The sequence below is a fragment of the Fringilla coelebs genome (assembly GCF_963513975.1).
Source record: "Fringilla coelebs genome assembly, chromosome: 6".
Classification (NCBI taxonomy): domain Eukaryota; kingdom Metazoa; phylum Chordata; class Aves; order Passeriformes; family Fringillidae; genus Fringilla; species Fringilla coelebs.
The window spans coordinates 10613778-10735673 of record NC_140034.1 but is presented as its reverse complement, the minus strand read 5'-3'; the positions used below and the strand labels follow the sequence as shown (position 1 = coordinate 10735673).

Here is a 121896-nt window from a genome sequence, read left to right as displayed (position 1 = left end):
TCCCTCCTGTTTTCCTGCCGTGGTCCTGTGCCCATGGAACCCCTTCCCCTCAAGCAGAGCCCCTGCACCCCATGTGCTGTCCTGCCAGCACCAAGCCCTGGACGCCAGAGCAGCTCTCACCCCGCAGGAAGGGGCTGCCCTGCACTGGGCAAGGGTGGAAGCTCTCGAGCCCATGAGCTGCCAGGAGCCCCAAGGCTGCCAGGGAGGAACGTTGAGGGGAAGCTAAGAGGGGAGCCACATTTACAGGGGTGCAAGCAGGCAGAAGGTCAGCCAGAGCTGCTGCCACAGCAGGGGAAGGCAAGGGTTGGGCAGCTGAACACTGATTTTTGGACTGTCCTCCTCTCTCGTGCCTGCCAGAGCCGCTTCATCCAGAGCAGATGGCACAAACTGGAACACAAGATGCTCCAGTAGCCCGGCATGCAAGAATGCCGTGTGTTCTTTTTGTTTCAAAATAAGCTAAACTCAGCAAGACAAGGGTTCTGGTCACGATAGAACACCTTCCGTTCACTAACACGTCGCTTAACTGCACCTCAAGGTGCAGTTCAGTTCCCACAGTCATCTCCTCCCTCAAACACTTTCCTGCTTCTCAGTGCTTTAGGCTACCAGTGCCAGCTCTCAAGGTTTTTACACATCTGCTTTCTCCCTGGGATGCCAGTCTGGTGCTGTGCAGAACAAGGGTGCCTGCAGCACCTCCAGCATTTCCACACTAAAGCCCCCTCCCTGTGACTTAGCTGTGTTAAGCACTTACCCTGCAAAGTTAAAGCCAGCATTTGTGCACCCCCCTCTCCAGCAGATTGCACCTATTTAGGAAGCTGCTTATTCTCAGCACACCTGCTCTGTAGACAGAGAGGGTGGCACATGAGTTTAGTTCTTGGGTGGCAAGTGATAGCAGGATGTATTCCAAAATACTAAGCTTTTTGGGGAAAAGATCTGTGCTAGAAGTGACCAATTGTTCCAGTGAGTGGTACACCCACCACTCCAGCTTCAGGACCTGATATCACACCTCTGTGAAAATGGAATGAGCAGAGAAACAGGCAGACACCAAATTACCCTCATTTCTTGCATACCTCAATTCCTCACTTTCAGTCCTAGACTGGTAGCTTCCAGGGATAAGAAAGTGCATTGTCAGAGGATCATTTCAGCTGAATTCCTGCATTTATGAACATTTTCCTGAGGGCTCAAGAGGACTCTTTAGGTAACTGGAATCAAAATCTGTAAGGGAAGAGATGATCTGCAAAGGGCTGTGGTGGAGGACTTGGGAAGGAATTTTGCTTGGCCAGACTTAAGCAGGAAAAAAAAAGAATAATGTATTCATATGAGCAATTAATTAATTTTTCTAGAAACGTTCTCCTGCTTAAATTATAACCAAGCCCTGGCACTGCTGAGTGCTATGATTTAATACCCCCATAATTAAAGACTTTGTTGTCATCCCAAGCCCTCACTGTGCAGAGAAAAATCAGCTCAAGAGCAGGAGAAATGTTTTTTAAAAGTCAAAGGCTGATTAGCATGAATACTTGTGAGAAGGCTTACAGCACACAGCCCTCAGATCTCCTGTCAGCTATCACCCCATCCCAGGGCAGAGGGTGGGTGCACTTTCCCAAGCCAACCCATGCCAGCCTGCCCAGGTAGGTTTGGTCAGGCAAGAACAGCAGGGTCCAACACACCCAGCTTGGCCTTTCCTGGGAAGGATGAGACAAACAAAGAAGCAATTCAGGAACACTTGGCACTCCATAAGGGATGAAGGATGCTTACTTAGGACACCCTAGAGGAGATATTGGCACTGTCTAGCTACAGGGGACTCTATGGTGCTCAAACACCAGAGCATGAGGAGAGCTTTAAAAAAACCCTGTATGAGGGGCTGCACCATTCACACACCAATCCTTGAAATGTTCCTAAGCCTTTCCTTGGGAGTACTGCTTTGACAAGTGAAATATATTTATTGTTTTATGATACTTAAGATGCATGAATATACCCTGCAGCCTTCTTGCCATGCTTCAGCTGTAAGTAATGAGTCATATAAATAATTAAAAAAGAATTAATAGGGCCAGCAAATCAACGACATGACAACAGTAAAACAAAACCGAGGACACAAAATTTCAGCACTGCATTCCACCAAAAGGACTACCATGGCTCCTGAACCCTCATTCACCTTCAGCAATATGCACCTTTCTTGTAGTGCTTGGGTATGGAGCTCCAAAACACCTTCAGTTTATGTCAAATGTCCATGTGAACAAAGTGAATTTACCATGAGACTGAAGCAAAGAGTCAGTGGTAGATTGTTTTCAGATGTCAAGACAGACGACTATAAACTTTAAAACCTCCCTCTTCTGCTTTATTGACATGTAAATTGTTCAAAAATGTTCTCACAATTCAATAATTACAAAGACTTAGACTTACATTAAAAAAGTAAAAACCAGAAAACCCCCAAAGCAGTAGTGTCCAGCTCTAACTGAGCCCCTTTATCAAGAATCTGAGAAAAAGAGCAAGTACTGTCGAACACTTAACGTAACAGGATTAAATGTTGACTAGAACACTCAGTTTAAACTAAAGATAAGTGCACGTCCTATACAGTGTTTCAGAAAAGAACATTAGCCATTGGTATATCATTAGCCCATTTAAACTGAATTTTAAATAAGTGACATCCAACTGTCATAAAATTGGCACAGAAGGCACACTAGTGTGACAATGACAAACTGGATATGCCAGCCACTGAATTAATTACAAGCTTTTAATGAAACATGGTCACAAATCTTTGAGTACTAAACGTATAATACATGGAAGCATGAGATTAAATATACACGCAAAACATCACCGCACGTGGGCCATCGCAAAATATACAGGAGTGTGTTGTGCATTTTTCTACATGATCAATACTTGATTAATAATCATGGGGTCTTCATGCAGGTGAGGATACAATTAATGAGAAAAGCAGCACCCCCAGTTACACATCCTTCACGTTCCACTTTGGTAACCAATGAACAGACTGATGTTTTAGTGTGATACAGTCCCTGGGTCAAGCAGACTCCAAGGGCAATGCGTCCACAAGAAGGCTTGCTAGCTAAACAGCATAGTGTGTCCTTACACCAAAAACCCAGGAGAAACAACTTCTCAGGAGGAGAAAGGCAGGAACTAGGAGTAAAATCTTTTTCACAGCAGTATTTTAAAAGCCCTGACTAATGACTGATGAGGACTAAAAGCAGGGAATGGGTCAAGAGATAACTGTCAGTAGTCCTATGTACAAGACTAAAAAGTTGGTAGAAAGATAGAAAGACAGTTATACAGCTGTATATGTAATGGCTAAATGAATTAAAAGGCCACAAAACTATAACCAGCTTTTCTTTGACTTTCTGGTGACTCTACTGATGTTGGAAACGACCTACAGCTTCCTACCATTCTCCTTAAGATTTAGGAAAAAAACAGTTACAGGAAAAGGGGAAAAGTGTATTCATCTGAGGATGTAACTAGCCCTGCTCACATTTCCTATTTAGAAGTCCAAATTCTGTCTAAAAGGATTTCCTGCTAATCAGACATTACATCATTCTATAGAAAAATAATATTCCTGATATTGTAGCAACATTATCAGTAACTCTATTTCTCTTTCACCATAAGAATAAGACTATTTACCAGTGGCCTTAAATGCTCCTATGCAATAAAACTGTCACAGCCGTGCAGAAAGGAATCAACCGTAACCGAGCAGTGAACAATTCTGCATAAAAAGCTCAATCGCTATTAGTAAAGAATTTTCTTCATTTCCATAGTTTGTATCTACAATCTGGATATATAATTATTCTTGTACAACACTAGAGAGTCTGTGTCAGTCTTGGCACTAGCATCTGAGAGGCTCTGCCCTGCTGTTGGACGCCGTGGAGCAGTGGGTGACAGGAGCGGCGGGGGCGGGGGCGTTACGCGTCACAGGTCGACTGGTCCAGTCCATCCAGCGTAAGCTGATTCCTATGAGGAGAGTTGGGACTTGGGGGACCACTTGGATTTGAGCTGTTTGATGGAGTAGAGTGTTTGGTGGAGTCTGAATCAGGCTGTTAATGAGAAACATTAAAGAATTATGTTTACCTGAAGTGAAGTCTTTACGCTCAAAAGCTTTCAAAGGCACTCAAAAATGAGGGTGAGCAACACTTACGAAGCAGTGTGCTTTAGATTAATTCCATGGTTAAACATTCAAGCAATTACTTCCATTACCATCAACAGGCTCTAGTGCAGTCCCAGAGGTGACCTCTGACGCAACAGGAATTATGGTAAAGTATCTGGAAATTGTTAGATCTCTGGCTCCTCTCCTTTAGCCACTGCAAAGCTTTCCTGATGGAATACATCTCTCTGTACACTGTTGTTCAGAATTTACCAGCCTGAAATTTTTAGGCAATTTTATAGCCCAGGAGTAGCTTTATCTGCCCATGTAAACATATCAAAACTATGGTCAAATCATCTTCAGTTCGTTGAGGAGGAAGGAAACAAGAATTATGAACTGTTTACAAAACAGCAAAAAGCCTGTGAAGTGCCTTACAAATGAGTGAAGGCTGCCAAGAATCTGGAAACAGAATTCACTTAGTGGGTACGTCCTACGTCAATATCTAATAAAGACTATCCACAGTTATTTCCCCAGTATGAGATTAGTTGTTGGATATTTGCCTTCGCAGGCTGGTCTCACTTCAACAGGATGGCTGGCAAGTTTCCCACTATTTTGGTGTGTTACAATTCTGAGCACTGCACAGATTCACTGCTAATGAAATACTGCACAAAAAAAACCTGTTACCACTGCAGCAAGTTATTTTCAAGAAAGAGAAATATATACTTGGCAAATAGATTGAAAGGTAACATCCTTCAAGAATGCTGTTCAGAAGATTTTGCATGGCTTGAACAAAAATAAGATAATCTATACCAAGATTATCCTAACATGATCCGGTTCATAAAGTCAAAAGCCGTGGGGGAAATAGTATAAAGCCAAAAGATGTTATTAGAGCCTCTTTCCAGTTTTAAACTACTATTTTTTTTAATTTAAGAAGTCATAAGAAATTGTAAGAGCTACCAAAAAGTGAAAACACTGTAAAAATTCTCTTTCGAATCTCTCATTAGTCATGCCTACAAACAACAATTACCAACAGAGCATGGAATATAATGGAGTTTGGAAGAGTGAGCAGAATAACTAACACAGCCCATCATAACACCTTTGAAAACCAAGACTGTTTCAAAAATACCTGTGTTTAGAGATCCCCACTTTCATGTGCTTTTAATGGCTAACTGAAGGTTACAAAAGAAGTCAGACCAAGGTGTGATCAGAACTCTGGACTTTGTGTGTGCTAAGGCATCCGGCAAAAGTCTGGCTTCACAAAAACATGGTTCAAAATTCAGAGCATTATATAGGCCTGCAGTTGGGTACTAAAAAGCACTAAAAAATATCTTAATCAGGGACTTTGCTTCCCAGGAATAATGCCTAACACTTTCCTTGCACAGACAGTGCTTTAGCAAAGCTTAGAAGAAAACATATGATAAATCACAGATACAAAGTCATGTATCTTCTCTATTTAGATTCAGGAACATCAGTTTTGTAGAGCCAAGACTTTTTAAGTTTGGTGACTACTGGCACATACTCTTATTCTTGCTAAAAACAGTTTTATGTATTATAAATTTGATTCTTTCTCAAGTTACATGACAAAAAGTCTTCCTTAAGGCGGCACAGAAAATTACTTAACTAGTCACATTACTTTGCTATTCTATGCTAATAACCCAGAGAACATTTTTAGGAGCTTTGAGGACATTTCATCAATTAGTCAAATTTCCGTTGCCTATACAGCTTAATCGAAGACATTACACTTCTTAAAATATCACCATAAGAAGATCTTTTCACAGCTTTGCCTTTGTGCTAGCATATCTAACTTTTGCTAGGAAAAACACTTGTGGAAAGAAAACATCTCCATAAACATCTCTATGAAGTGTTTCCTTGGGAATGTAATTTATTGGAAAAAGAGAACAATCTATATCAACAGGTATTGTTGGTGTCCATGTGCAGAAGCTGTTTTACCTCTTTGTCAAACTCCTGGTCAGGGTCGGACATACTTCGGGAAGGCATGGCTGCTCCCACATCACTGCCACCTGCAGAGAGGAAAGGACAAAAGACAATTTACAGCTCCTGTTGACATCACAGATTACAGCTCAGAAGTGAGCAGCTTGCTCCCAGCCTTACTTGATGAGGGCCATGAGATGTAGGTTTTGTTTCTCTGCTGCTGCTGCCGTGACAGGTTAGCTGAAGACGGACAGGATTTTTCATCCTGGGCAGGAGGTAGGACACTCTACAGTGTAAATGAAACACCTTGTTAGCCAGCAACAACAGTTATCCAAGAAGTTGTTACTCATGAAAACTTTACTGTGCTTTTGAAGCTATTACAACCCAGTGTTGGTAGAAAAACTGAACTTACTTGACCACATCCACATATTTTCAGTAACAGACACAAACCCTGAGAAAGACAGAGAAAGAACTAAGCCCCATAGCAGCCACTGGAACCTGTCAGCCAGCAAACCCTCTATGAAGGGGCAGGGACTGTACTAACAGCTCTGCTTTCCTTCCTCCTCCTGCTGAAATGATAAATGCCTGACCCACATCTGGGATATCTGAGAAAGACAAGAGAAAGCCTGACTAACAGCTCTAGGATGGAGGGTATACAAAGAATATAAAGGTGTACCTTCACGTCTTCCTCTTGTATATTTAACACTAAAATAGCTCATAAAATGCTGTATTAGTTAAATACAAAATAAAATTAATGCTATAAAGCACTGCAAATCACATGCATTTTAGTTACCTCCAGCATTAGTTTTTTTCCCCTTGTTATTGCTCTAGAATTGTTGAAGTGCCACAAGCATACCATATTCCAGTTCCTAACAGTTTGTAGCTACTCCTACCCTTGCTAGGGAAGCAGAGGAGGGACAGGAAGAGGAAGAAAGCAGAAGGGAGCCTTGCAGTGAGGAATGGTCACTCTGGAGAGAGATTTCAGCAGAGATAGGGCTCATGTGATAGACGTGCTCAAAGCCTGTTGGGGGTGATACCAAGAGCAGAATGTTGAGAGGATGAGGGGAAAGGAAACTCATTCTGTCATTTTAAGATAAACAAGAAAAAAGAAGGAGGAGAGATTGATTATATACAAAACTACTAACAAGCTCCTGGCAGTGATATCTGTCTTTCAGTGTCTCATTCATAAGTCAGCTAACAATATTTCCTTGCACCAGATTTAGAAGCATTGCACGGCAGGAAGGTTCACCTTTCTCAAAAGGATTTAAAGAAGAATTCGGTACAGGGATAATACTTGAGCCCATCCAGCTCATCTTCACAGCCTTTGTGAGCAAGAACAAATGCACATATGTATCCCTCCCTTATAAATGTATTTTACCAGTGGGAGGTCCATGAGGACCTGCATTCCATCTCCTGGTCCCATGTGAGCCACGTGGTTGAAATTCGTTGGGTTAGAAATCATCTTTGACCTTAGCTCAGGGTCTCTAAGCATTTCCCTAAAAAAAACAAGAATGATTTTTACTATTAGCATTCCCAGTCCCTGCATGTCATCATGTATATTCAGTTATTTTTTACAAATTTACAAATAAATTCTTACCTCCTTTGCTGTAACCGCTCTTCCTCGGGAACCTTAAATACGAATCTTCTTTTGCTCCTGGTCCGGAGCATTTGCTTCTTGCTATTGTCAGAGGTTTCTGGTACACTGAGGCCAGCTCCTGCTGTAACAGCACAAAGCAATTTCACTTACAGAGGTACAGGCTGACCTAGACATATTCAACACAAATTTCATCTAGTGCAAAGGTAACATGGTGAAAACTAACCAGTTAGAATGAGTTCCCCATTTCTCCCCTTGTTCAGGACTCACCTGAAAACTTATTCTTGAAATATATTAACCTTGGTGGCTCACAGTTAAGGAGGTTCAGTGTGCCATCCATGTTTAATGGTCTGATCTGTTTTGAGGAAGGAGACAGAGAATTACCTCAAGTCTAGCATACACTCTGAAGAAACACCTCATTTGAAAGTAACCCAATTAAGTTCAATATTCAAAGAAAATGACTTACCCTTCGCAGGCCAATAGTCTGGACCCATTCCATGGTGTTAACATCAAACACATCAACACCATACTCGCTATACACTGTTACATAGGAAGAATTGCAACCTGCAGTGATTGAAAACAAACAGAAAACCCTAATGTCATTTCAGTAGTGCAGAACTGACAGACATTTGAGCAGATTTACACAGTTACAAGTTTTCTACTATGTGCAAGATACATTTTAGAACACATTTTCAAAACCCCAGTTTCAAACAGATTTTTTTGTGAGAATAGATTTGCTAATGACAACTACCAGCATTATGGAAATATTTAAATTTGACCCTCTCAGTATTTTTTAAAACTTCACATTGCCATTTCATGAAATTGTAAAATGGCATCTGAAGTTTTCACATGCATACAAATTTGCTAGGTGGTAGGAACTGAGCAGCTAGCTTTGCTATGGATTACTTCACTTCAGAAGCAGCAAACTAACTATACATCTGCTGAGTGCAGAGGAGATGAGAAAGACACCATCTGTGAGCTGGGTCATGAACTCATGATGCAGATCTGGTCCCAATTTCCTTCCTCTTTTGCTTACAATTTTCTAGCTTTAGATATTCATGTATGGGTTACTTTCATCAACTCGACAGAAAAATGTCACAATGCTTAAAGCCTGTAACTCATTTTCTCTTTTCAACTTTTTTTTTTTTAAAGCATAAAAGGCATCAGCAGACAAGTTTATTTTAGGTCAAACGAAAAGCAGAGATCTCTAGAGCTTTGTATCAACGTGCTTCTGCTCATGTAAAGACTATCTCCTGATGTAAAAAGCAGTTACTAGTAACTTAAGGGATTTAATAGAGAGAAGATACTTCAATAAACAAAATGAAAATAACCCAGTAGGACACTAAACACATCACAGAATCTTCTTAGAAGAACTGAAGTACAGTTGTGGTGCTATTTTTTAAATTCATTAAAAGAATGCCTTGGACAGCTATCATAATAATGTAACACAAAAGTGATTTATGGTCAAGCATCTATTGCATGTGGTCTTGGCTGGCGTGGATGCTCAAATCAAGAGGGAGAAGCGAGCATCAGGCAGAAACACCATCTGCAGCCAAGGCTGGCACGTGCCAGTCACAGCTGACGAGCCTGACCAGGTCTGAAGTGGCTCCCAGAGAGCTGTGTCAGTGCCTGCACTGGGCTGGCCCAGGCTCCAGCCTCCAGAGCAGCTGGCTCCAAGGCTTTGTTTGCACCAGGCTGCACGGGGGCCTTGGACACCCCGCTGGCTCAGCACAGGACACCAGCACCAGGCTGGTGCAGGGGTAACCCTGATGGGCCAGCTGGGCTAACAGAGCTGGGCAAGAGCTCACCCTGCCCTCTCCTGGGGTGAGGGCACTGAATGCCCCAGACACAAATTCTCTGTTTTAGCCCCAAACTTCTCTACAACATGGTTTTCACCACAGCAGAATCACTTCCACTTTGTTGGTCTCTCCTACGAAGACTGGCTGAGAGAACTGGGGCTGTTCTCAGCCTGGAAAGGAAAGACTCTGGGGAGACCTCACAGCACCTTCCAGTACCTTAAGAGGCTACAAAGGAGCTGAAGAGGGACTTTTTACAAGGACATGGAGTGATATGACAGGAGAAATGGCTTTAAACCGAGAATGGATTTAGACTAGATATTAGAAGAAATTCTTTATTCTGAGGGTGGTGAGGTACTGGAACAAGTTGCTCAGGAAAGGTGTGGAAGAAGCTGCTCCATCCATGCTAGTGTGCAAGGTCAGGCTGGATGGAGCTTTGAGGAAATTGGTTTAATAGAAGGTGTCCCTGCCCATGGCAGGGGAGTTAGAACTAGGTGATCTTTAAGCTCCCTTCCAACCCAAACCATTCTGTAATTTTACAACCTCCTAATGGGGTAGTTAAAAAAACCCACCATCACTGGTGACAGATACTAGGACTGAGGAGTGAGGACAAGTCTAATGAAAAGGGAAGTAATTCAGTTTCCTTTGGCAGCAGAAAATGTTGCTCGTTCTACAAAAACAGCCCTAGGCTAGCACCACTTAGGATTGCACATACAAGAATGTTATAAAATAGTTTACAGTAAGAACACTTCTAATAATAACAGACAAAACCATTAACTAGCAAGTCTAGTTTGCTGAAATGCAAAAAACTGTAAAGCTGATTAAGGGAAAGGAAACATTAGTTTTAGCTAATAGTGTTTTAAAGTAAATTTGCCACTACATTGTTTTCTTGGGACTTTGCTTCAGACTTCCGTACAGAACTAGGTCAGAGTAAAGTAAGCAAACAATTTCAGTTCAAATCAAATACAATTAAACACATTCCTATTAGGGCCTGGCCTGATCAAACCAACACCCACCTAACTCCCTGCTGTACTACTTAAACAAAAAGCTATTTATTGCCTTCAATCATTCAAAAAATTTTAATTGCTATTTGAGCTTCAAATAGAAATACCAGATTTATCATCACCTGCCTTTGACTACTGAATATTGAAAATTGCTCTGCATGTGCCTCTGTTCCTACCAAGCTGATAACCAATGCTCCCAAAACAAGCAGAGTGGTTCAAATATTACCCTCCATCTATCCTATTTTTGGATATTGTCTCCCTAAAATTAAAACCAGAAGGAGAAAATTTTTATCTCTTATTATCTTTATGAACCTTTAGACTTGCAGTTACATTTCTTCTTCAACTTTCTACTGTAATTTGAGTACAGTACACAGAAGACATCCTACAGGCAACTGGACATTTATGCTCTCTAGGTGAACAAAAATCTTTACAGAATTTCACAGACAGGTAGTGCACTGTCCTGCATGCAGGACTACTCTCTGTAAAAATTATTTTGCATTCCACTATTTATTCTTCTATGTCCTGTAATAAGGCAGAGCATTTCTCTCAGCATCCAGGACCTCCAAGTCCAAAACTACCACCAGGAAGAACCATGTGTCTGTTAACTCACCAAAACTTAAACTTGATACTCAAAGACAAACTGAAGCAAAATTAAATACAATGCTGAGTATTTTTTTGACAAGTAAAGCAGCAACAGGGATATGGCAACAGAAAAACATATACATACTACAGGCAACAGGAGTTGCAGGCCACATTAGTTCCTGCATGCGTGACCTTCGACCTTGCGAATCGACGTAAACTCCCATATGGCTGAAGCAAAGCAGGTATTCCTCATTACTGAGCTCCACAGCACAAAGGGCATCAAAAGACTGCTGGGAGAGGAAGATAAGCGAGGGGTCATTAGGATTTACCAGGTTTATAGATTGTCCATCTCCCTGGATGGTCAACAGAGAGAACCCAGACTGGTAGCCAACACAGAGCTTGTCCTTGAACACTGTCATCCACTGTACAATTCCTGGAGCCTGAATTTCACTGAATTTTTTGTGGAAAGGTTTAGTTCTGTGAATTTCATAGCAAAAAACCTGTCGCTTGACAGCCACAAACAAACAAGTAGAAGAACTCTTCTTTAGTGTTCCAGTTGTAATCAATTGGCAGCCTTTAGTTTCTGCAAGCTTAATGTCAAAGTTCCCTTCTGACCCATCCAGAGAGGCCCAGGGGTAAAGGTGGACGTGATGGTTCCGACCACAGATGAGGATGATGATTTTTTCTTTGGGAGCAAGCTCTATCTGGTACACCTTCTTGCAGTCAGCAGCTCGGACTATCACTGCAAAGGAAACAAGAGCTGCCATAAGTTAAACAGGAAGATCACCAGGCCCAGGAACACTGCACTGCTACACAGTGATGCCTGAAAATTAAACACAGACAAGTACCAGGTGAGGAAGAGCACTTATTACACGTTTGATTTTCTGTTATTAATTCTCAGAGCAAACAATGAAACAAAGCATTCCTGTAACCCTCTCTATTCATAAAAAAAAAATCTCAACAACACTTTGTGGGAAAATGCTGCTTAATATGCAGGATAAATGGAGACATTTCTTTATGAAATTGTATCTGTACCATCTGTACAGTGAAAGATGCTGCATCTCCAGAAGTGGGTCCCACCTCCAGGGAAACACCAGCATCTTCAGTAAATTTTGGAGGAAGACCAAATTAGCAGAAAACAAAGACAAGAAATATAAAGTATTTAATCCTGGTAAGTGAGGAGACAAAATGCTGTACTGTTGGCAGATCTCTCAGCCAGGTACAAAAGCAGTACAGTAAGGGGGTGTAAAACACATATGGAAAGAGAAAAGCATGCTCATTGTGATGGGAAAAGGATAAGAAGGAAAGGGCTTAGGCTGCAGGAAGAGAGGCTCATGACAGGCACCAGGAAAACTCTTTCAGAACAAGGACCAGTCAGGCTACCCATGGGGAGTTTTGCTGTTTGATGCATTTTTTTAAAGCAGGGTTAGAGGCAGCTAAGTGGGTTAGGTACAGTGTGTGCTCTTTGGGGATCTTGGCCATACAAGAACTTTCAAGAATGCAGTGAGTATTTAATGAGGTACAAAAGAAGAGCAATTCTAAACTAGGAAACTTAATAAGCATAAACCAATGAAATTAAATTGTAGCTTTAATTTTTCTGCTAGCTGAATGCTTTAAAAATATTTGTGAATTGTAGCTTAAAAAGAAAAGCCCAACTCTTCACTGGAAATTCTTTGCCTTTTTTCAGTAACAGTTGAGTAATGTAGCCAAAGTTACCAAATTCTTTAAACTTGGCAATAAGACTTTAGCGTTTAAATCATAAAGTGCTGTTGTGGTGTACCTTCACCTGCATAAATAGATGAAATGTCTGAAGAAAAATCTCTAGGAAATAACTGGCTTTGCCACAGAGAAATAGTTTCCTTCCTAGCTCCCACTCCAGCTTATTTGTCAGGAATTAAGCAATATTCCAACCAAAGACCTTTGCTATAAACAGCTGGCAGTTAAGTAACACTAAAAATTACAACTGCCATAAAACGAAAAACAGATTATGATTTACAAAAATGCTATTAACACACAGAACTGGCCATAGAAAACTCCTGCTAAACATCTCTGAACTTAAAACCAAACCTGATAATTAATTTTCACATTTACATATAACATGGTGATGCACATAATTGTTCCTTTAGGAAATGACCTTTCAAATTAATTTACAACTTTCTTTTATGCAAGAAGCTGTACTGGAATTCCTGGAATTATTTGCATCTCAAGTTATGTTTATATCTAACTACTTAAAGAATGGTGACCACTGGAAGTTTACTCAAAGGAATGGCATTCATTACTGCTAAAAAGAATTCCAAATAGCTGCTGTCTCCATGTATAAAGCAGTTTCTCCTCCAATTGGGCAATGTCTTATTCGAAACAAGAATAATTTTTTTTTGACCCAAAACCAGATCCCTGATATAATTTAATTTTGGAAGTCAAGTAAGTCTTTAAAAATCTGTATTCACTGCTTTATTTTACATTGAAATGCAAGCTCTAGCATGAGTAAAATCCAGCTTTCAAATAGCCACAAACTAAATTACACAGAAAAAGGAATTGAGAAAATCACTGACAAGACTAGCATCCCAAGACACATTTGCTTTTGACACCATCGGTCTTCAAGACAATGTGAGTGGTTGTCAAATTACTAGAAGAAACATATAAGACATGGAGGTTTTAAAGGGAAGTCTACAAACTTTGTGTGTGCTGTACATACATTCAGCATACTTCTGTGTGCTGAAGCATTTTGATACCTGCTGTGGGAACACAGCTAAGATGAGAATGTGTCAGGATATGCCCAGTAACTCATCCCTTTAATTTCAGCCAGTCACCTGAATGTAATGATAATGACCAAATTAGTGCTTATACCTCACATCCACTTTTCCTTCTCATCAATTAACTGAGTGCTTAATACTTACTATACATGAAAGGCTGTTGTGCAACCTATATTGCAGCAGCACTAAAAGTTATGGAGCTCATTATTTTATATGTAATTACTGCATGCATTATAGCCTGACTTACCATCACGGGTCACCTCTATCACATACAGTCCTTCTTCTGAACCAATTGCAATTCTATCTCGATCTAAGGGGGAAAAAAAGGCCATTAATTCAGCTAAGCTTGGTCTTATCTTTAAAACAGGCTGTTTGTTTTGAACAGCTGAAAAAAATTTCTGCACAAACAGATTTTCACCAGCAAATCAATTTTGCTTGAGTTCACACAGTCTGTCAAAAGCATGCTAAGTACCATGTTGCTAAAACAACCTGCTGAACAACTCAACAGTATTATTTACTCCAAGTGGATGAAGAAACCTGAATATCAATGCAAGATTAGCATTTTTCGCCCATTTTCAAATTCCTATCAAGGAATTCAGCTGAGGAATTTATTTCAAGATGTCAGTGCTCTCATTATAAAACCCCATCTAAAAGTTCCAACCACCTTCATACACTGATAAAAGTTAAATCAAACATACCTACAATAGCAGCAGCTAAACTTGTTTTAATAAGAGGCAATGTACTGTCATAGGCTTCTTGTGGGATATGCACAACCTGGTTCCTCAGCCTGTTTTTGTGCAGGATAGACTGCAACCCTTCTAGGATTCCGACCCACTTTCTCTTTTCATTCTCATTTTCCGTCAGGATCAGTAGAGAACAAGACTTTGAAGGCAAACCTAAGAGAGAAGCTGTCACCTTTAAACAGACAGAGACAGTGAAATTAGAGCAATAAAAGCCCTTTTTATCACACAGAACTGTGAAAATAAACTACACTTTCTCATGACAATGGAATGATGTACCCAAGGGGAATACACAACACAGCTAATACAGCCACAGTGCTTTAAGAAAACTACCAAAACACAACCACTGCACAAGCCACAGTGGCTTTGTTTGAAAGTATTCAGCCTTGCTTAAACATTCTGAATCCTAACATACGGGCAGGGAATGCTACAATAATCAATACATGACAGTAAAAGGCTCCTTCCTGCTCTGAACCATTGTTTGTCCTGATCCCACACACCCATAATTTACTGAAAGTGACACACATGCTTTGTGAACCAGATGCTTTTAAACCCAAAGGAACTGCTATCATCAGTTGCAGATTTTGAATTTGTTATCTAATTTTCCAAATATTTGTCCAGGGGAAGAGCACATCATGTCTGAATTCAAAGCTCTGGAGGAAAGCAATATTTGAGACCGAAGAACTGCATTCTCCCACGTCCCTGTGTTAAAAGAAAATCACTATGGCTTCACTTAATTTTCAGTTAAATCATCCCATAGATCTCACAGCAGAATGTGTTCTACATAGAAAAACTATCCAGGAACTTCTGTTGCCTGAAGAATGCATGTAGTAATACTTGATATTTTGTGGTATTGTACTGCATGAAGAGGCTGAAGGGTTTATGGTATCATAGGAACTATACTTTCAGCCACAGACAAACAGGCCAACAGCCAGGATCAGCCCTCACCACAGACTCTGAGTAACAACAGTTGAACAGAAAAAAAAAGCAACAAAAGGTGTAAAAGTGCAAATCTGAAGGCTGTAACATGGAATATCAGACCTTCAGCCTACATACTGTTATAAGAAAATCATTGTAAGGGTGGATGTTGTGGTAATGCAACACACACACACTTCCTGGAAGAGTGAATGAAACAGTAACACTCATCTTAAAATAAATCTGAAAGTAAACTTGGGACAACAGGATGTCAGAGACAGAAGTTCAGAAGTAAGATGAAGGTGGAGGTGAAGGGAGGTAGGGAAAGAACTGAGGAGCTGCAACTGCTCATAGCTCTTACTATTCTACATAAAGGTTTGCTCCTGCCTAAACTGTAACTAAGCATTAATATTTTAAAGACAGATGGAGGCATAATGAATAATGTTTAGAAAAGAAAACAAAACCAGATTCCAGCAATGGTTTTCCATTTGAAGTACCACCATGTATTACTCCTCAATCTTTTGAAGTGGCAACTTATATATAGTCAAATGCAAGAAAAAAAGTGAGCAGTTGGTCATAATATATATTGCATTATTCATCATATAAACATCCATTATTTGCTATGAAACTCAAGGCTTCTTGATTTGGACTGCTAAGCTGTGGGAGCACTCCACTACAGCCAACTCCTACACTATTATTAGAAATGTGAATCGATGGCAGAATTTAAGACTGTGGTGTCTGAATGTCAGCATGGCCTAACACCCAGCTTTAAAAACTGGTTACCAAGGAGAAATGTTTGAATCTGAGACAAATTCTTACTCTTCTTGAATTCATGGGGAGTCAGAGGTGGGAACATGTGTTTGGCAGCATTCTATTTGTAGAATAGAATTTGCTGGGTATTGTTTTCTGCTGGTAGAATATCCAGAAAAAATGAAAATCTGTCTTTCATAGGCTACCAATATCACCATGTGTTATGTGCAATGACACATACAAAAGAAGGACCACATTTTTACAGATGATGTGAATTAAAAGTTTAAGCTGTTCTCTACAAGCTACTCTATGTGACTGTTGTCAGCAAGATGCAGATCTAGAACAAAATGAAATTGAGATGAGACTCTCCCAATCAGGTTTAGTGGTTTCCAGTTTTAGAAATTCCTGCTTTTAAAGGAGGACACAGAACTGATCAGCAGCTTCTCTGGTCCCCTACCTAAATGGATATATTCACACATCAAACTTCCAGTTAATTCATCACATCTCTTTAGTAGGGGATAATCTGATCAAACCATGGAGATATTTGGTCATGTATAGCCACACAAGTATTTTTACATAGGGATATTTGACAAAAATGATTTTTATTATTTAGATAGCCTTTCAGTTAAAAACTGCAGGCTGAAATTAGAGCAGCAAGTCAGGCAGGCAGAACTGTATGGATGCCTTGTTCTTAAATGAATGAACCATCATTCTGCACAGCATATTTTCTCTCCTCAGATGTCCTTTCCTACAGTATTCCATGTTTGCTAATTTAAGAGAGCAGGCAGATGGGAACTAAAAAACCCAAAAACCAAAATACAAACAAGAGGAAACTTAAAGTAAAGGTAGTAGTAAACCAAAGTATAAAAATTCACTGCAGAAAATATTTTTACAAAAAAAGCAGAAAAGCAGAGACACAGAGGCAGACAAGTAGCAAAGACAATTCCCAGGTAAAATCCTTAAGGACCAAATGATAGGCACTGCAACTGACTGACAGCTCTTTGCTTTTCATGTTTTCCTGACTTGATTCTAAATGGGGAAGATCAGAGATGCTGAAAACAATGAGTTCCTGTAATCAAATGTAAGGGACTATAGATACTGGCTAGTAATGTATTCTTTTCTAAATTTTAGAACCCCAGATTTAATATGATTCACACAAAACATAGGAATTAAGTTTCTGTTGTTAAAAACTAAATACAGCATTCAGATAGAACACACACTAAAGGGGACTTTAAAGCTTAGTTCATTATTTTCTCTTATTTCATTTATTTCTCCTATACCTAAATATGAAATTAAGGAAACTAGATCAGTTTTAGAATATTCTGTTACAACATCAGTTCCTAAAGCATGAGAAAACAGAATCTGGTAATACCAATGGAAAAAGAGAGAAAATATACTGAATTGTAATCAGGAAAATAAAAAAAGTGACAAACTTTATATACAATGAAGCAGCTAAAGAAGGAGAACTTTGTTGTCATATTCATATTTTCTGAAAAATCCCTTTGCCCAGGATTTTTCTCCTGGGAAGCTGAGAAGCCTCAGAGAAAATGAAATCAATAATTATCTCATTTGTTTCTCCTCTGTTTTGCTCATGTGGAATGTGTTTGGAAGGTTGTTTATCCAACAGGTGATTGTTTCATTAGTTTCTGGTGTGAGTGTTTTCACTCATTGGCCAATCAGTGCCCAGCTGTGTTGGGACTCTGGCGAGAGTCACAAGTTTTCATTACTACCTTTTTAGCATTCTGTAAGTATCCTTTCTGTATTCTTTAGTACAGTTTAGTATAGTATTCTTTATTATAATATAGCATCATAAAATAATAAATTAGCCTTCTGAGAACATGGAGTCAGATTCATCATTCCTTCCTGCCACGGGGGTCCCCGCAAATACAACACTTTGTTCTTTACAGTTCAGTTATAAGAGAGGCACCATATTGTTCTTGTACATATGTCAGCAGCCCTTGTAAATTCTTACACTTCTACATAACTTAATCAACATTAGATATGGACAGTAAATGCCACTATCAAAGCAAACCAGTGGTATTGAACAGGTATTTTCTGTAAGAGTCAGTGCACAGCCATACCCTGAATATGCACGGGATGTCTTTCCGAGTCGCGTGTATTACATCTGATGCTAGGACAGAGCTCACACAAAAATCTTCATCTCTAGTGAGAAAAGAGAACAAGAGCATCACACAGAAGCAAACACACAGATTACTGAGCAAAATCTAACTGGTATCACCACTGTTTCAATAGGCTGCAATCTCCTAACACCGCACAGAGGTCACAACTGCTTTGTTATGCTCTAACCATCCTTGACCCAAACAGCTCCCAAGCCTCAGTTAGGTCTCTACAGCATCAGGTACGTGTACCTCAGTCCACCTGAAGCTAAGCAGGGTGGCTTTGTGTAGTTTTTGTGTCGCAACCACACCTATTCTACAATTAGAAGCAAGAATATTGCTCTTCCAGCCCAGCAGACACATTAGAAATGAATAATTCATACCTCAATGTGTAGCAAGAGAGGGGCCTTTGGAAAAAAAGAAAAATCACATAAAAAGCTCTTGGCAACATAATTATAGTTTGTGGGTTTCAAATAAGGGTTTTCAAAACAGCTAGATTTTATTCTCTATTACAGTAAAATAAACAGACATCAGAACAACTTTTGCATTTTAGAGTGCTCCACCCCAGAGGGCTTGTCTGCACTAGCCTTTTCAAACGGAATTTGACCAAGTTGATCACCATAATTGCCAATTTTAGTGCAAAGATGACACTAATGTCTGAAGCTTGCCCATGCTAGAATTCATAACTGTGGTGGTTAACATCTATTAAAAACATCTGAGAACCCTCAGATGACAGCCTCAAAGGGGCACCTACAACAAGCAGATAAAGCATGGGACAGTTGGTATATGGTATCTGGCTGAGTTGCTTCAAGCAATGTGCTGCTGGGAATGCTGCTGCTTGCAATTCTTCCACGTTCCTGCTCCCACTGCCAGCATGTCAGAGAGCTGACACTGACAGCTCCCAGGGAGGTGAGAACAGCACAGCAGTACTGCTGTAACCCCACGGTACTGCTGTCTGGAAAAAATATAAATCAAGGTGCTTGTGAATGCAAACTTTATATTCAACAGAGGTACAAAGGTGCTGTAACATTAAAAGGTATTACACTTTCTTGATATTTCCATAAATTGAAATAAAAGAACTTCCTTGGTTACTCTGATCAATTTAAGTCTCAGATGTTTGGTAGACAGTGTTCACTGGTTCAGATGGTTCCCCTTGAAGTAATAACTCCTGTTAAAAGGCAGGGTCAGAGCAATTTGCAGTGGAAATAAGTTGATGCTTTTCTACAGACTACTTCAATTTTTCTAACATTCCTGAATACTTATTGGCTATGGAATGATCTGTGACTCAATGCTGAGGTCAGAGTGCATGGGAAAAGCAATCTACCAATATACACTTGCTTTTAACAGGTGCAAATGGAGTTCTAGGAAGAAGCATGCCAATGCTGTGAGTACTGGTGATTGCAGTGTGAGTGACTGTAAAGTCACTTAAGTAATTTCTTGTTGAGCCAACTTGATCAGCCTAAACTCAGCTGCAGTTTAGGTGCACAATACACGAATCTTCTTAGGCCAGAGCTCTCAAAATCTTCTAATTTCTTGTGTACTAGGAATAAACACTCCTGTTAAGAAAAAAAGTAGAGCAGATTTCTACTCTGCCATAAAAATACAAACCTGAGATCCAAGACTTGACTTGCCACAACTCCAGGCTGGGTGGACTTTCCTTCAGGCACATCATATAAGAACAGTTTACAGTCACAGACAACTGCATAAGCCCTCTGCCACCCTTTCTTAACTCCTGTAGGCTTTGGGACCTGCAGGTAAATAATTGATTGCTCATTATGTGTAAGCACATGCAGAAGACACAAAAAGCAGGACATTTAGAAAAGTTTATACTTAGGTCAATGGAATTAGAGCACATTCTACTTGTCCTTCAAAACAGGATGAAAAATACCAAGCAATCAAGCATTTTTCATCTTATAAGTTCAAGCATTCCTTGTTACAGCTTAAAAAATATATGAAGACTTGTATAAAGATATTAGGTTTAGATATTCCACCAATGCCAAAATGGTAGGACAGTTTAACTTTTGTATAACGCTTACATCAAAAATGACAGAAATTCTTTCTTAAACCATTCTTTTTTTTTTTCCCCTGGTGCTTATGAACATTGTAGCTACTAATCTGCTGACCTTCAGCTCTTGTAGTAAAACCAAGTGTTTCTCCCACATCTAAAGCAATGAAGGTTAAATAAGTTACATAGATGGCACACAAAGCCTTAGGGCTTTAGCACTATTTAGGAGATGTGTTTAAACACACTTAGAGGTTCCAAGCTGTAGAGCTGTAAGTGAAGTTAAGTATTCTTCTCTTGTCCAAGAAGAAAAGACTGTTACCTTGACATAACCTTTGTAGGCTGTTCCTATTCCTCTTTGCACATCTACTCCAAGAGGCCTTTTGGCTTGTTCAGGGGGTATAGGGCAGACCTGAGGTGCACTATCCTTGCAGGAAACATGGCATGCAAATGAACACACTAAGTACAAAAGAGAAAATTCACAGTGAAATATGTGTATGAGTCAATCATAACAGGTGATTAACATAGTCTACACTCAGCAAATTAATTAATCACACTGAAACTGGCAGTCAAATATTGCAATAGCTTACTATGCTGAAGAAGTGAACACACCTAGATATTGTATGAGACTCTCCAAAGTGTTTTATTTCCTCTTTTTAGCCTATTAAATTCATAAAGGGCAAGAACTGAGTCCACATTTAAAGGAAAATTAGTTGGGCAGCCTTACTGGTGTTAAGCACCAACTAACCCAGTCACAGAAGAGAAACAGTATTAATAAAGAAGAAATAAAAATTACAGGGTAGTGCTAATACATGTATGCAAGAACACTGCAAAGACAAAGTAAAACTAAACTGATCAAAAAATAGAAAAGGTTAAACTAATAAACACAAGATACAGACATAAATAAAGCATAAATAAAGTAGAAACCAGGGACAAGGACTGAAATACTGCATGATGAAAGAGCCATGTATACCTATTGCCCAGAGTTCCAGTAAGTTCAAATAAGGGGCAGACTAGCATTGCATGCTTTTTTACCATTTGCACCACTTTGTGCTTCACCAGCAAGGGACAGGTCTCTAGGTCTTGTCTACAGAGCACTTCACACAGAAGCAGTACACAGAAAAACCTCATAATACATGCCATTTCACATGAGACAGACTACAAGAACTGTGGAATGAGTTAATGTGTTATATAATCTGACCCACAGCTTAGGGGTAGATCCTTCCACTGAGATTTTGCTTTGTTTGTCCCAGCTACCAGTAGGCTTGGGAAGGCAGGAAGAGAGGGGCACGACACTCTGAGCTGTCCTGTGTTTCCTCCTAATCATATTCTCAGAAGTGGGAATCTGGCAGATATCCTAGGTACATCTTGTTCTGCAATCATGAAGTTTCAAAGGATTCCAAAAAACCTGGAACCAGTCAGCTTCTGCTACAGCCACAGACAGGGCAACAAACCTCCTCATGATGCCTGAGAGAAGAGACAGCAGAGGGGGCAGCTCAGATCAGGCTGCCTGGCTTGTTCTTTGAGCTATTGTCTGCTCCCAGGAGGGCAGGGGTTACCAAACAGTCACACCCACAAAGTTCTGTAGGTGCTCCTCAAGATCAGGTAATAAATTCAGCCCTTTGAGGAGGCATCATGATTATTTGGGACTGTGGATATCAAGGTACACCAGTTACAGAATAGGGAAAATCCACAGGATAGTCAGTTCCAGCCTTCTGTAAGTGTAGCTGTATTTTACCATAGTCTCCAGGATTAGAAAGGAGGAATTGGGAAATGCAAGTGATTGAGAGGGGAACGTTTGGCAAAGTTTTGTTCTATTGGAGTCATCTCTATTTTTAAATCAATCTGATTTTAGTTTTCTCTGTAGCAATCAAGAAGTGCTGTAGATGAGGCAAAATGGAAAACTAACAATGCAGAGCTTAATCAAAATACACAAGACAAAAGAAAAGTGAAGCTGATAGCTGCACTAAAGGAAAAAGACAGTTTCAAGCTTGCAAGAAGAGATGCAAAACAAGAGCTCAGAACTGTCAGCAACAGGAGACAAAAGGCAGCCTCAGGGCAAGTGCTGGCAGAGTGATAGGCTCTCCTGGGGAAGAACTGCCACCAGAAGATCTGCCAGGAAAAAAGCCCTGAAGGGCAGATGAGGCAATCTACATGTGATACTGAGGGTGTCAGTGGAGAGGCTGCCACTAGCAAGAACTAAGCTGGGCACAGAAATAAAGTTATTTATACTGTAGTATGTATACTACATGAATTTGTGGCCTATTTAACTGAGCTCATGTGTCTAATCAATATACAGTAAGTAGTTTCAAATGAAAATACCTCCATATATTTGAACATGGAATTTAGCAGTGATTCATGCATCAGAGAAAGCATTTTAATTAAAACTAATGGATGGACAGCAAGACAGGCTACAGGACAAATAATAGAGCAAACAGTCCTCCCAACATATGGGGTTTATGAACAGAATAGCATTAAATAGACATAATCAGATTCATGTCACCAGACCTTTCCTGCAGTTTTCTCTAGTACAACAAAAGAAACCAGTCCTGTCTTCCCTACCCCCTCCCCTGCACTATAACAGCACGAATGGTAATAGAATTAATTAACAATATGCAAGGAAACCACACTTCATCATACACCATCATTCTTCTAAAGAGCCTTCAGGAATATGCTGGGATGCAACAACAGAAAGAAAAATCATCCACTAGCAGCCATCCTTCTGTTTAATTCCCTCCCCAAAGAAATGGTTGTCTTAAAATACATTGGGATGCTTTTTTGAGGGGCTTGCTGAAAATTTACAAAAAGTTTCACCAACTCACCGTCACAGGCATAACCTTGTCGAACTAATCCCACCATGAGAGAGGTGCAATGACTACATTGAGTGGGGCTTGTGAATGACTTGATATTGAGCTGGTGAGCTTTAGGCTGAAAGATACATTCAGGATTAAAAAAACCTTCATTTTCTGGACTTGAGTAATGCAAGCAACTCCCTCCACCACCCTCCAGTATATCAGTGTGTAAATTATGAAGCTTGGGCTTCTTTTATGTTATGCAGGTGCTGCAAGACAACAGTAACAGTTTTATTTCCAACTCCAAAAGACACTCAGACCCAAAACTACAACCACGTTTTCTCATCCCCTCCAAGAAGACAAAACCCACTGATGTGCATGTGGAAGCATTTGATTAAAAACACAGACCTAACAAAAACACACACATGACAAACCCAAACAGGACAAGAAAACACAAAGGGATAATTTATAAATGATATTTTTTTTTCCTTTGTTCTTTAGAATAAGGTTAGCACAGTCCCCCTACCTTTGGTACAGCTAGAGAAATGGACTGAATGGTGGGGGAAGGAGCAGCAGGCATCCTCTGAAGCCGAATTGGTTCCTGAATCACAAGAAACTGTAATTGAGCAAAATAAGGCTGCAAGAATTTGTTTCAAAATTGGGGTGGCAAAGCTTATTGTTCTGATTTTTTTTTCCTTTTTTGAAAATTAGCAAAAATTTAATCATTGTAAACATTGCCATTCTGATTTAATAGAGACAGATTGTGTTTTAAAGCACTCACAGGAAAGCCTGCACACTAACAAACAAGCAGCAATACAGAAAACATGAAAATGAGGTACATCAACATACACAAAGCCAGCGAAAAGGTTTCATTTGCAACTGTCCTCAAAGCAGGTGCAATTAACACTGAGACATTGCAAATATGCAGCATTCAATCCTGCTTCTTCATAATGAATGCTGCAGTATGTATTTATCATGAACAAGACAGAGAGACTTTCTGGTGAATTACTCTTCAGGGTAAAATAACGGGTCTCTTACTTCTTGCTGCTGCTCTGCAGTTACAACTGAAGTAGATGGTGAAACCTCTGACTTGGGACCCTGCATTTCCTGCTCACTAATAGAGCTGGTCTGCAAAAGGACAGCAAACATGTTAGATTAGATACCACATATCTGATGAAGTGTCCTTGTGTCAACAAAATGGAAACAAGACCTTGGTGCTGATTTCTATATGAAGTACACATACATTTAACATCCACTCCGAAAAAAGATCATTCCTCAAAACAAACCCTGACACCTGATGGAAAAGCTGGAAGTACTGAAATGCAAAATCTCATAGCAGACAGCATAAATGCTCTAACAGCTGTATTCTTCCCAGCAAGGCTGTGTCTAATCTCTTGCTTGCAGGTATGGAATGATGTTTGAGTAGCTTGGCAATCATCCCTAAAATAGCTGATTTCTCATGGTAGCTTACTACACTAGGATTTTTCTAGCATAGAGAAGCCAGCAAGTCTGCCACAAGAAAAAAATCCCTAAGTAGTAATACTCAATCTTTTAAAAAGTTGTTTAAGAATGATTGGCCTCTGTCATTAAAAGAATCATGCCTAATTAATCACAGTGTCTTATATTTCACTAACATTTAAAGCTAGCATCCATTACAAGCCATCTATTAATTTCACACTTAAATTAGCAACTACTAATTGCCAGCACAAGGGGGAAGTATGCTACAATTGCAGAGCTAAAGCAGCTGGGTGTGGAAGTAGGATTCTGTATTACTGTACTCTCAGGACATCATGAAAACTGTGATTAACAAACATGAGATTAGACTTCACATCAATGATGTAATTAGCACTAAAGGCAACAAGTAATGAATCACTCACTTCCCAGCCAGTTTAGACAGGAAGACATCTCCAGTTAGCTCACTCAATTTGTTCAGATACTTGTTATTTTTGTTTTGTTCCAAATTGATTGGAAGGGCTGGGCCATTTAAGATCAAATTGCATGATTATGTAATATGAATAATTTCAAAATATTGTGTGATTCAGCTTTAGCTATATAGATAATCAAACTATAAAACACTAAGCCTCGAAGACGTTTAGTGTATTAAGTTACAGAGAAATTAAGGAAGCAAAATATCTAGTTTTAGAGGGCCATTCTTACTAAGACAGGTCACAACAAAATAAGGACACAAAACTACTAGCAAAAACTTACTTCTTCCCAAAAGGCTAGCAGAGAAGATGTAGACGAAGAAGAAACAGAATCCTTTGTTGTAACAGATATGAGGGATAAAAACGATCGCTTATCACCCACAGGAAAACTTCAGATAGAATATTAGTTGACTAGCTAAATAAAATTTTATATGGCCAAATGAAACTCATTCAAACTAAATTAACCCCAAAGCAGATAATACAAAATATCTTTATAAGCACATGTGAGAAAAAAAAAGTTAATGAAAGTAATTAAGCCCGGTATCATCAATTTTAATGTAATTAATCAGAAAATGCCACCTGCATTTCCATAGAGAATATGTATTTATTTCAGGATCCATAGAATGGAACCTTATTTAGTTATGGGCTTAATATTTTACAAGTTTCTGTTTTACATCTATCTGGTACTTTTTAAAACAATGTTTTAAAATATCAAGGTCAGTAGGTAAAAGCTAGTATTGAGAAAGTAGCATGTATCATGCTTCTCCCTCTTGCCTCCTTGCCACCCATAGAGCACATCTTCCTGCTTCAACAGAAAGGCAGCATAGACGTTTTGTGACTGGGAACAGCAAATACACAAACTGTATGAAAATATCACAGCATGTCCACAGGCTTTTTTCTTCTTAGCAACAGTGACAATTAAAAAAAAAAGAAAAATAAAAAAGAGAGAGTAGACATCTCAGATAGAAAATCTAACCAGACTGATGAGGTTTTAACCTGAGCCCCTTTAACTCCACTTCATCAACAGATTTTTTCAGTTCAAGCCCTTGGTTTTATCCTAAACTGTCTATGCTTTGCAAAACAAAATTTAAAAAACCCCAGAAAAATCTTCAAGGATCAAGAGTTCATGAAGTAAGGAAATGTGATTCAATGTTGCATTTAACAGCTGCTTCCTCAGGGAATGCACAAATCATTTAAAGTGAAACGCCTACTTGGAGCTGTGATTTGAATGATTAGTTTTCTAGGATCACAGGGTGTGTCATGATAAAATTATTATACCAACATCTGTGGGTCCTCTGATTCTCTTCCCAGCTCCTTCTCCTCTAACCACTCCATTAAGATCTGGAGCCAAAAATTTTACAAATCTGTTTAAGCACTCCTTGAACTGTGTGAACACTTTTCCTTGTAATAATCAGCATCTTCCAACTGCAAAGCATTTAATTCCTTATTTGTAACAGGGTGTGCCAGCATTTCCAAAAATACTCTGAATATATTTCATTTAGCAAATGTTTGAGATTAACCTAAACAAAGAACCTAGAATGGGAAATAATGAAAGTGAACTTCTGAGAATATTTCCCAGAGGTGCCAGCTTCTTTACAAAATGCCAAGCAAACTGACAACTACTGGGCATCCAATTCTGTGCCATGCTGATTTGGCTAATATGCAAGATACCAATCTGCCATACAGTGCCTAAAAGATATTTTTACATATTAAAAATATAACTCTGTTATCTCATTTTGTAGTTATTTTATGTAATAACTCACTCTGAAAGTCAAATCACGTGCAAGAGGAGAGGTGTTGAAATAGTCAAAAATGGAATCTTGAAAGTCTGGAAGTTTGAGACCTAAAACCAAAAGCAGAACAGGCTTAGCTAAAAGGCAACATCACAGGTTGTGTTAGAACTCTGTTAGAACACAGTAAATTTAATTACCTGAATCTGTTCTGTATTTTTCTTCCATTTTTTTCTTCAAACCTTCCATCTCTTCCAACAGTTCTCTATTTTTTGCTTCTGATTCCTTTAATTTACTGAAGTAAAAAAATATGATCAAAATGTAATCTGAAATGTCTCAAAGGCAGGAATGCCAGTACACAAGGTTGTTAATTTCTGGTCCTACATCTCAGACTTTCAGAAAAAGCCTTTTGTTTTTTGTTTATTTGGGATTTTTGGGGGGTCATGGTGGGTTTTTTTGAGGGGTATTGAGGTTTTTTTAAGCGATTTTTTCTTGAGGATTATTAATTTTACTTTTCCTCTGTACACACACCTCATTACTTGACTAGATATTTAAAACTATACTTAAGACTTCAGCTATCACTGCAAGTATCTGCTAAACAAAATTATTCTAATAGTACTTTGACTTAATTCCCAACATGGCTAACTCTCCAGTTAGTTGAAGAAATGGTAGTGAGTTTGTTTTGAATTTGCTCTCACACCTTTTTTTTTTTCTCAGATGCCCAAGATTTGTAACTTACTATAGCAGTGAAGTGTTTACTTGAAGGAATTTTTACAGTTCTCATTTGACTATGTAAGAAATACATAGTCTGTAGAATGGGATCCTTCTGACAGAGTCCAATATCCAGGCACAAAGAGCCATTTTAAGGAAGTTGCTGCTATTCTAATCAGCAGTTTAGATCAGCATATTAATCCCCAGAACCAAAACCCTCATTACCTTTCAAAAGATATGTTTGCATCTTTAACTTTCCGTAGCTCTTCTTGAACCAGTTGTTTGGCACGAATTTCTGCATCAAGGGCTGACTGTAATTCCAGCCTTGCTGACATATCCAACTTCTGACTGCGGCGCACCTTCCAAAGGGGATCCTGTTGCAGTAAGTTACTGAGTATTACTATCAACTGGCTAAGGATATTTCTGTTCTTGCCCAAAGACATAAAGTAGCTTTCAAACTGGTTCAGAGAACGCTCTTTTAATCAGCTATGGACAGCATACTTGCTGCATGAAAATTAGTCAGTAGTCAGTGTTCATGACACAAAAATGAAGTAATAAACAATTTGATTATTGGTTACACCATTAACACAATATGGTGGAAACCAAAATGCTGGATCACTGAGCATGGAAGTCAGACAGAATCCACTGGAAATTGCTAGGTTTCACTGTTCAATCTAGAACTGAGTGTAAAACTTGCACAGTGATACAACAGACTTTCAAAGATGAGATAAATGTCAACATTTAATGTAAAATATACTAACCAAGAGTAGCAAAACCATGAGAAGAAAAAAAGGAAGAAATAATCTGGGTCTTGAGATGCCCAAGATACCTGGAATGTTTGCCTAAGCAAGTCTTATACTTACTAAGTAGCATATACTATATAAGCTACTATACATCTAACATATTCTACATACATACAACATATGCCATACCTCAGCATACACCATGCAATTCTTCCCTACTACCCCAAAAGCTAATATTCTGAGCTTTTCCAGATATTTTTCAGTGTGGACTATGTTTCTGAAATTCCCTAATGAACAGCTCTATAGCCACAGATGAACTTGCAAATAAGAGTCATGAAAATTGAGAAGCACTTTTTATGTTGAGAAGTAACTGCCTTAGTTATAATATAAAGAACAGACAGTGTTCTTTATTCTGGCAGAAGCTAAGATAAAAATGCAAACTGCATTTGATCCAATCTTTCTTCCCGTTAAACCTCTCTATATTATAATATAGTCTCCTGATGATGCAAACAAATGTCAGCTCACAGAAATAAAGCTTTCTCTTATTCTCTCATATTCATAGGTTTGGAAGGGGTGAGTAATTTCTCATGAGCATAAACCAGCAGCAGATGGATTCTGGATGGCAGACTGGTGATTGGCATTAGTGGGGATGTGGGCTCCCATGCCAAGCTGCAAATGGCTCTTCCTTCCTTATGCATGTATTTTTTTCTTTGAAACCATACTCCTTTTATGAGAGCTCTTCTACTAAATTTTGGGGAATTCATGTTACTACCGTATGGGAAAATTATGGCACAAAGGTCTCATTGTTCTGCATGTAAATAAAGCCTCATTCTCTGTGTGTCCCTATTTTCTATTGGTGTAAGCCAGATAGTATTTTTTCACAGAATAAAACTTACTTTGTTGAGTCACTGTAACAGCAATTATTCAATTGTACATAACATGGTAAGGTATATTTCTGTACTTCTCTTTGATGGTTTAAGTTATTATTTCTTTTCTCCTCTGTAGTGTTTAATATCTGCGATAGCAGATATTCATATGAAACAACTGCCCCCTGTAACAATCAAATTCTCATCAGATTACCTAGTTGGATTTGCAAGCAGTAGCTAAAAACTATAAAGCAGAGCAGAGGATTAATTATCTTTAGGTACAAAAATGTAGCTTTGCAGACATGCCCGGAACATCCTGAATGTTTCCTATTTCCTTACCAGTGTTCGTGACCCCAGACTGGAACTTCTCAGCGATTCCAGTTCTTCTGTCATCTTGGAAGCTAATGCTTGGAGATAGCCACGAGCATCCTTCTCATCACTTACCCTGTTGTGCAATTACAAAAACCCATAACTTAGCAGTTTCACAGCTCACAGCACCAAATACTGTACTACCAAATTATCAGAGTGTCTGTGCTGGGCTGTTTAGGGACATAACAGGAATGAACAGAGCAGGCAAAACTCTCCCAGCAACAGAAAACTGAATACATCCCAGACTGCCTGCCTTAAATTTTTCTTTTATCTGATTTTCTTGATTGTGGCAGTTGCTAGGGAAACTGAAACCTCCCTTTTTCCATTAGCAAGGGTTCTGCAGAGATTTGCTGTTATATGAAAATTATCCGCATATTACTTGGTCAACTTTTATAAGGGCTACCTTCCAGTCCTTTATGTTTTGCATGCTGAAATTCTTGCACACAGCTTGCTAGTACAGTGAATTATATAGGGGAGAACAGTGAAAGTACTAAGAGCTTGTCTAGTACAGCTAGTGAGATTCTATATGTTAATGCTGACCTTTTAAATCCTGACCAACTTCCTGAATGGATTTATCAAAATATTCCAAATTGGATGATTTAACAATCACTTTAGAGACTGTTGAAAGTTGACACCCTGACTCTGCTTTGTACTTGTTTCAGTGGCATCTGGCAATTTTAACAAAATTAGCACTCAGAAGCACCCTGCTTTTGCTGATCTCAGACACAGACAAGGCCTAGCTATATGTTAAAAAGCAGTATTTTAGAAGTTGAAAGTGACCATATCTAGATCTCTAACCAGCACATACCATTGAATGATTTCTGCAATCTGAGCTTCCCAGTGAGCAACAGACTCCTTCTTTGCTGCTAAATCTTGGAGCTCATCTTCCAGCTGTCTGTTCTGTGCTGTTAGCTTGTCCACAAAGGAGCAGAGCTGAAACAAGAGATTCGGTTCACTTGTGACTTAGGTCAGTTTCAGACTTTTTATATATGTGTATGCCTACACACCTTTAGAACCTGAACAAACAAGACCACCCTGGGCTATCTGGATGGGCTTCCTTTTTGTGAAACTATCAGTTCACAGAAAATAATTTAAAACAAAGGAAAACAAAAAAGCAAGGGTAGAGAGAAATAAGGTTTAACTGTAAGCCACCAGGAAGGCAGGCAGTGTGTGTCAATGATTCCCTCTCTTTGCAGCCTTCATGAAGAATCAACGAAGGTGGTGTCCTCTTAATTGTGGGAATCAATCCCCCAAAGAGCAGAGTAGCAAGATGCTAAAGTTGCTATGTAGCCAAATCTCTAATATGGCAAAAATGGAGTTTTTAAAATTCAGGTAGTGCCTGAATACTTACAGATCCTATTTTGATCAGTGAGTAGACTACTTCAACATCAGAGAATAATGAAGTAAGAATTTTATGTTTCCTGAAATAATTACCCTCTCATTTTCTGTTGTTAGTTTTTTGTTATCTTCCAAGAGCATAGATCTTTCACGTTCGTATTTCTCCTTCATTGTTCCTACTGCTTCCTCCATTTCACTGTGCCTAAAGAAAAGGGCAAGAAATAGAAACACACTGTCACATTGCTGGACATGTAGACTGAGATTTTCAAAAAGGAATTAACATAGTTAGGGTGAAATACCAGCCTGCACAGGCACCCATGCAATGCAATACATGCACACAACAAAAAGAAATCCATAGTGAGGGAAGCATGCCCACAAGCTTACCTCTCTCGCTTTGTTTTCTCTAATTTATCCTTTAATATCATGATCTCTTTCTGGAGTGCAAGCTGATGGCTCTCAGAATCATGTACTTCCTTTTTCACATTTTTTACTTCCAAAACATGTGATGCTTCTCGTCGGACCAACTCCTCTTCATAAAATAAGATTTTCTTTTCCAGCTCAGACTTAACTTTGGAAAGCTCCTGCTGATGCTCCAGTGTGGCACCAGCTGCCCGGCCTCCCTGCTTCAACTGTAAAACAAGAGGAGAAGCCATCAGGGAGAAGCTATGATCTTTTTATTTTGAGTATATTCTTAAAAGTCAGAATTGTCCAGTTGGTGGTCCTTCGGAAAAATTTTTATTTGGGCACAGAGATTTAAAAGGTGCCTGTCCCCAAGCATTATAAATGACTGCTCTGCTTACATGACCCAAATAAGGGGTTGAAATCGCTTGCAGAGGTAACAAATTTGGATCACATTGGTTTACTAGAGGCTTAGAAATTATATAAACTGAGCATTTTCAAGACATTAGTATACAGCAATCAAAGGCTTTCAAGCAAAAAAAGGCAAATAAATCTGGATGGGTTAGGTCAGATTTCTAGTAATGCTGCAGTTTTTAAGTCTCCCACTGGTATCAACAGTTGAGTAAGCCAAACCATTGCAGCTTCTAGGCCATGAGTAAATATTTGTCAAAAGCCATGTAACCTTTAGAGCTTCCAGTTCATTTTCCAGTTGTTTGGAGAAAACCTCACTGTGCTCACGGAGCTTGCGTTCTTTTGATGCTTCTGCTACGACTTCTTCAAGTTGGGCTTCCAGCTGTGAAGAGTCATTTTAGGTCATTTCAGAACAAGATAACACTATCTGGATCATTCATTTCCTTTCCTCCATAAGGCCTAGCAGCAAGTTTTACTTATTTCTATTTTAAGTTACACCACTATAACAACCATCTCAGAATGTCATGATAATTGTTTTGCCTTCAGTGATTCAGGCATCCATCTGTCACATGCAGAGAACTATTATTTTATGACTCTTTGTACTGATGTGAACTACATCAAGCCCATTCAGGGATAACTGCACAGCTTCTATTACAGAAAAGAGAAGGAAATGGCACTAGGAAGACACTGCAGCTGAGAAAGAGAAAAGTCTCCCACATTTACAGGTCAGCTCCACAGCTCAGTATCTAAGGCAGCTTAAAAATATCAACCTTTAAACCAAATTACTGCAAAACACTTTAAATATGAACACTGAATATTTTTACTTTGCAATTATGGAACAAAATAAGCTAGATCATCCATTTATTGACTTCAGAAAGACAATTTAGATTTAGTGGCAACTAAGGCAACTGCTGGAATTCAAGCAATACCAGCACAGTTTCAAACCCTGACAGGAAGAGTAAGATTTGTTTTTCTATGTTCAAATTAAACTAGCAAAGCTGTTTTTAAAAGGATGGTACTTAGAACTGCGGGACAAGATAATGAACTTCTAGACTGTGCCCTGAATAGAAGATTGATACAACTATTATGAAAGGGAGTACAGAGGAATTTTTAAGAACAAAGACAGGAGATTTTTAAAGCTCTGCATGAAAGTATTTAACTGCATTAGTAACAATACTTGAATGCCTGCTGCACTCTGCTCTAGAGATGAGATGCCACACCAATTCATCAATTTCTAGCTGACTATCATATCTTGTTCATGGACAAAAGTCTTAGAAACTCCATGAACTACTACATTTTCATGGACTACCCTTCAATTTGCCAGAAGTTTTCTAGCAATGCTTATAGAGCTCTTGAATTTCTCTTCTCTTTCACCCAGAGCATACAGAAAACATTATGATTTTTCAGTGATTAAAACACTCCAGATTAACCACAGAAATTTTTTCTTATGCTCTCTTCCAGCTATCCATTTCATCTCATGGAAAACCATAAACTGCCTAGAATACTAATTGAAATTATCTTGCTTAAAGATATTACAGATACTCTTACAATGACTTAACTACAGAGGAAGGAAAACCATGTATTTAGTTTTGTATCACTATTCCTCATTCCAGCTGACGAGAAACAGTCAGTTAAAAAAACAGTGAAGTCAGAATACTCCAACCCCAGAGCACATGAAGACATTCACTGAGCTTTAAAGGCTTCAAGCTGACTGTGAATCAAGACTCTACAAGAATCCAAACACCAGAACTAATAAACTGGGCAGATAGCAAGAATACTTTCCTCAAGATTCAAATCAGTCTGAGTGCAAATAAAAACCCACGAAAATCCCCAGAAGACACTCCCAATTTTTCCATACAATCACACAGGAGGTTACAGGGTAAGCACCAGCTGAAACACGAGTGCTAGCTATTTTATTTCTATTTTATCAAGCTACCTCTTTTCTCATCTTCTCTGATTTTCGGACGTCCTGGCGCAGAGCATCGATTCTCTGCATGCTCACTTCCAGCTCCTCCTCTTTGTCGCGAAGTTGCCGGGACAGCTTCTGCTTTTGGGAGCGCAGGTCCCCCATCCTCTCACTGAGCTCAGAGAACTCCTGCACAGCCAGCTTCCTTTGTTGGTGAGCATCCCTCAGCTCTTTGGACTGCATCTTTAATCTCTCTGAGGCTTCTACAAGTTGCTGGTTAGATTAAAAAAAAAAAAAAAAAAAAAAAAAAAAAAAAAAAAAAAAAAAGAAGGTAATTTGAACTCCATATAGTCTTTCCAAGAAGAGAGGAACTGGACCTACATAAGCTTGTTCTGACCACCTCACGTAACTACTAAAGATTTCTAATTCTTAATTTACACAATTGTTGAGCTAAGCAGCTGCAGTGACATACAAAGACAGCCATAACTTTGCTTCTAGTGTGGCAGCTCCAAAGCTACCTTTGGTATCCCAGAAGTCTTTCAAATAAATGTGACTACACAAGGCCACCTCACTTCCAAATAACTTGATTTTACATTACCACCATGTACCTGCACATTTGTAACCTTGTTTAAAGGAATGCTTCAGAAGACAGGAGATTCAGGAGCAACATCAAATACATTGTACCAGCACTGAAGGGCTGCAGCAAATGTGAGATTTTTCAGAAAACTGAGGAAGATTCCTTAAAACAAATTGTGAAACTCTAAATACCTTAATTGAAAGTATAAAAATTATTTTCTTTTCAGAAAGTAGTTCACTAAAATTAACATGATTAAAACACAAATGGAATGTTTGACATAAAATCATTTGAGAGTTGGAGTAAAAAATAAGAAAAAGAGCAGAATGACACAACAAAATAAATGTATACTGTACAAGGGAATTCTAAAAATTTCTGCTATTAGCAGGAGCATTGCAGGAAGATTAAATTCCCAAAAAGCATGTGCTCCGACTAGAAGATCCACCTTCTCCACTACTTATATACTCTGGCAAATAATCCCTACTGGTGATTAACAGACAGAAGAGAGACTGTTAAATTCTAGTGTAGAAACAGCCCATGGATTACTTTTGGATCCATATGAATGCTCAGGAACAATATGGCTGGTAGACTTCTGCAAAACTAGCTATTCCAATATAGGTAGCTTTTTTTACTATTATTGAAAGTGGTAGGCAGTATATGCAAATCCCTACTACTTTACTACAAAATATGTTGCTGACTTAAAACTGAAATACTGCTAAATTTCAGGAAGCAAACAGATAATTTACACAGCAGCAAATAAACTCAATGATTACATAAAAGTCATCATTAACCTTAAGCGATAATTAACCTTTTGTTATAAAAAAAGAGTAAATGGGCTCTTTTAATGAGCTCTGCTAACTTCTGTGCAAAGATCCTTTTCCCCTAAACAGACAGGTGTACCCCAAATGTCACCAGCAGGCCCCGGTGTCATGTGAACTGACCTACGGTGAAAAACCCCTAATTCTGCCAGGGACACCAGCCAGGTATCTGCTGGGTCTCCTCCTTCCCCTCATTATTCCCTGAAACTGGAAGAATAGAGGAGAATGATACTTGTGTTCCTGATCCCTTAACAAGTCATCCCAAGGCTCTGAAGTCTCTCTTGATAGCCTCAGACCTCTACTGAAACAGCTAAGAATAATTAAACAGCTTAATTAAAACCATTCTTTAGGTGTTTGTTTCATCTAGCAGAATACATTTGAAATAAGAAGCCCATCAACTTCCAAAAAATAAAAGTGCACTACTTTGGGAAGCTACTGTACTGCTGAATGGGTTCCTTAACATCTCTGCATTATTTTAAAAAGCAGCATTTAAAACACTAAAATTGCAATCACAACATAACTGTTCTAGAACTACTTTACATAACCATTTTAAAAAGTATCTATCTTGGGATCAGTACCTTATGAAGGTCCTCCTTTTCTTGCCTCAGTACTCTGCACTGCTTTTCTAGTCCTTTCAACTTGTGTATGGAGTCTTCATGCTCTTGTCGAAAAGCCACTGCATCCGCAAGCTGTGCTTCCAGTTTACTTATATCTATAGATAAATACATATTAAAGGCAACTGGTCCCAAATTAACACCAATAACACAAGCCACATTACTCATGCAAATTGGAAAATCAACTTCTTTCCTATTCCCACCATTTTAGACTGTTTAAAGTAACTTTGGGATATTGATACCTCAAAATAATTTTATTTTTCTCAGCCCCAAAGATTGTGATCTCTAAGGGAAAAAGCCTTAACACAAGGCTTTGTTTTGTTTTTGAGGAATGCAACTTCTAGACCTAGAAAATCATAAAACAAACTTGAAATGTTCCAGTTCTAGTAATGTGTTTCCTAAATAGTTTTCCTTATGCAACAAAAAGGCAACAGTCATTAGTGCATCCAGCAAGACAAGCAAGGACTACTTATTTTCTAGATAAGAACTAATGAATAGTTTGGGAAAGAAATACCATGCTGCACAAAGTAACCTGGAGACCTGACTGACCATACTCCTGGCAGCTTGTTCTCACTTTACTTTCAATGAAAAAGAAACAAACTTGATTTGAAATTATCGGTTTTAAGCGCAAAACACCCAACATAACCACCTTTATATACTCCTGCTCAGTCTTACCAATTCTAAGAAAATGAGCTGCCATTCTCTATTTGGTTTTAATTACCACTTCTACTAAACAAATATGTAAGAAATTTCACAGGGAATAACTGTCTCACTCAAGTTCTACTGGTATCTATGGCAGAACAGGAAAATGGACCTAAGTATTCAGGATCCCAAGCACTGTTTTAATGCTTGAAGTATTATTCCTTTCCTCACTTCAGAACAAACTTCCTCCCACCCTACTTGAACCAATGCCACTTCTTTTTAAATAAGAGCCTACTGTTAGAATTTATATTTAACAGGACATCATTGGTAGAAGAACTAGATAAACCTGAACCCTTTGCAAAAACAGAGAATTAATCTAACTATTGTGACTCAAACCTAATTTCAGAACACACAAAAATAGCTTTTTTTGGGAAGATAATCTGCGTAGGAGAACAGAGCTGATTTTTGCAGTGCATACACCTACAAAAAGGGTATATTGTCAAATGAAATCAGGAAAAGATATTCTAAAAAAAATCAGCATCAGCAACTTAGCATCTGAACTCACACTATACAGGCCTCTATAAAACTCTCAGCCAAGTCATTAGGATTCAAAACTACCACTTTGTTTATCACTGATTCCCACTTAAAAATTAGGTGCTAACAGGAGGTTTGCATGGATAAACTAATAGCATTGTCAAGCAACAGATTTTCAGTGATATGGGTGAGTCAGTCTTCCCTCAGGACAGATGCCAGTATTTGTTTTTCTGCAATGCTCAGTACTTCCTAATTAATGCATCACCAAACACAGAAACACAAGGGGAGCAGAAGCTCAGAAATATTTAAATGTGAACTACTATTACACATCCCCCATCTACTCATTTATGTTACTAAAGAGCAACCAGACTTCTATCTCCTGTCTCTTAACACCTGCCTCCAAGTAAAACCTCTCCAACACAATACTCCTCCCCAAATGGAAGAGTAAGAGAACAGGATCTCCTGACATTTTTAGGGAAACAAATATCACACAAAATATTTAATTCAATCCATCCACACTCTGGACTTCCCATGCTAGCATGTGTTATCAAGCCAAGCAAGTGGAAGAACTAGTTAAGCACTCATCTGGAAAAAACTGAAATGCCTCTTAATATTGAACAAGGCTTTAAAACACCCTTTGTTTTTTAAATAGCTGAAGAACATTAATTCTACTTATTGCAAAATAAATTGCATTACTATAATTACCATGCCAGAGGCTTACCTGTTAATTTGTTCTTCAACCGTTCAATTTCTTCATTTAGTTTTTTAATCTCCTTATCACGGCTTGTATTTGCTGTAACACACACTGGACCTTGGAGGTTCTGCACGGTCTGTGTAGATTCTTAAAATCCAAAAAGAAAGGAAAAGATTTGCAATAGAATATATTCCAGTGAGCAGAACTAAGAGTCCAAACAAAAATAAACCACTAACCTTGCAATTTTCTGTTCAAATCCTGCTTTTCTTGCTCTAATTTCCGTATTTTCTTTTCATAGCCTTCTATTTGTGAAGTGTTCTTTAAGTCTCGCTGTACATCCGTATCTTTGGTTACAGTGTCAGACTGCAGCACGCTCTTTAAAGTGCCTCTATCAGATAAAGAGCTGAAAAGAAACACATAAGTTAGAACATTTCAATAAATACTCACAGCAGTCTATAGCTGGGACATGCTGGGATTCCACCAACTATGCACCTTAAATTTACAAGTACAATTAGTGCAGTAATTGTTACTGTAGAGACAATTCTCAGGGAAAGTTATCATTCCCTAGCTACTGTACACGCTGCTGTAGAATTAAGATACTTGCATGCAGGAGCTCCATGATGCAGATATACCTTGACTTCACAAACTGCCTAAATGACTGAAAATGTTAACTCTCCCATGCCAAAAGTTACAGGTACCTGGCAGAAATGGGAGCAGGTACCTGCTTTCAAGTGTACCTGCACTGAGATAGCTAAGGGACAACCCCAAAAGTTTAGTTTAAAGCATGGCAAAGATGGATTTAAGTTAATGTTTCACATGATCTCACTGCGAACAGGATGACATGCGTGTTTTGGGTTCATGGGGTAACAAACCCCAGCAAAGAGAATTAACAGAATATCAAACAGGTCAGAATACCCTAAGATCAGAGACAAGCATACGTTTGAGAGATCTCTGAAGTCAGATGGAGGCCATTCAAAGATATGCAAAGTGAGCCACTTTGTCCATGCTCAGAACCCTCTATGTTAACTTGGTCTACCAGCAGGACAGTGGGGCAATGAGATAATCCTGAACAGTGCCTGGCAGATGTCCAGTGTGGACAGAACTTCTCTCAGCCACTCAATGCAGAAGCTGCAATTGACACATCTAGTCCCTTAACTTTCTTTCATTTCAAATACATAAAATATTAAATAGAAAAGTACCTAATCTTGGCAAACAGGATCAAAATATGTTCAGAAAACATTCGAAAAAAAAACCAAACATGGAATAAAAGTTGGGCCGCATATACACCTATGTACATCAACGTTTCCATGTTTATAAAAATGAGAATTCCCAGGAATCAGCTGCCTTTGGGAAACAAGTTTCCTTTATAAAACATATCCTTTGCTTACCTGTCAGTTGTGTATGTAAACCCAACGAATGGCAAATGCAATCCAGAAAAGCCTGTATGAGAACTTGGTGGCACCACATCCTGCATGAAAACAATGTGCATGAAAACCCAAGAGAGAACCCATACAGAGTGAGAGGCATTTCATTGAGCCTCAACAGCTAAAAGAGAGACAGCTAATGGAAAGATTTTTCTTAATACACCAACTGACAATTGGCAGTTATGCTCCACTGCCCCTGGACAAGCTTTACTTCAGATTAGGTCGCCTAATAGAACGACTTGAATTTCGGAGCCTCTTGAACTGGCACTTGAAAGGGCAGCATTTCAACAAGTTCAAAGCACAATGCAGCCAGTAAAAGGAAACCCAAAATTTCAAGTTCCTAATTAAAAGTGACCTGGCGCCAAAATGCATGCTGTTAGTCTTAGTGTTTTAGTTACTGTCAGACATGCAATCAAAAAACGTGCCAAAAGCTCCTAATTTCTTGAAATACAAACCGGGGAAAAAATTACCACAAAAGCTCTCAACTCCTCCTGAACCATTTGTAAACTACAAGAAACAGAAATGGAGGAGTGCAACACCAGTGTTCCCTACTCCAAGAACCAGCTTCCTGCTTCTTAAGTCAGTGGAAAAGCAGCGGCATGAGTCCTCTCACTTGGACAGCTGTGCTTGCAAGCTACATAGAGAATATATGTGTATTTGTAAAGACAGATTTTTTTTTTTCACCTTTAAAGAAGCATAAATCCAAATACTAGATCTCTGTTAAGGTAAACTGAAAGGGCAACTAAGAGGCTTTTTTCCCTACCTAAACATGTTTTTAACTTTGACCATGTAACAGTAATGAAGTCTGGCAAGTGCTACCACTTAAAAAGGCAGCTCATGATTTCTGGTAACACAAAATGCCAAGATATGAAAAACTTGAATTTTTCACATTTGGAGTGACTTATTTTTCATCTCTTTATTTTGAAATTCTCCCTACTACCTTACAGTGCAACAAGGATGCATACTTCCATTAGTAATATCTAAAAACAAAGACTCACTGGATTTCTTAGCACATCATCATCTACATCAAAGTTTGAGGTGTCAGAAGGACTGCTGACTTCTGGAATGTAAGGTGCTTCTAGGTTTCGGATGTTATCCCAATTAAGTCCTTCAAAAAATGCATGAGACTTAAAATCCTCTATTCCATTCTGTCCCAGCCTACGCTCCCTGCTGCAGATAAGTCTCTGAATAAGATCTTTTGCTTCTTCAGATACATCTGTAACATGGGATGGAAACTGAAATCGTTCCTAGAAAACAAAACAAACAGAGAAATTTTTAGAGAAGGAATTAATTCCAAAACTTATAACTGTAGTTTCAAAAAAACCATTAAAGTACACCAATAAAACTGGAAATGAATAGCCAAATATTGTTCTAGTTGCAGTGAGCAATGACAGAGCACAATTCAATACATTCAATGACAGACTTTTTGTCTTAGATTGGATTTCAAGTACAAGAAATAATTTTTCAATTTCTTTGAAACAGGCCTGTTTGATCTGTGATTACAATAACTCTGTGAGGAAAAGCAAATTTTTTTTAGGACACACCAGGAATTTTACACACTACAATATATTAAAGATTATACAAAAAAGACAGACTGGTATTCTAAGTCAGAGGCCCACTGATCTCTTGGAGATGTACTCCTCGAGATTAAATTAATTTCAACTCTTAAAACCCCATGATGTTAGCCAGTTCTTTATGTTGTCATGTTTAAGAATGTATTTTTCTAATATATAGGTTAAATACCTGTATTTCTTACCAAAATATAATCTACATTTAGAAAATATTTCTACTCATAAACAAACATAAGATCTAAAAATTGTAATTACCACTAACAACTGAAATTACTCTAGACTGAAGAAATGTGAGTAGATTTTAATTTTGATTTGTGATGACTGCTTAGATTTTCCAACAAGAAAATCAGCATTTAGAGAAAAATTTCAACTTGTAAAAGAATTAAATTTCTGCAGTTTAGAGAAGCAAGCTTCCAAAAACCTGAACCAACAAACCTACACAACATCAATCTAAAACACTGTGAAAAAGCAAACTACCATCACTTCAATATCCTTAAGTGCTAAGTTTCTCTGTACACATAATCTCAGAACTACAAGAGATTTAATACAGCTCTTACTTCATGGTTCATAATCTTCCCATAGGTTTCCACTAGTGACTCTGCATAGAAGGGTGTTTCACCATAGAGCATTTCATACATGCAGACACCCAGTGACCACCAGTCACACTCAGGCCCGTATTTCCCCATTCCATCTTCCATTGCTTGCAGTATCTCAGGAGAGATGTAGTCAGGAGTACCCACTGCTACTGATGACTGTACCTTAAAAACAAGGCAAACATAATTCTCATACGTTTCCAGTTTCTCTCAGCAACTGTTTTACTCAAACACTAGTATTTCTGACAGAGACACCACGACATGGTTTTGGAGAAGGAAGAGATTCATAAATTCACAGCAACATAAGAAAGGAAATATTAAGAAAGTAACAAAGACTGCAAAGATTAAGTTCCATTCTACTGCTACATAAAATCAGTAGATATGTTTTATTCTGAACAGAGTAGAAACCCAAAATAATCACAGATACTGTGAAAGCAGAAAGACAAAACATATTTTTCCTTTGTGTCTGTTTATATTTTAACACTGCAATTTGCTGCCCAGAAGTTGAAATGAAAAATGAGTAAGTAGGGAGATCAGGTCCTACCCCTGACTTTTATAGTTTCATTTGAAGATCACAGAACAAACTTCCTGGATAAGTTTTATTATGTCAGAAATCAGTCAAATGTTTACTGCCTAATGTGCAACTGGATGTATTACAGGAATAACGTGGAGAAATTACTCTGTGCACAAGTAGTGGGGAAGCCCTGACCATCAGGACAGACTAATCTCTAGGAATATGTTCTCAATTCTACTGGCTCTTTCATTTTACATTTTTTATGGCAAAGCTTTGACAGGCATTTTATGACTAAAGAACATCAACAAGATGTGAGTTTGTGCCAAAACCTGTAAACCATGCTGCATGCCATACTTTGACAGGACTGGCACCCCTGGAAGTGCCCTAAATGAGGCAAAACAAACAAAACCTGCCACAAGCAATTCAGCTTTTAGAGGTAAATCCAATCTGCTGCACAAGATGGCCAATTACCATCGTGTTGCTGTTACATTTGTCAAAGGCATATAAAACAAACTGCTTATTAACTGTAGAATCAGGACAATCATTTAGGTTGGAAAAGACCTTTAAGATCATTAGGTCCAGTTGTTAACTGAGCACTGACAAGTCCACCTAAATTGTGTGCCCAAATACCACATCCACATCTTTTTGATACCTACAGGGAAGGGGACTCACCCTACCCCCTTGGATTCAAACGGTCATTAGAAGAAAAAGTGAAAACCAGAAAAATATAGCAAAGGGTAACTTGAAAAGTTAGCAGCCTGTAAAATAAGGAGATGAAAGATTTCCAAAATGCATTTAAGTATGCTGAGTTATACTGCACCCTCAATTTTCAGTGTGTCAGAAAGTTCACAATCTATCACATCCCTGATGATGTCTAATCTCTTTAAAACCAACTCACTCAGAAGGTCCCACTTTCAGCAACCCAAATAAAGGTAGCTTCATACATACTGTGCCATCTTCACTCATTTTCAAACAGGACCCAAAGTCTGCCAGTCGTATGTGGCCATTCATGTCCAAAAGAACGTTATCAGGCTTTATGTCCCTGTTATAACAGACAGAAGTGAAAAGATTTAAACATACAGTATTAACTCTGCTTATAGATTAATCTTGCATCAAAATCACATAGAATCCTACCCAATGATGTAAACTCTTTTTGGTGCTACTCATGACTCTCTCCCCCTGACCAACCTTAAAGCCACCAGTTCTGTTGCACCATAAAATCTGCATTTCTTTTCAAATGTGAAGTTCCAAATGCTACGACATGTGTTGAAAAACTTACAAACTACATAACACTTTCAGTTTAATCTTTGAGAAGGAGACTAGAATTACCAGCAGTAAACAAAAATATGGTGCTCTAATACACCTTACTACATAGACGTGGAAGCTGACAATGGCTGAGTTTTAAGGTGCTGAATTCCAGTTTCACACTTGACATTTGTGAGAAAAATCGTGACAGATTTAACAAAGGGTCCTCATATGTGTAAAAAGCCTAGCAACTTGATCTATTTTCCCAACACAAACTTGAATTAACCTTTTTTAACCAAGGGCTAATGCTCTGAAATTAATTACTGAAATGTCACTAATACGTCTGCTCATTAGCAGTATTAATACAAAATAATAAATGCTAATCTATGCCTGTCTACATGAATATAAATGTTAAATGTGTATTTACTTGTCATAATACACAAAAATATGTGCTGTGAAAATTGGACTATGTCACTATGCTTCCTTAAAAAATTAGTAATTCTGCATTGTTAAACTTAATCCATACATTTCAGTTCCAGATATTGTCAACATTCCACAACCACAAGTCAAGCTCAGTAGTTGCAGGGGACTAAAAAACTAATATAAAATTATACACTAATTTGTTTGTTTTTTAAAGAACACTGCTCACAGTGGCTCTTGCTGCATGAGCCAATCTCTGCTTGGCACGCAGCTCTCACTTGCCTCAGGGACCAGTACTGCTGTTCAGAAAGGCTTAATGCCTCCTCTCTGAGCTCCACTGTCTCCTATCTGCAGCTAACAGGTCATGTAAGCCCTTAAAGAGTCCTTGAAACCCTCTCCAGAGCAATCATGCTTCCTCCTCATCCATTCCAGTTGCCAAGCAGTAATTTCTTGGGCATTGGCACATGTCCTGTACAAAGCACGTGTTCTGGCCACAGAGCCACACACTCCTATTGCCACAACAGACCTGCATTCAGCCCTGTGAAAGATGTAGCTGCTCAGTAAGTCAGTCCACCTCGTTGGAAATTGGTGCAATGGTGCCTCTGGCGAACTTCTTTGAGGCTGTAACATTTTTGAATCCCCAAATATTGTCCACATTTACTCACAACACTTTGCGAGAGTTTAAACATCTTTTTAATTTTTAAAACAGCAATCAAAATGCAAACAGAAGAGTTCAAAGCATTATAGCTGAGAATCCCTGATGCTTTTGAACTTTAACTCTACACTACTACCAACCACAATCTAAGCTCACTTGATGGTAGCCACTGATTCAGAACACACACCTTGTGTGCAAAAACAATTAGACCAGCACGTGCCCCCTGATTAGAAAACCTGTTAGAGGATGATCTCAGGTAAGTAGATGAACTGATGTTATCACAGGCTTACTGTGCATAAATTTTGCAGAATGTCTAAACATCTGTAGAAAGTTCAACCATTTCAAACTGCTTCAAACTCCTAGGTTGCTTGGACAAAGGCAGATAAATATTTATTAAATGAATTGAGAATAAGTCAAGAGCCCTGATTAAAAACAGAACAGACTTTAAAAGGTTAGTCAGATAAATGTCACTGCTCTTGATACCAATCCATCAAAACTTGATATTTAAAATAAAGTAGGTGATACAGCTATTATACAGCATAAAGTAAGCACGTATCTACAGTAGTTTGCTTTTGGATACTGTGTGCATTTGTATACATAGCAGTAAATTTGGGATTAACTTCATATAACTGTATTTGTATTTTTTGCTAAATGAGAAGGTATTTTACCTGTGCACATAATGCAGCTCATGTATGGAATGTATAGCAAGCACCATTTCACCAATGTAGAACCTAGCCATATCTTCAGGAAGCTTGTCTTCAAACTTACTGAGAAGTGTCAGCAAGTCACCACCAACATAGTAGTCCATCACTAGATACTGAAAATAGAGAAATAAAGCAATCAAGTACTGAGAGACAGCTGGCAAGAAAAAAAAAATTAAAAGTTCATCACTTGACCCCTGAAAAAAATCCTTTCACTATTTTTTTCTGTGCCTGTGGAAAACAGTCAAAATTTGTGGTCTTCTGTGTTACTTTTATTTACTTAGAACAAAAAGGTATCATATTCCTTTATTAATCACTTAAGAAAGGCACATCAGCATTTAGTTCCTACAATAAAAAAAACCCAAACAAAATATAACAACAGAGAAGTAAATCAGGATGAGTTTATTTCTGTCTTAACTAGTACCACAAAGGAAATAATCTAATATCACCAAAACTGATGCATGTTATCGACTCAAACTGAAAATTTCCAGAGGATGATGAAAGAAAAAAAAAGTATAGTTAAAATCAGTATTTGATGCAGCTTAGTCTAAAATATACATTTTATTACTGTTTTAGTTATGGTACCATTTCAATACTACTTGTTGTTCCTGAAGTGGCACTTATCACATCAACATCTTCAAATACTCATCTTGGCACATCCCACATCATGGATGCATAACACAGCTGGCAGGAGCCTGATGACACTATACATTACTATATTATACAAGGATGCCCATAACAGTCCAAAAGCACTGTCAAGCCAGAGGCACTAAAGTGGGAAATTTAAGTCAAAATTGGTGTTCTTTTGAATGCATTTCAGTAAAAAGTAAACAGCCTCCTAGGCCAATCAGGCACCATCCTGCCCATGGAGAGGACCAATACTGATAGGGTGACATAAAAGAAAAGGACTCAGGCATGCTATTTGTTTCTCATACCACAAAACAAGGATTATGTTTGAGGTATTTCTTAGCAATATCCACCTAAATCCAGACCATCAATTCAAGTATAATGACTTCACACCTAGTACTACCAGTCTTGAGCCATTTTGTTCCATGCTTCCCAAGATGATTTGATATGAGGTTTTAAGACTCACTTGGCTTACTTTGAAATTAAGTTTTCAAAGCCATCATCTTATTTTTCTCCTCAAAGTAAAACGACCTAGAATCCATTGTCCCTGCCAGATTTATCTTCCATGAGGGAAACAAATTAAAGAAGACAGAAATGCAAAGAAGTGCAATACCAGCCATTTCCTCACTATCTTTTGGATTAAAAGAGCTACTCCAAAACCTACAAGTTTTGTTATTTTTCTCTATTTTATTCAAATTACCTCTTAATCTGATACGCAAATTGCATCATTTATGTTGAAATCAATCTGTGGGTATTGCTCCAAGGAACATTAAACATGTGCTGAACACTGTACACATGCAACACTTAGGTTTGAAAACAAAATCCTACAGACAGAAACCATCAGTCTTCTAAAAGGGATATTTTCTTGAAGTATTTTCTCTCAAATTCAAGGCAAAGAGGCTTTATAGAACCTCCTGTGAAAAGTGAAATATCTTCTCTGTCAGAGACAGAGTAATGCACTTCTGTCAGCTCCCAAAGCATTTATAACTCAGCAAGAACTCAGGTGACCCATGAAGGAAGGCACTTGGATCACAGGAAGATGGTGATACCGCATCTTTGAGGAAGCAGAACATTATTAACCTTTCAATTCAAAATTATGTGCTTGCCAGGAGGTGCTTCTCCCTTCTTATGGGGTTAAAATAAAAGCCACTCTGATGCTGAAATCTCGCAGTAGTGCATTTCTTCCAGGGAACTGACTATATTGAACGGTGAGAGTAGTTAGGAATCAAAGGAAAAAAGGATATCAAAATACTCTCATAAGTACCCAGAAGCCTTTGAGAGGCTGACAGCAGGGAAATACACATTTGCCCTTTTTTATGAATGAGACTGGGAAAGAAAATTAAGAGACCTGAATCTGGAAGACATGGAGAACTTCAAGTTCCATGCAAGTTCTCAATATTCATGGACTATGTTTCACTTGCATCATATCTGCTTCAGCTAAATCACCAAAGGCTGATTTAACCCATCTTGACACAGGCTGTCTCTAATGAAAGCTTTTTAAGAACCAGAAAAAAGTTATGTAGCATTTCCATGTAACGTCATTTAAGAACTGGCTGCTCAGAAAACAGTAATGCATTGTGCATCTACTTGAAAGATTTTAAAACTACAAGAGAAGCACCAGAAATGAACTCCAGAACATATGCATTTCACAGAATTTTGTATTTCTTGTTCAAATAGAAGTTCTGCATTATCAAATGCTCTGTTAACACTAAAGGCAGAGAATAAAACTAAGTACTTTTAGACTCTCTAAAGGCAGGTACTACTTTTCTGTGTTAGTATTTTACTTTTTCTTTATCTCATTCTGAACCATTTATCATGCAGCCAGAGCACTAGGTGGGAGAAGACAAGGCTCTCCCTCTGCTCAGGGTTAGCATATGTAGTTTTGCATTTAAGAATCACTACATATAATGTACAAACATAACTGGGAGAAAATACTGGAACCTAGATAGAGATTTCTCTTGCAGAAGACCAGGTTGGAAAACCAAACTCTGTTGTCTGTTCTTGTTTTGTTCTCAGCTTTGTATTCCATTCTGCAAGGACCGTGGATGAACAGCACAGCTAAAAAGTAAACTAAGTCTGCCCAGGCTGTGTAACAAGGCAGCACTCTCCAGGATGAGATAAAATGTAGCTATAAACTTCTTCAAGCTCCAAAGAGAATTGAACAGAGATCTCTTAGCCCCTGGACAAGTACTAGATGGGATGGAAGAGAACCCTCTGTCCAGCTTTTTGGCTGAATTGATTTCTTGATGTGTTTCACCTTTTCTTCATGCATCAGTTACAATGGTGACTGAGATGTGGATCCACTCCATCTGTGAGCACCAGACACTTACAGAAGATGGTTTCTGAGTAGCAGACCAAATTGGAAGGCAGCATCTCAGCACATGCAGAAGCAGACCTCAGGCAAGCTGGGAATCTGCTCACTTGGGCTGCCAGGCAGAACTGTTGCCTTCTTAGATACTGGATCTTAAATTAGATGTCTACATTCTGCTGTCAAGTGAAACTTCAATATCTAAACACCTCTGGGAACTTTGGGAAAAGATTCCCCCTCTGTGCTGTCTTTGCTATTGCTTGTTATCTCACACAGCTAACAATTTTTCCTTAGGTAGCTCCATTCTTACAAGCTACTGGGAAATACAAAACAGGAGGCTTTTTATGCAAGTCTGAAGGTTGCTTCTGTGGGAATTTGAAACTACAAGCTGATCTGAAATCATGAGGCAGTGCTAGAGACAACTAAACTGCCAAAGAAATCTGGACCTATCACAAACCATTCAATGGAAATAGCCTGTAAATGAGGGCCTAAGATGTGACTGCTTATTTTCCTACTATGTGCTTGTTATTCTAAAAATACTCCAAACATGACAAATAATGTGTTTTGTCTCAGCATCTGAGGAAATGTTTGAGCATTTACTAACTCTTGCTTAGTTCCTGAGCAGCCTTTTATAAATACATTTTTTCTTATTTATATTCATGACTTGCTACCATGCTACTGAAGTGTTAAGAAGGTGAAAACTTTCACACTACAGCTACATCAGACGTTACAGAAACAGCAGGTTTGCAACCCAGCCTGAAGTAGCCACGGGGAAGCTGTATGGTTCAGTATATTGTAGAATATTGGGGCTTTACTGACTTTGCTCCTAAGCAGTACTCTTGTGTATCCTGTGACTGAAGTAAACAAGTTTGCATGTCACAGTTGTAGCAACCAATCATAAAGAAATGTCACAGGAGTACAGACTTTCTTTTTAAGAGTTTGCTAAAGTCTCTCAAATTACTGAGATGACCAATGTGCTGATTTAAAAACATATTTTAGAGAAATACTGTTAAGAAATAGGCTGGTTTTCCCCCTCAGTATTTTAAAATAACAAACTTTTAAATTACTTTTGCCAGTTTAAAACAAAATCTTGCTTTAAAAGACATAATGAAAGTTTAAAATAAAATATTTCTTACTTTCACAGAGTTAACACATCTCAGATTACTTAACTACAACCTTATCCAAAATACTAAATTTGAACATGGTATTTTTTATACAAGAGGAGATTAGTTAATTTAAGATGCTTAACTAAATCTCTATATACTACAGTCCTCCACAGCTTTCTCACTCTCCTGGAGTTACAGTCAGTCCCTTTGAAGTTTTGCTTCAAGGAGAAAACAAGAATGTTGAAACACGGCTGTGAAGCATGAGGTGGATGGATTTAATGCTAATATTTTTTAAATATACCAAAAATAAAGTTCTTTCACAACCCAGAGCTTTTATTTACTGATGAATCAAACATACCAAATAGTTCTCATCTTGAAAGGCATAGTGCAATGTAGTAATCCACTGACAATCTCCATTCACCAAGACATTTCTCTCCTCTCGGAAGCAAGCTGTCTAAAGGAAGAGAGGGGGAGAAAAGCCATTGTCAACATCAACAAGCAGTTTCCACAGGATGAATATATATGGATGTTTTATGGGATTATTTCAAATTACTGAACAGAGGTCTCTATTCATTGGAATTCAGTCTACACAAGTGACATGCCAGGGAATCTCTGCAGGTTTTAGTCAGGCATTCAGTCACTCTAATCCTGACTGCGACTTTAAAAAACCAAACCAAACCCACAACTCCAAACCAAATGAAAAAACCCGCCCAACCTCCCTTCCCCCTCCCCAAATCCCCAAAAACTCCACACCAACACACAACAGCCCCCAAGACCAAAAAGCCCACAAGCCAATGCTAAATCTTTGTTTTACCAAACATTTTTAAAAGTCAGAAAATAATAACTCATCACTACCATCTGTAGCATAAAGATAATGGCTCTAGGAAAGTAAGTCTGATTCTTCTGATAAAGACTTTTATGAAAACAGTTTCATGTATACTTTTTTTACAGTACAGTCCCAGTTCCAGACACTGCTAATACACTATAGGAAATAAGCAAATTTTACTATTTCTGTCTTATCTTTGTCCAGTATAACACATTTTCATTTTCAATAATCCTGCCCCAACTTCAAACGGCACACTGCAACAACTTCATAGGAGCAAGCTCTGTGTAACAGGTTTTCTCAGCATCTTTACATAAAACCAACTTCCATACACTTCAAGAGAGTTCTCCCCAATAAAAATATATTAATGTTTTTATTGGATCAGAACTATCATGAAACAGACCTTGGGACTCTTCTACTACTCTCAATCCAAAGAGACATTACCAGGATATTTGACAGCTACAGATTGAAGTGTTTGGGTTCTAGAAAAGAACTGATTTTTTTTTTTTTGGTTGTTGCCACTTCTTCAGATGTTTTAGAAAACGTACTATGGAAATGTTCCTGAGAAGCCCAAGCCTTATCATATACTGACTGCACCTCACAAATGTATCTCCAACTATTTTCCCCTCAAAGGAAGCAAAATTCAATCTACAATTTTACTGACGAAGACCATGCTGTGGTCACATTGTAAATTAGTAATCACTGGTGCAAAGAGAAGTAAATTGTAATTAAATGCCAGCTGAGTGGTTTAACGGTTTATGAATGCAAGGCCAAAGCAGCGCTCTGCAAAAAAGGCTGGCAGCTACAGCAGCTCCAAGTAATCCTATCCCCTTCCCACAGCACCAGAGCATTGCACTTCTCAGCTCTCCTGGCACCACGATGTGAGGAGGCTGCCAACACACAGAACTAGTTTGTTTATTTTTGAAGACATCAGTCCCTGATCCAGTTCACTGTGCAACCTCAAATAGCGAGGGAATGTTATGAACACTAAAAACCCAGTAATGCTGCTGAACACTGCATCATGAATTCAGAGCATAAAATTCTCCTCCTCTGCTTACACTAGCTTAAAAGGCCTTGAGACGTGACTTGAAAAAGCATGACAGGCTACCTAATCAGCCAGTCAGGATTTATTTGGAACTGTCAACAGAAATACACTAATGACTTTGTATTTTGCTGTGAGAACAACGAATACAAATGGTCCTTATCAACATAAATGGCATGCCTGTTTTTGCTTCCAACCCATTTATGGATGTCAGGTGATATTCACTAACCTTTCTTTTATTTTAGTGGCTTCCAAGCATATGGGGTTTTTTTCTTACAGCTAGTACATGAATAAGCAGCGTTTTGCTAACTTCTTGCTACGTTATATGTCATGCACAACAAATATAAACCAGTGTAACAACATGCTTCTTAACCCACTCATAATAATATTTTTATATAATAATAGGTGAGCTCATAATAATATAATATTATTATATAATTATATATATTATATATTATATATTATATATTATATATTATATATTATATATTATATATTATATTATATATATTATATATAATATATATATAATATATATATTATATAATTATTATATATATAATAATAAGTGAGGTGGGTTAATAAAATACTTGAAGTCTGCTTTTTCAGTGGAACTCTCCATTTAAGAGGCTACTGTATTCTTGCAGGCTTCATTTTAAAAACTAACATGTTTTACCACATTTGGGAAATTTTTAACACCCAGATGTTGCATGAACTTGAAATGCTGTTTATCCAGAAAAGCCAAATCAAGCAAGCAAACTGATCAGGAAAAGACAATGCGGTCTTGCAGAGAAGACAGCTCCTTTATTGTCCTTTGGAGATGGGGAAAATCAGCAGGGAGAAAAATTTTTTTTTGACTGTTACTTTTCCTAAGTTTGCATTGGGAAAACTATTGCTCATTACTTATACATCCTTCATGCCTGCCTGAGAGGATAAGACGAGTTAGTTGCATGATTAGAACACAATCTGTAAACAGCTGTCTTCTCTACATGCAAAAGCTGCATCTACTTAGGCCACTTAAGGAAATCACTTTAAAAATGACTGAAGTGAGGCAGCATAGCTGTATTTCCATTTGAGTTTGGGAGACCCCTGCGAATATTAGTGTTTAAAACAATTCTATACTGACCAAGGAATTAACAGCTGAAATGTGCACAGAAAGGGCACTGAATTTCCCTCCTCCAGAGAAAGGCTTAATGCAGAACTGCTGATGCAGCACAGCCCAGGGTGTGAAATCTCCTGACAGCTCAAAGGAGAGCCGGGTGGCTGCGGCTGCTGCCGCCTCTAAAGAAGTGCATGGATGGATGGACGGACAGACTGTGACTAAATCAGGCAAAGGCAGCGGTGAAGAGGGGCTTAACAACAGGGAGGAAATTTTGTCACAGGAAAAGGCCTGGCACTGACTCATTGAAAGGAAGGGAGGGGCTAGGAAGGGCAGGCTGGGGGGAGGAGGTGTCAGGAAGGGGACAGAAGAATGGGACAGGGAAGGGTCAGCAAGCTCAGACCTCAGCAAAGCTGCTAGTGCTTGCCCCTTAACAGAACTGCTGCAAGTCCTGATGCAATACATGTCTTTTCTCTTCAAATCTATTGCTCATTTATCTGCTAACCTATCCTAGAAATACCTATCCTAGAAAACTGCTTCCCACTGTGTATTCTTAGTATTCTTTTCCTAATGTGTGAAGTACCCATTTGCCTTTACATTTACAGAATTTGTTGTGACAGTGTACACCTCCTTTTGCCAAACACCCCTTCTTAAACAGATTTACCTTCTTAACACGTTTTGTTTTACAATCTGAATCTGATTCCAAAATATTTAGTTATGGTTTTACTAGTTATATAAATCCTGTTACAAACTGTAGGGATGCAAAGCTCCTTAATGGATGCTTTCTGAATGGAAGAGAAGAAAGGCCTTTTTCATAACATTTTTGTATACAGCTGTGAATGTCATAGTAGCACCAATCTCAGCTTTCATGTAGTCTTTAACTTGCGTTAACTGTAAACAAAAATCTGGCCAATAAATTCAGGGTAAGAACTAGGGCAGACTGTCTGGTAAATGAATACACAGTAATGCTGAGAACAACAGATGCCTGGAAGGGACTGTCAGACTTGATTGCATTAAAACAGCTTAAGGAAAAAAAAAAAAAAGAGAAAAGAACGAAGCTCCTATACTCATGAAATAATTCTTCTTAATCTAAAAGAGCTTCAATGTAATCTTCCTAATGTCATTTGAAAAATTCTCTGTGTTAAAAAACTGTATTACTTACCTCTGCCCTTTTAAGCATTTCCCATTTATTTAGAATTTTCATTGCATAAATGCGCTCTGTACACTTCATTTTAACAACTGCAACCTGAAAAATTAAGATATCTTTAACAGGAGCATGGTCAGAAAAATACAATATTTAAAGAGATCAATACTCACACAAAAGCATGGTCAGAGAAATACAGTTTTCAAACAGTTTAATTTCACAAATCCATAAAATAAGTTTCTAAGGAGTCACCAGTGATCAACTGACACACTGATGAACTGTGGTCTGAGTCTTTGCTCCTTCTGTATTCCTCCAACATTACTGTTATGTGCTTGATGCACCCTGTGTGGTCAAGAGCTCATGATGAAGTACATGGGGGATGATACAGGAGGAGCATGAAGCTTTTCATATGAAGATGTGCAGTAAAGCTGCATTGTTTCCCAAGAACAAGTGGGGCTTGTGGTCATGCTGCAGCCTGTGGGGCAACATTTAAAAGGGCAGCCTGAGAAAACAAGAAAGGCTGATGTCAATAGAAATACACTACATTTGACTAATTTTCTTCACATTTCAGGTCTCAGAAACTTGAAAGATATTTGCAAATTAGCATGCTTTTCTGTACCTTATGCAGATATTTTCAAAGAAAAAATATAATTTATTTATTCATCATTTTGCTTGCAGCATTTTACTGTGCATGTTGTGTATTAGACTTGCTTACACTGATCTATTATGAACAGTAGTTCTGCACACAGCTGTAAATGGAAGAAAAAAACAAGAATACAAAAACTTCAAGGCTTAGGAATGCAAAAACTTTATTTTGACCAAGAAAATGTACTGTCATTGACCAAAGTCAATGTATTCTCAAAGACCAAAACTAATTCCTCTTGTGGTAATGCCGTAATTTCCACAAAGTTCTTCCAGCCGGCAATAGAAAAACAGGCATCATGACTAACACAGCAACATTTTCACAGGGCTATACAAGGACTGGTTGAATATTTCTACTGCTATTTCTACTGCTTCTCAGCTCATCTCTATTTCAGAAGCAGAAAACCAACCAGCTTTCATTGCTTCCAACACAGCTCTGAATAGCTGTGTGAAAAGGAATGACATCACCTCGCCTCTTCTGTTGTTTAAAAACTCTTATCTAGAAAGGATTCAGCCACAGCAGCTTTAAGAAGCTGCTGACTATAAAAAAAGATTGGAATAGTGCATCAAGCTGAGCAACATTCAGAAGTCTTAAGTCTTGAGGAGGGAAGAGGGAAATGTAGTATCATCCTGCACCTTACCAGTAAAGAAGTTCCAAGTGAGGGGCAGAGAAACTACTGCTTCTCCAGTAAGACAAGAACAGGATACTCACATTTACACAGACACCTCAGCCTGCAGTACATAGCTCAGCCCTCCACCCCTCAGAGAGTGAAGCTCCACTCACCAGGTCACCTAGTGGGTGACAGCACCTTGTACACGCCTGCACAGCCACGTAACAGACACACAGCTCTGAAAAAACGTACCCACTGCAGGAAGGACATGGGAATCTGGCCCTGGACACAGCTGGGGAAGGTACAGCACTAAGAAGCAGCTTCTCTAAGTGAAGTTGAATATCCAGAGCTACATTGCAATCCCAGTGTCTCCTGGCCTACAAACACCTCCCACTGCTCATGCTGCGGGGGACAGGATGAGCAAGAGAAGAAAGTCTCAAACCAAACACATGAGGTTCCTTGGCACATATGAAACTGTTCAACTGACCTTCTGTAATGGCCTTAAATGTAAACAGCCTTTCTCCACTTTTCATCAGTTAAAAGTCATTGTAAAAACCTCTCTCCATACACTTAATTGGGTCATTACCCCGATCCGGCTGAAGGCACACTGTAAGTCAAACAACACATTAAATCTTTGAGAAACTGCCAGATGCTGATATTACCCACTACACTTTTTAAACTGTTCCAGAGAGAACATGGTGACTCAGGAAATGCCCACACCTCCAGTGCAGGGACAGGGACAGAGCAGCACCAAGGTTACCTGCTGCAGAGGAATGAACGAATGCTCTGCAGCAGATGCAATTTGCAAGCACAGCTCTGTGAGCCCCAGTATAGCAACATTCAAGTTTCATAACACCACAACACTAGAACTGCTCAGCCATTTGAGTACAAACACAGTGCACAAATCAGAACCCAGGTAAGCATCTACTGCACTTCATCTAAGGCCATCACTGTCCAAAGGCATTGCAGGATATGACAGGCTGGGAGCGTGCTCAAGTGCTGAGGAGCGATGGAAGCCTGGCATCACGGAGGTCAGGCACAGCTGAGGAGCTGTGTAAATGTTAGAACAAAGTGGCAAATGAAACAGGCCTGGAAAAAGAAGAAAGGAAAAGAAGAAAGGATGCCAAATCTGTAGGACGTATTTAGCAATTCCCCAGTCACTAACTGTATTAGTGCTATTTATTTGCAACTGAAAAGACTCCTTTAAAAAGACCAATTTAAACTTTCTGGAGGAAGATAATTGTCTTCTGTGGAAGAGAAAGTATAGTTCATAAAAAGAAAGTTGACTCATAATTTCATGTTAAGTGGTTATCAAGTTATGGCACCAGTAAACACACTGCTGCGTTATTTATAAGGGTGACAGTGGGACAGCTTCTCATGTCAGCAGAAAAATTCATTGAACCACACAGCAAATTAGGTAATTCCCCACTAATTTTATCTCTGGAAAGAAATCTGCTGAAGATATCTCACAGAACTGACAGAATTTTGCCTGATTAGACCTGACTACTCAACCGATTCAAATAATTAGGATTTTTTTTAAAAAGAAAACAAACAGAAAAGCATAACCCAAACCTCACTGATATTTGAAATGAAACAGGGAAGCACAAATAAAATAATGCCCTGATAAACTCAGTGCTATTTTAAGGAAGAATACTGTTACAATATTGGAAAAGATCCTTTCTTCCATAAAATACCTCAGTGTTTCCTTGAGTTACCTTTTTTTAATTTTCCTCATCAGGTGGCAGCATTTCTAAGTTTACTTTTGTCATATAATGCTTTGTCTCCTTCTGAGACATTGCAGTGGAGCTGTTTTTTCTTACTTTTATATTAATTCTTCCTTCTCTGGCATACCTCAAGTTCAGTTACAATAACCACACTGACCACTCTGTGAGATCAAACAGAGGCCTCTTATACTGCAGTTGTGCAAAGCATGCAAGATGTCTGCTTTTAAATATGATGGTTTTTATCCTACACACCGATCCACCACATCTACTAACGTGAGGAAAATCCATTCAGCTGGTGTTCAGAGGTATTCCAAAGGACAGAGATTTGTACACTGCTACAAATGCCTGCTTTAAGAACAAAAGCATTGTTCCCATCTTCAGAGTTTAAAAGTTAAGTGGCTGAACAAGTGCTCATGTTATGCACAGACTAGGATTTAATATTGGTTTTCACTCTCTGTTTCTAAGCCTAATACAATTTACACTGTATTAGAAGTAAAAAAAAAAAAAGAAAAAAAGAAGAAGTACGCTAAGAGTAATGAAAGGAAAAAATGTACAAACAGAGGTATGATAAAACAGCTTCTCAAGAAGAAGATTTAATAACCTAAAATATTCTGGGCCTGGAAGAGGTAGCAGCTATGACAGACACAGGAAACCATCAATGTCATGGAGAGCATGAACAGAGAACAATAATTTGCCGTTTCTCATAACACAGACATTGAAAAGCATCAAATTTTAAAAAAAAGATAAGAAGATTAAGGAAGTATTATTATCACAAAGAAGTTCTGGAACTCAGCCACAGGCTGTTGTGGCCATTTAAGTATTCAGAAAGTAGTTAAATACAGACATACTTAATACCTGAGTAACACACACTGCAGTGTGGGCCTCAGTAACTACTGACCCCTGAGTTAGAGGGGTGGGCTGGGGACGCCCTGAACCCTCAGCCAGTGGAAACTGTGAGGATTCAGCTTTGCTCTGATCTTGGGGTTTTTTCCTACATCTCTCTACCTGGCCAAAGGGGTGGGACATGGGCTAACCAATCAACACACCTTTGGCCCAGAACTACCGCCTTTAATACCTGTGTCAAACTAAGGAAATTTAAACTTATTCCCAATTTGCATCTCATAATGTCAGGCTGGAATGCAGAATTAGGGCAGCCAAATGCTCAACAATCACAAAGTAGTCTGGTAGGTAGATATTTAGATGATTCTGTTTTATTAAGTCTTAAAAATATGACAAGAAAAAATTGCAGGTACAAGGGCTCCCCCAGCCTGCAACCCTCCTTCCAGTCTGTATGGATTGATTACCATCTGATTTGATTAGCATCACCATGACTTCTCATGCTCAAGACTGAGGCAACAGGAAACTGCAATAAAGCTCAAGTATGTTTCCTTAAGGATTTCAGAAACCTAATGAATCCTAGTGCCTTCACTTCAACCACTTTCAACATATTTATGTAAAAAAAAAAGTATGACAAGTGGGGCTAAAGCATAACTGAGATCCAACTATGGTAACTACAAGCCACAACACCCCATCAGATTTGTATTGCTTCTGCCATCCATTTCTTTGCCATATTTTGTGCCTCAAAGGTCTGTCTCACTTGCAGTGCAAATAAATAAAATAAAGAACCAATATAGCTAAAGTAGCTTTCTAGACTTCAGCAAGAGTTTGTATTTTCCTTCTTGAATTGTTTTATAGGAGTACTTTGCTATGTTTTGATCTTCAAAACCCACTCAATACTGACATTTAGGGCTGCACTGTGCAAAGCCATCCCAGGCCAAGTTACACCTTTCCCAGTGTTCCAATGAAATCTACAGGGTGCAAATCTGAGCCAAATCATCCTCTACGGACAAGACAGAACTTCCCAGCACTGCACTGTGCCCTCTGAGTGACATGATCATCATTAGTAAGCAGCATCAAGTTACAAATTTTATTTTATGTAAATGGCAAGTATGGTGCAATAAAATGCAGAAATCATTTAAATATAAGACTGGCTTTCCAGAAAACAATTAAGACAACTAACAAATCCTTCTTAAAAATCATGCTGGCATTAATTTCAAAGCAAAGACAAAAAAAAAAAATCCTCAACTAGGACAGTCTTCATGCACAAGGCACCTTAAACTTTCAGGTAAAAGCTATCTTTAAGGACTGGACTTAGAGGAATAAGGTGAAACTGGACTGCAAAATATTCTCAGCTGAAGAGGAACACAGACATATAGGTGATAATACTTGTGCAAACAGCTCATAATGGCAGGTAGTTAAGAAAAAAGGCAAACTGAATCTGGTATTCACAGGCAGATACACACCACTTGGGATGGGTAAACATTACTGCCTTGCAGTACAAACTCACTGGAAACTCCACACACAGCCACACCTCAGAAAAATAAACTTCATCTGGAGCAGGTGTTAAAGACGACAGCTGAGGTGATCAAGAAACTAAAGAGCCTCTTATGCTAGTGTGGGAAATGAAAAAGCCTTACTTGCTAAAAAAAGAAAAAATAAAGTATACATTATTGTTATTATTCAAGGTGGATGGGGTTCAGACCAACCTGGTCTAGTGAAAGGTGCCCCTGGCCCATGGCAGAGGAGCTGGAACGAGATGATCTTTAAAGCCCCTTCGAACCAAAACCATTCTATGATTCTATCTAAAAGTAAAATTGGAAGGAAGGGCATCAATAAAAGTGGATGATACAAGATCTCCTTAGTCTAACAGACAATAAAATTACATAGATAAAACAGTGTAAAATACCATGAATTAACCTTTGATGGGAACTTGGAAAGGCTTTAGACATTTGAGGAGAGATTTTAGTCAAGCCTTTCAACTGGGAGAAGAGACAAAATGTCATTTCAGATGTAAACAATTTACCCATAATGTCTTATTACCAGATGTATAATTGAATATTACATTCATTTCCTTTGGCTAAAGCTTGTTTATGCCACATTTACTCTACTATTTCTGTCTCATGCTATTGATACCCTGCACACCAGCTACTGCAAAAACACTGCAGTAACTACTTTATCCTCCTGACACTTTCAGATAGGAAAAAGTCTTTGATATAGAGCTCATTAGTTGACAGTTTTAATACTGCATCTTTGAGGAAAAACTGGTCTGGGCTGCTCTATCAGGTTTTCTAATGTCTGTTTTACATATAAATTTAAAAACCAGAGTGTCTTTTGATAGAGTTCATATGCCATGATGCAGATTTCCAAAGCAAAATCAGACTTTTTTGAGCATGCAGTGTATATCTTCATGTTGTGCAAATAAGAAATCCCTTACAAGTCCCAGCCAGAAAGACTCTGCAGAAGAAGAATAAAGGCCCCAAATAGCACCTAAGCTGCTCCTCAGGACCGGGGGGTTTGCAGAGACAAATGTCTGCTCTCACAGCAGCACCACAATGAACTGTGTGTGTCTCTGGCTCCTTGCAACCTGCCTGTCTCCATAGTTACTTGGTGCTGCCACACAAACACACACGGAGCTGGGGAGGACTGAGATAGCAAACAGCTCTTTTGAAGCATTTTCAAAACAAAGCAGCTTCTTTCTTCATCCATTTCAGGGCAGAAAATAGCTTGCTTTGATTTAATTTTCTTTTTTCATGAAGAGCATATTAAAGAAAAGCAGAGCTAATTAAATACTTCTTTGCATCGTATTCTGAATGCTTTGACTCTTTGAATAGTTGAATGAAAAGTGTCATATGTGGTGTGCAATACTTTGGAATTCTGTTAATCTACAGTGTAGGAAGGTACAGTCCCTGCTAGGCACCTAACAGCAACGACCAAAGCTTCTGAATAGGTGAGACAGCCTTAATTGCAGTCTATAGGCTCCCTGTGCCCCAGGTTAATTTCTAGAAGTACATCAAAACACTGAACTCAGTACCCTACAGCTGTGACTACAAAGTGGAGAGGGCACAAAGAGCTCTGCCTCTCACTGCAGAGCACGACTGACCACGGGAAGGTCTGGTTTTACATATTCACTTCTGACTCTCACTGCAACCTCACCCAGTATCTCTCTCATTAGAAACCACATCAGTGATCAGAACTTGTGGTACACAAGGGATCAGCCTTATTCTCTCTCAGCCATTATTCTCTTCTGGAAACACATTTTTCTGTCTGTTGATCCCAGCTGAGACTGTGACTAAGCATCCCGAGGTGAGATGACGTATTATTACCAAACACTACACAGATCAAGTCTGTACACAACAGCATTTACATGAGAAGGTATTTCTAATCCATCCAGAACAGTAATACTTAGGTGGGGCACATTAAGAGTTTTAGTTATTTTTGTGCTAAGCAAGACCAAGCAGTTCCACCCTTCTGCTGGAACCACAGTAAGTATTGCTCATTCAAGAAATCCTTGCTAACAAACAAGGGAAGGAAGACAATTGTTTCAGTCCCACACTGCCAAATTTCCAGGAGGTGTCAGCCACGTTATACAATCCGAGTTCTCAAACAAGGTACATTTTGACTCATTCTTCCTTCAATAACTGTTCTTTGACTGGAGTGTGTTGATCTACAGCAGTGTGCCTAAATAGTCATTTACACAAAATGAGGACATATGACCTTAAAGACATACAAGCACATTATTGAGGGCAGATGAACCTTACAGAGAAGCACATGCAAGTGTTTAGAGCCACAGTCCCCATATACAGGGTCCTCTTCCTATCCCTCTCAGCCTGCTTGCTGTAAGCACAATTGCTCCTAGTTCATTTGGCATGTGCAGCCAAACACCAAGCACACAGCAAGCACTTCTCAGGCTGGCCTGAGTTTCCCAGTAAGCACAATCCCACCAAGCACAGGTTCTCAGGACATTGTTTCATTTCAAGTAACGGTCCATGGTGTTTTTAGATGAAAGGAATAGTCAGGCACAGGCAAACTTCAAACCACAGCTCGACTGCTTTTTGGTTTCTTTGTTGTTTTGGTGTGGTTTTCTAAAGGTTGAAAATCTGAAAGAGTTTTGCATTCTATGCTGATGTTCCTTAAATCTCCTAAAGATTGTATTTTCACTTCTGTGTAGTTTGCAAAAGTGATTTTCACTCTTGTGTAGTTTGTCTATTTTCTGTGTAGTTTGCAGAATACTTCATGCTACACAAAATATTCTTTCTTGTCTACAAACATAGACTTCTACAGTCATTTTATTCATAGAAACCAGAATTAAGATACAGAAAACCATTTTACGTCTGAATTTATTTCAGGGGGCTTTTCACTTATTATTATTGTTCCTTGTGGAAGTTGTCCCTCTGTAAATGAGTTACCTGCCTGTATGACCCAGAAAATGAAAAACTAAAAGTAACACTGGGGCATTCACGAAAATGCTCCACCCAGCTGGGTAGGGGTATATACCCAGGCAACTACAGCCTAGGAGATGAGGAAGAGCCATGAGCACTTTATCCTCCTTCTAGCATTTCAAATTATAAACTATTCTGTCACACACTCAAATAACATGTAAAACATGTTAAATGTTTTAACATTAAACTTCTAAGTAACTTAGTTAGAAGTTAGTTAGAAGTTTAACTAACTAATTAACTATTTCTTCCTAACTATGAAACTTCTGAAAAAAATGAATTACATCCTCAAGCGAGTGACATCCTGAGTGAGAAGCTTACGTGCTGCTGTAAGGAATATTCAGACATTCAGTTCTCCCTGACTGCAAAGTGGCTGGCTTCCTTAATGTGAAAGGAGAAGTCCAGGTGGCTACAGGGGAAATTTCTAGGCTCTAAGTTAGGCTGTTTCTCCCCTAGCATAATATTTATGAAACATTTTTCTCTTGCTTTCTCAGACATGCCATGCTACAAGAACTTTCATTAAGGTGGTTTTGCATTGGGTTTTGTTCTCATATTGCTGGAAAAAGTGTAAAGAACCAAGCTGAGTTCTGCACAGGAGAAAGAAAGAAAAAGGTACTGACATGCCAACACAGATGTGTTCTGGTGATTATATCAATCTGCCTCAGATACTGATTTTGCAATTGTGTTCACAGGGATAAAGCTCCCATGTGCTCTTAATCCTCTCTTTGGTCAAATACCACGTTTCCTTCCTTGGCTTACATCTTTTCTGGCAAAAATTGACCACTGATCCTGACTAATAACTAATATCATGCTTTTATTTTGTTTGAACTGTATTTCTTCAAAGCTACTGATTTATGCAAAAGTTCTTTGGGAAGAATAAAGCCCCTGGCATTCTCCAAAAAATCCAAAGACGCTAAACTGAGAAGAATGGAATGTAATTTTCATCCTTTTTGAAGTCTACCTTGTTTAGTTGTTCAGTATTTAAATTAAACTACTTCATTCTAACAGGAATATGTTTAGCTTAATTCTGAATAATTTCTTTATACATTTAAACAAATATTTTAGAGGTATTCTTAAAATGTATTTTTAGCACATAAAGCCCATCAAGTAATTTCCAACATAGTTCCCATGTATGTATGTATGAAAGTATTATGGAAAAATTACTCACAACTCCTCCATTCAGCTTTCTCAAGTGTTGTTTTATACAAGTCAGATGCCACCAGTTCCTTTCAAGAAACTATATTTCATTTTCTTATTATGGAATGTCAACCTTTACATAATTACTATTTTATAATACCTATAAAATCTGGCAGTTATAGCAGTGTGGTATATACAAGGGTCAAAGGATTCTTTCATAAGCAAAAAAGCACAAAATATTCTGTGGCAAGAGGGATTAAAGTATAATGAACTTAAAATCAATGATTCCTGTATAATTTAAACTGATCAAAAGTTTCAAGCTGCTGCAATTATAAATTGAAACTTTTCTAGACAAGAGATGAACGAGATGTGATATTGACAGGTTAACTGACACCACTGACTCTGTGAGCACTCAGTTCCAACAGAAGGATGAAATTAAGATATCTTCTCATTTCACCTCTGTGAAATTTCATTTCCACTGGGGGGGATGGGATGTGTGAATTGCTTTTGTAAAGTTCCATGCTTTTCCAAATGAAAGAGTATGAAACACATTGTTGATTCTGGTACTCCAAACACTATTAACACAAGTTTCCACTCAGCATTTGTATCTTTCATGCACCTTAATACTTTGATCCAAAGCTATGAAAGGTCATCCCAGCAAATATAAACTGAAGTCTCTTGAAATGCATATAAATACTTCATCTACTGCTGTACTGAGATTTCCAGATGGTCAGTTCTTTAAATAGAGAAGAGCATCTTTTGAAAAAGAACAGAACAAGCACTATGGAAAACAAGCCTTCCTTGAATACTGTACTGTGGGAAGGCATTCCCAACACTGACTCCATCTGCAAGTCACTATAAAGGGTTCCCATTCTTGATAGCCAAAGCAATCACAAGTCTAGTTCTGAAAAGATCCAGAAACCTTTTTTAATCCTGCCAAAAGACAAACTGCCAAAATGCTAATCTAAAATTCTTTAGATATCAGTGGTCACAGTCACTATAGCAAGTCATTTGGCACAGCAAGAGCAGAACAACATCAAAGTATTCTGTGCTGAGCCTTCCCATCTATACTGCATGCAGCTCAGGAATTTTGTTTCTGACTGTATCTACCCTGATTTCCTGGACCAAACATGCTTTGAAGCTGTTAGGAGAGTCAAACCCAGTGATTGATTCTTATGCACTCCTTGGATCCAAAAGGCCATTTGGTGCACACCTGGAATGGAGGTTCTGGTTAGTTTCCTCCAGCAGAAACCCAGCTCATGGAGAGTAAAATTCTCATGCAGTAGGTGAGGGCATTCAAAACTGTGCCACTGCTTTGAACCAAAACCCTAACAGAGAGACAGGTACCCACTACTGTCTTGATTCTTTAGGCCTTTTATCTACTATAAACTTTCCTTCTTAGACTTCTTTTCTGGACCAAGTTTGTAGCTCTCAGTCCTCCCTTAGACTAACGATTATTTTTCCAATTATTGCTTTTTCCTGACAAATTTTTTACAGTATTTTTTTTTTCTCTAAAATTCGTGTTTAAATAATACTCAAGTGAATCACTCAAATTAAGTAAGTGATTTTCATGCACAATTTCCATTACTCTCAGATAACACTTCCTTTTTTGTAACAAATATTGCACTCATCAAGTTCAACATCCACTAGAAAGTGAACTTTTGTCTTACAGGGCAAGATCCTATTGCTAATCTGGACATTTTATTAAAATGCTCCACTTCTTCAGCAGCTGTGTTCATGATGATTACATGCAAACTACATGTTACTGCATCATTAAATGATGGTACACACAGAAAGATATTCTTGAAACATTAATTTCTGTCTTAGGTGTCCACTTTTCTCAAAAGCAGTTTCTGAAGTAGCTTAAAATTACGTGGATATAAAGTCATTACTTCACCCACTACGAAGTGCATATACACATGGAAACCTTGTTGTTTTCTGAACTCAGGTCAAGTAGGGTCCTGGTGTTTCTCTAGCTGAGTTTCTGGTTGCCCTCTGCTACCCCTGTCCCACATTCAAATCCTACATGAAAGAGTTTGGGGTGTCCAGAGCACGCCCCACTTGGAAGGAATGCGTGGCATGGCAGAGAGTCCTGCTCTCTGTGGAGACAACAGGACATGGGGATCAGGAAGCTTCTCCTTAGCCACCGGCAGCAGAAGGTGCAGCTGAGTGCTCATGGGCTGAAGTCAGCCACTAATGGCAGTCTCTGCATTTCACTTTAGTGTGGCACTACTTCAGAAAGGTTTCCTGAAAGAAATAGAAGGGGTTTTTACTTCTAGAAATTCTGTAGTCAATAACCTTTTTTGCTGACAGCTATGACTTTAGTTACCTGTTCTTAAATGCTGAAAAGGTTGTCTTTGAGGTCCTCCAGAAGCCTCGGGTATCCCATGCCTGCTGTCTGTGAATGCTTTTGCCAGTGGCAAGCCCTACCAGGCTTGTGTGATTGATGAGACTTTCATCAAATATATTAAGAAGTAAAGCTTCAGTCCAGGGTCCTGGGACTGGCGAGTCCTCAAACACAAGGCGTTCCTATCATCCCAGCATGATTCAACTTGCTGTCCAAAAAACAGATCCAGCAGCCTTTGATCTTCAAAGATGACAGGGAACAGCCTTTGAGGCAGCCAAATGCGTCTTTCTGCATTACCAGATTGCTACAGAGACAGGCAGATGGGTGGAGCAGCCTCCACGCTCCTACCATAGAAGCAGCCCAGCTCTGTGCTAAATTAGAGCAGCAGTGAGCAGTACATATGGCAAGTGGAGAAGGGATCCCAAATTCAGCTGTGCAGCTGCTAGGTGGGACCACCCCGCTCATACACACACCCAAGAGACACTTGTTTGGCTACACTGAAGTCACAAAGCCAGTCACAGAAATGGCACACCTGGACACTGAATAACCTGCTTCAAAGGGACCTTGCATTAGGTACCTAGCTATATCCCACATTTGGAAGTATTTTAGCACATCTGTGTGAGCCTGTTGTTCTAAGGTCAACTGTAACAAGAAATCAGATGCACAAACGATGAAAGTTTTATTATTACAACTGAAAGTTAAAATCTCTTACCTCTCCAAATGCACCTCTTCCAATCACTTTTATAATTTCAAAGTCATCTCGATGGAGTTGCATTTCCTTTACCAATTTTGTAAATGGTTTTGCTGTTTAACAAAACAAAAAAGAGAAAAAAAAATTACAACGAGAAACATCACAAGCCAGCTGATAAACTGGAGGTCAAAAGTATTCATTGCATACCCACAGTAATAGGAGATTTTCAACTATTAAAACTACAGAGGGGGAAAAAAGCTAATTACACTATTTAATTCACAATTAACATTTTTTTAGAAGTTCAATTGCATGAATGACTCTGCCTTGCTGCTAGTAAGAATATAGAGCAAAGTGGTCTTTCAGAAGGATTTCCCTCCCTTTCTTCAGGGTTCTGTGAATCAGTGAAGGACCACGTGAAAGGGAGAGCTCGTTCATTACAGCTAAACCCTATGGACAATCTGGCCTACCCTGCAGGCACTAGATTAATTCTCTTCTAAGTGGAGTGCAGCTTTAATTTTTATTTCAGCTAGTACCAGTTAAGGCTTTAACAACCCAGTCTCAAGAGATAGCTGTCTCTACTCAACAGCAGCAAAACCATTTCCCACAAGATCTGTGGCTAATTTAAGGTTTTTACTTTGAACTGTCTTTTCTACTAAGCAACATTCACCAGATCTCAATTAGACCAAGTAGAGAAGGGCTGCAGTCTAAAAAGATGTCCAGTGATTAACTAACTTACACTTATTTTGTTCGGTGGTCCCACATTTCTCGAAATATTTGGTGGCTAAATTCCACTATACCTGTAGATCCATCAGTTTTCTCCTCTCCAGATCCCATTCAGAATACCCTATTTATTTCTAGCATATCACAGCATATGGATCACTATTTAGGTAGAACGTTTGTTACAAGTCACAACTCTGAAGACCAGATCAATAATGGATAACAGTGGTGTAAGTGCAAACAAACTGCACAAGGATGAGTTTGCACAAGCACAGCAGCAGTTTACTCTTCAAACTAAGCACAGAAAGATTGCTGCTCTTCACCTCATCACACTGTTAGTCTAAAAAGACCAAAGTTTTCCAATAAGTGTATTTTTTCCTATCTGCAGCTGAATAAAGCATCACAGAACTATTACTTGTAATTCAGCCCAGACTCCTGTTTTACCTCACCTTACATTATGATTAAGCTAGTGAGTTATAAACCAAAGAATTCCTGCAAGAGGGGTCACTATCTTAACAGCGTATTTCAGATGCTAACACAAAGAAATCAAACCTTACAACCACACAGAGATACAGAAGTCTGAACTGGAGACTGAAAATTTCATTATGAAGTCTAACCAAGAATGCCTGAAAACCTCTCAGCAAAAAAACATTAACTGCTAAAATAATGAAGAAACAGCTGTACTGAAGAACACTCGTGCTGCTGCTTTGTATTTAGGAGGCTCTTACTGAAAAGGCTTCCTCCAGAAGTAAAACCCCTTTCACTGAGAGTTTCTTGTCTATCCAAAGTATGAAATTTAAAGAATGAGACCCGGCTAGATTTTCTGCTAGACTCCCTATTTCAGCTGGGCAGAAACGCCAATCACACTTTCCTCACCACAAGGTCACTGAGACTATTACCTCAACCCAAAATAATTTCCACTGAACCTCCCCAGCACCACTGCCTCAAACCAGTTAGAGATCTGTACCAGTCCAGTAAGCACAGAACACAGCTGTCAGCACTGGTATTATCAACTGCTCTGCAAGGTTCTCTCACCTCCTTCCCATCAAATGAACACAGAGGGAGGAAACACAACTGCAGAAAAGAAATAAACATGCAAGTTCCCCTATTAAAGGTTTGCTACTGCAGAATGCTGGTCATTGAACTAATTTTGCAGAACAACAGCTTCTGTTACTAAAATTCAAGGGGAAATGAAATCTAGTATTTATTTCTGGAGGACACTAACCCAAGAATAACTTTTGTTTTAAATAAATAGCAAATTTTAGCAATAATTCTACTAAGTAAACAGAATATCAAAACCAGAGAATCACAGAATGATTTGGGTTGGGAGGTGTCACTTGTGAGCCAGGGTAGGGTCAGGAACAGGCAAGAGGCAGGATCATAGCAAAGGCGAAGAAGAAGACTTTATTCAAAAGAACCGCGTGGTTTTTATAGAGTGGTACGATAGATTCTATTCCTTTGGCTAACTAACAGAAACATCTTTCTCACGCACTGTCCTTGAGAGGAACAGAAAAATAAGACAGAAAACCAGCACTTGCAAATTTTTTATAGTCAATGGTTATCACTTCTTTTCAGCTCCCTAAAATTTCTCACAAGCCGCTGAGAGAAACGCTTGTCGTTTCTCTCTCCCTGTCCCATGGCATCCACAGGAAGGGGCCTTTAAGATCATCTAGTCCCAATCCCTCTGCCATGGGCAAGCACACCTTCCACTACATCAGGTTGTTCAAAGTCCCATCCAACCTGGCCTTGAACACTTCCAGGGATGGAGCATCCCCTTCTCTGGGCAATAAAATAATTGCTTTAAGTATTAAAAGCTCTGCTGCTGTAAATTGATCACAAGCAACTTTCAAAGCCAGGAGACACAAACCTACTAAGTTCTAGCTGTCTTGTACACTCAAAAAAAAAAACAACCCCTTATATCTTACATTTCTGCTGACTGGTGACAAAATATTTTATTATTTCATCTACAAATTTCTTGGAAATTTGGAAGTGCACCAAACTTCACACCACTAAAACTGGAATTCAGTTTAGAAATGTGTAAAGTTCTGTAAGAGCAAGTTAATTTGATTCAATTTATACTTTAATATTAATAAATACGTATTGAGCAGAGCACATACTCGAGTTTCAGTAAACAGAAGAAATAGGGAAGGGCATTATTGCCATTTTCTAGAAATTGTATTCTTGAAGAAGGAAGGATGAGCAGCCCTCATTTTCTTGACCAACATTTCTGATAAAATGTTTTTACAAACCATTTGGGCACTTAATTAATGATTTTAGTATTTAGTAAGTGTTGGTGTTCAGAAATAACTGCAGCTTCAGCAGTCTCTGTCTTAGAAAGCACCAAACATGAACATTTGAATGTACAGAAAAATTTTCATCTTGGCAGGACTTCCCCTGAACTGGAAAAATTCTGAGTCTTTGTCAAGGCATTCAAGATTCCTTAAAAGTAAATATAACTTGAAAATAAAACTGGATGTCAAGAGAATCTAATGATCACAGAGACTACGACAGCAGTTACAGAACAGATCAGAGCTCAGAGGAGGCAACAGACCAGTAATTTATTTAAACTGATATATACTTTATTGGCATTTTGAAGTAGAACCCTGTTTACACCAGGATGTGAAGTGCTGCATCTAAGTACCAGATTCCACAATTTCTATCTCTTAGTAAGTTAAATCAAAAAATATTTCCAATTTGCATTCCTGCAGTTGTCCCAGGAGGCTGCTGTTCCACAACTGCAAATGTGCTGATCAGTAGCATGCACAGAACTGGCAAAATTGAGTGAGGAGAAACTTGCACCAAAAAGCACCAGAGACAGACTGTGCTTGCCAGAACAATGCCAAGTGATTTATCACTACCTAACTGGTAAAAAGAGATACAGCTTCTCCCTTTACATACCACTATTTGATAAACAGGGAACTCAAACCAAACTTATCCCCATATACTGGAATGAATAATTACTTTTGATCCTAATACTGAAGGCAGAACTTATGATCTGGAGTTGATTTAATCCTTAATGAAAATATTTCACCCTGGCAAATAGAAGCATTAGCTGTACTAGAGGTTTTGTTGGCAGTGATTACTGAATTTTGTTATATATACACACTGTTGTCACGGTAACATTAGCTGCAAGTAATTGCAAGAGTTTGTTTATTCATGACTGTGAGGATGTAATAAGAATTTGGGATAGATATTCTATGAGCAGTATCTTTGTATGCACCATTGCATTTTCTCTCAAGCTGATTTTGCATTATTGTACTTAATCCTGTTTGGAAGAAGGGTGTTTTCTATAACGCCAGGCAAGGAAAAAAAACAAACCCAAACAACCAATTTTCAGAAGCCAAGTAATGTATGCTCTGAAGAAAATAATAGAAAACAGTAACAGTTGATGTTTTGATTCATATTGAGAAGTGAAATGCCAGCATTTATTTCCTCATTGAAAACCAGGGCACATGTGAAAGACATAATTCTCCACACACCAATTCTATTCTGATCAAATTCTTTTCTTCAACTCATACATGGGATTAGGATATTTTGCTTACACAAAAATTAAAACATAAATTTTAATAATTTCTAAACATAATTTAAATGCTTTACTCACGGGTAAATAGGTTTGTGATATAGGTTTGAGAGCTGGTGCATCTACACTGCAGTCAATGTGTATTATGCCACCTAATAAAATATTTGGAGGCAGTTTCAGAATGACTGAAAGCTGCAGGAAGTGCCAGCAGAAATGATCTGACACAGCAGACTGGGCACTCTGCACTGCTCCCCCAGGAATGGGTGCATGCTGGCCTCATAGGTCAAATTTCCTCTCATTTCTGAAAGCAGGTCAGGGAAAGATGCCAGTGTTGTCAACATCACCCTCAAAATATAATAGGTCAACTCTTCCCACCTGCAGTGTAATTAAAAATGAGAAGTGTCAAGGTATGTTTTGAATTTCTACTTTCTGTTCATACTCTGGATCATTCAATTTACATCAATAATTTACTATCTGGAATCACAAAAGCTAAAACCCTTACACTGCAATGGGCAAAAGACAACCCGCTGGATTATGATCACTGCTGCTTTGGTGGTGGAGTTACCCCAGGATTCTTACTTAAGGTCTCATCCAAATTTTGTTGGGCAGTACAAATTTCCAGAAATTCACAAAAATCACTTAGCTGAAGCTCCAAATGTTCAAGAACACCTGATGTTTTGTATCACTGGCAGCTCCAAGTTTTAAATGTGACTACAGCAAGAAAATAATACAGACTGACAATTCAGGTTGAAAGGGACTAGCTGGTCTTTAATCCAATCTCCTGCTCACATCACAGTCAATACTGATTTCAGACCAGGTTCTGCCTGGTCAGGTTTCAAAAACTTCCAAGGATGGAGACTCCATGGGCTCTGTGGACAACCTATTTATATAATAGACTGCCTACACCAGATAGTTTCACAGTTGATGCTCTAAGTGATTTTGGGTTTAAGTCATTATATAACATGATAACAACCTTCAGGTGGATCTACCCTCTAGGTATGTCCAAACTGTCTGGTCAGACACAAGTTCATCTGCCACATGCTCCCTTTATCTCCTCATTCCCTCTACAAAACATTGTGGTAGGAAACTATGTGAATTGCAAAATATTAATGTCAGGGAAAAACAAAATGACGCAGATAACTGTCTGCAGAGCCATACTCCCACCAGGCAGATCCAGTATTTTATTTAAGATGTTTTCTTTGGAGGAAGAACATGAAAGAGCAGCAAATTTTACCATTTCCCCCAGCCATCCCTCAACTTACATTCTAGAAATCAAGTAACTTGTGTGCCCTTTGTGCACTCTTTTCAAAGAAACAGCACTCCTATGATATTGCTACTAAAACAGCAGGCTGGCAGGTTTAACAAGTTAGTGCTTGTATACATGTCTTGGGAGATACCCACACCCAGGTAGCCCCAACCTGCTTACTAAGGTGATAAATACCTGTTACAACCCACACTTGAGTTTTAAAGAAGTACAATCCTCTTGTATCAGATTGTGAAATTTCCCCTGTATTTTAGAAATGCAAATTTTTTTAATTCTTCCATCCTATGCTGACTCCAGCTTTAATTTTTCCAAATATAGATCCTTGCTTCCCTTTTCCTGTGCTGGACTGTTTCCTCTTACTGTCTACCTCTGTGAATGCTTTTTTTCAGTCTGGTTTCCTAAGGAAATAAGGTATGTGTGATCACACTGTTGGACATTCTGAAGCCATTCCACTTTCCCAGTACCTTTTGATCCCAATAAAGTCCCTTCGTATCCCCTTTACCAAATTTCTGTGAAGTTTTCCAAAGACACAAAGTTGCTACAGGTTTTATTTAAAAAATGGCAGTGAATAGGAGACACCTCTGCTAAGGGAAAGGCAGCAGCAGGAATAAAGCAGTCACCTGCCCAGCTGGCAGCCAGCACACACCCAGGTACAAAGCAGACATACCTCACTGTCCACAGTCATGCAGGGACAGTGGGACAATACTGTACAGAAGAGGGAAGAAAGGAAGTGTGCAGCAGAAAAGAGAAGCTCATGCAGTGGGAAGGGCAGGCAGTTATTCCACTGAGCCTAGTAAAGTTGATAAATTTACAGGAAGACAAACTTCACCAAAGTTCTGCTGTTTACAAGTCAAGGTGACACATTCTTGTTCTCTGACACATTTGGTGCTGGGCCTTTTGCTCCTGCTATGCCCTCCCTCCTGTTTTTACAACATACATACACACACTTCACTTACTCTGTCTGCCTCTTGCCCAGTGATCCAATTCTTCATCAGTCATTAACATCCACTGGACCAATGCAGTGGTGCAAGACTCTTAGTTATCACTGCAACGACACAAACTCCACTGGCTTTAAAACCAGAGAAGCACAACCTGGCTACCTCCTACATGGCGTGCAGACCTTGCAGAACACTGTTGCTACAACACTGCTTCACACACTGTCAAGAATCCTCTTCATTCCCTGAACAAGGGCAGCCAGTTTTATAGTGGCAGGTACTGTTCTCTTATGACAGTATCACTGGCATTTACTAAAATGGCAGTAGAAACACATACCTGAACACAATAGCAAGAAAGTCTGAATATTCTAGAGGCTGATTTTTCAAGACAGAAGATGCTTACCAATTATTAAGTTAGATGTCAAATTGTTAGTCTTTATTTAGTATATAAATGCTTAAAAAGCCTTTAAGCTTTCTGAAGAACTGTTGCACAGAGGTATCCATTTGCAGCAAGTTACATATTTTGCTTCATTTCACGAAAGTTTTCTGATAAATGTAAAAGAGCATCTGAGCACCTTCAATCAGGCACTGTGCTGACACTTCACAGAACTACGAATTTGGTAACATTTGGATTTAATAATTACATGCAAAACCCCTCAAAGGTTTAAAAGGACAAAAACATTATTTTTAGGCCTCAACCAAGTGTTTGTAGCTTCTGCATCTTGCTCCAGCTTTATCAGTTACAGAAGAACTGATTCTGGCATTTGGCATTTGTACACTACTCTGTGATAACTGCATGAAAAATTTATCACCAAGCTAAAGGCTAATGGCACTGGGAAATGCTTTCAAGAAAAATATCAAGTAGTAGTTCTGATGTTGATCCTATTAGTGTTGCTAAATTTGCCAGCAGAAGAGCATGGCATTTACCTCAAAACATCATCTGTGTTCACTGTTATTCTTTTTGTGTGGCAAGCCCCAAAAGCAAGTGCCACACAGAAGGACTCAATCAGCTGCAATATGCCAGCTCGCTGATGAATGTTACCACAAACACTTAATAGCTGGCTATCTGCCTGCCCGGCCCATTCACTGCTTTCCATGCTTACAATGAAAGGACATCCAAGATAATACTCAAGGTTTGTACAGACAAGCACTGAGGAACACACAGATGGTTTCCAGTAGTCCAAGTGACAAAACACATTGCCAGTTTGACTCCTGCCAAGGCCACCATGTGTCTTTGAGAAAGAACTGAACAGAAACAGTTCTAGCAGGTGAGAGGAAGTAAGGGTTGGCTGACACATCTGAAGAAACACACCAAATGACTATTTGCTGTACTCATATATATGCAAGACCTTTCTTTGCTAAAGGAAAAATAATAGGTAAAATAAAAGCCACATGCCAATCAGACCATGGTGTGAGCACACTACTACATGTGCTAGTACAATGCAAGTACAAGGAGAGGAGGCTTGTATTGGTATCAGAGGGTGAAGCTCACTGCCCAATTTCTTATTTTGTTCATGTTACTGTCACTGAATGATCCGAATTTAGGGAATTACTCCTTGGTTTCTAGAACAAATTCAAGCAGGGCTTGTCTTGTTTTTTTTATTTATTAATATTTTAGCTGATCTTGGAAGATGAAACTGTTAGTAAGTAGTTAACACTGCTAACACTGAAGAATGTGACTGTAAGAAGCATTGATTTTGGGAAAGCCAAAAGTAAATTACTGTGCACAAAAACCTGGTGAAGCTTCACAAAATGTAGTATTTCAGGATACCACTGTAAGGACACAGATTTTTTTAAGCAGGAAGAAAGACTAGACAAGAAGACCTGCACCTTTATAAGTACTCATAATGGCATTTCAGAAAACACCCAGCAATTTGAGAATAAATTCTAGCCTAACTCTCATGGGAGCATGAAGAAAGCCCTTTGAGAAACAGTGCTCCTGACTGCACTTGGTAGTCCAGTTTTTCATACCTCTTTCCAACTCGCCACATTCGTTTGGGAGAGGAAAAGCCATGCTTCTCTAACCTTTACGTACGGTTTTCCCTAAGATTCCCAACTCTTTCATCAGACTATATACCAGCCATGTATTCCCTGGTGGTCCATCAGCCTCTTCAGCCTTTGAGCCATCACAGACTAAAATACTGAGCAGAAGTCCAACAATATCTGTAAGTTTGTGCTTTCTGCAGAGACCAAAACAAACGGATCTTGCTTCTACTCAAATTTTGCAAGGTTTTCAAAGATGGTACTTTCCTTCCTCTTAAGTCTTGCTCAAAATCTGCAAAGAAAAGATTATTATTCCATAATAAAGGAACTTTTCTGCTCTTATGTAACTGTTGATATTCAATGCCTTCATAAGCCTAATCTTCAGTCTTTTTATTTTCCTCAAGATGATAGTACCCAGCCTGGAAGACATATGTACATCAAGCCTTATACAGATTTTCCTTGGGACTGTCTGACATCCCAGACATTTGAGACAACTGAACAGGGAGCTACATGATGAAATCTATCCAGAAAATCCATTCTACTCCTGAAGGAGCTCCTCCTTATTCCTTCTCACCACGCTCTAGTCCATTGTTTGGATCATCAGCCTTCACATGGTATGTCAAACAAGGAACTTCTCCAGGCAAAAGTTAGTTTGTCTATGCTATTCCACCCCCTCCCACCACACCATTCAAGCAATGGGACTCCCATAGAGCTGTGACACTGGAGCCCCAGCCCAAGGCAGGGAGCAAGATGAGGCTGCAGAAGGGCAAAATAGCTTTCAGAATTGAGGTGAATGTGGTGTGGAGCACAGCAACCATGGAAGTGGCTATACCACAGCCTGCACCACATTAGGAGAGGCTCTTCAAAACACGTTAAACTTTGTAAGGAACACCACAGAATGCAGTATCTGTTTAATTTAGTTTTATTTATGCCTCAATTTTTCTGTACTCCCAGTTCAGGACCAGATTTTACAGGTATTGGAGAGGCCATTTAAGCCACAGCAAATGACAATCAGACAGTGAAGCACATAGGTAATGGAAAAAATGTTTCAGGGGGTTTACATGAATCACTTAGTTCCAAACAGTAAAATTTCAATGATTCCATTTCTTGTATTCCATAACAACACTGTAAATATTACTAAAATCCACTTATTTTACTGCATGATGAACAATCTCAACAGCATAGTTAGTAATTTTTTTGTAGAATTGCCTGAGAATTACAACTGCTTATAAAAAAATTTTGTATTTTTCAGAGGATTTCAAAGTAGAGATTAAGAAAATCTCAAATTTGAGCTCACCCACATTTCAGTAACAGAGGATGAAACTATGTTTCATCAGACCCAGCACCTCTTGCACATCCTAAGAAATAAAACAATTCCAATCTGATGACCACACTGTGCTGATATAAGCATACAGACACATTAATTAAGCCACCACTTACATCATCAATGTATGAGCAAAGTTCTAGTTCCTGACTGCATGCTTTATTTCATCTTAGAAGTAAAACTTAACAGGAAAGCAAATATAGCTGTTTTACCAAACACTTACAGTAAATGCATGTGGTTTTTTTCTCCAGATATTCACAAAATTTTCTCTCAAGTTACTATAAACACAATATGTGCATTATGTAATAAAACAATTTACACTTTACACTGGTGCTGTATTTACCACATGCCACCTCCTTTATTTATAGAGCTTAGAGGTTTCCAGTAAATTCTTCTTGCCAAAGCACCCTACACAAATGCCCTTACAGTAACAGGAATGAAATCTACCTTATGATGCATCCCTTTTCTCTGCTTATAAATTCAGAGAAAAGCAGTTCAATGGCACAACTGTAGTGGATCGCTGTGACCAGAACGACAGATCCATGGATCTGCTCCCTCCCATCAGCTCCAACAAACCCAGCTGGCCTCACCTCACTGACCTGATTCCACTCACTAAACCAGCAGGATCCCAAGCTACCAAGACACACAACACATCTATCACCCTGTAGTTGAAGAAATTGAATCTTCAAGGGTCGGGAGAGGCTGCCATGCCAGCAGAAGCACGGAGGGTAAAGGAGCAGAGCGTTTCTCCCGAAGCCGCTGTCCGCAGGGCACGGGCTGCGATGAGCTGCCCACGCCGGCCAGCACCGTGTCCAGCTGCTGCAGAGCTGGTCTGCCCTGCTGCTAACAGGGAGCTCCACGGAAAGCTGGATAAGGAAGCACAGCCAAATGACAATTACCTCTTCCCTGACACTTCAGTTCCCAACCAGATCAACACCATCAACTAGGAAATAGAAGGCTAAGGGGATGGGACAATTAGGTGAGCTTACAGTGCTACAGAACCGCACCTGACTTTTTTTTTTTTACGACTCAAGGCTGCAACACATAAATACCTTGAGCTGTTTTTCAATTTTAAGAGTTCAGGTAGCAACAGCTACTTTAAGAACAGGTGTGGCACATCTTTCTCTTCACTTCCTTCTAAATGGCAGCGGGCAGGAGGACATTTTCTCAGACATTACTCACCCTGTTTCAAAACTCGCCTGGAGCTTGAGATCTAATTAAAAGGTCACTGAAAGTCAGATCTTTGCTGTAGGAAAAGGCCACGAAGACATGCGACAAGCAATTACTGTAACCAGGCACAAGAATCTTTGGAATAGCTCAAGCTACTCAGAAGCAGAGAAGAGAGGAACTGTCTTTAAATCTGCAGAGAATACTAACAAGTCCCATGCTAAGATTTGCTACACATTATACTGGACAGCTCAGAGTGGCTTTTTTACTATTATAAATACTCTCAGGAATCTATAGCCAAATCTATTCTGTCTTGCACTACTCAGTCCAATACCACTAGCTGGCAACAAACAAGAGGAAGACCACTTACAGCAGCACTATTTTCACAGCAGCACTATTTTCACTGACTTCAAGCGCCAAAGGTCACTACCAACAAAACTCAGGGCAAGCAGGGCATCAGGAGCATGGTCAGCTGCCTGTAACAGAAAAATCACCAGGGTTTGGGGGTACTCAGAAGGTAAGCACATCTCCAGAGGGCATATCAGGATGCTTCCTGACAAATTACTTGCTCAGATGCAGAGAGAGTCGAAAGGGAAGAGAAATACATCTCTCAGCCTTCCAATGCATGATGAAAACTTCATCCAGATAAGGCAACATGCTTCTAATTTCACTGGGCAATCTCTCCTTAATGTCTGACACTGCCTCAGCATAGTTTAAAATTTGTCTCTATCTATTCCCAGGATTTCCACATAATACAGTTAAAATGTTAAAGGGATAAGAAAGGTCTAAATTTTTACTAAGTGACGAGAATCTACAGGAAAGCTGAGAAAATCCTACCCCTGGCCTTAGATGCAGCTTTCAAAAAATGGAGTCAAACTGTATGATAATGGATCATTAGCAGTACATATATTTTTTTAAGTGCTTATGGCTTTAAAAAAAAAAGCCCAAAAATATAATTACCAATGAAATAAACCAAGAAGCCTGCAGAATTCTGTTTTAGAATACTGCCCATTTACCAGGTATCAGTTATTAGCTTGCTAGCATCAGCTAAGTATTCTGAAGTTTCAAACTGACCAGGACCATTACATCTGCTATTAAATGTTTAAAAAAATCCATTTAAAACAGGGTTTGGTTTTTTAACACATAGTGAATATCCATGAAAAAAAAAATTCTGGATAAATGATAATCTAGAATTTTAGACATATGACAGTTTATACAGGTTCAAAATTTTAAACTCTTCTGCAAATCAAAAAGTCATTGTTAGGGGAGGCAAATCTTGGAACAGTTAAGAGTGAATTTTAAAAATTTAACTGAATTAGAACATGACTAAAGAGCTTTAACATCACATGTGTATGCAAAGCATACGGAACAGGAAACTAAAAATAGAACCCCAAGCCTCTTCCTAGAGACATTTCCAAATCTCCAAGCATTATAAATTCAGCTTTCTCTAGTACAGGCAGGATGAAGTTCTTCCTTCATCTCTCCCCCTCATTCTGTATTTTTATCATGCTTTCCTACCCAAATTTTTGGTAATTTATGTACAGTACACTGAATAAGCTCTTTCCCCTTATCTCAGTATTTTGTGTATCAAAGAACAGTTTTGGTTCTGTTTAGTATTTATAGCCCATCTTTTCTTAACATCTTCACCATGGTATCTTTCAGAAATTCTCAAATCCAGCTTCTGGTTCATGATTTTTAGGAAAGCTCTCAACAGACTGCCAGCCCACATGACATGCTGTTTAATGGACATGCTTCTAGGCATTCCCAAACCTCTTATAGGCTCCTGGAATCTTATATCCTTCACACTACCATTCCAGTCCAGACCATACCTCCTGTTACTGCACCCTCCAGCATGATCAGCAGCAGGCCAAGATCCCTGGGTTCCAGCTGCTTCCTCTTTCTGACATATTCTTAAAGCCGGTAGGGAACAAAAATCTGTTCAATCACTGCACTCACAATTGCAAATACGACATCTCACCTCTGTGTCTTGTTCCTCAGCTTTTCAAGATAGGCATATCAAGTGAGGAACATCCCAGAAAGTTTTTATATCAGGTGCAGTCTCTTAAAGCATTCTACTTTTAAGCTTGTCATTTTAAACATAAGTTTTCAGTTTTGTACACTCCTCTCTTAAGGTGTAACATTATTCACATGCCATCTATGTTTAATAAACACTACATCCATGATCCTTTTGCTTTAAGATTTATTTCCACACATTTGAATAGTGAATTCCTTTTTTTCTTCCTCATTTATAGTCCATCTAGACAGGTGTGTTGATTTCAAAACAGAATATCAAGTACTAAGACATTCAGAACAAGCTTGTAGTAGGCTGGCAATCTCAAATTTTCATCTATACCTCAGGCTCCATTCTGTTGGCTTCCAACCTTTTTCTTTCCTCATACCTGGAAATAACAACCAAACATTTGGAAGCTCCTATGCAACACCAGGTTGAGCACCTGCATGCCAGTACAGAAGCAGCTGAAAACCCTACTGGTGTACATGTGCTGGTACAAGTTCCCATTTCCAGAGGAGGAGCCAGTAAAGATGCATTAACTTATTTCCAGAACTCTTCCAACATAGCACTCAGCCTCTGAGGTGCCCACAAGCAGAAGAGGTGACCACAAAAAAAAAAACCAAAAAAACAAGGAATTTCAGTCAAGCTACAAAATATTTTAATCTACTTCAATGCAACTGCAAACTACTCTAGACATTGAGCCAACATTTACACAGATAAAAGCCAAATGGTTGCCCTTATACTGTCTTAGACATCATTTTAGTTATACCCCATTCCTTCTTCTTTTTCCATACAGAATTTAGTATTTTCCTTTACTAATTTGTCTCCAATGTCATCTAAGTAAACCTTGGGTACTTTACCCATTTCATGTTTTAGCTCTTCAGTAATATTTTCCACTTGCATCAATTTACTTTAAAAACACATTCAGTCCCAAACCACAATCTTATAAAGACTGTCAAACTCTTCATCACTGATACTGTAGTTCAGACAAGCTAGGTTTATTTTTGATACTAGTATTGTGCAGCTGAGGCTATGTAATCCTTTTCTTTCATAAACTTCTTTAGAATTCTCTAATGTAAAAGTCTGGAAGAGCTCTCTATTTTTTTTCTTTTACATAAGATACTCAATATATATGTCACTTAGGGTTCTTTTTTTTTTTTTTCAGCCTCATGAAAAACCTTCTCAGTAATACATTTTAACATCTTTGGATTGCCACTGTGAATCAAGCAAGGACATGACATTTATTAAAAATCTCTTGGTAGTTTCATGGTCTTTAACATACAGCTTCACTCTGGTTCTCATGAGGAGGTGTGAAGTGCAGGTCTGTGGCAATGGTCTGCAGGACACAAATACCCCACAGCACTGCGGGGGAAGATGACTGCTTATAAAACTTGCTTTTTTGTTCATCAAATTGTCTGGAAAGGAGTTAAAAAACCTTGAAGACTATACTTCTGGCAACTGTTCTACTGTTTATACTTTAACAGCCCCAAAATGTCACTTTTATAATAATTTCTTGATGTTAACTCTTGTTTCCTATGTAATTTGAATTTTAAAACAAGTCCACAAAAGCATCATTAAAACAAAAAAAAAGACAAAACAACAAAAACCTAGGTCCATAAAATCTTTCAAAACAAGTATCAGTCATGATAAAAAAGAAGGAACAGTCATGTGTTAAAATACTCCACTGTGTTATCTGCATGAGCAGCAAGGGTCACTTTGTCACTATGTCTGTTACTATGCTCAGACTGCACCACTCATTACTCTGACATGGGAACAAAAATGTACCTAATTGTTTAAAGAAATTTTACAATAGCAGAGTAGCTTATGTAGTTGTTGGCAAAAACTCACTCCTGACTGACTATTCAGCTGTATTTTAAAGGAAGGAAAGAAAACAGGAGCACTTACAACTGTATCACATGAAATCAAAATTTAAGGAATTAGTCTTCTGAAGAGCCACTCTCTAAGGAATGTGTTTTTAAGGAACCAAGAAGTCACTTTGGAATCTCACCTTTCTTATGTGAACATACTTGAACAACTCAAAACCCCAAGTCTAGGAAGAATCTTTGTTATCTCATGTGAGAAGTTTTTCACTGAGTACCATCAGTCCCAGCTCTCCTTCAAAATTTTTCTTAACAGACATTTTAGTAAAAAACTCTCAATCTAAAGTTTACTTTAAAGTACACAGACTTCCAGAAGCACCAGGTAAAAGACATTTGGCTTGACCAATGTTTGTAGTATACTGACCAATATTCTGAACTTTAAATAATGTTTTTTTCCACTCCTTTCTAATTCACAGATCTGCTTATTTTTTATTCCAATATTATAAATTTTAAAACAAATACTATGACTCTCCAACAATCTATTTCTGGATATGTGTTAAAAGATTACAAGCAGACAGTGTTGATTTCCTCTTCCATGAATTGTTATGCACCGCTAAATTTATTTCCTTGCCAAATATTTTTTTTTATTTTTTAAACACAAAAGTGATAACAAGCAATCTCCACCCAAGTCCCTCAGAAAATGGAGAGGACAGGTTCTTAAGTGTTATATGGGACATGAGGGGGGAGGAAGAGATGAGGGCAAGGAGATTGATGTAAGAAGTAGGTCTTGCCCATGCTTTCCTCTTGAAGAAAGATAATCCATTATCTTTCACCAGCTGTCACCCACAGAGATCTGAAGGTGAATTACTGGAACACATTTTCCAGTGAGGTCTGTATTATTTATTCTGTAGTTATCAAGCATATACTTGAAGAAAGAGCTATCATTACCAATGTGCACAATGACATATTACAGCCACTGACACAAAAGATCATTGCTGCCATGCGTGCACAAGTGTGCACTGCCGTTTTGAAGACATCACGGCAAAGTGCCTTCTCTAAATAAGAAATGAAAGTACAGAATAAGTAAGAAATGAAAAGTGAAGAGTGTGAACGATTAAATGAAAGAGGAAATTTGGGCATAAGAGGAGGAGAATGGTATTTCTCAGTAGTTTTAAGTAGCAAGACTCAGTCCACAAAAAAAACCATTATTGCCATTATTTCACTGTCTTCTTTTTCTCCCAAGGTAACTCCACAGTATGCAAGCACCAAAGTATTTGAAACAACTACACAACACTTTGAGAAAAGTTTCTTCATAAAAATGAACACACATTATAAACTGCTCAGACACAGACAGACACAGTCCTTGCCCCAGAAGGGCAGTGGACCATTACATTATATAGTGCTCTCAATGAATGCCTTCATGACATAGCTGACAATGTATGTTCTCTGAGAACAGTCTACCAGACTTCCAGGCACTTAGGAATGTAGGAATTTTGAAGAATGTTATTATTTTGCAAGGGTTTTGCTGTAAGCAAAATACTCAAAGACACAGATATAAATTCACTGTATGGAAAGTCAAGTGCCAATTTGATACCTTTTAAGTACAAAACAGCACTAAAACATTCATTTCTTAGGTTTTGTCCCATTTGTACATTGTTATCCTCATCATTGATAGCACTTCCATATACCAATATAATTTTGAAACACTGAAATTGTTGTGCATTTTGGTTAGCTGAGTCTACTATCATCAATCAAGAATATCAGCATTAAAACTATGTTGCAAGTCCAACTTAATGTAAATTGTATGAGTTCTGAGTTTACAGAGAAAACAAAAAACTCCAGCTAGTATCTCCCATTACATCTTCCTCTTATGAGGAACATTTGTTTCACCCTGTTGTTAGCAACTGCTTACCTAGACTCCTTATAGTGTTTGATATAAGCATATTAGGAGCTCTACTAGATAGAGATCCTTTGTGATATGAGAACATATCTAGTACAACAACTAAACCCATACTTTTCATAGAAGATGATTCAGGCTCGCAGTCATGCAGGGAAGGCAGGCTCTTCTGACAGCTCCACGGAGGAATGTTTTAAAATATCCAAGTGCCATCAAGGCTAACTAGACATAAGGAAACCACACTTGAGAGACAGCACTAAACATAAAATATAGGTTCAAAGTTCTTAAAACCTGTTCTGGCAAATTCACTGCCAGGAACAAGGAAACTGGTGCTTTCCTTAAATACATGGAAGAACAACGTGAACAAAGTTTAGTGCCCCTTCATTTACAAGCCTAGTTAAAAGCTTGTCAATACTTATGGTCAGACTGTGGTAAAATGCCAGCCAACCAAGGTGACCACCTGAGACTATCCAAAAAACAAGTTATGTTAGCTACTTTATCTACAGCAAGAAGATAATGCTACTTCACATATTGCTTTTGATTCTGAGAAGTATGAAGAACAGCTATTTACTATTAGAGCAGCCATGATGTTAAATATATTTGTTAACTCGAGAAAAAAATATACTGAACTTTAGAGTAAACTTAGGTTGGAAGGGACTTCTGGACATCAGAATTCACCCAAATTACTCAAAGCTGAGATAACATCAAAGTTCAATCATGTGACAAAGGCCTTGTCCAGCTGAGGTTTGTTGCTAGAATAAAGAGCCTTTCATCTTTCTGGGTGACTATTCCAGTGCAAGACCATCCTCAGGAGGAGTATATTTTTCTCTCACAAAGAGTCAGAATCCTCCTTGCCATAGCCTGTGTCCACTGTTTGTCCTTCTTGGCAGTGCACCCAGGAAGCATCTGCCCCTTTGTCCTCCCTAACCACATGTGTGGCAGTGGAGGATAACGAGATTTCCCTTCTCCAGGCATCTCAGGCTTTTGTTGCATCTCACATTCTTCAGGCCCTCAGCCACATCAGTGGTTTACTCCTAGACTCACTTCAGCTTCCCAGTGGTTCTTCTGTACTGGGAAGCCCTGAACTAGACACAGTACAAGAGAAGTGGCCATGGAAGAGTGGTGTAAAGAGAATAACAACCACTTCCCTCAGCCTGCTGGCTACACTCTCCAGATGCAGTCCTATACACAGGCAGCTTCCATTTCAACAATGATACATCACTGACTTTTTCAACTAATGTTTACCAGGATCTACAAATCCTTTTTTGTAAGGCTGCTGTCTAGATGGTCATTCCCCAACTTTTACAGCTGCACATACCAAGACTTTGCCTTTGTCAAGCTGAATTTTGTGATGTTTCACAGCATGAGGGAAGTATAATGCTATATACAAAAGGTAGAATATGGAATGTAATATCTGCTATCCTCACCCTCAAAACACGCCTGAAACATTAAACATAATCTTTATGATGTTTAACACTACCCACAAGAACAGGAAGTCTATACCTAGATAACCTACATAGAGCTTTGGTTCTGTCAGGATAAACCAGGGCAACTTCTCCCGGTCTGAGCCACTCAAACACATGCATACCTTTAACACTGATGAAAATTACTGCAAAGGCCTTTCCTAAGGGCAGTAAAAGCTTCTTCACAAATACCTTTTAATTTTCTTAATTAAAAATCTCCCACTTCCCTCCTTCACAAAATATCAGGGCTTTTATCTTTTCACATCAGAGTCAACTTCAGGATGCACAAGGATTGATTATTTCTAGCCACAGATGTAAACCTGACTAGGTCATGCTTGCCAGGGTCAAGCCTGCCCAGTATAGCCCTATTGGTACAGCACTACATCCAATCCAGTAAATCCTGCTGGCCCACAGTAGTAAACACACACTGATAACCAGAGTTCAGTTGCCTTAATAACCAGTAAATACTTCTAGGGTAAGATAAAGACAATCTGTGGGTCTGATACAGCCTCCAGTGAGGCATTCCCACACTATGTTGTCCCAGGTTATCTGGAATACCAGGCCAGAAGAACCACAGTTTAAAAACAGCTGTATGTATATCGACATTATTCCCAACTTAAATATCAACTGTTCAGGAAACCAAAGGCTCAACTAACTGGTAATGGAAATCTTCAATTACATACCAGAGTAAGTTAACACAGTCAAACTTAACTGCTCTATGCAGTGATATGATGCCACATGACCTAAGCTGTTTTACTTCAAGTAGGCTGGTCTGGAAGGAAAAGGTGTGTGCTTCTTCCCTGTGACACAGCTGACCTGCAAGTTCTCAGACTTCATCTGTCAGTTTGCTCTGACAGATTAAGTGCTGTGAGTTTAGGAAAAATACCTATTACCCAATAAAGGCAGAAATATTAAATACCACAGGCTCCAGCCTTCACTCTGCACTTACAACCCAACATCTATCAGTTACTCCACTCTGATGTCTAGATCACTTTTAGCTTCTTGTACATGTAAAACTTTTCTTCTCACAGCCTCCTGGAGGAAGTCCCATGGTTCTGAATCACAAAAATGTCTTTTCCTTCAAAATGCCTAACTTGAGAGCAGTCTAGGGCAACAATGCCACCCTAAAAGTAGCCCTGATACGGAGAACAGAATGAAATTCCCTCCTTGGCTTAAAGAGCATACAAACTAAAAAGAAGGAAAATGTGGTCAGATAGCACATTCCATTTCATGCTCACATAGTGTAAGCAATCACAAACTAGACACAGAAACCTAAATCCTTAATTTAAAAATTTCAATACAAACACCTTACTCAAGTTCACCTGACTATAGGAAAAACACCTAACAATAGGAAAATTTGCTTTTTGTCCTTTGGATCCAGAGTCCAAAAACTAGAAGCCTGTAGAACAAAGCCTGCAGAGCTTGCACACTGGGTGACCATCTCTCAGGGCTCCTAAGAGACAGACCACAGCCATGCAGTCATGATACACAGAAATGGGGGTGGAGGGAACAAAACCACATGACAACCTAATTAATCCTATCAGAAAAAGAGCTAAATCTAAAGACTAAACATGCATCTTAAAAAGCAAACCTTTGGGAACATATTTCAAAATTATATAATAGGATCTTCATGCCTGGAGTCACCCTCCTGCTGTTTCTACTCTGCCTTAATTACAGTAAAATAAAAGGCATTCTGAACACTCCAGCTTCCTGTATTGATAATCCAAGTCACATGGGCAGTAGTAAGGCTGGCAGCACGTAGAAAAGCTCCATGAAGAAGCCAACTTTTGAGGAAGGATGTGCAAAATGAAGAACACAGAAGCCATGTTATAACATCAGCAATCCTAAGGTGTGCAAGGCAATGCAGACAACCCCTACCCACTCCCAAGGTACACATCACATCTCTGTAAGAAGTAGTGGGGGAAACCAGGGACAGAGGAAATCCTCAAGAGTGGGAAAAAGATTCCAGATGTCCCATGAGTATTACCATGCAATTACTAGAAACCTTGTCCTCCCTCAGATGAGGACAGAGATTTCAAAGGCATACAGTTTACTTCTTAGGCTAAGGGATCATTTCTGGCAGGGAAATCATAATAGACAACCCCCCATACCTCTATAGTGGTTGCTGTGCTTTGGGTTAAGTCATACCTCCTGTAAAAAGAATGAATCCACATTCCATGAACTACACAGTCCCAAATAAAAGTACAATATTGCCAGAATTGCTGCAACACTTCTTGAAGACTGACTTCCATATACCTACTCAAACAAGTTTAAAACAGGTGTCATTTTACTTGTTACTTCACCTTTCACCAAATCTTTTGATGACAATTAGAACAACATAATTCAGGTTTAAGCTAAATTAAAAGTCCAGACAGAATTTTGTATTGACTTTTCCAAAACTCTGAGCATGAACATCTCACTAAACTGGCATAAATATTCCAAGCAGGACTTCACAAAGCAATTATCCATGTTTATTTTTATGTTGGAGAACAATTATAAATTATGAAAAGAATTTGGGATATATTTGAAATTGGTGCTGCTTCTGACCTCTTCTCAGCCTTTTTGGGAAAGGCACCTAAACATATTCACCCCTCAATGGCACTGCACTTAAAAAAATTAAGAACTATACCTCAGACTTCACTAGCACGCATCTGATTGATAAATTCCACATAGTTTCAATGATTTAATACTTGGTAAAGATATCCTCACCATTTTCTAAAGCTCAGACTCCTTTATAGATGTCTTAGGTTGGGTATCCAGAGGAACTAATCACATTTGAAGCTTTAGGCCATGGTTAAGTAATAACACGTTTCAGTGTTAAGACCCTGATGACATGAATGATAGAAATTAAGATCTCAGGCACTTCAGGATGCCTAAGGCCTCAGCTGGAAATGATGGATGCACACACTTAATCTGAATGCACTCTAAGTATATCTCCAGACATGATTACTGAGGTCTATGCAAAATCAGGGCTTAAGAAAACAGTGTGTAGTTTCCTACTGAAGAAAGCTACATTCATTATAGTGAACAAGATCTTTATAAATGAAAGCCTGCATTCTGGCAATCTGCATATGCTGATGAGAAAAATAGGCTGGAAGCTTTTAGTGTTAGGAGACAGCTAAAAAATGAACAGATCACATTGAACCACAGAGCAAATGTACATAAAAATTCTCAGACCTGGAGAATATTTTAAATTAAATCCCCTTTAAAAAAAAAAAAAAAAAAAAAAAAGGCAAAACCCCCTAGCACTTCAGTGGGATATAACAGTGAGCATGATACAAGCCCTTTGGTAAATCAAGAATACATTGGAACTCTCAAGTGTACCTTATGAGACTTAGGAAACAAATGTCAACTCTATTTAAAGTATTATCAAAAGCAAAAATATATTAAAAAGCTTTAACAAGTCCCTTATAGTTTTCTAAACAGTTTATTTGTGGTCCATTGTCCTACTATTTTTTTCAGACTTTGGTAATGAAAAAGATGAACCCATAAAATTTTTCATAATCCTAGGCACTGCATTTTGTTAATGGCACAGATAAATTTGCAATTGTTAAGTATTATAATTCTTTTTGTAATACCCATCTTAAACCAGCTTGCATGAATTGCCTCAAATTACATGCAAGGGAAAAAGTGTAATTTTTTATAAATTTAAAGAATCTGTAGTTTAACATTCCCAGCTAATCCCAATTACAGATCAACATTCCTAAAACTTAAAATATTAATATTCAACCATACAGTAGAAGTAACTTGCTAAAAACAGCTAATGAAAAAAGAATTTTCAGTTCTGATTCACACAAAGTCATTTGTTCTCGTAGGTGTGGAAGAAACTGACTCCTTCCCACACATTAATTGTTTGCAAAAATAGATGAGTTCAACTTAATTTGGCAAAAAAGTTCATTGTACTAGATCTGTTGACTAAACTGACTTTCAAGACATCTCCACTGATAGTGTTTAACTCTGACAACCATGAAAGTTTTAAGGATGTAAATTGAGTCATTTTTTTTGCAAAATATTATATCTTAATATTATCTGTGAAAACTCAATATGAAAATAATTTAGATTTGCAAGTGAAACAAGACAGAAAAAAAGTTAGATTTATGGATGCTTATGAACTCTTACTTCTGCATTATAATCTTACACTTTATCATGTACCATCTAGAAACTACTAGCTGCACACATATTTTCCTGTATGAAGACAAACTTATCAGTAGCTTATTTACCCCCTTCTGAGTTTTCATAGATAAACAAAATTTAAATACAAAATATAGATCACAGCCTTCAATACACCACATAATTCCTCAAGCCCTAACTAAAGACTGGTGCTATTTATTAGCACCTTCATCCACAGGAGAAAAGCAATACTGACTTCCTTCTATGGGACAAAAGACAATCTTCACCCAGGCCATCTGTCACTTTAACAGCACATGCCAATGTGCCTCTCATCCTCCAGACCCTGCTACTTTTCCACTACTAAAACATGACTGCAACATTCAGTCCCAATGCTTCACAGCATGAAGTTTTACAGAAAAAGTCATTAAAAGATTCTGTCTCATTCTAAAAATAACAGATTAAAACAGATGTCCTGTAAAAGAGTCCAGCATCATACAGCAGCAGGATTTTAACCACATGCCCTCATGTCACTAGCCCTGACTACAATGCTGTCAAAGCTAACATGGCAATTAGGATTAATTCATGTTGAAGTAGCCCAAACATACAATCCTTGAAAAGAACAAAACCAGTTTCATCAAAGCAGAGAATGCAGGAAACTGGGACTCAGCAGCCAGGGTCACACTATTCTGCCAGATGACCATCATGACCTCTATACAAAAGGGGATCCAAGCTATGGTGCCCCATCTGTGACCACAGGAAAGCCTTCAGGAGCAGGGAAGAGTTCTAGCTGCATCCACATTGCACAAAAAACCCTGTGGTCACCACCACCACCACTCCCTTTCCAGAATATCTGCAAGGCACCTGTAGCTGTACCCTGCCCCAGTGGGCCCTCAGTGCACACCGTCCTGCCACGAGCTCTGGTATAAGGAATTGTAACAGGCTTCGGTGGATAGAGGATGATGTAGAGGAGACTTAGCCAAAACCTGAAATTCAGTTTTCTTGTTCATCAGCTGTCTTCATTATCCAAACACTGTCACTTCACACACGTGCCCAACAGGCTTATCACTCACTGCACAGCTTCTGCTTGCACAGAGAAGGACGTTATATGAGCTGGCAGAGCCTGAGGCCCCTTCCTGAATTTTTATGTGTATTTCTGCAAGCAGGGGAAGGAGAGGAGTGCCAAAGGGAAGGAAGAGAGGAATTTAAACCCTCAAGTGAAGAGATATGACGTGTTATCAAGTGACAGTTTTTCCTGGTGTAACCCCAAAAGACCAACGGATCCTCATAAGCAACCCTTAAAAGTCCATCATCTCTGAGGTCATCTCAAAAATACTTGAGGATAGTTCTGCCTCCTATGCTAGCAGCACACTTGCCACACATTGTGCCCCTGCCCTTAGCCAGTACATTTTCTAGTACAGCAGTACCTGTGGCACAGGACTAGGTCAACCCTGAAGCTAGTTTAGAAGATGCTCTCGTGCAGGCTGGAAAGATGCTTTCTCAGGCTCACATGTACACTTCTGAACACAAGTGCTCTCAGGCTGAGGGAGCAGGCTCTACACTGCTCCGACAGAAAGGCCACCCTGCAAGGTTATCCCTTCTCTAATTAAGTATTTTTTTATCTGAAAGGTTAAGGTGTCTCTTTAAGCAGAACTGAAAGGACAAAAGACTAGGCCTTGGACTCAACTTGCAAAGCTCACAGAACCCCTCCAAATGGCAAGATCCAAACCTGAAGCACCAGTCCCAACAGTGACCTAAAGTTGTGAATCACTGCACCAGCACAGCAGCCCTTCCCGCTCAATGCTGTGTGCATGATTTTTTCCATCTATGGTCCAGACTTAAGTGTAACAAATATATACCCAAAAGTGGCAATTCAGGGCTAGGCTAGAGGTTGCTTTGAGCACTCTGTGTGTACATTTTTTCTCTCCTCTAATCCACACTGGGAATATACTGATGTTACTACAACAGCATCCACTGTCTATTATGCCAGACTGTCTTCAAGAACTCAGCAGCAAGTGCCAAGCTGGCCTACTTGTGCTAATCATCTGCATCTTCTTCATGTTCCCCACAGCTTCAGCATCCTTAGAGTTCCTCTCAGGAAAAAATAAAAACAAACACAGAGACAAAAAACTCCACCACCACCATCGAAAAGCAGAACACCACTCTAGCTGGGTAGCAGACCTTGCACAAACTGGAAACACAGAAGGTAAGTCAGCATTCAAACTGACAGGTCATAACAAATGAGGAGAAACATTCCACAGAAGTGTTTTGTAAGCCTGTGTCAAACAAAACCAACAAACTACTAAACTACTCTAACATGGGGTTTGAGGTGCTGCCACAGAGAGAACCAGCCAGTACAGAGTCTGGGAGTGAGACAACACTGAATGAAATGTATGGGGACATGTGCCACCTTGCCCCCTGTAGCAGGCCAGAGTATAAAACAGGGTCAGAAGAAATAAAGGCTGAAGCAAGAGAGGCTGTGCAGCACCAGGATCATTTTGAATACAAATAAGGCCCATTCCTGAGACTCTTCTCTGAACGTGTTTGACTACTGGCTGCAAACTGTGACAAGCAGCTGTCCAAAAACAGAGCAGCCGGTTGCGCCAGTCCCTGGTGACTGGAAGGAAGGGGCAGTGAGCACCAGCCACAGCCTGCCAAGATAACTCCTGAAAAACAAGGTGATGTCAAACCAGCACAGAAGTGATGCCAGCCAGCAAGGTGCCCTGCAAGCAGCCACTCTAGCACAGGGTTATGCAAGACTCAGATGGCTCAGTATGAGAGAACAAGAGGGTCCATGGGGAGGAACAAGCTGTACCTGAAAGCTAAAGGACAGGTGGTGCAGACACCTGAGCTGTGACTATGCTGCTCCAACACTCTTGTACTTCTCTCCTTGCCAGGGTAAACAAGGGACAGCACTTTCTGCAGGAAAAGTCTCTTGGGACATCCCTCTGCAGTGCATGGACAATACACACTGCAGCACCCATAGTCCATCAGGTAAGTCCAAACTCCATACAGCCTCCTCAGTGCCTGCTGATAGCTTCAGTTAGTCCCACTTTCAGAGAGGAATGAGCAAAGCCAACTAGAATAAACAGGACTCCTTGCTATATCTCATCTAGGAGCAGCAGATGCAGCAACAGTTTAAAAGACACTAAGCAGAGATTTGGGAAGTTCTTTCTGAACATGTAGACATGGGTATGTTACCTAACAGACTTGGATTCAATTCCCACTAAGAATACTGAGTATTATTTCAATATCTATTATATAAAAAATATAACAGAGATGACCAACTGGGTGTGAGCTTATTAAACAGAAGTTATAAATAAAAACAACTAAAACAAAAGGACTTTGGGCTCCTCACTTGCAGTTCAGCTAGCTCTTCTCCAAAGACACTTGGCATAAAGATATGTGTATTATACATCCAGTATAGGGAAAGAACAGTCTGTTTGAAAGCCCCATTCACCATGGGAAAGCTATAATTGACAAGGTTAAAATGGCAGATTCTTACAAGATTTGTAAAGCAATGGAAGCCACAAGCTGCCTTAAGGCAAAGGACCACACCCTGAGCTCTTCTATGGTTAGCAAATAGGAAGAAGATGTAAGCCCGTGGCAGGACTACCAGGAAGCAGCAGAGGTATTAATAGGACAAAAGCAATGGGATGCACAATTTGGCGTTTATCAGCTCCACAGGTAAGGTGCAAGACTTCCACAGATGCTGAATAGAGAGGAGGTGGCCTAAGTCTTGCAAGATGAACATGGGGCTTAATTTTCTGGACTCCCCATTTCTCCAGCATCCACCAAATACAGAGGATGAGCAGCACCATGCTCTGTCAGAAAGCTGAGATACCCATATCCAGCAACTACACCACAAAACTCACAATCTCCTCTCCACCCCACAGCCAGAAAAAAACCCTGCCTCAACTACCACGCCTGAACTCCATTTTCTCTAGCCAATTAAGAAGGCAAGCAAGTCCATTAGCCATGCTGAATCATTTCCAGGGAATTTTACAGGTGTGATACCTCACACCCAGTTTTAAAATCAAAATTGTAAAAAAATGTTTGTTATAAAGCTCATCTTAATTCAAATTTAATACCTATGCAGCTTATTTCCATTGTCAGTGGTAAGTCTCCATTTTGTCAAAAGGAAATTCCTTCTGTCTCCAGTTGATAAAGAAACACTGATCTTCAAAGTATATCCCAAATATTTAACTACACTCTGATGCTTCCACAGACGCATAACAGCACAGAAAACTTGTGCACATTAATCCAGAATATCTTCTAACAGCAAATCAGGCTGTAATTAAGACACATCATGACATAAGGAAGATTAGCATGTTTGGCATGATATTTTCCTTATTAGCTGGAGGCAGAAACAAGTTCCTTGTCAGTGGAAACACACTGTGAGGGCATTAGGACACAGATAAAAGGTGTCTCATTGCTGGCACTTACTTGTTTTTAACAGCTTGAAGGAAAGGAAGGAACACACAGTATCAACTGTAATTGGTTTTAAGGGTATCCCTTGTTGATGGAACACAAATATACAGTGCAGACTTAGGTCCACCCCCTTACCATCAAGAGCCTGGATTATAAACTTTTATCCCTACTCTGCAGCACCAGATGGTAGCTCACATACATTTCAATTATTTATTGAATAGGCACTTTGTTATACGAGGGTAATCCCACACTGCAGTAAAACCTACACACTGTTTTTATTGCAAGCTATACTATTCATCAAGTCAGTAACCTTTTCACATTCAGTGAACACAATAAATAGAATTAAAAGAAGTGATTTTATAAACAATTGGATAATCGGCCTCTCCATGACACAAAAAATGACAACGCTGGGATCAATCAGTAAGACACAACCACCAGCAGCGCTATAGAAAAAGCATATCATTCTCTGGCCTGCCCCAAATCCTTCCAACTTCAGTTTTCAAAGTATGCTGCAGTCTGATCTATCACACTTAACAATTTGCTGGTGCTCACTCCTTTAAGCCATCAGCTTGAAAACAAAAAGGCCTGAATGCTCTTTGCAGAAGACATACAAAGCTCCCATGACAAAACAAATAATCAATGTTCCCCAGGCTGCAGCCTTGCAGGGCAGATGTGATAAAGTGGTTAATTATTCAGTTGGCAATCGCATTACTGACGTCAATAGAAGAGTCCAGGAAGTGAATCCTCTTAGTTTGTTAGTGTATGACAAAGAGTGGTGGTCCCCACAGAAATTAAGGAGAACCAGCTGTCCCTTCATGTTGATGCTCTGGTCTCTAGTGCTAAAGACACACATTTGCATTTACTGAAGTAAATCTGCCCCTCCTTCTCCCTTAGGAAATCCTTTGTTTTGTTGGTTGGGGTTTTTTTGTTGTTTTTTGATTTTTTAAGAGTGCTCTTTTGAAGCCTAATTAACTGTACATGCATGGAACAGCTGATAAACGGGGCAACGTTCTTGTGAGCAATGATCATTCCTCCCTCCCCTCCAATTCTTATTCCATGGAGAAGTTAAGTCACCTTCGTCATACATTATTATTCATAACTTACTCAGCTGAATAAACCAGTCAGCCACCATGGCCGTTTTAACATAAATTCATTTAGACATGCAGCAGGGAAGGATCTCTGCTCTCCACATACCTCTAGTCAATAGCCTTAACTAACCAACATTGGATGGAAAACTTTTATCCTAAGTGCCATCAAAAGTATCCACATCTTCTTTTGTCAGCATGCTCCGGACTATTGGAGGTCTCTCGTTATCAGGCTGCTTAACAGTAGGGAACCATTAAACAAAGCTCTTAGAAAGGCTGCCTAGAAATACTCTGTCCTTGGGGGGCATGCCCAAATTTAAAAAGACAGCATGATGAACGGGAACTGTTGTTTCTTCGAGCCACACACACACACGCCCTCTCTAAAGCAAGGAGCCGGCACCAGAGCAACACTTCAAAGCCTGAGCCCGGTGCTCGCCCCTCCTCCCCTCCCCCAGGTAGGAAACCCTCCGAGGAGCGCTGGATTAGCCTGACGTTTCGGGCTAAGCCGAGCACGGTTTCAGGCCAAGGACACTCCGCCGCTGCTCCTGCTGCCGGCTGCCAAGCGGTTCGCCTGGGACCGAGGGAGGAGACCTGGAGGGTCAAGGCCCGGCTGGCGGCGGGGGTGTTCCCCAGGGAGGCGCCGCATCCAGGGGCGGCGTCTCCGGCCGCTGCCGGGAGCGGCGGTGGGAGCGCACTGCGGGGCCGGGCCGCCCCCGGCCGGCCGGCCCGCCGCCCCTCACCGGGCACCGCGCGCAGCCCCCGCCACCCGGCCCCGCGGCCCCCGCCCGGGCTCACCCCACTCGAGGAAGTCGGACACGTATCGGTCGCGGCGGAGCGGCGAGTCGCGGCTGCACTCGGCGTAGACGCCGACCAGGAGGTCGAGCAGGGTCTCCACGCTCAGCACGCTGTCGTGCCGCTGTGGCCCGTCCAGCACCAGCTGCTCCAGCCGCTTCAGCCGCACCTTGGCCGACATGGTGCCGCTCGGGCGGCGGGCGCGGGGCGCGGACGGGACGGGGCGAAGCGAAGGCCCCGGGGCTCAGCCGCTCTCAGCCGCCCCGCGCCGCCTCCCGCGGCCGAGCGGCTCCTTCCACGGGCTCCGCGTCGGGCACGGACGGTCCATGGGCCGGACCCGGCCACCCCCCGCCCCGCTCCGCTGCGGCCTCGCCCCGGCGGCGGGGAAGGGCCGATCCCGCTGCCGATCCCGCTCCTCCTCCCCGGGCCCGGCGCGTCCCTCGGAGCGCCTCCGGCCACGCCCACCGCGCGGCGCCCGCGCGCTCCGACGTGGGCAGGGCGGCGCGCAGGAAGGTTGGGCCGGGCGGCGCCCCGTAGCGGCAGATTCGCCGCGGAGGTCGTGAGGGGCGGTGTGGGCTGCAGGTCCGCGTCGGCACTTTCGTGTTTGTGTGCCTGTTTGCATGTCTGTGCCTCTGTGTGTGTCTGTGCCTGTGTGTGTTATCCCCAGTCAGGAGGTTCTTTGGTGTCAGATGTGTGTGCCTTCAAGCACGACGAAGGAGCCGTAGTCAGTGGGACAGGCAGCATCCCTCACTCACAGACCTGCTGGCACTAGCGAGCTTCAAGCACACAGCACATGGTGGTGTTGGTGTCTGTCTACATGCACAGGATCACAGGCTCTTGGAATGGGTCTGGGACCACAACGGAGTGTCTTGTCCAACTTCCCTGCTCGAGCAGGGTCACCCCAGAGCACATGGCATGGGATGCCATCCAGATGACTCTTGGATGTCTCCAGCGAGGGAGAGACTCCACACCTTCTCCAGACAACCTGTTACAGTGCATGGTCACTGCACAGTAAAGTTCTTCCTCATGTTTGGGTGGAAGAACAGTGCATCAGTTCCTGTGCATCAGTTTCTGCCCATTGCCTCTTGTTCTGTTGCTCAGCACCACCAAGAAGAGCCTGGCTCCGTCCTCTTGCACCCTCCTTTCAGATGCTTGTACACATTGATGGGGTCCCCTCTCACTTGGGTTTTCTTGAGGCTGAACAGGACCTGCTCCCTCAGCCATTCCTCATAAGAGAGATGCTCCAGTCCCCCAGTTATCCTTCCTGTTTTCCACTGGAGCTGCTCCAGGCGCTCCATTGCTAACTTGGGTAAAATATTCAAGGTCCAAGTATCCTATTGCTGAACGATCTTAAGTGTAATACTAAAGATCACACCTACAGGTCAGAAAGACCCCTGCCCAGATGAAGACCCTTCCTCTGAGATGTGTAGAAGTTACTGGGGTTATGTAACTTGTATGGAAATAACTAATCAATCCTAGTAGGGGGGCTGAGCTTGGGAAGTTGCCAACTCTGAATTTCTGCTTATGTATAATGGTGCAGAAACTCCAGTGGCTTGTGCTTGATTTGTGCAATAACACTGGGCACCCAGTGTAATATCACTTCCACAACCCTGAAATAAATAATCAATGTCTCTCTCAAGTGTGCAATTCTTGGAGTGTTGCACACCAAATAATTATTCCTATTACATGGACAACATGTGTGTCCAGTGTGTGTGCCCTGGCCTGTGCCATCCCAACAGGGCTGCAGGGCAAAGTTCGTGTCCCCATGGTCAGCCCTGAGGACCAGGCAGCCTGCCCAAGCCACCCAGCTCCTGCCCAAGCCATCCAGCTCCTGCCCGAGCCACCCAGCTCCTGTACCAAGCCATCCAACTCCTGTACCAAGCCACCCAGCTCCTGTACCGAGCCACCCAGCTCCTGCCCAAGCCACCCAGCTCCTGCCCAAGCCACCCAGCTCCTCTACCGAGCCATCCAGCTCCTGCCTGAGCCACCCAGCTCCTGTACCGAGCCATCCGGCTCCTGCCCAGCCCCCCAGCTCCTGTACCAAGCCATCCAGCTCCTGTACCGAGCCACCCAGCTCCTGTACCGAGCCATCCAGCTCCTGTACCGAGCCACCCAGCTCCTTTACCGAGCCACCCAGCTCCTGTACCGAGCCACCCAGCTCTGGCCCGAGCCCCCCAGCTCCTGTACCGAGCCATCCGGCTCCTGCCCAGCCCCCCAGCTCCTGTACCAAGCCATCCAGCTCCTGTACCAAGCCATCCAGCTCCTGTACCGAGCCATCCAGCTCCTGTACCGAGCCACCCAGCTCCTGTACCGAGCCATCCAGCTCCTTTACCGAGCCACCCAGCTCTGGCCCGAGCCACCCAGCTCCTGCCCAAGCCATCCAGCTCCTGCCCAGCCACCCAGCTCTGGCCTGAGCCCCCAGCCCCACACCTGGCCGTGCCAGGCCATGGGTTCCCATGGAGGATATGGTGACCCCAGGACCACTATCCCCACAGGTCTTCACTGGATGCTGTGGCCACTGGGAGAATTCTCTGACCACACCTGGAAGGGGGCCTTATCTTTCCCAGCCTTGTTCATATTCCCTGCTCTGTGTCTTGCCTCAATGGGGCTGGCAGGGTAGGCATGGCTTTGCAGCAGGACATGGTGTCTGGAAGCTGTGGCTTTTTATACCTTTTAGAACCTCCCTGGTGACAGGACTTTATTTCCCAGCACCAGCTAGCCTAGGCAAAAAGAGCCCTGCGTGTTCACAGCTGCTGCCCTTGGTCCCTTGAAGGAGCAGGGAGCTGGGTGTAAGGCACTCAAACCTTTCCTCAGCACAGCTTTTTTTCTCATCACAGCTTATTCTGAGAACTGTTCTCTCTGGAAGCTGTAGCACCTCAAGGCAAGATGCTGAGTAGCTTGGGATGGGAGTTTACTTCTTCAGGAATGCAGCCAGTCAGGTCCTGATGCAAAGCTGAACTGGCAAGGATGCTGTTTCCTTGCCTGTCTCCCCCGGCAGGTAGCTGAAGTGCTGTGCGCTCAAAACCATCGCACCGGAAAGGAGGCAGCCGAGCGCTGGCTCTGTCTGGGCTGGGAACACCCTGCCCCGGGCAGCAGGAGCCAGACTGGGCTTTGTTCATGGTCAGACGTGACATGGCAGTCACTGCCGAAAGACCTGAACGGTCCCATCTGTCACCTCCAGGGCCAATGGCGAGGCCAAACCCAAGCAAAGCTGCACACGGGGAGCTGCCCTTTCCCAAGGGTCGGGAGCACAGCCAGCCAGAGCGATGGGATATTTATTGTGGAGCAGACCATGTGACACAGAGGACCAGCAGCTGATTACAGAAATACCTGTTTCTAGGATCCCTTGGCCCTCAGGAATGTTTGATATCTCTTTGACAGATATCTGTTACATTTGAAAGCTTTTCAGTTCATAATAATACCATCTGTGCATTTGGACCTACTACCCAGGTCAAGAAGATACAGGCGCGTTGGGACCTGTTAATTCTGAAAAATGCAAGTTGATAGAAGATCCTATGAATCACACAGAGAGCCTATAATTTTAAAGCAAAGAAAACCCACAGTAGACTAAAATAGTTTTGTTTTTCCTGAACAACTTCTATCTTTTTGTACTTCCTTCTGCAAACATCCACTTGAAAAAAAAGTATTTTGCAGCAGATCTCGAAGTTTTCATTGTTCTCTCGAGGTGTTCCTCCTTGGTTACAGTTGCTTCATCTGACCTCATACTGTGTCATATCACAGATACATTCATTTAGAGGAGCCTTGGTATTTTAACAATCACAATTGTTCTTCTGGTGCTGTTGCTTTATTTAAAAGGACAGCCTAACATTTTCAGCTTATTACCACTTTGGAGAGTAATTTTCGCGCAGTTGATCAAAGTAATGGCCAGCGAGAGCAGAGTTTTAAAGATCCTGTTACAATATCTGTCTTTGCCCTTCTTATCTGTTCCTGCAGGTGGTGATTATCATCACCTCCTTCAGCAAGGAAGAGATAAAGGAGATTGCAGCTCGGTGAAGAAATAGCCATCTCCACCTACCAATCGCTCTGCTCTGTTGTTTCCAGTCTCCTCAGTCTGTTTTGCATTAGCAGAATTCAGGGGTTTCGGGAGCTACTCCTGACTTGCACCAGTAGCAGGGAAGAGCCGGGTCCAGTGCTAGTAGCAGGACAGATGGGTGACAGATGATCTTGAATCCGGCTTTAACAGCTATGGAAGCTTTAGCACTTCAGAGCAGCACGTGCAGGATTATTTATGAGCGATACTGTAGGTATTCCAGAATTAGGTGAAATTTTGTTTAAAAAAACCTTGCAAAGGGTTAAAAGCCATGTGCATTGTAAATAATTCTGGGTTTTCACAGTAAGGGTTTCAGCTACAAAAAACTCTACTGAGCTAAAAGGTGACATTTGGTATTCCTACTAGGAATTGTATGTAGACTTGGAAAAGTAGCTGAAGGTATTCTACTTCTGTTACTCATCTGTGCCAATTCCATAGGCTAAAAATAAATGTGATCTGGCTAAAATGAACTAAATGATCCATCTTACCAGTTCCTTTTTCCTATGGCATATTTAAGTGGAAAAATACAGCCACTTTTTCTGGAACAGATCTGATTTTAAATTTTTAAGGGTTTTGTTTGTTTGTTTAGGGTTTTTTTTGTTTTTTTGGCAAGTGAACAGGTTCTCAGTTTTCTCACTTATCTGGAATCATTGTAGATCTGCAGAATTGAAGGCACAAAATCCATGTGGCTACAGAAAAGTTTTTATGAATCCAATCAACTCAATCAACTTAGGTGGTTTTGGTTTGGTTTTTTGTTTGTTTGATTATTGTTTCCTGTTGGTTTTTTTCTGGGTTTTTTTTGGTTTTTTGGTGGCTGTACTCCAAGTAACTTAGTAACTTGTAGAGGGAGAAATACTGTTACAGAATTTTGATAGCAACAGGAAATAGCTGTGTCACTGCTTTATGACTTCAGGAAAATCCACCCGTAGATCATTTTGGAATTTAGGAAAATGAAGAACTAGAGAGTATAGACAGAAATTGCAAGCATGGCTCATTAACAAAGGAAACACCATGCTAAAAATAAAACATGAAGAAGCTGCAGCTATCTCCTTTGTTACATTCAGACAGATAATTCTAGAAAAAGAGGGAAAAACCATCAGGTTACAATATTTTATTTGGTTTTTTTTGTCTAAATTGGTTTTTATTGTAATAAACAAAGGGGAGTCAAAATAGCTAGAAAACCTAGCTAGAAGACCTAAATATATTCTATTCATTAAGGAAATTAGATAAAATTTTTAACTGAGAGAGAAGATGACTAATGTGCAGCAAGGGAGAAGTTTTCTAAGGATCCAGAATTCAAAATATAATTAAATTGAAATCAGAGAAAGCTCATAGTAATGAGTTCCAAAGGTAGAATATAAAAAAGAGTTAAGCATGTCTAAAAGTCACACGACTGCTTTGTATCTTGTTGTTATCATGGACTTTCCTTCCTGGAATTATTTTTTAGGAAACTGTCACCTTTCCATCTCTGTTTGCATTTGGCAACATTCTAAAAAATCCCTTCTTGCCAAACACAGTGTAAATATACAGCTGTCATCTATACTGGGAGCCAAAAATAATCTATCAGTGGGGGCTGTCTTTGATGACATTGCACCATGTAAGCCTGAACATTGAGCTAATGCAGTCAATATTAAAAACAACAGCAAAGTCACCACTTGTTTGTTCACCATGATGGCAAGTACATAGGAAATTTCTCAAAGAAGAAAAAGTCTCTGCTCTTTTGTTGGTGAATGCTAGAACTGTGCTTCAGCTCGCAGGGAGCTCTGTCTGCTTTAGCTCTCTGGTAATGCAATATCTGAGTTTCTCTAATGCTCTTCCCTTTGCACATGATGATGAGTGAAGTGGGAGGAAAGAACGGGCAGTTGTTCACAGGAAAGTGCTGGGAAAGGCTGAGAGTCTGGTCATTTCCAATTCTCACTAAAATGCTTTCCCATAACATAAATAAGGGGGGGGAAAAAAAAAGGAGAGCAACAAAACTGCTTGGCAAGCTACCTCCTGTTAAATGTGTTCTGCCATTGGGAGCATTTGTTGGCAGTGCTTCTGTTTTGCTCTTGTAAGCATCTAGATTTTAGTGATGGTATAACCCAATATTTTGACTGAAAGTGAAGCAAACTAGGATGTGAAAAGATTTTGAACTTGCTGCATGCTTCCTTAAAGAGAACAAAAAACAAAGAAGCAAAAATTTATTAGGTGAATTAGTAGAGAGGTTTAGGGATACTGTCACTTCTGACTGGTTTGCTTTACAGGACTTAGGGAGCAGAGTTCCTTAATAAGCAAAGGAACCATGCTAACCCCTCAGTTCCCCCAGTCTAGCTGCAGCAGGTTCCTAAACACATAATTTTATCTATTTTTTTATGCTCAAATAGTTGTCTTACTCAGTAATTTATGCCCATATAAGTTCCCCTGAAAGAAGGGATCTTGCCTGTCTGCTGGTGTTTCAGGAAGCCATTGGTCTTACTGGTCTATGTGTCCTCCTTACAAGCAGTTTAACTTGAAGAGCCTGAAATGGATCTCATCAAATTAAAAAGCTTCCCATTCCATTCACACTTTGAGTGCAGCATTAACTGAAGTGGGCAGCTGCTTTCATCAAAATCATTATGAGATCACTTGTTCTTTTCTGTCTTGTTTTTTTTTTTTTTTCCCTCCCAGTATTTGTCTGAAAAAGACTGAAGTGTAGAGATCTATGGGTTTAGATGAGGTCATTGTCATGGACATCTGGAACAGAATGTCATCACCACGTTTAGGCAAGACAACAGCTCGTTTTTATTTCAATTCTGATTTCAAGTCCACAGTATCCTAAGGAAAACACTGGCTCAATGATCCAATCCGTTTAGGCACATGGCAGTGCTGAAGGAGTGACAAAACGAAACATAAAACCCTCCTTAGGCTCACAGTTCTTCATGGATCTCCCGAGAAGGTGGAAGCAGTGGCACAGAGATGATGTTAAAACCCCCTAATACTTCTCAACAATTATGATGTCTTGCAAGTCACAGCACCATGTCTTGCTCTCTGTACAGCTGCCATTTTGTCATTTAATAGTGTTTGTTACTGCAACTTCACATCTGCCAGACTTGGTCAGATCAATCTTTGTACAAAGTGTGAAAAGCATTGTTGCCGGAGGCAATTTTTTGCGCCTGGGTTGACGCTAGACTAAGATTATCAGATTTTGTTTTGTGGGCTTTTTTGTTTTTTGCTAGATGGTCTGGCACTGTGGTTCAACCAAGCTGACAGTTGTACTGTTCATTGTAGAGAATAAGGGGAGTTTTAGGTGATATGTGCAATAAATATATAGGAAATATGTTCCTTTTTCTTAACTAATCTGTAGGATTAGTTCTCCTGGGTTGCTGAGAGTAGCAGTGTTATTCATATCACATTTTAAATTAATACTGCATTTTATTAATTTTTTTATGTCTTGAGAGAAATGATAGGAGATGAAAAATAAAACTTCTCCCGTCTTCTCTCTTGAACCTTTAAAATCTGTCACTGACTTTAATAGTAGTGTTCCCATGGAGATAAGCACAACTAAGTCTCTCTAAAAGGAATAGAACTAATCTGCTTTGAATGAAATATTTTTGCATTTTAAGTAATGTTACTTTAATACATACTTCATTCTTCTCTGACAAAGTGCTCTTTGATTTTTCAGAAAATGTGTAATCAAAATAAAGAGCAAGTTCTATTGTACTCTCTTCCCTGGTTCCCTCTCCACAATGGACAATCCATAGATAATAATTTTGTGCTAATGAGAAGTTGAAATTAGAAAATATTCCAATCTCTTTCCAAGATACAGGCAGAACCTAAATAGCATGCAGGAGAAATGCAGTTGTACGCTGCCCTAAAAGCAGCAGGAGACACTGTGCAGAAAAATGCTTTTACTTCTTCAGTAATGATGACCTGGCAAGCCATTCCCAGCTGATGGTTCTTTATTATAAATTTCTGAGCACTGTTCAGAAAGACATAGGTGGGACCAAAATGGCATCAATTCACAGTATCCTGGGACAGTGAAAAAATAACTGTACCAGCATCAGCATCAAATATCCTGAAAGGCTGCTCCTGATAATTCTCACTTTCTGTTCGATAAAACCTCATCCAAAAACAAAGTGATTTTTCTGACAATGTGCAAAGAAGACATTTTTCTCCTCTTCATTTGCTCTAAATAAAGATTTCAGCCAAGCTTCAGGCTGATCTTGACTGCACCATTGCACATCCAGAGGCACCCAGTGTGGATCTGCAGAGTTACCCCCTCCACAGCATGGAGCTGTGCCAAAGGCTCCCATCTCATCTCACATGTTTGCAATTACAAAGATTTGTACAACACTGACAGCACATCAGAAGAGACCTGGACTTCACAGCACTGCAGGCAAGGGTGAGTGCTACCCCTGCCTGGCTCCCCTGCTCCCAGACACCACCAGCCCACCACCCACCAGAAATGTTGGATTTACCCACTTCCCACCTCTCTGCTGAGGGCTGGCTCTCTGACATTCCCCATGTTGATCCCTTTCTTTTTGAGAAGAGCGATGGGTTACTCATCCTCCAGTGGCACACACCTGGAGTTTTCAGAAGTCTGTGTAGGAATCAAGGAGAAGGGCAGACAAAAAGCCAGGGAGGATCCTGAAGAGCTGGACATGCATCAGCTAATTTGGGGATGGGGGCTGTATAGTGACTGACAATGCCCCTAGTAGGCAATTCACCTGACTTCAGAATGAGTAGCAGCAAGACTGGCTCTCCAGTGAAGAAGGAGAGGACAACTGCTGGTCCCACATGGGTCTCCAGCCAGCTCTGTAATTGCCAGCCCTCAACCACTCCTGGCAATATAAAGTTATCTGTGGCCCAAACTCTTTAATCTTGTTCTCTTTTTAGCTTTCTCCATATAGTGTTGAGATGTTCCCCACATTTTAGAGCAACCTGAAGTTCTGAAAATTCAATCTGTGATGAGCTGCTTCAGTTGGGATTTCAGCTTCCCAGACAAGACCAAACACCATGTTGCAGGTGTGGGTGCAATGCCCACTAACATGGGGGTAAAGGCTGCGTCTGCTAGAGTGTGTGACAGTGTCAAAAATCCATTTTATGGCATCACAAATGTCTTATCAAAGCCCTGTTTTCTGAGGTAAAAGACCAGGCAGTGATCACCACATGGTGCTAGGAGTCCATAGTCCCATGTGAAGAGGTCTTCTGACCAGCAAACACCGTGGGAGAAACAGCAAGGAAGGATTCCCCAAGGAGCCTGGGGTTCAAGAGCTGCTTCCCTGACATGAGATATGAGAGCAGATGTATGGTGTATGAGGAGGCAGCTGCTATGGTTATCACTTTTTCTGAGTCTTAGCTCTGATGGAGAAATGGGGACTTTTCTAAAATTGAAGTGGCCATTGTCACAGGCTGAGGGGCTCAGGCTAGGCAATGCAGAAGAACATGAAGTTGTGATCTCTCTTTCTGAGAGGATCTTCTTGAATATTGTGTGCTATTCTGGTCCCCATAACTTAAGAAGGGTGTGAGGACCTTGAATGCACCCAGAGGAGGACAACAAAGCTGGTGAAAGGGCTGGAAGTGTTGTGAGGAGTGGCTAAGAATTTTGGACCTGTCTAGTTTGCAGAAAAGGAGGCTGTGGGGTAACCTCATTGCTTTCCACAGCTTCCTGAAAAGGGGAAGTGGAGAGAGAGATGCTGGTCTCTTCTCTTTGAGATCCAGTGACATAACACGTGGTTCAAAGCTACGTCAGGAAGGTTTAGACTGGACATTAGGAAGCATTTCTTTACTGAGAGGGTGGTCAAACACTAGAAAGGGCTTGGACTGCATGATCCCTTCCTAAAAGACTGAAATGATTCTATTCTATTATTCTATGCTATGCTATGCTACGCTACGCTATGCTATGCTATTTCATTCTAAATGGATACTGCTTTTGTTCTTGATATTAAGCAGAAGGTGGGGGGTGGTAGATCCTCAGCTACAGTAAATTGCCATGACTTCATTGGAGTCAATAGCAAATTGCACAGACTCACTCTGTCAATAACTAAACTCCCCAGGGCTGATAGAATCGGTCATAACTTCATGGAAATCCACTGACATCCATCTGATCCTGAGGTTTTATTATTGATTATGTTAGGAGTAGGACAAGGCCTAAATTTAATTTTGTGATGGTCCAGGAGCAGGATACATTATTTCAAAGCATTCATCGTTACTGAAGTTAATTGGGGCCTGTCCCGGACAAGGCTGTCTCTTTCAATCATTAAAATGCTGCTTGCCAATCTATGATTTGCCCTGCAGATGTGAAAATCTGCACTGACATATGTAAAGCAGAAGGGCTTTGACTATTTCAGGTTTCATTTAGGTGTGTAGTCTATGGTTGCCTCAGGTAACGCTGAGGTACTACTTAATCATGATAACATGATTAAGATGCAAATCCACATGCCTAATTTAAATACATTTGTTCTCCGAACCATCCACCTGGGTGTAGTTTCTACCAGTAAATGCAAAGTACTCACAGCAGGCTTCAGCTCAAGCAGAATCTCAGGGACAGCTTCCAAATGTAATCACTCATTGTCATAGTAAAAAGTTGAAGTCACCTTTTTGAAAAGTCCAGGTGGTACACATGCTCTTCACTGTTTCTGTTACAGAATCCCAGAGTGGTTGGGGTTGGAAGGGACCTCTGGAGGTCATCTGATCTCACTCCCCCTCAAGCAGGGCTGCCTGGAGCCCCAGGGATGAGAGAATATTTCCAGGGGTGGAGACTCCTCAGTCTCCCTGCGCAACCTGTGCCAGTTCTCAGTCACCTTCAGGGAGAAAAACTGTTTCTGGATGTTCAGGTGGAAAGTCCCAGTTTTCCCACTGCCTCTTGTCCTGTCAGTGGGCACCACTGAAAACAGTCTGGCTCCATTCTCTTTACACTCTTACTTCAGGTATTTATTTTATTACACATTGGTAAGATCCCCTTGAGCATTCTCTTTTCCAGGCTGAACAGGCTGTCAGCCTTTCCCCATCAGAGAAATGGTCCAGTCTCTTAATCATTGTAGTGTTCCCTCTCTGGACTCTCTCCACTGTGTCCATGTCTGCCTTGTACTGGGGAGCCCAGAGCTAGACACAATGCTCAGCTGGGCCTTACCAGGGCTAAGCAGAGGGGATCACCTCCCTCTCCCTGCTGGCAACATTCCTCCCAACACAGCCCAGGGTACCTTCATCCTGCTGTGCCACAGGGAAGCACTGCTGATTTATGTAATTGCCTTTTTTTCTGGGGCAAATAGGCTTGGTGCAGAAGGGAGGTGATATCAGCCAGGCCTCCCAGTTAGGGAACCTGCAGAGACACTGCTCAGCAGGGCTGACAGGGTTTCTCCTCTGAACATGACAAAGAGCGCGCTAAGCTAACTGATAGATTTACCTTTCCAGGTCCTCACTACTCATGTCCACCCATCCATCTTGCCCCAAAACCATCTGGTGTGTTACTACTGTGAAAGCCTCCTCCAGGAGCAGCCACCACTGAGCAAGGTGGTGTGCAGCTCCTGTTGTGGGGTCCTCCTGGACCCCTACCAAAGCATGAGGATAGCACTAGCTGGAGGCACACGCAGGAATTTGGGACAGCAACCCAAGCTCTGAGCCACTCTGAGCCCTGGGCAGACAGCTATTCCAGGATTTGGACCCTGATGGCATTTAGGCAGGCTCATGTATCTAAGGTGCCTGGCTGGTGAGACACAGTCTGGTCAGGGTGGCCATCTCCCTCCTAGCTGTGAGTAGCTGTCCTGTCTGTGTGGGACAGGCCATGACACTGCTGGTGGACTTGGCAGTGTTAGGTTTACAGCTGCACTTGATGAACTGAAAGATCTTTTCCAGCCTAAATCCTTCTATGATTTTAATGCAGTTGGCATGCAGCCACCAGGCTGCAGCTCAGGTTAGACCCAGATGCACTGCAAGTTTACATCTTGTCCTGTTCTGCCTGCACCTCCTTCTGCCTGCTGCCTTTCCCCTTGAGAAAACTCCTGAGGTTCCAGTGAAGGTTTGCTTCATTTTCACTACCCTGAGGCAGAGCTGTGGGCCTCATTCAGCACAAAGTATGAGCTCTAATGGTGTTTTAATGGCCCTTTCTAGTTAGTGTATGACCCTGCAGAAGAACTTTAGTATTCCCATGGGCACACAGCTAATCCTGCAGTAGCTTTTGTTTGCAGGCTCCTTTCCTCACCCATCACCAATGAGAGTGGTCAGGTGAAAAAGCCTGGTTCTTTAGACTGCAGGCTGAGTTTATGCTGAACATCTCTCCTATAAAAGCCCTGATTTGTGTGAAACTCAAATACACATTGGGAAATCACCCAGCAACGATACATTCAAGTGGATCTTGGAATATTTTGATCCTATGCAGTTAGGTCATCACCAAAATACAACATTGCAACCAGAGGAGTATCACAGCTATGTAAAAGTTGAGGGAGCTGGAACACTCTAATTTAAAAATGAGCAAAGCCACTGTTTTGTAGGAGAAGCAAGCCAGCTGGATATGCAGTGTGAGCATGTATTATGATGAGCTTGGGTTATTAGCAGTCACCAGTTTCGAAGCCCTCAGTGAATAAATTTGCTGTTTCAGGATAAAAAAGGGAGCATGGTATCTGCCTTGTCAGTAGTCACTGCAGAAGTGAATGATAAAAAGCCAGGAACAGTCCACAAAGAACTGCCCAGATACATGCTGCTTTTGTCAAGTTTGTCATAAGAAATGGGCAAGAGAACTAAAGGCTGAAATAGAGGAAGAAACCAATCACATGTTCAAAGAGTCCTGGGGCTGTGAATAGTTACAAGGGATGAGATCTGCTAAGTGTGCCACACCTAGAGATAGTAGAACTCCAGAGATCAAGTCACTGTTTATCTTGTCATTGCATTTGTCAGCAGTGACCCAGGATGGGGAGTGTTCACAAGCTGCAGAACTAAGGAACCTTTTCCCAGTGGATCTGTGCCCTGTGCACTAACCATCACTCTTCTACTCATTCTCTGTGTGTTTCCATAGCAGCACCCCCAGAACTACTCTGTGTCCAGCACTCAGACCTGTACCTGCCTTTCCCACCCATGCTTCCCATGTCTCTGTAGTATGTCCCAGCCCTGTAGTATGCCTAAGTGTTTACCACTTCCTTCTCATTCATGTCAGTATTTGCAGCTCCCCTTCTGTTTCCTACCTGCCTCCTGTAGGTTCTCAACAGAGTGCCACAAGGATCCTGGCTGCGCCGGTTGCCAGACCAAGTAGGTAAGGCCTGGAGGCAGTCTTGCCTTTCTCTCTGGGAGGGTAAAAGTGCAGCTTCTCACCCTCCTCTGTTGAATCACCCATTTACACAGAACTTGCAGGATGACAATATCTTTGCCATTTCTGTGCTTCTGCCAAATTGGGTAGAAATCAGGTTCCATAGGTACTGGTGCAGGGAGAGCACCAGACTCAGAACCAGGAGACGGTTGCTAAGGAAATCAGAAACCCGGAGCACCAGGCTCCTGAGGAGTTCTGACTGTGACTCGTAAGAATGTTGATAGCATAAATACCTGCATGATGAAGAAGTAGATGGAGAACAGCCACAGAAATACCCCAGAGGCTTTGAGAAACACAAATCTAGAAAGGGACATCTTAGCATCTAGAAATGCTAAGAATTTGAGGGTTTGATAGAGTGCTGTATGAGTGTTGTGAAAGACCCTGGTAGCTACAAGATACACCCACCATGGGGAGGATGACACAAATGCATCTGAGGATTAATGTGCTGTGTGACTGATTGTTTGCATTCAAAATCCAGCTCAACCTCTTGCAGAGCCATATGATATTGCTGAAAGTGGGTACAAAAAGCTGACAGGATGAAGCAAAAGATATTTCTTTTGTGGCTTTCTGGACATGATGGGGCAGAGTAGGAGTCCTAACAGCATGTGAGCATTTTACAAAAATGGCAGTGAAGGGAAGATAGGAAGTGGGAGTGAGTCTGATAAAGAAGAAAAAATGGAAGCTTTTAGTTCTAAAGAATTCAACTGCAGGAAGGCAGAGGAACACTTTAATGAGGTTCTTAACAGAGAAGTGGGCAAAGGTGAAGAGTAAGTGGCCATTTTCCAGATAGCTGAGCTGTTTGCAGCAGGATTTTGAAAAAAAAAAAAGAAAAAAGAAAAAAGAAAAGATGCAAAAGACACTTATTTGGAAGGCTCAGGCTCAACAAGGGAGCAGGGCTCAGTGTTCCTGCAGAATTACTAAAAAATGGGTGGTAGAGATAACATGAAAGCCTTTACAAGCTGTTTTTACTGGCTTGGGGGATTGAAACAATAATAGAAGGGTTGACTATGACCTGAATTGCATGCCCAGTTTGGAGAAGGGAGGAAAACAAGAGTGTGGGAACATCAGAAGCTGCTCTTTAAGGCTTGTAAAATGTAACTGTGATGCTCAAGAGAGTCAGACCCCTCATGCCAGGGAACTAGCCAGGCCATCCCAAACACAGGACTAAAGATAGTCCAAGTCAGTGTTGCTGCTGACATCCCTGAAGGCCTTTCAGTCAGCACCCTGATCCAAATGAGCAGCTCTCTGGATTCAGGCTGGACAGACACAGGGACACACAAGGCAGGTACTCTCTTCCTGACTGCTGAGGCTATGCTATTAATATATCTTCTTGTGTCTGTTTCTGGATGGCCTGTGTGTTTCTTCTCTGTCTCTCAACATTTGTCACTCAGCCTCAAACACTACCCAGACAAAACCACACTACCCAGAACAGCTGAATTCCTGAGCAGCCTCCCCTATATGAAGCATATGATTACTTCATCTTAAAGATTCCTTAAATGGAAAAGCAGAATTGAAACTTAGCATGGCTCATGCAATTTAACACAAGTCCTAAACCAGCATCTGTGGAACTACTGCATTTGGTTTGTGCTGTAGTCTCAGCAAAATGCACCTACCACAGGCCATATGGCAGAGATTCTGCATTCTGTACCCCCAGCATTATTTCTCCCAGTTTTATTGCAGTGACACACAACGCTGATGAGCTCAAAACTTTTCTGAATAGGACTCAGAAATACTTGGCAGTGTACTGCATGACAGTGCTGTTTGCAACTTGGCACCTCTCCCTGATGTATTGTTTCACATTAGTCATCAACTTTAAAACCCATCTCTCCTTTATTGGCTTCAGGTCAGAGACTGATGCCCTGATTCACTTTGAGAATCACCCAACTCTGCAAATATTCCTACTGACGTTCAAGGATCTCCCTTTCAGTTTGCAGAGCAGGTGGTTATGAAACTATCTACTGCTTTTCTATGAAATAGAGACATGTTAAAAAAATTCCAGTATGTAATTTTCAGTCACCTTTCAGAGCAGAGTTGTATTGCACACATACCAACTCCCTTCCTGCTTATTAAATCTGTTGTCTTAACCTGCAAATTTTGTAACTAATATTTCAATATCCCAACCTAGCCATTTAAAAATACAAGACATTACAGATAATTAAAGTCTTAAAATCAAATGCTTGCTGGTGCTCACGTCCTAGCCTCCCATCATAAGCTGCTTTTAAGCCAGTTGTCTATCTAACTCAATGCTTTACTGCATTATCATACCACAGCCAGAAGTCAATTAATCTTTAACTTTTCTCTTTATGAAGTGGTTTTAAAAACCTTGGCACAAAATGTCTTCTCTATTTTTCTCTTACTATCATCCCACTAACAGCTCTGAAATATTGCAGTGAATTAGTTATGCAAGACTTCTTATCATTTCACATCATCTGTCTCATCATTGCAAATAAGGCAATGAAGCACTGATTTACCAAGACCTGTCTCAAACAGATTACTGCATCCTTCAGAAATAACAGTATTTTCTTCCTAATACATGTTTATGTTGGGTTTCCCCCCCTCAGCTCTATTTGGCTGCTTTTTTTTTTTTTGTTTTGACTGCAATTTATGGAATATTGACTCACTGACAGGATTGGTTCAAGTATTTTTGAATTCTGCAAGTTCTCTGCAGGTTCACTGACCTGCCTTTTATTGCTGTGCCTTTCACCTTTTTTGCTGGGCTGGCTGGCAAGTTCAACCAGCTCCGTACTCCCAACACAAGGAAAAACCAACGGATTCTGCAGGTTCTGTAATCATTTCCCTCAGCAGAGTTGGTGAAAGGTTGAGGAACACCAGCCTTCATCCTGGCAGCATATCATTGCTCAAGCACACTTTGTAGGTACTTCAGCTGTGGGGACATATGGTGCAAAATATGAGCCAGCAAATCATTTCCAACTCTCACGGTCTTTAAGGCCCTGAGATACCTCGTTCAGCAGCCTGGGCTGCAGCAAGCACATCACCACATTCTGTGGCATTTTCCTTTTCCCTGACTTATATCCACTTCAACAGAAGGAAAACAGTAGCAGCAGATTGATTGGAACACAGTTCCCACCTTTCAACACAGAAGGTTTTATTTTAAATTTACATTTACCCTTTATCTTGTACCTTGCTTGTACTTGTCATGTCAATAGTTACCAGGTAGGAAAAGGAAAGGAATGCAACCTTAGATAACCTAGCTAACAAATGTCATGGGCTAATTTTTAGTGAAGGAGTTTTGCCGCTTTGAAATGACTCAGCAGGAGCTGCCATAAAATCTTTGCATACTTTAATAATCTTTTTAATAATAGTAGAATACATAACAAGTTATTAATGCTCAGGATAAAAATATAAACCCAATCTCAGAGATTTTCTTCAGCTTGCTAGTAAACCTGGCAGTTTGCTGTTCCAACAAAAGCAATATATCTAGGAAAGCAGCAAGTACAATTTATTCACGCTTGACCTGATGCAAGAATCCAAGGACGCAGAGTGATCTGAGTCACTTGAAGGCTCAAGCAACTTATTTCTTGCTTTTAGAACACTGCAAAGTGGATGGAGTACCCTGAAATGGCTTTTACAGGCAGGACATAGCCAGGCCTGCCCACAGCACTCATGAACTTCACCTTTGCTTTAGTGCGAGTGCTCCCACTTTGTTCCCTCAAAGATGGCCAGGCTCCATCATACCGGGTAAATTGTCAACCCCCTTATCTCCAGGCCTGTGGCACAGCGAGCCACAGCAGAGTGCTGGCAGCCAGCAGTTTTGGTGTGTGTGGCTGCCACACTGTGCTGGCACACGGGGGTGGGCTGCAGCCCACTGCTCACCTGCAAGCCCAGACTGGCCTGGCCACCAGAGCCTCTCCTGGCTTCCCATGGGGTCTGTTGGTTGGAAGAGCCTTATGGTCCTGTTTGGAGAAGTCTTTGAGCACAAGCAGGAGATTCCAGCCCAGCCTCTGTTCCTCACTGCTGGCTGTTACTTTGCCACTCTGCAGCAGCAAGTTTGATGCTGCAGAAATCCCCTGAGCCCTGGAGAGCTTGGGGCCATGGCCTCTGTGGTGCACACCAGTGCATCCTCCCTCCCAGGGCCATGCTTTGTACACAGGTATCTTCTACTTCAGCCTGAGGAGAGCTGCAAAGGAAACCAAAGCTTAAAGCAAGCCCCTGGAAGGGAGAGGGAGTGGGTTGAGGTCCCTGTAACACAGCGACCACTGCACCCAGCAAAGGCAATGCTCACAGCTCTGCTCCTCCCTAGGAGACACTACTGAGAGCTGGCATGGCCACATGAGCTCCTGACCCCACTGCAGTGGAGATCCTTGAGGGCCAGGGTGTAACCCAGCAGACTGTTTTTTCTGGTCTGAGGTAAGATGTGCAGGTGTGGAGAAGGGAGATAGGATGATCCAAGTCACCTCATGGCCAACTCACCTTGCAAGGATTCATGCCTGTGTGCATGAAGGGATGATGGTTGGTAGCTGTAGAAATGGGGGAGGCAGGGCAGCTGTGCCTGGTAGGGCCTGGGCTTAGGAGCAGCCTCAGTCTCCTGAAACTCTCTCTGCTTGACTAGGGTTCAGTCAGAAGAGAAATGCAACCTGGGTGGCCAGGTGTGCCCCCTACTTCTCCTCTTTGGGCATGGAGAAATCCTGCAATAAGTGCACATGTATCTATGTCTGACATGGACAAGCCAGATTCCTGGAAATATTTCAAACATGAATCCAAACAGTCAAAATCTGGAAGTAGACATAAAAACACTGACAAAATCAATGAAGAAGAAAGTATACAGAAAGAAGAAAATAGAAGAAAATATACAGAAATACATAGAAAACACCTAGTCAAGAGAGATACAGAGGGGAGTTGTTTTCAATTAAATACCACTTAAACTGTGATGATTACTTCAATCACAAAAGGGACAGCAATTCGGTCTTACACTGCAACAGTCACAGTGTTAGAGCACAGGAGGGATGCTGGGAGTGCGGACTTATGTGTAGCTGAGTCACGGTGCTGAGAAAAGCAGAGAAAAATAGAAAGGTGGGCTAGACCCTCAGGCTGTGCTTGGACAGTGCCAGACCTCCAGCAGCAAGATTTCCTCCTGCTGCTCGCTCCTGTGTGAGCTGGGTGCATGGTGCTCTGTCTGCACTCCTGCTGGTGCTGTTCTTTGTAGCTCCTCCAGCCATTTTATGGTAAGACCAGGCAGGGATAGGAGTGGAGGGGACAGAAACAGCTGTCACGTCTCAGGGCCATGTGGGAAGCAAAGAGGGGCAGGGATGGACCTTTAAAAGCACCACTGCTGGGGCAATGTGTCCTGCATTCTCAGGGTTGGTGGGGTGGTTTTGTAGAGAGGTGAGGCACAAGGTGTTGGAAAATATCTGGGTTTTCTCCCCCTGGAAGACAGAGAACAATTTGAGATTAAACTGCAAGAGTTGTTTCGTAACAATTGGAGTGACAATTAGTGACAATGGCAGGCAGCTGCTGTACTGTGACCGTGGGTTATTAAGCTAATCATAATTGTCTCCCTGTTACCTTGTGCTCCTCCCTGTCTGTATGGGGCATCCATCTGTTGTCGCTCATTCTGTAATTAAACCGGAAGCTCTTTGGGGCAGGGACCATCTTTTCATTATGTCTTGCACGAGGGGGTCCCAATCAGAGCCTCTAGCTGCTACTCCAGCACAAATAAAGTGGCAGTAAATAAGGGAAAATACTCTACTTCGATTTGAATGGCAGTTACAGCTTAGAAAGAATTACTGTTAATGAGATGTGGTCTGTGAGAGAGAAATGTGCTTCATCAGAGGAGAGGCATGTGCTTTGCTGCTGGGGAAGGCTCGAGGGTTGCAGTGAGACCCACCCTCCTGTGACAGCAGTGTGCCAGCTCCAGCACCCGGCAGGAAGGCAAAAGCTTTGTTTCCAGCCTTTGGTGGAGGAGGCATCAGGGAATCTGCTACAGGCTGTGTATCCCTGAATCAGGGAGGATCTGATCAGCTGGGGAACCCAGGAGCCATGACCCTCCACGGCCCTCTCTTGCAGCCTTGATCCCTGGGGTTGTGTCCCATGTGTCTGGGCAGTGGCTGGGTCCTCTGCTCTGCTGGGGACACCTGAGTCAGGACAGGACATGAGGAGCTTTAGTGTCAGGTCAAAATAGAGGAAAAAAGCCCATCCAAACAAGGCACCAAGTGCAACCCCTGGGTCTATGTAGATCACCACTCACATCTCTTTCTGCAGGATCCTTTCTAGGCCCCTGCAGAACCGTATTCACTGCTGCATTAGCAATCTGCTGCAGAGGCTGAAAACAAAAGCCCACCATGCCAGTTCATCCTTCACTGGCCATCTAGCTTCAGATGGGTTCAGATGTGCTCTTATTTTATTTGGAGCTCTGGAAGGCTGGGAGTGCACACTTTATGGAACACCCTGCGGGGTCATCTCTCCCCAGCACCACCTGGAGGTGCGGCAGGACGCGGTCCCGGGACCCATCTCTCCCCAGCACCAGCTGGAGGTGCGGCAGGACGCGGGCCCGGGACCCATCTCTCCCCAGCACCACCTGGAGGTGCGGCAGGATGCGCTCCCACGCGTGGCGGCCGCAGCAGCCCAGCCACGCACGCCCCGCTCCCGGCGCTGCCGGCAGCCCCTGTGGCATCCCCTCGGAAAACGGCAGCTGCCTTTGTGATCGCTCCGCTCCCTGCAAAACTGCGGAAAAAACCCTCTGCTGCCGTTAGAGAATATTGCCAACCCGCCCCTAGAGCGCGGTGCATGTTATGAATATTAATAGTCAAGGCTCGGTGGAAAAAATAACCCGAGTGCCCTCTAGTGACACGGGCCCGGAGCCGTGCCGGGCTGCTGGGGCACCGGGCTGCCTGAGGGAGGTGCCCGGAGCCCACGGGCTGATCTGGGGGAGAGACTCTTGCAAGGGTGAGGATTTATGAAAATAACTCACGGCCTTGTCCTTGAAGGCTGCTGGAAACCCTGTTCGTCTGTGGCAGCCGAGCAGCCTGGGGTATGAGTGTACAAGCATGCTGACCATGTGCACAGCCCACTGGTAAAGGTACAGGCACAGTCCCTGACCTGCCTTTTCCCAGTCCTGTTAACCAGGTTCTCTGGTTCTTCAGCTTTTTCCTGCCTTGAATTCATAAACTCCCCTGTGACACAATATTTTCCATGGAAACCGGTAACAGAGTTACAGACAAATGTTCATGCCAGTTCTATCATCAGCTGCCCTTTCAAAGAAATGAGGTAAGCAAAGAGATGGTGACATCTTACCTCAGCCCTCTCCCCTTGCTGCCACGGCAGCGAGGCTCTGAGCCAAAGCCCATTGCCCTGAGCCAGGCTTCTCTCCTCTCCCTCCCTCCTTGCAGCCCTGCACACAGCTAGGGTGAAGAAATCTCTGTTCCTCCAGCTCTCTCTGCCTGGGGACTGTACCTGTCCCAGCCAACTCCCTGGTTTTTGTCATGGCTTTGCTGTGTCTGTCCATTCACATTTGTGCAACTGCAATAGGCTCAGGTGGAATCCCACCTGTTCCTTGGCTCCCTGGTGAAAATCCATTTACTGGATAAGTGAAGTGAGGAAACACACAGCTGAGGAAAATGCTGCTGTCTTCAGCAGGCAGGCAGCTGGACTGGCACTGCCATTGCTAGCAAGAGGGAGTCGGTTCAAATGGGCAGCCTGATTGCCAATAGATCTTCCTGATCCAATGTGGCTGCTTGGAATAGAAAGAAGTTCCCATGCAATAATGCAAATTATCATTGTAAATCAAATAACAATAATAAATAGCTAGGGTGATAACGCTGATTGTAATGATTGTGTTTACTGTGGCAAAGCAAGACCAGAATAAAATGCCACTGATCTGATCCCATAGCTGTCCTTGGCCCACACAGTCCTGCACAGTGACAGGAGGTGGGGGAATGTTCACATCAGCCACACATGGGGCCTTAGGAAAGTTCTCAGGTTGTGACCTGTTCAGTCAGATATACTGGACTGTCTAATGCCTCCAAGTATTCTGATGATTTTGTTTTAAAAGCAATGGAAGCTTGAAATAAGTGAGAGCTGAGTGGATTATTACTTGGCTTTAGACTGCTGAAGGATGAGGCTTTTAATATGCATGGCCAGTTTGCAGAGCTTTTCTCTTCCATTGCTCTTTTGCAAAGCATTTAAAGATATTGACTTAGAACTATAAAGCAAACTCTCAAACATTAATTCCAGACAAAAAGCCTTTTTTTCCCTGGGAACTCTGATTGGGAAGATGTAGCTAGTAGCTGCACTTGATTTATAAAGGAGCGGTTCTGACCCTTGAATATTGCAGATGCCTTGTGAATATGATTTTTCAAGCCCTGACTAGCTGTGAGAAGCCAGGGTATGACTGCTGTGCCTGCCGGGCTGGATGTTATCCTGGAGGAGGACCTGGAGGGTCTCTTGGGGGTCAGGAGTGGGGGCCTGTCTCTTCCTAGCTGTGAGGACTGCATAGCAATGCTTTAGCTGATGCTGGCTGCAGCCTGTGTTGCACTGCAGAGGAACAGGCAATCACTCCTGCATGTCTCAGTCCATAAACCAGCTCATAAATCACCCCAGCAGCAGCCCAAGGAGGGGACAGGAGCTTGTGGTAGTATTTCTCCATCATTTCTAGCCAGAACCCTCTTTCCAAAGTGCCATTTTCCCCTCCCTTAAATACAAATTTAGTGCTGAAGATTCTGCTTGCTGCAGCAGAAGACCATAACCATGTCCTCTAACTGTGATGGGGATGTTAACCACAGCCCTGTGCTGTAACTGCAGCAGCAGGAACAGTGTTGGCAGGGCTTCTGGCTGCTCCCCCTCTGTCAGAGACTGTCCTTCCAGGATCTTTCTCCCTCTGTAAGAGTTAACAAACAAGATGAATTCATTGAGCAATAAGATGCCACATTGCTGTCTGTGACTGGACTTCTTCAATCTGACTAACAGCAAACACTCCTCTAAGTCAGCAGCCCTGAGTCCCTGGGGAGTGTCAGAGCTTCCAGCATTCAGGTTTGCTGCAGACCAAGTCACCATGCCACTCCTGGTTTTGTACAAGCTGACATGTGAGCACAAGCCTGGCTGTGGAGATGAGCAGGGCATCGAGTTTGCAGCCACCAGCTCCCCTAAGTAGCCCTGCATTTATAGATTTAATGGTTCAGCTTTGCAGCTTGCCAGATGTAAGCCAAAACATTTTACTTTCCCTACTTTCCCCTTGCAAATAATTAAGTAAGAAAAAGTAAGTTTCTAAAGGAAGGAAAGGTAACTTTTGTGTTGCATCATAAGATTGGCATAACACCAAGGTTGTGCCACTTTCCCTCTTGGTTCAGAAACTTTCCTCCAACCAGACCCCAGGCTCTGTCTTGAAGTCATTCACCCTGCCTTGTCCCCCCAGCCACTTTGCTTCCCCTGGGTAGGCAATATTGATTTGTGGTCTCCTGCTGCTTGTGGTTACACTTTTGTTTTCCCCCCTCAGCAGCTACTAGGAATCCCTTCCCAAATCTGCCTATTGAATGCAGAGGTCTCTCTTAAGTCATCTTCAAAATTTTCTAACAGAGGATGAATGGAGAGGAGGTGAAGAGGATGAATGGAGAGGAGTTTAACCATGGGCAGCAAAGGGGATGGTTTTGCTGCTGTCTTCTGCTTTGCTGCATATTGAAGTCCGCTGTCCCAAAGTACCTGGGGTGGAAGGAGTTTTGCACAGCACCCTTGGAGGGTGTTTGCACAGCACTTCACCCCCGTGACTCACCAAGGAGCCCCCAAGGCGCAGTGAAGGTGGCATGCACACCCAGTACGTTCAGAGGTACCACCAAGGTCTCAGTGCACAGCCATAGACAAAATCCTGCAGCTGTGAGGCAAGGAAAGCATGAGCTTGTGTCTCTCTGAAGTACAGCTGGTTTCCTCTCCAGGGTACTGGCTATAAAGGACTTTGTTCAGCCATTTTATGTAATATAACATTGAAAAATGAAGAGAAAAAACTAAAAGTAAGCTGTCTTTGAATCAGGATCAGTGCTAGAGTGGTGAATAAAAGTGAGCACTTTACCCTGCCTGGGGCTCCAGGCTCCTGGTGAGGAATGAGTAAACTTACTGTCCAAATTAGAAGTGAATGAATTTAATTTACTTGCCTTCACCTTTGATGAGCAGAGTCAAAATCCCTGCTCTTCCTGTACTGATGGAACCAGCACAAAGATGGGTGGGCTTCCTCAGGACCCTTATGGTCCTGTGATGTCCCCTTCTTCACCTCCTGTCTGCCCCTTCATCTGCTGATCAAAAACCTGAATTCATAGAGACTGATCCTAGGGTAAGAACTATGTCTTCACTCATTTCTATTATACATCAAGAGAATATCTGCTCATCTGGCATAAAAATAGATCCAACAGCAAGGGAATCAAAAGGCAGAGCTCAGCCTGGGCAGAGGCCTTTCTCCAGCTGTGAAACCAACACCCAGCCCCTCATTGCTGCTCCTGGGCATTATATAATTCTTACTGAAGACAAAGGAGATGGGGAGTGGCAGACAGAGGACAAATGCTGCTTCATTTAGCAGCACATCCCAAATTTTAACTGCACTGACCAGCATTTAACCTCCTGATAAAAGAATGTGTCAGGAGGGGCTTGCAAGCTGCCAGGATGGAGGTGGCAGCCACAGTAGCTGCTGTCTCTGGAAAATGCTGGCAAACAAATGTCACACACCTTCTGTTATGTCTGAGCCACACAAGGCTCTGAGGGGATGGTCAGCATTGGGAACAAGGGCAAGGAAAGGGGTTTGGCAGCTGCTGGCCTTGCAAGGGGCTGTGCCTCAGTGCATTTGTTCCAGCAAGGGTCAATTCCAGTGTCCGCAGACTGCAATGGGAATCTGGCAGCTGGACTCCATGGGAGCCAAGCTGCTGCTTTAAGGTGGTAGCCTGAGCCCCCTGACATGGCCAGCTCTGTGCTGAGCCCCATGCCATCAGCACTGAGAACATGCCTCACACAGGTGGCACTGCCAGCAGGAGCAGGGTCTTCTTTCCCATCTCATGATGGCATCTCATGAGAGAGTGGAGGCATCCCAGCTCTGCTTCAAGTGGAAAGGGTTTGCACATGGCAGTGGCTGGGCAGTGGCTGGTGCTGTGCTGCCTGTAGTCAGCTTTCCTGGCTGACTGTGGTGCCAGTGGTGCTTAGGAAGAATCTGCTGGAGAAAAAGGCCTAGCACCAAGGGATTATGAAAGAAAGCTGAGTCTTTCTGTTCACCTCTCTTAACTCCTGCACTTCTTTGATTGTTCATTAGGGTGGTTGGAAAGGCATGCTTTTGCTGCCCTCTGTCCAGCACCTTGTATTGTCTCCTTTTTGACAGTGAGGTTGGTGAAACAATTGAACAGGTTGCCCAGAGAGGTGGTAGATGCCCCATCCCTGGAAACATTCCAGGTCAGGTTGGACAGGGCTCTGAGCAGCCTGATCCATTTGAAGATGTCCCTGCTTATTGCAGGGGCTAGGACTAGATAACCTTTAACAGTCCCAACCCAAAATATTGAATGATACCAGGACAACTCATGTGCAGTTGATGTTACTGAGACCTGGATGACCAGACCAAAGGGACTCTAAGCTTTATTTTCTCTGTCAGCTCTGAACTACCTTGCTATCTAGTAGTGAATTTCCATCATAATGGAGAAACCCTCCAGTCTGAATGATACCATTTCAAAATAGCTTTGCTTTGTTTTCCAAAGCCTTCAGACATTTCTAACACATGCAATCCTTGCAAAATTTTCTGAGAAAGTGACAAGTAAACAGTGATTCTCACAGAAAAAGAACATGTGCTTTTCACTTCACTTACACTCTTTGTACCATGAGGCAGAGGAGCTCTTGGATCGATTGGCAGGGCAAGCTCCTCCTTGCTAAATGCTCCAGTAAGCCCAAAGGAACCCAACCAGTGAGAAGGGAAAGGCAGACACATTACCAAATAGTATAATTCTCCATAAATTTTCAATACCTAATGACATGTCTCTGAATAAAGCACATCAAGCATATTGGATGGCCCAGTGGCTGTTCTACACCAAAACGTTTTCTAGCTCCTTTGTCACATACTGTCACTAAATTTCATGGAGTATCTCACAGCAAAATTAGGTGGAATTGAAATAAATTGGCCTGGAGGCAGCTGCAGGATTGTGGGTGTTTAAAAGACTAGAAAGCATCCCTTCAATTCCACAATATTCATTTGGCAAAGAACTGTTTCAGAAGTGCTATGTGCTATATTATTATTCGTGTTGTTATCAGGCCTTAGATTCAAATTTTATCAGGCCTTAGATTTCAATTTTACAAAACCAGGCCTTCTTTGAATCTAAAACCTTACCACCAAGAGATTATTAAGAAATTGTCCTGCACTGGGCAGTTTATGTTTGAAATACAGAGAACAGATGAAAGGGGGAAAGAAAGGCATGGGAAGGTTATGTTACCTGCCTGAGATCATTCAGCAAAGCATCAGACCCTAATTCACAGCCCTGGAGCTGCAGGGATATCTTGATCCTCACCTATGCTTTGGGTGGCATGGCTTGTCACTCTTCGTGTCTCAGAATGAGCTATGGAGTAAGGGATACAGCTGGGACTGAAACACGAGGGGAAAGAATAAAAGAGAGGAGGCCATTTTCAGGTGTTGTGCCTTCACAGGGATGAAAGGAAGAGGCCAGCTGGCAGAAGCAGATAGCAGTGCTGACAGTGCCCTGGCAGAGAACAGTTTGGGAGGTGTCTAGAGAGAAGCAAGAGAGGGGAAAGGGCTGCCAAGCAGGCATAGGGTCATGGCTGGTGAAAAGAGAGGTGAAAGCTGGGGTGAAGAAGGGCCAGAGGAGCTTGCAGACAGGGTAGGAACAAGGAGGAAGGTGACAGCTCTCTGAAAGTGCTGCAAGCTGAAGACTTAGATGAAGATTTAAACCAGGTTGCAGGGTAGATGGAGGATGCCACAGGGACAAGCAGGCTCAATCCCATGGGTAGCAGCAGCGAAAGGAATTGCAGCAACACATCCAGCAATACAGCTACTGCAGAATTCAGCTTGAGGAAGTTCAGCAAAAGGCAGAGAAGCGACGACTATGAACAATCTTTTTGCTTGGCAGAAAGCACATCTGTCCCTAAAACTGGTGCTAAGTTATGAAGGCAGGAGCATTAAACCCCTCTTGCTGGGTGTTGGAACCCAGGAAATTCCTCTGGCTGCCCTGGAAGACTCGAGCCCCTACCCAGGGGCTCAGAGACCTTGGCACAGAGCCCAAGACCCCTGTGCCTTTGATTTAGCCCTTGGAAAAATCAATTACCAACCTTATATGAAGAATTACAAGCCACAAAAGTTTAAGTAGAATGATAGTGAATTTATCATGGAGTGAAAAATAGATTTTTGAAGTTTTTAGAATGGGGGTTCAGGGGGCAAGATGGAGGGATCTGGGTGTGTCCAGCCTTTCTCCTTCTTCTTCTTTGGCCTCCATCTTCTGCTGTGATGTTGGCACTTTGAGATTGGTTTAGAGTAGAAGCTCACTGTCTATCATACGTGATAGGTATTGGAAAGAAATTGTAAATATTGTACACGTAGTTTTTAGTATAAAAAAGATAACACCGCCCAGAGGTGGGCAGAGTGCCTCTGACTGTCTTGCTGAGTGGACCTCTGCTGGGCAGGAGAAAGAATTTTATAGATAAGAAACAATAAACAACCTTGAGACCGAGAAATGAAGAGCCCTCACTCCTTCTTCAAGAGGCGGGCTGGGAAAAGAGACTTTCTAACTTATCTCGGGGTCACCCTGACCAACTAGAGACCCCGAGAGCTGGGAACATGAACACAGCTGTGAAGCCAACAAAAACCCGAACTGCTGCCTTTTTTCTGGCAGCCGGGGCCCGCAGCCCGAACTCCGCTTGTGTGCCCCGGGTTTGTGTACCCACGCCCCCGGGCTGCAGACGGCCGGGAGGGCAGCGGGGCCCGGGGCGCTCCCGCGGCAGGCGCTGCAGGCGGCCGGAGCCGCGCTGCTCGGGAAGGCCCACCAGAGGGAGCCAGGGGAAAGGCAAAGGCGGCTCCTCCGCCGCCGAGCCCCGAGTCCGCCCGGGGAGGGTGCGCGGAGGCTCCGCGGGGGAGCCGGGCCCTCGCAGCCCGCGGCCCCACCACACTGCGCCAGCCACGGCCTGCGCCGCTGCGGCTGGCCCTCGAAGGGTTAACAACACCTTTACACAGGTGAATACCTGAGGGAGAGATTTTGTAGGTAACCTTTGCCGTCAAAGGCTAAACCTGATGTAAGGGGCGCAGGTGGATGCCTCTGGTACTCGCCCCTCTTCCTGCTGCTGCTGTGCTCCAGGAGCTCAGAGAATCGGGCCTTTGCCATGGCAGAGTGGGGCCGTCTCTGCCCCCTGGCCATGGCCCCGCTCCCGGTGCAGGGGCCGAAGGGTTGGGGATGGTCCCGTCAGCCTTCCTAAAGCCGGCATCTTCCCTGACACCATGGAGGGAAGGTGGGGAGATGGGGGTGAGAAAACTCAGCAGTGATGGTGTGGATGAAAGCGGCTTTCTCAGCACCTGCTGAAGTCTTCACCTTGTAACTTCACTGGGAAATAAATGGGGCTTGGAATTGCCCAGGGATGATCCTTTGAGCTCTAAGCTCCCAAGGAAGGTCAGCACGTGCTTGTGTTAAGACTTTGTTCAAGCCCTTTTCTGAGTCTGGTTACAGAGCTGAGCACCTTTCAGGGGGAGATCTGGACCCAGAGGAGGCACCTCCACCTGTGTGGGGATCTGTTCTGGTATTGCTGAAATCTGTGGGAAGAGAGGGTGCTGGCCCAGGGAGCAGGGAGGACAGCAGCGCCTGTGACCCTCCCTGTGAGGGCTCTCAAACACCTCCTGTGCCGCAGCTGGGGAGCAGCAGCTCAGCTGACCAGAGAGAGGGACACTCTCGAGTCTGCACTGAAACCGACACACAGAAATTGTCGTTTCAAAAAGTGGCTACAAAGGTAAAATACAGCCCCTATTGAAAGGCAAATTAGTAGCAGGCTCTGTCTAGCAAGTGTTGAGGGAAAGTGTACAGGCCTGTGATGTTATTACTCTCCCAAAGCTTCCTACCACACTGAGAGAGGCACAG

The 121896-nt window shown here is 41.1% G+C and overlaps 1 protein-coding gene across 11 annotated transcripts; it reads right to left on the bottom strand.

Annotated features, from left to right (window-relative positions):
• Positions 1-2307: 2307 nt before the first annotated feature.
• Positions 2308-93965, bottom strand: CDC42BPB (CDC42 binding protein kinase beta). 11 transcript variants are annotated; one of them, XM_084207897.1, is made up of 38 exons: positions 93552-93965; positions 65054-65145; positions 52623-52706; positions 48855-48950; positions 44423-44571; positions 42383-42476; positions 40885-41085; positions 39755-40003; positions 38721-38800; positions 37569-37735; positions 37360-37479; positions 35427-35560; positions 33487-33729; positions 31822-31932; positions 31125-31369; positions 30837-30942; positions 30211-30335; positions 29373-29478; positions 27650-27798; positions 26914-27008; positions 26747-26826; positions 24097-24186; positions 23585-23674; positions 23089-23194; positions 20589-20725; positions 19873-20012; positions 18229-18310; positions 14441-14657; positions 13990-14052; positions 11135-11731; positions 8074-8171; positions 7878-7962; positions 7611-7731; positions 7392-7509; positions 6426-6464; positions 6194-6299; positions 6032-6102; positions 2308-4034 (listed from the first exon to the last, which is right to left on the bottom strand). In XM_084207897.1, exons 1-38 carry the CDS (start codon positions 93727-93729, stop codon positions 3903-3905), a joined length of 5196 nt encoding a protein of 1731 aa, XP_084064023.1. In that variant the 5' UTR covers positions 93730-93965; the 3' UTR covers positions 2308-3902. The 11 variants fall into 11 exon arrangements, 9 of the variants coding, with proteins under 9 accessions (XP_084064023.1, XP_084064024.1, XP_084064025.1 ...); XM_084207898.1 differs by having other exon boundaries at positions 7611-7728; XM_084207899.1 differs by having other exon boundaries at positions 23585-23659.
• Positions 93966-121896: the final 27931 nt, after the last annotated feature.

Coding starts and splice junctions, on each gene's coding strand:
- CDC42BPB (XM_084207897.1), bottom strand. CDS start 93,729: ATGTCGGCCAAGGTGCGGCTGAAGCGGCTGGAGCAGCTGGTGCTGGAC. Junction 40,004..40,884: donor GGAAGATTATGAACCATGAA/GTAAGAGCTGTA, acceptor TTTGTTTTCTAG/GAACGATTTCAGTTTCCATC. Junction 27,009..27,649: donor GCAAACATATCTTTTGAAAG/GTAATGAGGGTT, acceptor TTTTTACTTCAG/TAAATTAAAGGAATCAGAAG.